This window comes from Stenella coeruleoalba (genome assembly GCF_951394435.1).
Source record: "Stenella coeruleoalba genome assembly, chromosome: 3".
Taxonomy (NCBI): Eukaryota; Metazoa; Chordata; class Mammalia; order Artiodactyla; family Delphinidae; genus Stenella; species Stenella coeruleoalba.
Window position 1 is genome coordinate 165,229,253 of NC_137148.1, and position 138,091 is coordinate 165,367,343.

The window sequence follows — 138,091 nt, forward strand, 5'->3', positions numbered from 1 at the left end:
ACACAGGTTTGAGCCCTGGTCTGGGAAGATCCCACAAGCCACAGAGCAACTAAGCCCATGAGCCACGACTACTGAGTCCACGTGCCACAACTACTGAAGCCCGTGTGCCTAGAGCCTGTGCTCCACAACAAGAGAAGCCACAACAATGAGAAGCCCACAGACCACAACGAAGAGTAACCCCCACTCGCCACAACTAGAGAAAGCCCACGCGCAGCAACAAAGACCCAACGCAGCCATAAATAAATTTATTTTATTTTTTAATTATTTTTTAAAAATTTATAAGGTTTAATCTTATTTCTGGATGTACCTGTGGGAGGGGGGAGGGGGAGGAGGGAAGAGGAGGGGAGGAGAGGGTTGGGGGGAGGGGAGGGAGGGAGGGGGAGGGGAGGAAAGCTCTTCAAATATATATAGATATAGATGTATGTAGCTATATAGAGAAAGAAATGGAGATGGAGGTAGATAGAGAAATAGATATATAGATAGCTACATAGTTAGATAACTAGATACACAGATAGATACATAGATAAATAATTGGGTTGGCCAAAAACTTCCTTTGGTTTTTAAGTAAAAATAAGTCACCAAGAACTTTATTGAACAATGTATTCACCATTTTGTTCCACTACCTTCTGCCAATTTTCAGACAACTTCAAAATTCCATCTTCCCAAAACTTTTTATCTTTTTGAGCAAAGAACTGTTCCAGGTGCCTTTTATAGTCTTCCAGGGAATTGAAATTTTTTCCATTAAGAGAAATTTATAAAGACTGAAATAAATGGAAACAGATACACGGATAGACACACAGATACATAGATAGATGACAGACAGAAGTTCTATTGGTTCTGTTTCACTGGAGAACCCTAATACGAAGCCTATCCTAATACAGGATGACCTCAACTTAACTAATTACATTGCAAAGACTTTATTTCCAAATAAAGTCACATTCTGAGGTTCCAGGTGGACATGACTTTTGAGGGGACACTACTCAACCCTGCACAGATAGTAAATTGAAAACCCAAGGCAGACACTTTTTTGCCCCATGTCCCATGCCCTTAGCCCACCTCTGATTTCAACACAGAAGCGGCATAAGTTCTGTGCATCCACAATGCCTCCCACCTCAAGTACACTCCATGATAACTCCTTTTGCTGCCTCAGAGATTTTCTTAAGCTACAGAAGTCTCCTCTGAGTGCAGGTGCAGCCCAGGAGTACAGGGGAGATCAAGCCCACAGGAGGAAACTCTGAGCCCATGGAGAAATGGAGTCAGTGGATGAATGTCCCAAACTCCCTCCTACACAGGGCCCATATTGAGGTATATTCTTCACCATGTGCCCGCAGTGATAACCAGCTCAACAATGCAACCTTTATTGGGGTTCCCTTCTTACTTGTCTCCCTCTCCCAGCTTCTCTGCTACTACTTCCTGAAGCCACTTTCCAAATAAACTATCAGAAAAACAAAACTAAGACACAATGGCAGAGAACACGTTTAAAAACAAAGAGTGGTCATGATGTCAAATGCTACAGACAGACCACAAATTATAGTCACAGTGAGACGAAAAAAGGAAGAATTGGGATTTGGGGGAAAGAAAGCCATTTCAAATCACTAACTCATCCCAGGGCAAAAGGAGAAGTGTTTGGTTCTATTCTGAAAATAGTTAATTAAAAGTTATAGAGAAAGTAAATAAATATGTTTCCCTCTATCTCTACCTGTCTTATTTCTCTTCTTCCAACTTGTGGGTAAAGGTATTGGAGATATTCAGAAGAGCAGAGTTGCTAAGAAGACATGAAAAAACTTGGAAAACCCTCCTGATATGAGTTCATACCTAGGGACCAACCCATAACACCTGTGCTCCTTCTAAGAGCGGGAAGAAAAATACAATTTCTCATCTTAAAACTCCAGGTACATTATGCTAAGCAAAATAAGACAGACACAAAAGAACAAATGTTGCCTGATTCCACGTATGTGAGGTCCCTAGAATAGTCAAGTTCATAGAGACAGAAAATAAAGTGGTGGCCGCCAGGGGCTGAGGGGAGGGGAAATAGGAAGTTACTGTTTCATGAGTACAGGGCTTCAGTTTGGGAGGATGAAAGTGTTCTGGAGATAGATAGCGGTGACAGTTGCACGTGATGGTGGTGATGGGGATGGAGTGTACTTAATGTCACTGAACTGTATACTAAAAACGGCTTAAATGATATAGTTTATGTTATGCCTATTTTGCCACAATTTTTTTAATCCAGGGAGGCGATAATAATTGTTTCAGGCAAGAACCATCATTAGATACTAAAATTAGTGGTCAAAAGTTTGCTGAGAAATAGGATATTTGCAGAATCTCAAAGCATTCCCCCCACAAGACAGTGTTTAATTCCTTTTTATGGCTGAATAATTTTCTATTGTGTGGATACACAACGTTCATCTATTTACCCATTGATAGATATTTGGGTAATTCCCTCCTTTCGGCAGTTATGAATAATGCTGCTATGAACATTTGTGTACAAGTTATTGCTTCCAAAGCACCTCTTTCCAGTTCCTTGGGGTGTATACCTAGGAATGGAATTTCTTCTGCTATTTTGGCAACTTATTTTGTAAGGCTGACATTCTTTCCAAATGTTAGAAAAAAATAAATAATCAAAATCCAGGTAGGATTTGTGAATAAAATCACATTCGTGGAGCAAATTAGACGGAAAGGGTAAATAAAAGAACTCTTTCGGAGACAACGTCTAATATCTGGGTACGGCGACAGATTTCCTGTACCCTCCTGTGGGTGTCATGCGCCAGAATGGGTAATGCAGTTCGAAGACCAACTGGTGAGAACCACAGGGACTCCAAGCCTTTCAGACACATGCGATCCGAAGCATCCGCCAGCGGAGTTCCAGGCAGCAGTGAGGCGAGCAAGTTGGAAGGACATAGCAGGAGAGAGTGCAAACGAAAAGCTGGATGAAGCGACTTACGACACAGTGTCCTTTACACCAATGATTTTGAGAGCCTCCGAGAAGCTGGAAATGTCCTACCTCTGGAAGCTAGTAGTGGTGACTTGGGTGTATACAAATGTAAAAATTCATCGAGCTGTATGCTTAAGATTTATCCATTTATGGATCTAAGTTTTAGCACCAGCAAGCCTTTCCTACCACTGCAACTGTTCCCACCCCCAGCTAGCTGCTCTTCTTCAGTTTCCAAGACTCTCTGTCCACACTTTAAATTTGCCATAATTATATATACCAAGGGTTGATGAGCCTTTTTTCTTAAAGGACCAGGAAGTAAATATTTTCAGCTTTTCTGGTCAAACCGTCTCTTTCGAAATGACTCAGCTCTGCCCTTGTAGCATGAAAGTAACCATAGACAATAGGTAAACAAATGGGCATGTCTGTGTTCCAATAAAACTTTACTTACAAACACAGGTGGAGGGCCAGATTTGGCCCTGGGGCCATAGTTTGCCAGCCTCTGATACTTACCATGCCTGAATTGCTTCACCTCCTCTATCAAGTGTACCTACCTTGAGGCAAGGGCAAGTTTTTCCATCCCTGTAGCTTCACCATCTGGTCCAGCACCTGACACAAAATAAATGATTGTCCACAAACAAATCAGTGAGTGATTTAATTGATTGTTTACTCAGCTTGCACCTAAATGAGAAGTGGGGGAAAAAGCAAAGTTGAGTAATATAAGGGCATGACAGAAGGTGCAGCCCCACACAAGGCATAAAAAAACCTTCCAAGTAACCCCAATATTATGGGGGTTCTGGCTATTACATTCAATTCATGATTACTGAGTACAGAATTTCCTTTAGAGTGATGAAAATATTCTGGAATTAGATAGAGGTGATGGTTGTGTTACCCAAAACCTGAGTTTGCCTCTTGGTAGGATATTGAGTCAAAAGGCACAACAAAGCCAAAGATGGGAAGAAGGAAGGATTTATTACCTGCAGCAAGTAAGGGGAACACTGGGGATATTTCCCAAAGCAGTGTCTCCCCAAACAGCAATATTGGGGAGGTTTTAAGCTAAGGGTACGAGCATATTCATGAAGGGGGTTGAGCAGAGGAGAGCTCAGCATAGAATTGGAGCAAAGGTCGACAGAGTCCAAGCTTTAGTTGCCTGAGTCGCGAGGGTCAACATCATCATGCCATCCTCCACCTGGGTGGGAGCCTTAGTTCCTGCAGAACTCAAAGACACGTATCAGGTTTTTGTGGGGTTTTTGCGGTACGCGGGCCTCTCACTGTTGTGGCCTCTCCCGTTGCGGAGCACAGGCTCCGGACGCGCAGGCTCAGCGGCCATGGCTCACGGGCCCAGCCGCTCCGCGGCATGTGGGATCTTCCCGGACCGGGGCACGAACCCGTGTCCCCTGCATCGGCAGGCGGACTCTCAACCACCGCGCCACCAGGGAAGCCCTCAGGTTTTTATGTATACCCTCGAAGAGGAACTAGGACTCTGTTCTATCACCGAACTATTGTTTCTTGACTGCTTTTCCTGTGTTCCTGCATTCCCTCACTTCCCTGAAGATCATTGATTACTGAGACGTGTTCAAGGGCAAGCACTGCATCCAGGTTTAGATCACAAAATGGCTTAGGCCGGAAATGGCTTCACTTATGTCAAGAAAGCCAGTCCTGGGCACTTCCCTGGTGGTCCAGTGGTTAAGACTCTGCACTCCCAATGCAGGGGGCCCGGGTTTGATCCCCCGCAAGGAACTGGATCCCACATGCCACAACTAAAGATCCCACAAGCCGCAATTAAGAACTGGCGCAGCCAAATAAATAAATTTAAAAAAAAGCCATGCCTGGGACTTTCCAGGAGGTCCAGTAGTTAAGACTCCGCATTTCCAATGCAGTGGGCGCAGGTTCGATCCCTGGTTGGGGAACTAAGATCCCACATACCGGGAGGCGTAACCAAGAAAGAAAAGAAAAGAAAGCCATGTCTGGTTCTCTTTCTCTGGGGACCCCTACCTTATCTGCCTACAGTTGCACAACCCTGTGAATGTACTAAACGCCACTGAATTCTTCATATTGAAATGGTTAACTTTAGGTTTTGTGAACTTCGCTTCAATTTTTTAAAGCAAAAAAATAAGGGATATACAAATGTGAAAACTTTGCAAAAAGGAAAAACAAAGGCTCCCTCTGGCTGCTGTATGGAGAATAGACTCACTACAAGGCAGGAGCAGAAGCTGAAGTTACCCAAGTCCTCCAGCTTCAGTCATGTTACTTTTGTTGGTTTCTGAAATATTTCTGGAGAGACACAGAATGTTTGGTCTCAGTGCTACTGGGACTGCTTAGCTTCTTGGTCTTAGGAAATGCCAAGAAATGAAGGTGCTGCCACTGGGTAAGCTGGTGGGGTCCACAGTTGGACAGTCTCGGACAGATACTGCCCCAGAGTTGGCATCTTGTAGTAGTAGCTAACACCCTTGTTTGTTTTTTGTTTTTTTGGTTTTTGTTTTTTTTTGGCTGTATGGGCCTCTCACCCGTCGCGGCCTCTCCCGCCGCGGAGCACAGGCTCCGGACGCGCAGGCTCAGCGGCCACGGCTCACGGGCCCAGCCGCTCCGCGGCACGAACCCGCGTCCCCGGCATCGGCAGGCGGGCTCCCAACCACTGCGCCACCAGGGAAGCCCAGCTAACACCCTGGTTGAGCTTGCTACGTACCAAGTACCATATTAATCTATTTACTCTTGAGCATACTCTTGGGAGCTGATGGGCTGTTTTGTCATCCTTTCTGCAGTAGACCCTCTAGTGCTACATGTCCCTTTCTTTCAGCTCCTTCTGCTTTCAGCCTCAAGGGACAGTTCCTGCCAGCTTCACGTGACCTCTTGCTGACTGTGTCCCATCTCAAGACTATGCCACACATCTTTTCACTTGATCCAGACTTCTCCAACCCTGCAGGCTGGAGGAAAGTGTGGGGTTGAAGACCCCTGGGGTGCAGCTTGTCACGGTTAACATCAACATACCACATCACATGTTCCCTAACAGAATATAATCAAAAGGATCGCCATAAACTTAAAGTCTGTGTCCTTCCAAATTTCATATGTTAAAAGTCTAAGTGCCCATGTAATGGTATTAAGAGGTGGAGCTTTGGGCTTCCCTGGTGGCTCAGTGGTTAAGAATCCGCCTGCTGATTCAGGGCACACGGGTTCGAGCCCTGGTCTGGGAAGATCCCACGTGCTGCAAAGCAACTAAGCCCATGCGCCACAACTACTGAGACTGTGCTCTAGAGCCCACGAGCCACAACTACTCAGCCGGCGTGACACTACTGAAGCCCATGCGCCTAGAGTCTGTGCTCCACAATGAGAAGCCCGTGCACCGCAACGAAGAGTAGCCCCCACTGGCTGCACCTAGAGAAAGCCCACACGCAGCAACGAAGACCCAACGCAGCCAAAAATAAATAAATAAATAAATGTGGTTTTTTTAAAAAAAAAGAGGTGGGGCCTTCGGGAGGTGATTAGGTCATGAGGATGGAGCCTTCATGAATGGAATTAGTGCCCTTATAAAACAGACCCCAGATCATTCCCTCAACCCTTGTGCTATGTGGAGACATAGCAAGAAGATGCCGTCTCTGAACCAGGAAGCCCTCACCAGATGGCAAATCTGCCCATCCCTTGTTCTTGGTCTTCCCAGCCTCCAGAACTGTAAGAAATAACTGTTTGTTGCTTAAGCCACCCCATCTATGGTGTTTTGTTACTGCAGTCCAAACAGACTTAAAACAAAGACAATACAACATCACTTCTATGAATTCCTGCCAGCAATGCGTAACCTCATACCTAGAACAGTCAAATCCATAGAGACAAAAAGTAGATGATGGTTGCCAGAGGTTGTAGAAGAGGGGAATGGGCAGTTAGTATTTACCGGGGACAGAGTTTCAGTTTGATGATGAAAAGAGCTCTGGAGATGGATGGTGAGGACGCCTGCACAACAATGTGAGTGCGGTTTTTTGTTGTTGTTTTCAGAGGGGTTTCTGTTTGTTTGTTTGTTTGTTGTTTTTCAGCCCTGCTGAAGTCTTGCAGGATCTCAGTTCCCCGATCAGGGATTGAACGCAGGCCACAGCAGTGAAAGCAGCAAATCCGAACCACTAGATGGCCAGGGAACTCCCAATATGCGTGTATTTAATGCCACTAAACTGAGCACTTAAAATGGTTAAAATGGTAAATTTTATGCTATACCTATTTTACCACAGTGTTTTTTTTAATTGAAGTATAGTTGATTTACAATGTTGTATTACTTTCAGGTGTACAGCAAAGCTATTCAGATATAAATATATATAGGTATATATATTTATATATTCTTTTTCAGATTCTTTTCCATTATAGGTTATTACAAGATATTGAATATAGTTCCCTGCGCTATACAGTAGGTCCTTGTTGTTTATCTCTTTTACATGTAGTAGCGTGTATATGTTAATCCAAAACTCTTAATTTATCCCTCCCTCCCCCAGCCTTCCCCCTTGGTAACTTAAGTTTGTTTTCTTTGCCTGTGAGTCTATTTCTGTTTTATAATTAAGTTCATTTGTATCATTTTTTTAGATTTCACATATAAGTGATGTTATATGACATTTGTCTTTCTCTGTCTGACTTACTTCACTTAGTATGATAATCTCTAGTTCCACCCATGTTGCTGCAAATGGCATTATTTCCTTCTTTTTCTGGCTGAGTAGTATTCCATTATGTATATATACCACATATTCTTTATCCATTCTTCTGTGGATGGACATTTGGGTTGCTTCCATGTCTTGGCTATTGTAAATAATGCTACTATGAACATTGGGGTGCATGTATCTTTTCAAATTAGAGTTTTCATCTTTTCTGGGTATATGCCTAAGAGTGGGATTGCTGAATCATATGGTAACTCTAGGTTTGGGGGGGGGGGTTGTTTTTTTGGTTTTTGGCTGCCCACAGGATCTTAGTTCCCCAACCAGGGATCTCACTCATGCCTCCTGCGGTGGAAGTGTGGAGTCTTAACCACTGGCCCACCACGGAAGCCCCTAGTTTTAGTTTTTTAAGGAACGTCCATACTCTTCTCTATAGTGGCTGCACCAATTTACATCCTCACCAACAGTGCAAGAGGGCTCCCTTTTCTCCACATCCTCTCCAGCATTTATTATTTGTAGATATTTTTGGTGATGGCCATTCTCTACCATAACGTTTTTAACTGATTTTCTGGGTGTAGAACTATAATCCTATTTCTACAAGCACTTGTAAAATAAAATAAAATAAATGCATAACCTCATTCTGAGGAAACATCAGGAGGGATATTCTACAAAATACGTGGCCAGAATGCTTCAAAAATGTTAAGATCATGAAAGATAAGGAAAGACTGAGGAACTGTCACAGACCGAAAGAGACAAAGGAGATGTGACACTAAATGAAATGTGCTGTCCTGGATGGGTTCCTGGTCCAGATAAAGCTTTCACTAGTGGAAAACCTGGTGAATTCCTAAGAAAGGCTGTAGCTGATTTAACAGTATTCTACTAATGTTGATTTCTTACTTTTGATAAATCTCTGGTTATATAAGATGTTAACCTTCAGGGAAGCAGAGTTAAGTATATAAGAACTCTCTGTACTCTCCTGGTAACTTTCCTGTAAATCAAAACTCATTTCAGGGCTTCCCTGGTGGCGTAGTGGTTAAGAATCCACCTGCCAATGCAGGGGACACGGGTTTCAGCCCTGGTCCAGGAAGATCCCACATGCCGCGCAGCAACTAGGCCCTTGCGCCACAACTACTGAGCCCACGTGCCACAACTACTTGAAGCCCGCGCGCCTAGAGCCCGTGCTCCGCAACAAGACAAGCCACTGCAATGAGAAGCCTGCACACCGCAACGAAGAGTAGTCCCCATCCGCCCCAACTAGAGAAAGCCCTCACACAGCAACAAAGACCCAACGCAGCCAAAAATAAAAATAAATAAATTTTTAAAAATTAAAAAAAATAAAATCATTTCAAAATAAAAAGTTTAAAAAGACAGGCTTCAGGTTTTGACCTTCAACCGATGGAGAACCTGATCCAGTGGATAAGTGTTCCTGGCTTCAGCTTTCAAACAGACATTGTTAGGAGGAATCTTTACCCTGTGGCCCACAGCAGTGACCACAATAGCACACCTTATCTTGGCTTTTCCCCCTTGTTGGTCATATTCTCCTCACTCATGCTCCCTGGGGTCACTTCTGACAAGGACCCCTCTCTTTGGCCAAACCTTAGTTGGGCTCCTCTGAGCTCTCTCTGGCCAGCCCTTGTTCTTGTCCTTCTGAGCCCAGTTGAGCAAGAATCTCCCCACACTTGACACATAACCAAGTTCCTCTTAGTAACTGTCCATCCACTGATTCCCCCACCCTACCCATTGGTTATAACCGCCCAGCTGCCCCTGCTGTATTAGGAGTTGAGGTCATTCTCTCTCCCCTATTTCCATAGTCTTGAATGAAATCTTCCTTGCTTGTTTAACACTGTCCAGTGCAATTTTTCTTTGATGCCTTCCAAATATACAACCTGATCCCAAGTCCTTGTCTCAAGGGGACCCAAACTAGGACGATCCCCATTTAACAGATGAGGAAAATGAGGCACAGAAATTAAGGTGTTCTCCCAAGGTCTAACAGTCAGGAAATGGTTGAGATAAGGCTGCAACCAGACAGCCCAGCACCAGAGTCTGCCCTCTTGATGACTACACTATACTGTCTCTAAGAATTAACGTATTTTCCCCTTTAAATTTCACTAATTTAAACCCAGGTTTGTATCCCCATGATTCCCTAACACAAACTCAAACACCATTCTCCTGCCAACTTATTCAAATAATGTGTGTAGGGCAGAGAAAAGTGACAGCTTGAAACTACTCTAATTTTACTTACAAATAATTTGGTTGATTCATGCTGTTTTCTCCAAAACCTTCCAAAAAAAAAAAAAAACTGGTAATCTGGTTGGTGTTACAGAATGCCAAGTTTGTCACATACATCTCTCACAACTTCTACAATTCTCCCTCGAAAGCAACACTCAAAAGCAGTCAGTCACAAAACTAGAGTAGTAAACAAGGGATATTCCAAGAGAGGAAAAAGTTAGCTTTCTAAAACAGATGGAATGAGAAAAAAAGGAAGGAGGAGGAAAGTGAAAGAGCAGCTTCTGGAAGAAAGAAACTTCAGTGTTCCGTGTTGTCAAGATCATTAACAGGGTAAAAAAGAACTAAGTTGCTATAACAGACACCCAAAAACATACCGGTATAAAGAATGCAGAAGTATGAACCTTATTCAGGTAACTGTCCTCAGGTAAGTGGTCCTGTTGTGCATAGCAGCTGCTCTCTGTTTGATTACTTGGGACCCAGCTACTTTCATTCCCTTGCTCTGCTATTGTATTAGTTTCCTAGGGCTGCTCTAAGAAACTGCCACAAACTGGGTCGCTTAAGACACCATTTATTCTCTCATAGTTCTGGTGGCCAAGAGTCCAAAATCAAGGTGTTGGCATGGCCATGCTTCCTTGGCCTGTGATAACAACATTTCAATCTCTGCCTCTGTCTTCATGTGGCCTTCTTCTGTTTCTCTCTGCAGTGCTCTCTTCTTATAAGGACACCAGTCATATTGGAATAGAGACCCCTTAATGACCTCTTCTTAACGTGATTGTATCTACAGAGACCGTATTTCCAAATAAGGTAACTGCTGAGACGTTTTTACCTACACTTTTGACACCAAGTGTATTTTTTCCACACCAATAACCTATTTTCCAACTCTCTGGACACCAGCTGGGTGTCCAACAATTCAATTCAGTTCTGACACTAACTACTCAGGGTTCATGCCAGATGCCAAAAGTTAAGGGCTCAGTTCCACCTCATATGCCAATCACAAATCCTGGGCCTCCTGTACTTATGACCAACCATCTATACATCAGGGGCTCGCAGGATCCCCTCCCTGGGTTCAATAATTTGCTAGATCAGCTCACATAACTCAAGGAAAACAGTTTAGTTACTATTACTGGTTTATTATAAAGGATATTATAAAGGATACTTTATACACTTAGAATAACTGAGGCTAGGAAATGATAAAATTTGGTCAAGGTCATACAGTCAGTAAGAGGCACAGGGAGGATTGGAATCCCTGCTTCTCTACTATGCAATGCTGCTTACCAAATATAACAGGACCCTTCTTCATCAACCAAAAACAAAACATTTACCATGTGTCTGCTTATTTATTCAAAAAATTTGATGAGCCAGTCCTTACCGTCAAGAGGTTCACAACTTAAAAAAAAAAAAAAATCCCCAGCATCCAATCTCTCTTTATTCCGTTAAGTAATACAACCTCCTGAATTGTAGGGGTATAGATGGCCCCCAGCTAGAAACTACATTTCCCAGGAACCCTTGCTGCCAGGTGTGGCCGTGTGACTACGTTGAATCCCAATGGGATTCAAGCAAACATCAGAGCAATTTGGAGGTCATCTCCTTAAACACAAAACTGCTCGCCTTAGACTTCCTCCTCCCCCTTCTGCTGGGAACTTGGATATAGAGGCAAGCCAGCTCCTACTGTGTATCTGAGGACAGACCCTAGGAGCTGGAGAAGCAACAAGATGGAAGGAATCTGGGTTTCTGGATGACATGATGGAGCACAGAAAAGAATTAATACCTGTAAGGCCAACTGGCCCGAGGCAGGGGAACGCAATCAGATTCACAGGTTGCATCAGACCGAAACTCTCCGGACCACCCAGCTCCAGAAACTGACCTGGAGACTTTCCGGACCACCCAGTTCCAGGAACTGACCTGGAGACTTTCCACCCGGCCCAGCCTTCCCGCCTTTCGAGGGGCGGGACTAACGGTCCCAAGACTGATGCAACCGGCACCAGATATTGCCACGATACCCGAAAAGACCACCAAATAAGGAATACCCTGCACCCTCCCAGATTCGCCACAGCCCTTTCTCTTCTTCCCCTATAAAATCTTGCCCAACCCTCGCCCGGGTGCGACTTCTCCGGCCCCTTTCTCTCGGACCAGTGAACCTCGCCCGGGAGCGCTCCCTAATAAAGCTCACTTGAAGCTTTCCTCTGTTTCACGGTGCGTTTGTTAAGATCCGACCTTACAATACCCAATCCTACATGACCTTATTTGCCCTGTTTAATTTTAATCAAAGACTCGAGTCCACACAAAGTCTGTGGCATGAATGAAATGGAATGACATACTATAAAAGCTTGTTATAAACATTCCATAAAGCTAAAAGCCATGCAACTAATTACGGTAAAATTATTATGTGCAGGAAGGTAGCTGGCGCGGATGCAAACTTCATGCAAAGTTTCCATGAAAAAGGCATCCATTCTAACAGAATTAGAATAAGATGCACTGTCCTTCAACTTGAGGAACACAGCCTAGGCTGGATTTCAGCCCCTTTCCAGCGTCTCAGTCAGGCACAACATGAACAGCCATACACAGCAGTTTATATCTATATGCAGAAAAAGGGGGGTGGGATCTTGTATTTAAATGAATTTTATATAAAGTGAATCGTTTTGAGTGCACTGAGGAAGTTTTCTATTTAAAGAAATCCTGCTGCGAATTCCTTTGCAGAGAATGCTTTCCTAATGGAATTAGTCACCAATGAGTCATCTCCACAAAATTCAGATTCGTGATTTGGCCTTCGCAGGATCTGGCCGGAGAAGTCAGATGAATTATAGATATCGGTAATAAATTATAGAGTACACGAAAGCAAAAGAGTTAAGAAAAAAATGGCACGTGGGTGTGAACCGGATGGACACAGGGAGAGCTTCAAAGTGGTCCCCACCAGCACCGATCTGGGCCGGGATCCGCCCGCCCGTGGTTGTCATTTAATGGTCATGGGGATAGAAAATCAGCTTCTGTCGAATCGGAAAGTAAATGAACGAAGGGACAACAAAGAACAACTCGGAGAAGCGTCACCAAGTTGAGGTAAAAGGCTGTGAACGAACAAAGGAAGCCTAGGCCTTCAAGTTCTCGGCCCGCCACGCCCCGGTTGCCCTGACAACCGAGCGGGCGTCAGAGCAGAGCCTGGGACACTTGGCCAGCCTCCCAAAGGCCCCGGCGCACTGGCGCTCGCGCATGCGCCTGAGGACTGGTGTTGCGCTGCGGAGGCCGCACCTACCTTGGGCTCCTCAGACCCTGGCTTGGGTCCTGCTCATCTGTGAGAGCCTCGCCTGGCGAGGAAGCGGGGTCCCAGGGAGAAGACACCCGCCTTCCAGACCGGCACCTTCCTTCACAGCTGTGAGACCGCACTCCACGTCCCTGGCTAGACTCAGTTTCCCCATCTTTAGAGTGGGGATTCACAGTTTCTACCTCAGAGACCGAAGAAGATTCATAAAACTGGAAACAGGGCGGGCTCCGTGGTGAGCGCTCAGGGGCCTTCGTGGTGGGAGTAGTAGCGTGAAGGGATGCCCTTCAACAAACCGAGGAGGTGGGCATATTCTCTTTTTACAGGGAAGGAAACTGAAGCCAGAAAAATGAAGTGAGACCCAATCAAGGGGCTCAGCTAGTGCCTGGCAGAACGAGGAGGGGAAGCTGCCCACCCTGGGGTAACCCCCGTTGGAGGATCTAGGGGTGCGATGAGCCTTGTGCCGTGGCAGGAGTGAGCAGGTTGTGTTTAAATGTTGGGGGTGGGAAGTAGGAGCGAGGGCAAGAGATAGCAGCCCCAAATGCCCCGAATACCATCCGGATTATAAACGGGATGGGGAAAGTGATGGATTTAAGAGCCCAAAGATGCTTACCTTTGGAAACAATACCTTTGCTGGCAAATTCTTCAGCCCGCTTAGCATCTCCACCAGGGTCCAGATTCCAATCTGAGCTCCCGTTTTGGTTCCTGTGCCTGTAGCGCAGGGTTTCTCTACATCAGCACGACTGACATTTGGGGCCGGATCATGGGACTGTCCTGTGCACTGTAAGATGTTTCTGTCTAGCAGTATAGCCAGCCTCTACCCGCAAGATCCCGTGAACATGACCCCCCCCCCAAGTTGTCACAACCAAATGTCCCCTGGGGGACAACTCTCCCCAGCTGAGAACCACTGACCAGGGCCAAAAATTAAAAGACAGATAAATTTATTCCTTTTTCACTAAGTAAATTTTGAATTCATGAACCATGTTCTATGCCCCGAAGTATATATTAATTCTCGCTCTCTCTGGAGACCCTAAAAATAGCCCAATATTCTGGAAATTGGTTATCCCAATTGCATTATATGAAGTACAATGGATGATTGTAATGGACAGGTCCACTGTGGAATAAGCGTTGGGCAAAAATCAGGAGACCTGGGTTCTGTACCAAGTTCTGCCATTACAAACTCTGTGGCCTTTTCACTTAAGCTCTCTGGACTGATTTTCCCGTCTGTCAAATGAAGACAGTGAGATGATTTCTAAGGACATGGAAACGCTCAGATTCTGACAAGATACCTCCCCCAACCTTGAAGTCATTTAAGCCACCCAGCCTCCCTCCAAGTGCCCCCTTCACTCCCAAATGTCTTTTGTTACTTCTCTCAGCCTCCTGGCCTGGTCCCTTAAACACATGTTAAAGAGTCAGTTTGGGGGGTCCCTGGTGGCGTAGTGGTTGGGAGTCCACCTGCCGATGCTAGGGGATACGGGTTCGTGCCCCGGTCTGGGAGGATCCCACATGCCACGGAGCGGCTGGGCCCGTGAGCCATGGCCGCTGAGCCTGCACGTCCGGAGCCTGTGCTCCGCAACGGGAGAGGCCACAACAGTAAGAGGCCCATGTACCGCCAAAAAAAAAAAAAAAAAGAGATTAGAAAAGAGTCAGTTCGTCCAGGCTTTTGTTACCACTCAAACAAACTCATTATTATTCCTGATTCTAACAAGTAAATTATGGTGGTGTTTAACACAGCAGTGGCAGGGGCTTGTTTAAGCACAAGACATCCTGATGTTTGCGTGAGGAAAAATTAAATTAAATTAAAACTGGCCTTTTAAAATGGCCCACGAGGGCTTCCCTGGTGGCGTAGTGGTTGGGGGTCCGCCTGCCGATGCAGGGGACGCGGGTTCATGCCCCGGTTCGGGAGGATCCCGCATGCCGTGGGGCGGCTGGGCCCGTGGGCCATGGTCGCTGGGCCTGCGGCGGGAGAGGCCGTGCTCCGCGGGGGGAGAGGCCACAGCAGTGAGAGGCCCGCGTACCGCAAAACAAACAAACAAACAAAAAAAAAAACACAATAAAATGCCCCATGATGTGATGCTTAAATTATAGGAATGTCCCAAGAATCTACGTAAGTTATTCTGACCTGGCTGGTCTTCGTACAAAAAGCCATAGATCATCCCTTTAATTAATTCTCTTCAGCATCCACCTGCCTTTCCATGTACTCTGCAGTTGCCATATTGGAGCAATGGGTCAGAAGATTCTATGACCTAACTTCAAAGAGCAGAAACTTGGAGGAATCAGGATCCTGCTCATAGAAAATGGTCTGCCCAGGATGATGCAACCTGAGCCCACCAGAATGTAAGCTCACGAGGGCAAAGATCGCTGCTGAGGGCCCGGGTTCAGTCCCTGGTAGGGGAGCTAAGATCCTGCAAGCCGCGCGGTGGAGCCAAAAAAAAAAAGAGGGCCAAGGTTGCCCGTCTTGTTTATCACTGCATAGACCAGAGCTAGACACCTAGTAACACCTAGTAACCTCTGGTGCTTAGACCAGAGCTAGACACCTAGTAACACTGAATAAATGTGTCAAATGAATGACTGAACAAGGCATATTTGGGTAAGTCATCAATAAAGTCAATCTAAATATTTTGCTTGAGGTTTAAGATTATGTTTCAGCCTTCTAGGAAGTTTTGGTGTACTAGACAACATTTCCCTTTTTTTCCCTCCTCCCTTTTTTCTGTTACCCTCACCAGTTCTCTCATCTGACAAAGCATCTCCTCCCTCATCTGGGTCGGCTCTGTGTCATCAGCACACTTTCGGAGGGCGGCATTCACCTGTGTTCCTGGTCACAAGAGGTGAAGGAATCGATTACCTGGGGCTCATGGTGTGGGGGATGGAGGGCAGTTCTGTGGTCCCTGAGCCTGATTCCTGTGCCCCGCCCCTGCTGTGTTGCATCCTGGTCTTATCCCAAAAGCTTGTTCCATATGCTTCTGGTTCGCTGTTTGAAAACATCACCTTAATGCAGGTGAGTCAGACGGTGGATGCCTGACTCATCTTTTTTTTTTTTTAAGATTTTTGTTTTTTTTAATTTATTTATTTTGGCTGCGCCAGGTGTTAGTTGCAACACACAGGATCTTCTTTGCGGTAGGCGGGATCTTTTTGTTGTTGTTGCGGCATGCGGGCTTCTTAGTTGCAGCATACAGATTTCTTAGTTGCTGCATGCATGCGGGATCTAGTTCCCTGACCAGGGATCGAACCCAGGCCCCCTGCATTGGGAGCACGGAGTCTTACCCACTGGACCACCAGGGAAGTCCCAAGGCTCCGAGTTCTGAATTTCTCTTAGCGTCTCCATGCTTTTATTAGATCCATCTCAGAAGCAACAAAAGGAGAGACTTCCTCTTAAAATTGTCAATAGTACTCATTTCTTTTGGACAACACACTCCTTAAGAAGGAGAACCATCTGTAGTAAAAGTCTCTATTGGGAATTCCCTGGTGGTCCAGTGGTTAGGACTCTGCTCTTCCACTGCACGGGGCACGGGTTCGATCCCTGGCTGAGGAACTAAGATCTCGCAGCCACATGGCACAGCCATAAATAAATAAATAAATAAAAAATAAATAAATGTCTCCATTTGGCCAAGGGGGTGGTATGGGTAAGGGGGTCCATTCCATTTCTTCCATATTTCAATTGTCTGTATAGAGCAGTTACATAAAGCCTAACTCCCAAACATTCTTTTTTAAGATTCTAATTTATTTTAAGGGTGATATTCTGGACACACTTCTTTTCTTCAGGGCCATTTCTCCTATGGACAGTGTTTATCATCACGAATTGATGGAGTGACTCAACATAGATGTCCTAGATGCAAAAGACCAAAAGTTACAAGTACTGGTTGTCTCATGTCCATTTTGATACACATCAATTCATTTATTCAGTGGAAAGGGGAAAACCTATTTTCTAAGCCAAAGACTACAGAGTCAACATTGGTGGAATCTAGACTAAAGTACCAGGCATCATGCTAAGTGCCTTCCCAATGTTCTCCCATGAAACCTCTTCCACAACTCTGAATTTTAAGGATCATTCTCCCCATCTTGGGGTGATGAAATTGAGCCATACGGTAGTTAACAACTGTGCCCAGGTCACAGAATTAGGAAGTGATGGGGCCCGAATTCAAATCCCTAGATTTGAAGTTAAAATCTTTGTAACAACCAGTAAGCAAATGATCATGGTCCAAACACAGGACCTCCCTGCATCCTATCCACAGCAGCTTTGCAGCTGCTTTTATCAAAAAGACTTGTAGATCTGACTTGTAGGTGTACTGAAGATAAAGATTTCACCTTTTTGATCCCTTGGACCATGGGTAAGCAAACCATCTGCCCTCTGCCTGATTTTATTTTTTATTCTTTTTTATTTTTGACTGCGTTGGGTCTTCGTTGCTGCACGGGCTTTCTCTAGTTTTAGCGAGAGGTGGCTACTCTTCATTGTGGTGCGCAGGCTTCTCATTGCGGTGGCTTCTCTTGTGGAGCATGGGCTCTAGCGCACAGGCTTCCATAGTTGCAGCATGCGGGCTCAGTAGTTGTGGCTCGCAGGCTTAGTTGCTCCTCAGCATGTGAGATCTTCCCGGACCAGGGATCGAACCCGTGTCCCCTGCAGTGGCAGGCGGATTCTTAACCACTGCGCCACCAGGAAGTCCCCCTCTGCCTGGTTTTAGAAATACAGTTGTATTGGCACACAGGCACACCTGTTCTTTTACGTACTGTCTGTGGCTGCTTTCATTCAACAACTCCAGAGCTGAGCGGTTGCTACGGAGCTGTCTGGCCCACCAGTGTAAAATATTTACTATCTGGCTCTTTACAGAAAGTTTGCCGACGCTGCCTTAGACTCTAAGGCTTCAAGCCAGGACCGAAGCATGCGTTAGCCCAAATTCTGGCCCACCTACCTGCGACTGATCACAGCACCCTTGTGCTTATTGCCCCCGTGTCCTTCAGATTTGGTTGTCAGAAGGACATTATGAAGTAAACTGCATTTGCGGGCAATTAATGGTAAATAAGGCACCACTGCAACAGGGCCACGAAGAGAGCAGCAAATGCCTTCCTCATGCACTCTGTTGGTACCTCCCCCCAGCCGCAAGCAAAAATGCATTGAGTTATTCCTTAAAAGACTTAAAAAACCAGAAATGCTATGAGTGTCTCTGCATCTCTGCTTCCTTGCTCTCTCCTTAAATTTCAAGAACAGTAGACTCCAAGAGATTGTCAAACCCTTCCTATGGCACACCAGGTCCACTAAAATACCAAGCAGCAGAGCCAAGAATAGAACCCGCTGCTCCCGAGAACCCAGTTTTCCTAAACCCATAAAGGCGCAGGCCTCCTTTAAAAGTCCTTTGAACCTGATACAGTAAAAGCAGTGCCTGAGTTAAGCATGAAGCACAGCTTCATGTTAAGACACCCAGAGCAGTAGGATTGCACAAAGGTCCATCGTCCTGGTTTTGTAGCCCCCTGAATTTCAGATCCTGTTACCTTGTTTTCCATAATCAGAGAGCTTGCATTATTGACCAGCCTCAGTGCTCACTTGTAAAAGATGATTCATTTGGTTTGGACTTCATTTTTATCATTCTATAGCTATTTCATACTTTGCAGTTCTATCTATAGAATGAATTGTTTGAGGCCCCCTAGTCTTGGTGTCAGTTTTCACAAAAAATGAGGTGAACGATCTGGAGTTTGTAAATTCCACATACCAACACTGCATCTTAGACACAGACATTGTTAAAGTTCTTTTGCTTGCAAGAAAGAGAAACTTGTTCAGATTAGCTTAGTCAAAGAGGAGAGTTTATTTTAGGGATACAGGGATATATCAAGCCACTTAAGAACTGAAAGGTCTCCAGGGATAAGGAAAGTTTTTCTATTTCTTTCTCTGCCTCTCTATTCCTTTCTCTTTCTCTCTCTTTCCCTCTTTATCTCTATTTCTTTATCTCTCTCTTTCTCACCACGTGGTTTTCATCTCTGCTTTTCTCTGCACATGGCTAAAGATGGTTTCCCACTAAGTCCCAAAGTTCTATGTCCTCAGATTAAGCCACAAGCAGATTCCTGTGCATGTCTGGATCTCAGTGGTAAATTGCCAGGAGAAAATCCCATTGGCCCAGCTTGGGTTAAATCTATACCCCTGATCCAATCAGCTGTGGCCAAAAATGGGCCATAAATAGAAATGCTGCAGCACCCTCTGGAGGTTGGATGTTCTCACACAAATGTAGGGGTGGGGGCTGGACAGGCACCCCAAATAGTTTTGGTCACAGTCACAGATTAAATATAAAATGTCTAACCTATTGGGCCTGCTTTCTGAGCTGGTTGGTGATTGGGGCATGAAGACAGAGGGAGGCTTGAACCACAGACTCTTAGAGGTGGGAGGCAGCTGGAGGGCTGGCACGTGGAAGAGGGGTCAGTCCTCTGTGGCCCCCGAAGTTAGGAATAGGGCCACATAGTGGGTGCCAATAGCAGGGAAGTGGGTTTCAGTTTTATGTAAAGAACTTCCTGGTGCTTAGAGGTCTCCTCCTCCTTGGTCATTCTGCTCTTGTCCCCCAAAGACACACCATGATCTTGGAAGGCCCTTCCCGGCCCACTGGCTTCTCTCTTCCTCTTCAAACTGTTTTACAAATGCATTGGTAGGCATTTACTGCATTTGTTCCCATGGGCAGGGCTGAGATATCCCACTTTACAGGTAAGCAGACAGAGGTGATGTGACTTGGTCAGGGTTCCCAAGAGCTAGAATCCAGGTCCCTTCCTGTCACCCTGCCCGGCCTGTCTAATTGTCTTCCTCTCCCTGAGCCAGTTCCCTTGGTCCCACGGGAACTGCCTCGCGCTTGGCATCTGTATAGACAGTCTCTTCGTATCCCAGGCTGACGTTTGTTTCCATCACCTGAGCTGTGTTTGAGTAATAAGAGTGAGGCTCGGGACTTCCCTAATGGTGCAGTGGTTAAGAATCCACCTGCCAATGTAGGGGACACGAGTTCAAGCCCTGGTCTGGGAAGATCCCATATTCTGTGGAGCAACTAAGTTCACGAGCCATGACTACTGAGCCCATGCACCACAACTACTGAAGCCCGTGCGCCTAGAGCCTGTGCTCGTGCGCCTAGAGCCTGTGCTCCGCGACAAGAGAAGCCACTGCCCTGAGAAGCCCGTGCACCTCAACGAAGAGTAGCCTCCACTCGCTGCAATTAGAGAAAGCCCGTGCACAGCCACAAAGACCCAACACAGCCGAAAATAAATTAAAAATAAATAAAGGATTTTTTTAAAAAAAGAGTGAAGCTCTACACGTCCCTTGAAAGCCCAGGGCTCTCACACTTCTCACCAAAATATTACTCACAAGGGAGTATTCTGTGGCTTTTCAGTCACTAGCTCTTCTTTCAGGTGCAAGACAAGGACTCAACCAAAATTCAGAGGTAGCAAGCAAGATTACTGGGGTTTGAGTGCAGTTCCATCTTGTTCCTCAGGATCTGTGAGCATTCCTCTGCCCGGGCCCCCCCTCTTCCTCTGCCTGGCTTCTCTTTATCCAGCTCCGGTGTCACCCATCACAGGGGTCTTGCTCACCCTCACTTGTGCCCTCTCCCAAACACCCGACCCTTGTTAAAGATTCCTCCTGGTTCCCACAGCCCTTATGTTTAATGCATACAACCCAAAGCAGTATAGCTCAGAGGTTAAGGGAACAAGGTTTAGTGTCAGCAGATGTAAGACAAATCCTCCACCTTTCACTAGCTGTGTGACCTTGGGCCAATTGCTTAACCTCTCTGGGCCTGTCTCTTCATTTGTAAAATGAAAATGATAGAGTATCCATCTCCTGGAATCAGCATTCCCTGAGGTGATTCATGTGAATAGTGAGCACTGGTGAATGATGTCTGGGGAGTAGTGAGCACTCCATAGGCAGCATCATAGGCAGCACTATGATTACACGAGATCTGACTTATGAGAGCTTTCGAACAAGGCCTGGCACCAAATAGTATAGTAATAGTAGCAATCGTAGCAGTACCAGTGTCATCATTTTTCACACTGTCTTCGATAAATTTCCAGTTGACATGCCAGCCTCATCAGTGAGAAAAGGGTGTGTCCTTTGCTCCATAATCCCCACGGCCTGACATATAGCAGGCACCTAGTAAACAGCTGTTGAGCGAACAAATGAACAAACAGATTTTGCTAAACTCTACAAGGCACAAAAGTACATTCAAAAGCCATTGCCCAGTGCAGAAGGCAAAATCAAGCTGATCTGAAGGTTCTAAGACAAGGGCTGACCCACTTCTGTAAACGGCCAGACAGTACATTTTCAGGTTCCATGAGCCATAGGCGCTCTGTGACAACCATTCAATTCTGCCACTGTAGTGGGAAAGCAGCTACAGACAGGTAAATGAGTGGGCGCAGATGGATTCCAATAAAATTTTATACACGGACACTAAAATTTGAACTTCATTTGATTTTCACAAGTCATAAAATGTTATTCTTTTGATTCCCCCCCCCCAACCATTTAAAAATTTAAAAACATTTGTTAACTCGCTAGCCATTCAAACACAAGGGGCTGGTTTGATTTGGCCCAGGAGCTGGAGTTCGCTCCACCGCTTCAGCTGGCGAAATCCCGCTCTCTGGAGAGCATCATCAGAAAGGCGGTCCTCGGATTGGGTCAGGCAAAGTGGGCGGGGCCGAGGGTGGGGCATTGTGTAGTGCGCGCAGTTGGGAAGGGCAGGCCCGGATTGGTCCACTCCGGCGGCTGTGAGCGAGCGGCGTGTTCGACATTCAGCCAGTCAGCGCTGCGCTGCCGCCTCGCCCCGCCTCGCGCAGGCGTCCCTGTCACGCGGGGAGTGCGCCACGCCCCCTTACGCGCCCAGCAGGGACTTCCGGGACGGGCGCGGAGTGACGTCAGGAGGAGGGCAGGTAAGTGCAGGCGGGCAGAGGGGCGGCTAGGCCCGGTACGGCTGGGGGTCCGTCCACTGCTTCACCCGGCCTCGGAGCCGCCCTATGGGGTCGAACGCGCCGGGGGCCGCGGGGCTCCGGGAACGTGGGCCCGATGCTCGGAGCTGCCTGCCCCCCAGCCGCGACCCCCGACACAAAACCCCGGGCCCTAGCTGCGACCCCAGACCTGACCCTAGCCCATATTATACCTCTTTAGGTTTTCCTCATCTGGAAAATGGGACAGTAAGCCCGTATTTCTTTGGGTCTTGGTGAAGATTTTTTTAAATGATGCTTGTAAAACGGTTTGGCATGAGAAATAATCAGAACTACAAACGTTTAACTCAGCATCAGGCGCTCTTCCAGATACTTTAACTCACTGAGTCTTGACAGCAACCTCATCAGGTTGATACTTGTATAAACCCCATATTACAAATAAGATAACAGGCTCAGAGAGAGAAGCAGTTTGCCCAAAGTCAAGCCGCTAGCAAGCAAAGCAGAGTCGGGATCCAAGCCCAAGCATTATGCCCTGAGCCAGTGGGGTTTATCATTATTCTTGACACCAAGGACCAGAGATTTCTATACATCCACCCTGTAGCCCCACCTGTACCACTCACTGGGGTGATAAAACCACGGTAAGACCCCCAACTCCTGTAAGTGGAGTACTTACTCTGTGCAAGCATTACCCATGTTTGTATGTTATTTCATTTACAGCAACTCCAGAAAGTCCTCTTGCCATCATCCACTCTTTACAGGTGAGGAAATATAAGCTCAGGGAGGCTCAGACATTGGCCAAGGTTACCCAGCTAGTGAGGAATGGAGCAGGGATTCCAGCCCAGGGAACTGTGCCCCCAAAGCTTGGGTGGGCACTTAGCTATTTTGTTGGCAAAAGCATTTTTACTTTGGAAGTGACTTTAAGAAAATCTGGTCCAGGGGCACACTTTACAGGTGGAGGATCCGAGGTGGAGAGGAGTTTGGGGGGATGGTGGAACACTTTATATCTGGGGCTTTGCACCCTGGCTCTGCCTTCCTATCAGCTTCTGACCCCTGGCAAGTTACTTAAGCTCCCACGTCGTCATTCGTCAACTGGAGATAATACTAACATAGTATAGAGTAAATGGGGCAATGATGTTGGACTCTGTGCAGCAGGTAGCACACAGTAACTATTAGCGCGCAGCTACGTTTGCAGAAACAGAGACGTCCTGACTCGAGCACAAGGAGCCAGCAAACTACACTCACAGGCCAAAACCAGACCACTGCATGATTTTGTACAGCCCACCAGCAAAGAATGGATTTAACTTCTTAAATTGTTGGGAAAAAATCAAAAGGAGAATAAGATTTTGTGACATGTGGCAATCATGTGAAATTGAAATTTCAGGGTCCACAAATAAAGTTTCGTTGGAATGCAGCCACACCCATTCATTTACATATTGTCTATGGCTGCTTTCTAGCAGTGACAGCAGAGTTGAGCCAAGTTGAGCTGTTGGGACAGAAATTCTGGCCCTCAATCAAGAAAATCTGCCAGTCCCCATTCTGGACTACGCTTTAGTCCCTCATAGTGTCTCTCTTTTTTTTAATTTTTTTTTAATTAAAATACAGTTGATTTAAAATGTTGTGTTAGGGCTTCCCTGGTGGCGCAGTGGTTGAGAGTCCGCCTGCCGATGCAGGGGACACGGGTTCGTGCCCCGGTCCGCGAAGATCCCACATGCTGTGGAGCGGCTGGGCCCGTGTGCCATGGCGCCGCTGAGCCTGTGCATCCAGAGCCTGTGCTCCGCAACGGGAGAGGCCACATCAGTGAGAGGCCCGCGTACCACACACACACAAAAAAAAAAACATAAAATGTTGTGTTAATTACTGCTGTTCAGCAAAGTGATTCAGTTAAACATATATATATGTTCTTTTTTTAATATTCTTTTCCATTATGGTTTATCTTAGACTATTGAATATAGTTCTCTGTGCTATACAGTAGGACCTTGTTGTTTATCCATTCTATATGTAATAGTTTGCATCTGCTAACCCCAAATTCCCAGTGTCTCTGTGTCACCCACACTGAGTCTTATGGAACCTCAGTCAGTTATCAGAGGTTGATGAAGTCAGCATTTATCAGGAGCTGTCCTGGGTGCCGGAGACGTAGCACAGTGGCACCTGGCGGAGGAGACAGGCTGTAAACAAGTAAACAGACACAGGGTGATGTGGTGGAAGCTCCAGGGAAGAAGTGACTTTAGATCAGGTGATCAGATGAGGCCTCTGACAGAGGTGATGTTTGAGCTGAGACCTGTGACAACACTTGTGGGTGTTATCCTGTGTATTGTAGGTGTTTAGCAGCATTCAAGGCAGTTGGCCTGCACCTGCTTAGCTTTCGAAGGCAGCCAGGAAGCCAGTGTGACTGAAACAGTGAGGGAGAGGGAGAGGGGTAAAAGGTGGGCTCGGAGAGGCAGGCAGGGGCCCCATAGGCCATGGGGAGGGGTTTGACTTGATTCTCAAAGCGATGGGAATCACTGGAGGGGTTTAAGCAGGAAAGTGATAGTTCAGATTTATATTTTCACAGGTCCTTCTAGCCCTTACGAGGAGAACAGACCGTGAGAGTCAAGGGCAGAGCCAGGAGCCTAGGGAGGAGGTGACCGTACTCGTCCAGGTGAGCGATGATGGGGGCCATGGAGGGATGAGAAGTGTCAGCTGGGAAATATATGTTGGATGGAGAGTGGACAGGACACTCCCTTTCCAGACAGACAAACGCCGCTCCTTGGATGCCTCCTACACCTGCGGAGAGGATCATCTGAGCCGCCGCCACCACCACGCACAGCCCACCGCATCTTCACAGAGAAGCCGCGACTGTCTGCCAGGCTGTCCAGGAGGGTGGCACTGGGCAGTGAGTCGGCAAAGCAGTGTCTCATCGTCTTTTCAGATTGGCTGAGTGGCAGCTGAGGACCAGTAGGCAGCTTCCAAGATGGTGAGTAGACAGGCTGTGCTCATTGGGTTTCTCTTCTGATCTTTAGGTGAAGGGAAAGGGTCCCCTGAATAGCCCTTTCCCTCCCCTAAAAGTCTCCTTCCCCACCCCTGACCCCAAGCTCTCAGGTATTTTCAAACGCTGGATCATGGTCTTCGGGTGCAGTGGTTTTCAAACTTTGCTGTGTACTGAAATCACCCGGGGGGCTTTTTTCTTTTTTTTCCTGTTTTTTTTTTTTCTTAATGAGGTGGAATTCACATAACATAAAACTAACATTTTAAAACGTATGATTCAGTGGCGTTTAGTACATTCACAATATTTTGCAATGACCACCTCTGTCTAGTTCCAAAACATTTCCGTCACCCCAAAAGGAAACCCTATACCCAACAGCAGTCACTCCCGTTCCCCCACATGCCCTAGAGCAGGTCCTCTGTCAGGAGAACCTCTGGGCGTGGGTCCCAGGCATCAGTATTTTAGAAACTCCTCGGGTAGTTGTAACATGCAGCCAAGTTTGAGACCCACTGCTTCAGTGGATCGTTAAGTCAATAAGTCAATTCAGCAGTTGGCTGTCAGCATTGAAAAGAGAGATTCACAGCTGGGTGAGCATTCTTTCCTGAAACCTGTGCTTGTGTATTTGGGGTTAAATATGTCTTACCTTAAGTCACAGTCCCAAAATAACTGTGAAAGCCATTGCTCTAGGAGAGTCTAACCCTTGCGGAATTTTCCACAGCGACGACAGTGGGTTTTGTTTTGTTTGTTTGTTTTTCTCTGGCTGAGCCTCTCAGCTTGCCGGATCTTAGTTCCCTGACCGGGGACTGAACCCAGGCCACGGCAGTAAAAGCGCTGAGTCCTAACCAGTGGACCGCCGGGGAATTCCCAACAGTGGGGCTTTTTCCCCCAAGTCACCAGTCCTCAATGGGACACGGAGCCCTGGGCCATCCTCCAGGATATCCCTGTCTTCCTTGTCCAGGTCTCATCCCTCAAGGCTGCACAAGTAGGTCTCCTGTAGGACCCTCTCTGACTCACGTCTCTCTTCTGCTTTCCAGGGTGAAAGGAAAGGCGTAAACAAGTACTACCCTCCGGATTTCAACCCTACAAAGGTAAGGGGCAGGCTTCCTTCTCCGTGTCCACGATAGCATAGCGACCCCGCCGGGTAGGGGCCCCACGCTCTTCATCCCCTCCTGGAGTCAGAACCACAGCTGCAGAAGCCCGGGCGGCCCCCGAGGTCTCCCTGCCTTGCGCTTGTCACCTGAGTCTTGGGGCAGCCTTCCCTCCCAGGTGGTCAGTGTGACCCTGGTCAATGACCCATGTAAACACCAGCATGCCCAGTGTCAGGTGTGGTGTGTTTCCAGTGGAGTCCAGGATGAGGTCCCACACACGGCCTCTGGGTCAGATCCCCTCACCCTCCCAGCTCCAGCTCGTCTGGCCTCCTCATTGTTCCCTCTGCCTGGAACCTCTCCCTCCCTCTGACCCCAAGACTCCTTTCCTTCCTTTAGGTCTCTCCTCACAGAGGGCCTCCCTGACCACCCTCTCGTTCTCTATCGCATGACCTAGAGCTTTATTTCTCTCCGTAGCCTTCTTAACTCCTCAATGCGTCACCCATTTATTTGCCTATTATCCATCTCCCCCTCTATTTATTTATTTTATTTCTTTATTTTTGGCTGCATTGGGTCTCCGTTGCTGCACACGGGCTTTCTCTAGTTGCAGCGAGCGGGAGGTACTCTTTGTTGCAGCGTGTGGGCCTCTCTTTGCGGTGGCTTCTCTTGTTGCGGAGCATGGACTCTAGGCATGTGGGCCTCAGTAGTTGTGGCTCGCAGGCTCAGTAGTTGTGGCGCACGGGCATAGTTGCTCTGCGGCATGTGGGATCTTCCCAGACCAGGGCCTGAACCCGTGTCCCCCGCATTGGCAGGTGGATTCCTAACCACTGCGCCACCAGGGAAGCCCCCCATCTCCCCCTCTAGAACGTCCGCACCTCAAGGGCAGGGATGTTCATCTGTCTCTTTGCATCTGTGTCCCCACACTATGGGCGCTCAGTAAGGGGCCAGTAAATGAATCATCATGTCCCAGCTATGTGGTCCCCTGCACATGACTCGGTCTTTCTACACCAGAGTCTCCCCATAGGTCCAAAGGGGAAACAAAACAACGTGACCTCCCAGAAACGTTGAGGGATTAAAGTGAGATGACACACTTAAAGTACCCAGCAGAGGTTTGCTGGTCTTGTCATCTCACCTGATCCCACAACACCTGGAGGTAATTATTATGATCCTCGTCCCCAGTTGACTCATAGGGCTGTGGAAGGCAAAAGGTGAGGTCACTGCCCAGGGTCACACAGCTCTTTTAGCTCCTAAATGGGAGAGGTAAGATGCAGACTCCTGTTTTCCTGATTCCAAGCCCACTTGCTTCACCAACGCCTAAGTGCCTCCCATTTTGCTGTTAACACTCCCAGCAGGACATAAGAATGAGGCCTCTCTCGGCCTGTGAGAGAGGGCCTGAGCTCCCCCAGCTCAGCAGTGCTAATCTGCTCCCTCTTCCTTTCCACACAGCATGGCTCACTCAACAGATACCATAACAGCCACCCTCTTCGGGAGCGGGCTCGGAAGCTGTCCCAGGGCATCCTCATCATCAGGTAAGGCCCTGGCATCACCTGAGGACCCCTGCCCTTTGTGCCACCTGGTGTCAACCTCAAGGAGCGTTCAGCACCCCCTGATTTTGCCCAGTGCTGCAGGGTCTTAATTCCATAAAGCAGAAAGTTGCTGTATCAGTCAGCCATTGCTGCGTAACAAAACGATAAGCACATGTTAAGCACTCGTGTTGTTCACGAGTCTGCAGCTCAGCTGGATGCCTCTGCTGCCCCTGGCTGGTCTTGGCTGACCTGGGCTGGGCTGTCTCACATGTTTGGGGGTTGCCTGGCTGGGGACTGGCTGGTCCAGCATGGCTTTGGTTGGTATGACTGGGCTGTGTTCCAAGTCTCATCCTCCAGCCGGCTAATCTGGGTTTGTTCACACAGCAGCAGCCGGGTTCCAAAAGAGAGCCAGCAGAGGCATGCAAGGCTTCTTGAGGCAGAGACCCTGAGCTGGTACCCTGTCACTTCTGTCTCATTGATTCCCCAAAGCAAGTCATGATGCAGGGAGGGGGTGGGCAACACACTCCACCTCTTGACAGGAATGGCTGCAGAGTCATCTTGCAAAGGGCACGGACATGGGGAGGATAAAGAATCACAGCCATTGCTGCAGTCAAGCCAGGACGATGGCTGTTCCGGGGTTCTCCTCTGGCTATTCCGGGGTTCTCCTCGTATTTCTGGCCAGCACCCTGTGGGTCAGCCGTGGCGGGAAGCAGAAGCCCCTCTCTGCCTCCTTCTCTGCCTCATGAACTCTGCCCTCAGCCTCTGGGGTCCGCCCTGGGCCTGAGCAGAGCATCCAGTGACAAAACCGTCAGAGGCAGGAACATCTATGGAAAAGTAGTCAAGATGCAAATCTCAGCAGTGGCCCCAAGAGTCACAGAGCTGAAGGTCACCTCCAACTCCCGCCATGCCTCCACACTCCAGAGCCAGCCACCCGCCCTGCCTTCTGTTTGCCAAGCCCTCATCTCACCTGTACAGTGTCTTAAATTCAGCTCATTATTCATTACTTAATGGTTCTGTTTTAAAAGAGAAGCTCCATTACTGCTGTTAATGGAAATTTACCAGAATTGCACGTTGCAAATAGAACTGGATGAAAGAAACCCAGGGACTTCCCTGGTGGGGCAGTGGTTAAGAATCCACCTGCCAATGCAGGGGACCCGGGTTCAAGCCCTGGTCCGGGAAGATCCCACATGCCGCGGAGCAACTAAGCCCGTGAGCCACAGCTACTGAGCCTGTGCTTGGCAACAAGAGGAGCCACCGCGGTGAGAAGCCCGCGCACCACAATGAAGAGTGGCCCCCGCTCGCCGCAACTAGAGAAAGCCCATCCGCAGCAACGAAGACCCAACGCAGCTAAAAGTAAATAAATAAATGTATTAAAAACAAAAAAAACCCGGTGTCACTGCAACAGCTTAGCTAAACTGGAATCAAACACCAGTGCTCCCTGAAGCCTGCTTCCTCCTCTGCTTGGAAACCTGTGTAGCTGACGTGGTGGGATATGGAAGACAGGGCAGCACCCAGCAGAGACGCTCGCCCAGACGGGGTCAGCTGGCCAGAGAGCCACGTGATGGGCCTGGCCTGGTTGCAGGAATGACCACCGTTCTTTACCCTCCCACTTGCACGCCCTTTGCAATGTGACTGCAGCCAGAGTCGCTGACCTGGAGATCCTGGGAGAGCCCACGTGGACGGGGACAAATGAGCTGTTCTCTGTTTGTGTAGATTTGAGATGCCCTATAACATCTGGTGTGACGGCTGCAAGAATCACATCGGCATGGGTGAGCTTCCGCCCGCTCCCCTGCTCCCCACCCTGACCCCCACCATTCAGCCACACGGCCAGCGAGCCCCTTAACTGCTGGGCACCGTGAGAGACCGTCCCCGCGGGGGTCCCGGTCAGGAGTCGAGTAGGGGACAGTGGGCTCAAGTGCCTGGTGGGCTGTGGATGCCTCATGGCAGAGCGGTTAGGAGGCTCTGGGTTCAAATCCCATCTCTGCCACTTCCTAGCTGGTGACCCTTGGCAGGCGACTGAGCCACCATGCGCCTCAAGTTACCCATCTGTGAAATTCAGGTGGTATGAGTGCCCGCCTGTGTGGCATATAAAGTGCTTAGTGCAAGGAATTCCCTGGCGGTCCAGTGGTTAGGACTCTGCGCTTTCCACTGCAGGGGGCGTGGGTTCGATCCCTGGTTGGGGAACTAAGATCCCAGAAGCCGCACAGCGCCGCCAAAAATAAATAAAAAATAAAGTGCTTAGTGCACAGCATGTGGCATGTGCGAGGGCTCGTAAACTCAACCTGCTGCTGCCACTACCCTTACTGTTACCGTGAGCATTCAGACCCCTGATCGTGCCCACAGGTGCGCAGATGGATGGACAGACATGGGTCCGCGGCCCTGCTCAGCAGCCCTGAGGCCTGCGGCAGGTGACTCCACCCTCCTGGCTTCCGTTTCCTCCACTATAGTACAGGGATCCTCCGCCCTTCCCACGGCGCCTGGCCCAGGGCAGCAGCTTGCTCTGTAAACAGGAGCCGGCAGCTCTCGGCAGGAGGGTCCAGTGCAAGAAAGAGGAGCCAGGCCACCCCACTGCTGAAGTGGAATGACTCCCCCCAACACATCCCCCTGATCAGACCCAGCAAGGGGCATCTGCCCCAAAGGCCTCCAGGCGCTCAGGCGACAAAGAGCAGGGCGCAGCCTGACGCCACACATGGGTCAACCTCAGGGCCGCGAACAGAAGCAGCCCCCCAGAAAAGGAACAGCCGGCCAGGCCACACCACCAACCCCCCCAAGCTCTGTTTTTCTAGTTTAAGCTTTTTTCACTCAGTAAGCAAGATAAGAGTCAAGAATATACCATCTAATTAGTGAAAAAGGAACAAAAAACCTGGATTCTCTAGAAAAATAATAAAAGCCAACCTTTTTTTTTTTTTTTGGCCGCACCCCACAGTTTGTGGGATTTTAGTTCCCCGACCAGGGATTGAACCTGGGCCCCGGCAGTGAAAGCACGGAGTCCTAACCACTGGACCGACAGGGAGGGAATTCCCAAAAGCCAACCCTTCTTGCATGCTTGCTGAGCACCTGGCCCAGTGTTGAGCGATCCGTGGGTATTAATAGCCTCTGCAGTTCTCACACCAGCCCTGTGCGGTAGGCGTCATAGGCATCCCTATCCAATCGATGGGGAACCTGAGGCCAGACGGCCAGGGCAGCTGGCCTAAGGTCGCACAGCCGGTGGGGTGGCGCCAGGGTTTGAACCCAGGCCCTCTGGCTCCATCCAGCCCACCCTCCTCTGTGGCCTGAGCACCCATCCCGCAGCCTAGACATGGCTCTTTTGTGCTTGAATTTCAGTGTCCTCCAGAGGTGTCTCCCCTGCAGGGGAGTAAAATACCACCCCCATCTGCTCCCCACCCCAGGAAAAGACGCTGAGGGTGGCCTGAGCCCTAGCCTCATTCTCTCCCTCTCCTCCTAGGTGTTCGTTACAATGCAGAAAAGAAGAAGGTTGGCAATTACTACACGACCCCGATCTACAGGTAGAGGCAGCCTGGTGGGCGGCAGGGTGAGGGGGCTACAAAGGAGTCTGAGTCAGAGGGAAGTTTCTACCCTCTGCCTGATGATTATTCCCTGGGAGGTCTCCTGGAAACCATCATGGTCTGTCAGGGCACATCCTGCCTAGAACCCTTCATGGTTCCCACCTTCTTCAGAGTAAAAGCCTGAGTCCTCCCCGTGGCCCACAAGGCCCCACAGGCTCTGCTCCGTCCCCTCAGGAGGGTTTGTTGAATGAATGAACGAACAAATGAATGGATGGATGAACAAGTGAACAAACTCCAGACAGAAGGTCAGTGCCGGGGTGAAGGAACCATATCTGTCTCACCCACGGCTGTCCCCCGGACATGGAGCCCAGCATGTAGCAGGTGCTCCGTGAACACTAGTTGATGACACGCACGGATGGAAGGAAGCGGGCCACAGTGTCCTGACTCTAACCCATCACCCTCCGCCCTGCCAGGTTCCGAATGAAATGCCACCTCTGCGTCAACTACATCGAGATGCAGACAGACCCCGCCAACTGCGACTACGTGATCGTGAGTGGCGCCCAGCGCAAGGAGGAGCGCTGGGACATGGCAGACAACGAGCAGGTGCTGACGACAGGTGAGCGCCCAGCGTGGGCTCCGAGCCCACTGCCAGCCCTGAGCCCAGCCCCGAGCCAGGGCCCTGAAGGCCCAGCCCCGCTCTCACTCTCGCAGAGCACGAGAAGAAGCAGAAGCTGGAGACAGATGCCATGTTCCGACTGGAGCACGGTGAGGCCGACCGGAGCACGCTCAAGAAGGCCCTCCCCACCCTGAGCCACATCCAGGAGGCCCAGAGCGCCTGGAAGGACGACTTCGCCCTCAACAGCATGCTGCGGAAAAGGTTCCGGGTGAGCAGGGCTCCGGCCCGGAGTCAGGACCCCGGGCAGGCGGGGGTGGCCTGGCATCACCAGCAGTGCAGCGAGGAGATCAAAAAGCAGGCTGAGACCCAGGTCCAGCCCACTCCCTACCACATCCTAGCTATAGGCAGGTCATTTCACCCGCGGTTTCCCCATTCGCCACCACATCCCCACATCACAGCGCCCACGGAGGCATCTAGCCCAGCAGCTACTATTAAGCATGTGGCCCCTTCCCCTGGGGACTCTGGCCCTCACAGCAGACTCTCAAAGGGAAGAAATCCTCAAGCTGGGGCACAAGTGAGTCCCGACACCCCCCCGTGGCCGGGGCAGGCAGAGGCCCAGGAGGGCACCGATCAGCTCCTAACATATTTCATGGGCCCGCTCAGCTGTCCTGAAACAAAATCCATAGTTTGACAACCCACCCCCACGTGATTTCCACAATCATCCCTAGAGTCAAATCCCTGGAGAGAAAAAAGGAAATTACCTATAAAATGTATAATGCCTGTCTCAACATGTCAATGCTTGGGCCAGACACCTGTACCTGCTTGTAGAGCCACTGAGGGCGCAGGTGCAAACGCAGACTCCCGACCCCAGGGGCACAGGGTCGTAGCTGGAGGACACCCTAGGGCGTTGCTGTCAGTGACACAATGGCTACTACAACTGTGCCAAAAATACTCAGTGGAGCTAAGTCACAGGGAGTGGGGGTCTGGGGTCAGAGGAGTATAATAGACATGGGTTTTTTACCCTCGCGGGCATCCGACAGGGCAGTGGAACGTCCTTTGGGAACGTGAGAACTTTTGCCTCTTGCCTCGCTTTGCGGGGCAGCTTACACCCCTGGAGCCTGCAAACAGAGCCCGGGCAGGAGCATCCCGGGCGACCCCACAAGGCACAAGCTCCGTATTCATCATCTTGCCACTCCCATTTTTTCACATCACCTTCTCTGATCATCCTGTGGTTGTTATTATTAGGAGTAAAATTGTGGGTTTTCTTACTAATTATTTGTTACTGAAAGTGTATCTCTCTGGCCAGGCCTCTGCCCAGAGCTGGTGTCCCCTGCCTTGTGGGCATCCCCGAATGGGGTCTAAGGACCCTCAAACGTAACATCCCAAGGAGCCCCATCAGTCCCTAACCTGCCCTGCCTGCATCCTCCCCTTCTCAGTAATGGAAGCATCTCTGTCCTTCCGGACACTCAGCCCATAAAGCCCAGAGTCAGCCTTGGTTCCTCTTGTTATAACCACCACTCCCCTCTCCCCATCTGTCAGCAAATTCTGGCAGGCTCTGACCACTTCCCAGCCTCCATCATCTCCTGCCTGGACCAGCACAGTCCCTCCACCCTGGTCTCCAGGGGCTCATGCCCTGTGTCCCACAGGCTGTTCCCTGCGCCAGTGAGCGCCTGAGTGGGATTACATCCCTGCTATGCTCAAAACCCTCCGTGGCTCCCAATGGCCAGAGTCCTCCCCTTGGCCCACCAGGCCCAAATGATCCTCCCCTTCCCCTCCTTACCCCCATCTCCACCTTTCCCTTGCTCATTCTGCTCTAGCCACATTGGCCGCCTCACTGGCAAGCACACTTCTGCCTCAGGGCCTTTGCACAGGCTGTTCCCTCCACCAGATACCCACATGGCTCCCTCACTCAGACACCTTTTCTCAAACATGATTTTCTCAGGATGCTGTCCCTAACTCTCCCCTCTACCATGCACACCACATTTAAAGTTGAACCCGCTGCCTATTTCCTACCCTCTTCCCAGCATTCTTTCTCTCCTCACCACTTTGTCTTGCTCACCCACTAGAATGTCAGCTCCACCAGGGCAAAAGATTTTGTCTGCTCACTGCTGTGTCCCTAGTGTCTAGAACAAGGCCTGGCACCAGAAAGACATTCTGTAAATATCTGTGGAAAGAATGAATGAGTGAAGAACCCAGTGGTACACATACTAATGATTGTGTCTCCTGCTGTTGAACAAATTCTATGTCCCGAGCGCTGTGTGAGGCCTTTTCCTCGCATAAGCTTGAAGAGAAGGAAACTGAGACCCTGAACACTGGAGGACCCCTCCAGCTCAGAGGGCAAAGAGGCACGGCTTTGACACCCACCATCCCTCCCCAACCCCTTCTCCCCAACACAGGAAAAGAAAAAAGCCATGCAGGAGGAGGAAGAGAGGGACCAGGCCCTGCAGGCCAAGGCAAGCCTGGACATCCCGCTGGTGCCGGAGACAGAGGATGACCGCAGGCTGGCCGCCCTGCTCAAGTTCCACACCCTAGACTGTGCGTGGGGGCCAGGGGGCGAGGGGGGCGGGGTGGGGGGAGATGGGGGGCTGCTCGGGCAGAGGGCGGCTCTGGACCTCCTCCTCCCCCCTCCCTCTCCCCATCCCCAGCATATGAGGACAAGCAGAAACTCAAGCGGACAGAGATCATCAGCCGCTCCTGGTTCCCCTCCAGCCCAGGACCTGGCGCCAGCAGCAGCAAAGCCAGCAGTGTCCTGAAGAAGCTGTCCCAGAACCGCAGATCTGCTCCCACTGGCTCCCCCATCACCGTGGGGCACCTGGGCATTGTGCGGCGGCGGTCCCGGGAGGTCCCAGAGAGCCCTCAGCACACAGCTGAGACCCCCAAGTCTGGGGAGCCACGGGTGCCGGAGGGGACCGCCCAGGACAGGCCCACATCCCCCAGAGACTGTTCTCAGGAGACAGCCAAGACGTGCAAGAACAGTAGGCCACCGGGGCAGGAGGAGAGCTGTCAGGACAGGCCCCAGCCCCTGCCAGGCTCCTCCCAGGAGGCAGCCAACCCCCAGGACACACCCCAGCCCTGCAGCCTCAGCTCCTCCCTCGTGGCTGATTACTCCGGTTCGGAGAGTGAGTGATTCTGGGGGCCAGATTCACTCAGGAGGCCAAGACCCACCGAGGAGGCCCCTCACAGGCTGCAGCCCCTTAACCCGCCAGCCCTTGGAGAGCTCAGTGACCACCCTCCCCAGACCTCACCTCCTCACAGTAATGGAGTTGTTATTTATTTGGTCCTGGAGAGAGTGTCTGTGCCTTGTGGGACCCCCGACCTCCCAGCATTAAAACCCTGCTTCTTTGCCTCTGCCTCAGGTTACTAGATGGGCCCAGGAGCTATGCCTGCACCCCTCCCCCCGCAACCCAACTAAGCTTGCCCAGCATCTCATCAGCCAATGCTGATGCTGTGACCACAGCCTGGGTCCCCACCCAGCTTGATGAGAGTTGAAAGGTAGTAGCCCAGGCTGGCCTGTAATCGGTGCCAACTTCCTGGAGGAGGTGGCACAGGCTGGGTATGAAGGATGAAAATGGGACTGGACAGCAGGGGTGCTCGGGATCCAGGCCGGATGCAGAAAGGGATGGAGCACACAGGCGTGGGCTGTTCATTATCCCCCACCCATGGGGACACCCTGGAAGGGTCATGAAAGAGTCCCCAGCGTGTTGCTTCCTTTGAAGGAAACTAGTAAACTGAGCAAAAAAACAGCTGAGCATCCACCAGGTGACTCATGGCCCAGCATCTCCCCCTAAATCCTGGAGAAGGATCCTTTCACAAATATTAACGGAGCACTTGCAGTGCACCAGACGCTATCCTAGCCGCTGGAGACGCAGTGGTGAACGAACCAGACATACGGACCTCTCGGGGCTGAGGTTCCGGCTGAATTCTGCTGAACTTGTAATGTGCCCTGTCCGGAGGTAGTGGTGGCCCCCAGCCCGCAGGCCTTTACTCCCCGCGGGGATGGGAAGGTCTCAAGGCAGCAGTAAGAGTCTGTTGGATCTCAGAACCCCCTTCTGGTGCCTTGCTCTACGTGAGGCCACAGGCAGCACTGGCTCTGGCTGGAGAAGTCAGGCACCTGAGGGTACCCACCTGGCACTTAGGAGTCTTGCTATAGCCAGACGCCAGACACAGGGCTTGGCATGCAATAGTTGCCCTATAAATAGTGGCACCATTTTGGTTCCGAGGGTGCGGCTAACTGCCCAGGTTTGGCGGAGAAGGTGAAGTAGGACCCGGCGCCTGGTCGGCGGGTCCCAGGAGCCCGCGAAGTTGATGTGCGCACGCTCCTCCTTCCGGGAGAGGTCCCACCCCTGGGGCCCTGGCCTCGCCTCCTGCGCCCTTTCCGGCCCCGCCTCTGGTGCGCGCGGCCAGCTGAGCCCCGGGAAAGGCGGTGATCGCGGCTGCAACAGCATGACTTTGGAGGCGATCCGCTACTCGCGGGGCTCACTACAGATCCTCGACCAGCTGCTGCTGCCCCAGCAGAGCCGCTATGAGGCGGTGGGCTCGGTGCGCCAGGCCTGGGAGGCCATCCGCGCTATGAAGGTGGGGTCGCTCGGTGGGACCGGGGTGGGGGGCTTCCCATGCCTGCAGTCCCTGACGCCCCCATTTCCCCACCAGGTGCGCGGCGCCCCAGCCATTGCGCTCGTGGGCTGCCTCAGCCTCGCCGTGGAGCTGCAGGCGGGCGCCGGGGGACCGGGACTTGCCGCGCTCGTGGCCTTCGTGCGCGACTCTCTGAGCTTCCTTGTCACCGCCCGGCCCACCGCCGTCAACATGGCCCGCGCCGCCCGAGACCTGGCCGACCTCGCAGCCCAGGAAGCGGAGCGGGAGGGCGCCACGGAGGAGGCGGTCCGAGAGAGGTAGAGGGGCCTTGTGCCAAGCGCTGCTTTAACCGGCGGCTATTCATTCTTTTTTTTTTGCACAACGACCCATGTTACAGATGGGGAAACTGAGGCAAAGTGCTCTTAGTCCAGTGCCACACAGGCAGGGCTGGGACTCACCACCGGACAGCCTGGCCCCGAGATCCTTGAACTCAATGCCCTGACTTTGACCTCCCTGAACGTCCCCAGCCCTATCTGCCCTTGGAGGCCCTTTTAAGTGCCACCTCATTTACCTAGTTTTTGCTTTTGAAGAATTTTGTTTCTAGCCCTCGTCCTCTCCCTGCTCTCTTCCCACTCTCTCCCTCCCCATCTGCTGCACAGATACTCTCCATGTTCCTTAACCCCCACCAGGGTCCCTTCTGCCTCAGGGCCTTTGCACACACCATTTCTGCAAGCCAGGTATCCATCTACTTAATCTCCTCTCCTTCGAATTTCAGGTTTGTGCCTTCCCCCCCCCCCCATATAATACAGCTCATTCCTGTCCTCTGTCTCCTGACTCCGCTGCCTTTTCCTTCACTTTATTGTCTGTTCATCACCTGCTTCCCCCACCTCAGTGTCAGCTCCAGAGGAGCAGAGATTTTTGTCTTGTTCACTGCTGTGTCCCCCAGCCCCTGACGCACAGGAGGTGCTTAGTAAGTGTGTCTCAAGAGCAAATGGAGTTACAGTCAGGTGGCTGTGGCAGAAGGGTCCAGACCCACAGCTGTGAGAGGCTTTCAGCAGGAGGGCTCCAGGAGAGCGGTGTTGGGCAGGGAGGAGGGGCTGGTGTGGGCCCTGAAGGCTTGTGACTTGTGCTCAGAGTCCCTTATCGGCCCCAGAGTGATCCGCTGGACCGAGGACATGCTGGCAAAAGACCTCCGGGACAATCGGAGCATCGGGGACCTGGGAGCCCGCCACCTCCTAGAGCGGGCAGCCCCCGAGGGCGGCAAGGTGACAGTGCTGACCCACTGCAACACCGGTGCGCTGGCCACTGCTGGCTATGGTACAGCCCTCGGTGAGTGGGCATCCGCAGGGATAGGGGAGGGCCCTTTTTGGATGCAAGAGAAAGAAACCCAAACCACTTTATACACCCCCCCAAAATGTGAATTGATTAGTTTTTGTACAGAAACACTCAGGGGGTTGGCTTCAGGCATGACTGGATCCAGAGGCCCAAATCATAGCATCAGGGTCCATCTGTCCGTATCCCTAAGATCTGCCCTCCTCCATGGTGGCATCACCCTCATGCTCCACTCGTCGGCCAGGGTTCAGATCACAAGGAAAAGAGCCTAGGGTCTCTATTCCGACAGTGTTAGAAAAGTCTCCTTGTATCTCGGGGGCTCTGATGGAGTCATCTGTCCATCTAGGATCAGTCAATCGATAGGCCTGGCCTGTGCCATGTGCCTAGAAAATGGGTGGGGGGAGTTCCCTGGCAGTCCAGTGGTTAGGTCTCAACACTTTCACTGCTGTCGCCCAGGTTCAGTCTCCGGATGGGGAAGTGAGATCCCACAAGCCGTGCAGTGCAGCCAAAAAAAAACATTAAATACTTTTTAAATAAAAATAAAGTTACATTAAAATTTAAAAAAAAGAAAGTGGGTGGGATGTGGACTCCAAGAGGACTGAGGGGTAGGGCGTAGCCCCCTAAAGAAAGATTAGGGTAGCTGTGACCAGGACCAGGGGGACTGGGTCCTGGAGTTCAAGGCAGCGGATTCCACTTGATCCTAAATTCTCCAGGAGGTTTCCCTACCTGCCTAGGTACCACCCTTGGGCCTGGGGACTGAGGCTCTGATGGCAAGACATTCATTCATTCACTCAACAAATATCTATGCTTAATAAATGCTTATCTCCTGTGTACCCCATCATTCATACATGCATCCATTCCTTCAGTCACTCAACATTTATTAAGCACCTACTGTGTGCCAAGCACAGTTCTAGGAGTTAGGGACCCAGCAGTGGAGAAAGTAGATCAAATCTCTGCCATCAGGAGCAGGAAAATAGGAGGAACAGACACAGGAACAGAACAAATACGTATGATGCATTTGAAGGTGGTAAGTGCTAAAGAGAAAGAGTAGGGGTTGGCAGTGTGAGGGTTGCTCTGTGAGATGGAGGAATCCCGGAAGACCTCACGGAGAAGGCATTCTCTAAACACATTTGTACCAGGCAGAGAGAACAGCCACTGCAAGGGCCCGGGAGTGGGACTGCATGGTTTGGAGAACCATGCTGCTAACCAGTGGGCTGCCCTGCCCATCTGTCCCTTTGCATCTCATCCTCCCGGTGGGCTGGGCCCCACAGGTGTGATCCGCTCGCTGCACAGCCTGGGCCGTCTGGAGTGTGCCTTCTGCACGGAGACCCGGCCCTACAACCAGGGAGCCCGGCTGACGGCCTTTGAGTTCGTCTACGAGCAGATCCCCGCCACCCTCATCGCCGACAGCATGGCGGCAGCCGCCATGGCCCACTATGGAGTGTCAGGTCAGCAGGTGGGGGATGCCAGTGGGCAGGGCTCCAGGCATCCAGGGCCCGGTGGTGACTCCCGGCATCTCATTCCCCAGCTGTCGTCGTGGGAGCCGACCGCGTGGTTGCCAATGGCGACACGGCCAACAAGGTGGGCACCTACCAGCTAGCCATCGCCGCCAAGCACCACGGCATCCCCTTCTATGTGGCTGCCCCCAGCTCGTCGTGTGACCTCCACCTGAAGACGGGCCGGGAGATCATCATTGAGGAGCGTCCTGGCCAGGAGCTGACCCATGTCAGTGGGGTCAGGATTGCGGCACCCGGTAAGCCATCCGCTCAGAGGGGGGCACCATAGGCCTGGGCACCTCTGTTGAGGCACCCTGACCCCTTCACAGGCAGCAGGTGGTATTTGGGGTGTCATCAGCCTTCTGGGGCATAAGGTGCTCCTTCAAGCCATATTTTAGAGCAGACACGTCTTGGAAGTCAGATTCAAGGTCAGAAGATACAGCTAACGAGTTGGGAAGCCTTGAGCGCATTGCCTTGCTCTTCTCCACCTCTGTTTTCTCACCTGAATAAGAAATAAGAGTACCACCTGGCCGACTGCTCATGAAGAGACAGATATTTCTCAGCCTCCCCACACTTCCTGGCTGTGTAGCCTGGTTGCCTAAAATTCATCCGTAAGAGCCCCATGAGCTGTTTTCATGACCTGCCTCATATACCCGAGGCGGTTCAGTGTAATTAACCCACGTGAAGTGGAGAACAGTGCCTGGCCCTTAGTGCTCGTTAAATAGTAACAAGTATGATCAAAAACCTTTTATAAAAAGGACCAGTTAGGGATAGGGAATTTGGGACTGACGTGTACACACTGCTATATTTAAAATGGATAACCAGCAAGGAGCTACTGTCTAGCACGGGGAACTGTATTCAATATCCTGTGATAAACCATAATGGAAAAGAATATAGATAGATAGATAATAAAAATAGATACATTCATTCTGAAAAAAATAATATTTTCTCGTGATTTTTTTGGTGCCCCTACTTTCCTGGAGGCTTAATTATTTAGCACTGATCAAAACCCATAAGACCATGGAAAGCAGAGTTGACAACCCACCATGTCCCTGCCCCCAAGAAAGCTGGGTAACACGGGCCAGGTGCAGTCTGGGGACCCCGATACTCTGTTCTGGCCACGGATCACAGGAATGCAGACCCCAGGAGAACAGGTCTTTCTTCTGATTTTTCCAAGAGAAGCCTTACGTTTGTTATATGTTTGAAAGCTCCCACACTTGGAAAGCTGGCAGCTAATTCAGTGGTCTTAAAAAACTGTGAACCAGAGAAAACAGTTTGCAGCCTCTTGTGTAAGAGATTGTTATTCATTCAGCAAATATTTTTGAGCACCTGGCCAGTGCCAGGTGACATGATAGGGCCGGGGCAACAGGAGTGAAAAAAAACATAAAAGTCCCTGCCCTCATAGAGCTGACATTCCAGTGGGGAGACAGCCAACAAACAAGATAAATAACAAAATTCCAGTGTATGTTAGAAGGGGGTAAAGGCTGAGGAGAAATAAATGAGGCACAGAAGGATATGGGAAGTGTCTGTGCAGGGGGTGGATTAGACAGGGTTATCAGAGAAGTTCTCACTGAGAAGGTGATATTTGAGAAAAAACCTGAAGGCAGTGAAACATCAAGTCATGTGCGTATCTGAGGGAAAGCATCCAGGCAGAGGGCACAGCCCATGCAAAGGCCCTGGGGTGGATTCTTGGAGTTTCCTAAAGAAATGCCTGGAGCAGGCACAAGTGGGTGGATGTATATAAGACTTTGAAGGCTTCTTCTTAGACAGTGACAATCCAGGAATGTAGGGGGTCTAAATTCATTACTGGTATCAAAACCCATGCCTTCATGCACTTTTGGGGTGAGGATCTCTAGATTCTCAAGGATTCCCCAATCCCAAAAACCACTGTGAGTGAGACAGGTGACAATAGCTTGAGAACTTTCAATGAGCCTAATACCTGCCTTTCTTGCCTCCACCCTCTCCCCTGAAGGAATTGGGGTTTGGAATCCTGCCTTTGATGTCACCCCCCACGACCTCATCACTGGCGGCATCATCACAGAGCTGGGTGTCTTTGCCCCTGAGGAGCTCCGGGAAGCCCTAGGTGCCACGGTCACCCTAGATGGACCCCAGAAGTAACCAACCTAGCTGTCCATATCCTGCCCCCATTATTTTTATAATAAACTTATTGAATGGCCTTCCCAAAAGCTGACCTTGTTCCCCCAACCACAATTCTTCCCAGAACAGAGAAAGCAGACAGGGCCTTTGCATGGCTCTTAAGATCCCAGCAGCTGAAGTCAAGCTGCCTGAGTTCATATCACAGTTCTACCGCCTTTTCTTTTTCTTTTTCTTTTTTTAATTAATTTATTTATTTTTGGCTGTGTTGGGTCTTCGTTGCTGCGTATGGGCTTTCTCTAGTTGTGGCGAGCAGGGGCTACTCTTCGTTGCAGTGTGCGGGCTTCTCGCTGCAGTGGCTTCTCTTGTTGCAGAGCATGGGCTCTAGGCGCTCGGGCTTCAGTAGTTGTGGCACACGGGCTCAGTAGTTGTGGCTCGTGGGCTCTAGTGCGCTGGCTCAGTAGTTGTGGCGCACGGGCTTAGTTGCTCTGAGGCATGTGGGATCTTCCCAGACCAGGGCTCAAATCTGTGTCCCCTGCACTGGCAGGCAGATTCTTAACCACTGCGCCGCCACGGAAGTCCTCCACCGCTTTTTCTGTTGTGTGATCTTGGCCAAATCACTTCACCTCTCCATGCTTTGTTTTCCTCATTTACAAAATGGAGACAATACTGGTACCTCCCTTTTTGGTTGCTCTCAGGGCTGGAATTAGGGTGACACCTCAGGTGCAAAATTTTAGAGGAGGCCCTGAGAAGCTCAGTAGTCAAGATAAAGAATAGCTTCATGCATTACTTTTGAAAAATCAAAATTAATGCAAAAACAATCCATGGTGAACAAAATATAAAGATATTAAATAGAACGAAACCCTGACCTTGCGTATCCTGACCCTACTCCCTTCACTCCTGATACCAGCCCTCGTGCCAACAAAACTTTATTTACAACATCAAGTAGCCAGTCCACAGGCTGTATTTGGACGATTTTTCTTTGTATTAAAATATTATTTTTGAATGTTGAATATATCTTTATCTTGATAACTGAAGTTCGGGGCACCCCTTAAATTTTGCACCAGAGTGCCTCACTTGCCTGACCGTAAGTCCTAGACTTGAAGTTTATGTATAAAGAGCACAAAACAGCATAAGTTTTATAAAGCAGATAAGCACCCAGTAAGTGTTAGCTTATCATTATAACCTTTACTTCGAAATTTTTGCGCAATGCTGGCTATCATCGACCGTCGTGGGTAGTGGTCACTTTAACTCTTTGCCACGTTGTATCCCGTGAGCCATTCCGCCCTCCGGCCCCACTGTATCCCATCGTGCCCTGCGTTTTTCGTCTGCGACCTCCCACAACCCCGCCTCTTCCGGTGCATGACTGATCATGGCGCAGGGGCAGCGCAAGTTCCAGGCGAGGAAACCAGCGAAGCGCAAGACAGCGGCGACAGCCTCGGAGCGGAACCGGGGCCCGAGGAAGGGCGGTGAGGAGCGGGCCGGGGACTGGGGGGCGAGGTGGGCCCGAGGTTCTCCGGCCTCACGAAATCGCATCTCTCCCCAGGTCTCGTTATCGCACCCAAGAAGGCACGCATCGTGCAACAGCAAAAGCTTAAGAAGGTGAGTTCGAGCGTGTGAGAGGCCCGGGATGGAGAACTCCCAGTGCTGTAAGCTTCAGTTTCCTCCCTTGTGCAGTGGGTACGGAAACATTACCTCCCAATCAGTGAGATTCCTAAACCCACGAGTGGCGCGCAAAATGTGTTCGGCACACACTGGCAGCTTTCGCTGAAATTGTCCTCGTTAATAGACCCCGAGAGGGAAGGCAGCCTGGGAAAGGGGTGGAAAACCCCAGCTTTGCAAGAAGACAGTGCTGGGAGCAAAGCGCAGTTCCATCGACAGCTAGTGTATCTTCACCCTGAGCTTCTTAAAGAAGAAATGGTTGTAGCGATAGCACTTTTCTTCTAGAGTTGTAAGGATTCAATGCCATAGGACACCTGTAAATCCCTGAGAACAGCACAGGGCTGAAATAAACGTTTTTGTGGTTGTTTTTAAGTGTAGCTTTTTCGTGTGCGGGTGAATAGGGTTGATCTTATAAAGAAGTTGAAAAGAGATTTTTGTTAAGGTTGCAAAGAGACGTTACAAAGAGATCTGGTGGAGGCAGACCTGAATTCTAATTGTACAACACACACTAACTCACCCTATAATCTTGAGCAAATTGTTTAGAGCCTCAGTTTTTTGTTTTTTTGTTTTGGCTGCGCTACACAGCTTTCGGTAGTTCCCCGACCAGGGATTGAACCCCGTGCCCCCTGCAGTGGAAGATGGTATCTTAACCACTGGATCGCCAGAGCCTCAGTTTTCTTAGACCTGGGAACCCAGCAACCTGCTTACCTCCATGTCTCAGCCGGAGGGGGAAAGTGTCTCGTGAGCATCTCAAGCTCAGTATGTCCAGAACCAGGGTCCTGATCCTACCCCCACTGTGCTCCCCGACTCCACCATGATCCTGCCACAGTCCCTCCTTCCAGATACTCGGGATTCTCCCTTTCTCTCACATACAGGTTGGATCTCGTCCTTTTTGCCTTCAGGATTAATCTAGATTCCACCCACTTCCCACCTCTCTGACCCCCCAACCTGGTCCCATCCCATCATCTCCCACCTGGACCAGGGCAGTCACATCCTCCCAGATCTCCTGGCCCCGCCATTCCCCATAGCAGCCAGAGGGCACCTGTGAGCACCTGAATCAGGGCACTTCCCTTCTCTGCTCAGAACCCTCGGTGGCTCCCACCTCACTCAGGAAGAGCCCAGGTTCTCCCCACAGCCCACAGGACCCGGCACACTCTACTCCTGTCTTTTCCCTGCCCTCACCTCCTCCCTCTCTCCCTCCAGCCTCACTGGCCCCATAACTGCTCCTTGCCCCACCTCAGAACTTTTGCACTAGCTGTTTCCTCCGCCTGGATTCTTCTCCCGGAAATCTACACGGCTTCCTTCCTCCCAGTCAAGTCTGGCTGCAAGCGTTGCTTCTGAGCAGCTATCCCTGATGGCAACCCCACCCCATCCCTCACTCATCATCCCTTGTATTCTTTTCTCCATAGCAGCACTTGTCATCTGTTACCCTTCAACAGTTGACCAGAGGGACTTCACTGGCGGTCCAGTGGTTAAGACTCTGCGCTTCCACTGCAGGGGGCGCCAGTTCCAGTTCCGATCCCTGGTTGGGGAACAAAGATCCCGCATGCCACTGGGCGTGGCCAAAGGAAAAAAAAAACGGTTTACCAGAATTTGTCACTGACAGCTGTGTTGTCCACACACACTGAATGTCAGCTTCATGAGGGCAGAGGTTTTGCTGTGTCTTTGCTGTTGTTTCCCTTGCACCCAGGCGTGTGGTGACAGTCATGGTTGTCATGGTCATTGGAACTCACAGGTAGGGCAAGGGAGCAGTTTAGGTAATATGATTAAGCTACCAGTTTTGGACCCAAACACTTGGGTTCTGATTCCTGTGCCTTTACTTGCCTGCACCTCTTATTTCTCAGAGCCCCAGTTCACCATTAGCAAAGCAGAGACAAGGGGAGGCTGCCCGCCTGGAGGCTGAGGCTGGGGACTCTGGGCGTGCTGGGTTCCAATCTCCCATCACTCACATGATTTGGGAATCCTGGGCAAGTGCCTCCTCGCTACATGTGCCTCAGTTTCCCCAGCTGTAAAGTGGAAATGGGCAGAGGTTTAGAAGCTGAGATCCAGAGATGAGAAGGGGTTTTTCGGTGTGCAATGTTCCCAGGGTATGGGGCAGAAGCAGGACTTAACCCCCAGCCACCAGACTCTCAGGTGTTGTTTCGGGGGGAGTTGCTGATCCAGCCCCTTGTGAGCTCACAGGAGAAAGGGCAGCAGACCAGGCCCTCCCTCCCGCCTCAGGTCCCAGTCTGATTGTGCCATGGTTGCTCCCTCAGAACCTGGAGGTCGGGATCCGGAAGAAGATCGAACATGATGTGCTGATGAAAGCCAGCACCAGCCTGCCCAAGAAGCTGGCGCTGTTGAAGGCCCCCACCAAAAAGAAGGCGGCAGCCCCCGCCTCCACCAAGACGCCTTCCTAAGGATGCACCCCAGCAGAGGCCATCGCCGCAGCCCTGTCTGTGCTCAGACCTGTGCAGGGAGGAGAGGCCGTGCTCCCCAGAGCCTTGGGTTGCGCCTCAAACTTTACTGGGGCCCTGGCCCGTGAGCACGTGATCAGCAGGTCAGAAGTGCACTGGCTGGCTTCCCAGCGTGCCAAGGCCAGGCCAAGCTCAGGCCAAGACCAGGAGGATGCCTTCACCAACTTCCTGTGTCCCCCTACCCCTCCCCACATCCTGTCTCCACTGGTTTAACCCGGAGCAATAAACCTGACTTTGTCATTCCTCCCACGGTCACATGCTCCTGTGAGCGGGACGTGCTGGGGCCTGCGGCCAGGTGCCCCGACCAGGTCATCCCCAGCAGTTTCCACAGGAGACTAGCCACGTGCCGGGGAAGGACGAATGGGCTTCTGCACCTCCAGCCTGGGAGCCAGGGGAGAGTGTTCTTTCCTCCTGCCTTGGGTGACTCACCTACATACCCTCCATGGACATGCCTGTGTCACCCCCTCTGCCGGGGACCGGCCAGGTAGCCTAGTGAGTCACTTTCCCATCTGCAGGACAGGTACTGACACCACCTTGTAGAGTTAAAATGCCGATTAAACCAGAATGTGCTTATAAACTTCTCAGTGCCACCTCGATCTTTAAAGAAAGTCATAAGTCATAACAGCAAGTAGGAAGCACTGCCTGTGGCCCAGGCACTGCTCTGGTGCTTTCTACACATCCCTTCAGTCCTCATGATGCCCAGGTCAGGTCACATTAACATTCCAGAGCAGGGACTTGAACCCGGCACTGGCAGAGCCCCAGTACGTGTTCTCGGCTGCCCATCTGCTGCCTCTCTTAACAGACCAAGTTTCTGTTCTGTTCCATCCTGGGCTCCCCTCCCCTAAAACGTCTGTGCCTGTGGGATCGGCTGAGCCACTGTCTCTGGAGGGAGGTGGGAGTGCGGTGGCTGTTCCCCTGAGGTGGGTGACTGAACTCCCAACATTTTTCTTAAAAGCAAGGGACAGACACTGGAAAACAGTTTGGTGGCTCCTCGTTAAGTTCAGGCTGCAGTTACCACGTGACCCAGCCGTTGCCCACCAGGCACACACCCCAAGGGATCGAACACAGACTCAGTATCTCGCACACGTACGTTCACAGCAGCACCGGTCATGGTCACCCAAAGGTGGTAGCAACCCAGATGCTGCCAACAGATGACTGGATAAGCAAAGTGTAGTTTATCCACAGGATGGAATATTATTCAGCCATAAAACAGAATGATACAGTTCACCATGGGTGAACTTGGAAAACATTCTGAAAGAAGCCAGACACAAAAGGCCACATAATGTGTGATTCCATTCATGTGAAATGTCCGGAAGAGGCAAAGCCATAGCGATGGTGGTTCCCTATGGGGCGCCAGGAACTGGGGGAAGGGCAGTGGGGAGTGACAGCAAATGGGTATGGGGTCATCTCTGGGAGGTGATAAGGTTTTGAAACTAGATAAAAGTTGGTGGTTGCAAATGTTGTGAAGGTGCTAACTGCCACTGAATTATACCCTTCTAAATGGTGAATTTTCCATGTGAGTTTTAACCCCCGGAAAAGGCAGGAACGGTAATTTCACATGCAAAAAAAAAAAAAAAATCCTGATTTACATCTCAAAAACACAGGAATTGTGGCAGCAGAGCCCTAATTTGATGGCGAGACTTCACAGTTTGGAGTTGTCTGGGGCCCGGGGCTCAGGGTTTCTGTTAGGGGGAGGAGAGGGGCGGAGGATGGGGCCCAGGCCCGGGACTGGAGGGCAGGGCTGCCGCTTGGCTCTGTGATGCCCGGAGTCTACCGTTCCTTGAGCCCCACCTACAGGACCTGGACCCTCCTGCCATCTGCCCACCTCACAGCAGTCTCTCCCCTAAGCAGACAGCGAGTGACTTCTGCCCTTTGATATGGAGTCGCTTTGCACATTGGGCATCTATTGTGCGCCTACTGCATGCCAACCTCTGGGCTAGGTAGAGCTGAGAACTGACATTCTAGTGGGGAGAACAGAAAGCAAGGAAGCCCCAGGCCACCCCTTCCAGACCCCCGCCTCCACCCAGTCCTGCCCCCTGGCTTTTTTCACCTCCTGTTCCTTCCCCCTCCCAGGTGTCCCCTGCTCCTGGAAGGGGTCACTCTGTGCCACTCTCGTCCGTTTTCTACTCTGCATCTTTGTTGTGTCTCCAGCACCTGGAACAGCGCACAATAGTTGCTCCAGGAACAGGTGTTTGTTGAATGAAGGAAGGAAGGAATTGTTTCTTTCTGCAAGGAACATTTTGCGTCTCTGTAAATCAGTTCTGACCATTCAAAGCGTCATCGCTATACAGCACGTCCTTCCCTTCCGGGTTAGCTGGTTCATAACAGCGTCTTTGAACTATTTCACAGCTCCATCCATGAATTGTAAGCAACTGATAGCAATACAGAACCACTCTTATCTGCTCATTCTGGCCCACGCAGCTGAGGTTCCATTGACAGCCCTCCTCCCCTGTGGAAAAACCAATTTGCCTCCATTCGCACATTTATTTACTCAAATAGTCTGATCTGTTGTGAAAGTGCCCGTTTTCCGGACTCTCTTTTGAACCTCCTGTAACATCTGCCTGGTTCCCACAGGAGTTCAATACAAAAACTCTTAACACGTGTTCGTCTCTATTTGTCGGTGAGAGCCTTGACTGCACCCGCTTTTGAAAATTATCTTTTAACCTTTCTATCTGGAATCTCGAAAGGGTGAGGGGTGGGACCGGCTGGGCTCTGGGCGCCATCTGGCGCTTCCCTCAGCCACCAGGAGGCGCCTCCAACCCGGGCCAAGCCCACTGCCGCTGGCGGCGCCCGGGCTGGCCAAGGACTCCTGTAAACTGGCTCCCTTTGTCCCTCTGACGCCAGCCCCTTTGAGGGGGACCCCAGGGGTGAGGAAAGGCATTCAGGTGTGACAGGTTTCGGATCTGGAATGTCAACCCACCTGTTCCCTCTTCACCCCACTCCCTCGGCCTCCCCAAACAGCCTCACTTTCCCACCACCTCCACCCTCCACCCCATCACTGACCTGGGTGACTTTTCCCTCCCATGCTAGGTCCTTCCTAGCATGTGGGTCCTGCCCACAAATCCCCCATTAGTGTCGCAGCCAAGAGCCCCAGACTTTGGGAAATCCCTACACCTCTTGTTCTCTTCAGCAAGTCCCTTTCTGAGCCTCAGTTTCTTCATCTGTTAAATGGAGACCCTAACACCCCTCCCTGAGTGTGGAAATGTGGGAAGCCTGAAGACTGTGACAGCTGCCTTTGTTTTCCTGGACGGGGAGGGAAGCCCAGTTCCAGCCACTCAGCCTGTCTACTCCCTGCCTTTTCCCCTGCCCCTCCCCACTCCCCAGGGCCAGGGCAGTCATTAAATGTTGCTTTTCAGACAATTATTCCTGCTCAAGCCTTTTCCTCTCCTGCCTCCACCTTCCCCCTCTGCCTGGAATGCCCATTTTTCCTGGCAGGGCCCTGACTCTCTGCCCATGAACTTGTGTTCCAAAAGGGAAGAGAAGAAATGTAAGAAGCAAATCTTGCCAGCTGGGCAACCCAGAGGGGCTGCATCGGGACCAGGAAGTAAAACTGCCCTGGCTGGTTTCCTGCCTGAGTTAACAGGGGCATTGGGGTGCTTCAGGGGGGTTGGCAGAGGGAGGGACCCTCAGAATGTTAGGATGGGGTGGCATAGAACTGGGGGGTGGGGGGGCCGTGGGCCCCCTCATCCCAGCCTTCAGAGTCACCCTGCTTCTCATGGGTCTTGATGTCAGTACACATGTGGGTTTGGGGTCAGGAGCTGTGGATGCCTAGACAGTGAGCTCACAGCGGCAGGCGGGATAAATGTGGTTCCATTTTCCTGAGGCCCAAACTCACTGGCTACACTGAGAACGGAGCACTTGCGGGTAGCTAGAACACCCCTTGCAACGTCACCCTTCCTAAAAGTGTTGCTAGGAAGAGGGTAGGCGTGAAACAGTCTTGGAGACTTCATCCTGGAGGCAACCCCCATTTTCCCAAGGGCCTTTCTGACTTCTCACATTCTCCAGGGATTGCTGTGTGGCCTTGGGCAACTTTCTGACCCTCTCTGGGCCTCATTGCCCTCATCTGTAAAATCGGAGGAACGGAATAGAATGTTGGTGTTTCCCAAACTGTGCATTTGATCCCCAGCCAATGTGACAAGACCAGCCCACCCACCAGGGCTTGAATGCTGGCCCTACCCTTTCCTGTTGTGGACCTAGGTTAAGTCACCTGACCTTTCCGTGCCTCAGTTTTCTCATCCATGAGATGGGGATGATGAAAATATTAGTATCTCTTGTGAGAGAATAAAATAAAACATCCTCACCCTGTGATGTCCCATTCTCTATTCCTCCCATACATCCTGTTCCACTGGCCTGGAGTGCCTTTTCTGATCCAGCATCTCAGGACATCCACTGAAGCATCCGCAGGGACAAGGGCCCGCCACATACTAAATGCTGAAGGGGGCTGCTTGGAAAACCTGGACCCTGGGTCCTGTTTGCTAGGGGAGCACCTGAAAGACTTGTTTCACTGGTGTTCTCCCTGCTTTTCTCCCCACCCATTTCTCCTTCCCCATAAGTCTATCTTTGCCTCAAATCCTTGCAGGAAAGACGTGCTCTAATAAGTCTAAGGCTTCCCAGTCAGGCAAGAACTCCGCCTCTCTAAGCCTCAGTTTCCTCATATGAGAAATGGAAATGACATCCCCATTTCGCAGCGCTGTTGGAAGGCTTACATTTGATAATGTGTCTGAACAGCTAGAGCACCACATAAGCAATCAGTACATTACTATTATTGTTGTTTCATTGTTGTTATTGTGGTCAGCTGTGGTTTCTCAAGACCACTGCTGTCCCATAGAAATTACAATCCAAATTGCATATGTAACTTTAAACGCCCTGATACCGCATAGAATAAAATAAAATAAATACACAATGAGACAGGTGGAATTAAGTTTAATAATGTATTTTACTTAACACAAACATCTAAAATAGTATTATTTCAACATGTAATTGATATAAAAAATTCTTAATGACATATTTTGCCGCCTTTTTTTTCTATTAAGTCTCCAAAATCCAATGTGTTTTACATTGACAGCACAGCCCAGTTCAGCTTGGTCCCATTTCAAGGACTCAAAGGCCACTTGTGGCCAGTGGTGACCATACTGGACAGTGCAGGTCGGAGGGAGTTTACTGAAGGGTGGGTTGGGGACTGGCCAGAAAATGCAGCTGTGAAACTGGAAATTCCTGGAAGGAAAAAGGCAGAGTTTCCATGTGGGGAGAGGCAGGGGGCAGCAATCAGGCCACTTAGGGGCCAGCTTCGGTTTTCCTGCTCTGTAGATCATTTCAGTGGAATGGGAGCAAAGCATGAGCTGGTTTATTCAACAAGTTATATATAGATTGAGTGACTGCTGTATGTCCCGAGGTGTTCAGGTGCTGGCAGTGAAGCAGTGCATCAGTTAGACAATTAGACTGCCCCTTGGAGCTCACCGTGGAGCGGGAAGAGACAGAAATTAAACAACTGCTGAAATAGATAAAGAAACGTAATGATAACGGAGAGAAGTGTGGCGAGGGGGAAATGCAGGGTTCTCTAGCAACATGGAGATGGCAGGGGTGGTGGCGCCGGGGACCGGCGATGAGGACCACTGCCTGCTTCAAGGTCACATCAAGAGATGTGACCTAGACAAGCTGAATCAGAAAAAATAATCAGAGGTGGTCGGATTTGACATCTATTACGTTGAACCTTATGAAATTGCCATTTAGTGTATCAAAAATTGTTGAAAATCAGTAATTTCATAGGACTTAACGTAATATATAGGGCATAGAATGGATTGGAGATTCTTAGCTTGGGGCTCAAGGATGGGCTTGGATTGGGCTCTATTTCTAGCGAGGGTGTCCGCAGCCCCCATAAACTCTGCCAAGGGACCTGTGAGCCCTCCATCCAGCAAAGCATCAAAACTTGACCCGCCGCCCAAAGAGGCTGAATTTCTCGTCACACAGCCCAGAGGGAGGCGGGGCTGAGGGGCTGCCCGGGGATCCCGCCGCTCTGTCTCGCTCCCGGGCCGAGCAGTGTTGATTGTCCCCTCGCGGCGCCCGGAAGCGACCCTCAGTAAACAAAGCCTTGTGTGGGCGCAGCCCCAGCTGCCCGGGGAGCGCTGTCCAGCCCTACTGGGGCGGGGGAGGAATGTTGTGAATGAACCCAGGACCCGCCCCGAAACTCCGCTTAAGGCCGGCGCCGGTGGTCTCCTCCCACTGCGATTGGTCTCCGGCGTCCCGTGATTGACAGCGCTGCTCGCTGAGCGCCCTGATTGAGTAGTCCCGAAAAGACAGGCAGTGCATACAACGAATGAAAAGCAGCAACTTGGAGACGGATCTGGCGGTGCAGCCAATGGCGGAGGAGGGCCTCGGAGGCCGAAGGGGGGCCAATGGGGACGGGCGGTGGGGGCGGGACGACGGCCGAGGATAAAGCGGAGGCCGAGGCAGCTTCATTGTTGTGAAGGGTCTTAAAGGGGCCGCATCACCCCGCCGGCCCGCGGGTGGGTGCGGAGCGAGTACCGGGGCGGCCGAGCGCGGACGAAGGACAGGAAGGCGGGCAGGGGTCCCGAGAGACGGTGAGGCGGAGTAGGCGTCGGACCGAACCCCCCCTACACACAGGCCCCGCCCCGGCCCCGGCCAGGCCGGATGGACCCCCCCGCGGCCAAGCGGAGCCGGGACGGCCCCGCGGGACCGGAGGAGCGCGACGCCGGGGCCGGGGCAGTGCGCGGCCGGGGCCGACCCGAAGCGCTGCTGGACCTCAGCGCCAAGCGAGTAGCCGAGAGCTGGGCCTTCGAGCAGGTGACCGAGGAGTGCGGTGGGGAGGGACCCACTCCCAGCCCCGTCCCCGACATACCTTCTCCCCCTGTCCAGATTCCAGCCTCCGGACCTGCCTCCATCGGAGACACCCCCAGAGATCTCCTCCAAGATCCTTAACTCTGCCCGAGACATCCCCTCATCCTCCCATTTCACTCCTTCAAACCCTATGACCCACCCCCATCCCTTCCCCAGCAGCTCTGCCCTTCAGCCCACAAGACCCAGGGGTTCCCTCAGTGCCCCAGATCCCAACTCGGGACACTTTTTCTCCTCCTGCCCCATGGTCCTCTCACAACCCTGGGTACCTCTCTTTTCCCACCTTATCCTCATCTCCCAATTAGGGCACCCCATTCAATCCTCACTCCTCTCTCCAACTCCTACAACCTGCCCCCACTTGGGAACAGAGCAGATCTCAGCACCTAGAGACTCCAGATCTCTGTCCTACACCCCCAGTAGAGGACTCCCCCACTTATATAGATCCCGGCCCCAAGACACCCCTTTCTGTCTCCAATCCCTGCCTCCAGCCTCCAGAACCCACCTGTCCCATGGGGACCCCCTTCTTCTCCTGCAGATCCTTCCCTCAGGCACTAACACTCACACACCCCTCAGTAATTCTGGAACTACCTCCCACCTGGGGCTGCCCAGCCCCTCCTGGATGGCTGCAGAGATTACTCCATCGTCAGAGTCCCCCCTCCCCATTACCCCATGCTCACTCTCCCCTTGCCCCGCAGCCATCTCAGTCCTTCCAGAGTTTGGCAGCAGGTGTGGGGCCTGGGTTTCGGTACCTGGACAGGTGCACCTGGAATCTTGCCCCTATAACTTCTGGGGGGCCCTGCCAGGATGCCCCAGGGCTGGGCAAAGTCCCCTTTCCCAGCCTCAGTGTGGGTCCCCAAGGAGCTGGGTTGTGGCCAGGACCTGAGCAAGCCTTCCTTGGCTCCCACAGGCTCTGTCCTCTGTTTGGCTTTGGGGGGCTTTCTTTGCTCCCTGGCCTCTCCAGAGTGAGTCTGCTGTGACTGATGGGTCTGGGCCAAGTGTGGATAGGGCGGGCTCTGATTCATGGCCTGGAAAATCCCTCCTTAGTCATCTGCCAACTGTCCCCGAGGCCTGGGCCAGTCACTGGTCCTCCCACTTCCCTTTCGAACCTAGGACAGGGGGCTCTGAAAGGTCCCTGCCCCTTCATTGTGTGTGAGACCCCCCCAGAGTAATCCTAAAACCTTCTCCAGGGCTCCCATGTACCTGCCCTGGGCAGGTCTGGCCCTAGGAAAGCTCTTGCCCTGCAGAAACTCACGGAGTCCTCTGCAGCCTTTTGGGAGTTGTTCTCCTTCTTTGAGGAAACTGGGGCACAGAGAGGTTGAGAAACTTGCCCAAGGACACTCAGCCAGTGAGTAGCAAGCCTGGATTGGAACGCAGGCTCAACCAGATCAGTTCATTGCCCAAAGCCCCCAGGGGTGAGCAGGACACCCCTCCCTTCCTGAGAACCCTTAGCAGCTGGAGCAGAGAGCCTGTCTTGGGAGCTGGAGCTCACCAGCTGTGGGACCCTGAACAAGTGAATTCACTCCGCCTCTGAGCCTCAGATTCCCCAGGCTGCAAAAATACTGGGTTGTTGCTATGAGAATTAAGGGAAATCGCACACATAAAGCATTTAACATAATGTAAGCTAAGAACATGTAGGCCTGATCACTGGTCTTCTTATCACATTTGTCTTCCTTCCTCGTCCCCCCTCAAAGCCTGAGAGGTGAGACTACCTTACATTAGGACCCTGAGACCTGACATCCAGGAGGGAAGCCGCAGAAAGTTCCAGAACACTAACAATAGGCCAGGTGTTATTGTAGGCGCTGTACATATATTAGTGCATATGTAATATTCATGACACCCAGAAGGCGGGTGCTCTTAACATCTTCTTACACTTGAGAAAAAACGAAGCTCAGAGAGGCAAAGTGACTTGCCCAAGGTCATACTACTTGTAAGCAGCAAAGCCAGGATTCAAGCGCCAGGGTTTCTAACACACCGGGCCTTCCCACAGGTTGAGGAGCGGTTCTCCCGGGTGCCAGAGCCGGTCCAGAAACGCATCGTGTTCTGGTCGTTTCCACGCAGCGAGCGGGAGATATGCATGTACTCATCACTGGGCTACCAGCCCCCGGAGGGCGAGCACGATGCCCGGGTGCCCTTCACCCGTGGACTGCACCTGCTACAGAGCGGGGCCGTAGATCGTGTGCTGCAAGTGGGTAAGTGCCTGCCCCCTACCCCTGCCAGGGAGTCCATGGAGGGCTGGGAGAGGTTCCAAATGTCAGGCTTTGATGCCCAGGGAGGGTTGTACAAGATATTATGAGCTCAAGATCAGGGATCTGCCTTGACCTCAGTCAGCTTAGTTGAGGCATAGGGGTAGAGGTGGTAGGATAGCGGGGAGAGCAGGGAAGAAGGCAGGGCCGAGGCAGTGGGTTTTTTTTGTTTTTGTTTTTGTTTTGCGGTACGCGGGCCTCTCACTGTTGTGGCCTCTCCTGTCGCGGAGCACAGGCTCCAGACGCGCAGACTCAGCGGCATGGCTCACGGGCCCAGCCGCTCCACGGCATGTGGGATCTTCCCGGACCGGGGCACGAACCCGCGTCCCCTTCATCGGCAGGCGGACTCCCAACCACTGCGCCACCAGGGAAGCCCGAAGCAGTGGTTTTGAGGAGCGATTGTAAACCAGAAGTGAGAGGAGGTTCCAGACCTCAGACAGAGGGATCCAGGGATGTCTGGGTCCAAGGTTTAGAGCCAGAGGTAAGGATGATCCTAGACCTCAGGCTGCGGCGTCCTCGGTGAGAGTGGCCACGTTTTAGAGCCAGTGATGAGCGACAGTCTTGGACGTCAGGCAGAAAGACTCAGGTGGAGGTTGGGTTCAGAGGTTTAGGAATGGTCTCAGACCTAAGGCAACGAGGCTTCCGTGGGGTCTAGGGTGGAAGCTGGGGATCATCTGTGAGGAGTGGTCTTAAACCCCAGGCAGCAGGGTCCAGGTGAGGGGAAGGGGTGGAGGTTTAGAGCTAGCGACGAAAGATGATTCTAGACCTCAGGCAGCAGGGCTGAGAAGGGAACCAGTAGAGGCTGAGCCAGAAGGCAGGTGAGCCCTGGAATGCCATACCTCCCATGGGGGCAGGTCATGTCTCCCAGCTGGAGGCAGGGGCTCAGCCAAGATGACCCTCTCTGAACCCTGTCAGCCTGGGGGCCCCCTTGCCTGGACATGACCCAGCTGGCCATAGGCTCGGCCACCTCCAGCCGGTATGAGGAAGCCGCCGTCTCCCTGCATGACGCAGCCAGGGCCAGCTGGGGCCTGAGCTGCCCAACCAGTCGGATGAGCCTGGCATCTGGGCTCCCCAGGGGCCAGGGAGGGGTGGGGGGTGATGGGGTGACCTGGCCCCTGGCCGGCCACTTCAATCCCTCGCCCCCCAAGTATCTTTGGTATCTTCCCAGGAAGTGACAGGGCACCTGGAGCCTGGGCTGTATCCATGATTACCCAAGGGCTAAGAAAATCATCTTCAACAGCATTGCTGTAATAATATTATTCAGAATTAGAAGAAGAACAAACCTTTATTTAGCACTTACTATCTGCCAGCAGTGTTCTAAGCACTTGCCAATATTAACCCATTTCATCCTCATTACAAACACATGAGGAGGATGTTACTATTTGTTCCCATTTCACAGATGTGGACACTGAGGCACAGCAAGGTTAAGTGACTTGTGCTAGGTTACTCAGCTGGGATTTGCACCTGGTCTTGCTGTGCACCATGGAAAAGATTACCCATCTCTGGGGTGACACAGCAGTGACAATTTGGTTTCGGTCTTAGGGTTCCACCTGAGCGGAAATATCCGGGAGCCAGGGGGCCCTGGAGAGCCCGAGCGCCTTTACCATGTCTCCATCAGCTTTGACCGCTGCAAGATCACATCCGTGAGCTGCGGCTGCGACAACCGAGACCTCTTCTACTGTGCTCATGTGGTGGCCCTGTCGCTGTATCGCATTCGGCATGCCCGCCAGGTGGAACTGCGGCTACCCATCTCCGAGACACTCTCCCAGATGAACCGGGATCAGCTGCAGAAGTTCGTGCAGTACCTCATCAGTGCCCACCACACTGAGGTGCTGCCCACTGCTCAGCGCTTGGCGGACGAGATCCTCCTCCTGGGCTCCGAGATCAACCTGGTGCATGGTAAGGGCGCCCCAAGGTCTGATGGGGCAGTGAGGTGCCAGCTCACAGCCATCTCGCTTGCTGTGCCACAGGCATTTGTCACAGCATCCAGAGGTACCCCTGACTGTGGAATTCCCTTGTGGTCCAGTTGTTAGCACTCAGTGCTTTCACAGCTGCAGCCCAGGTTCAATCCCTGGTTGGGGAACTAAGATCCCCTAAGCCACGTGGTGTGGCCCAAAAAAAACCAGAGGTACCCTTGATCCGTGAGCAGGGGTGGGGGAGCACCACTGCCTGAGGTCAAGATCACACACTTCAGCAATTATACTCCAATAAAGATGTTATTAAAAAAAAAAAAAAAAGGATCACACACCTCAGTAAGTGGCAGATCCTGGATTTGATCTGGCCCTGGGCAGATGAATGGTCAAGAAATCAGCCAGTGGGAAGATCCAGCCCCAGGGTGGGGGTGTCTCAAGATCACAGGAGCAGGCCTGAGTATGGGTGTGTGGAGGTCATAAGGAGTATGTGTGGACATTAGTGGGTGTCAGAAGTGGGATAGGGTAGGAGATAGACCAGGAGGTGTTACGAGTTCTGGGGTGGTTTGGAGCTACAAGTGTTGCTTAACTATAATGATGGAAGGATGGAGTAGGATGGTGGGTGAGTAGACGGATGCATAGTGGGTGGAGGCATGAATGGATATTTGAGGGTGGCTATGGGTGGATATAGAAGGTGTTCATGATGGGGTGTTGGGGTGAACTGTTGGTGTGGAAAAATGGATGGAATGAGTGGATGGGTGATCTACTAGGATGATAGGTGAATAGGGAGTTGGTGGTAATTGGTGGTAGGGTAGGATGGGATGGGCTTTGATTGGGGAGTTTGAGGTAGTGGACAGATGGGGTTGGTGGAAGACTGGAAGGACCAAGGGGTGCATGGATTGAGGGTGGGTTGATGCGTGCATGAATGTTCTTATGTGAGGACTAACATGGTGGATGGATCAAGTAGGTGGGTGTTTTATGTAGGATGTATGGATGGACCAATGGGCTGGTGGGTGTTTGGGGAGATACATATGAAGGGTGGTTGGTGGGGAAAGAATAGATGGAAAGTTTGGGTTCATTGGATGGATGGATAGCAGAGTTGTGTAGGTCAGTGGATGAATAGGTCAGTGGGTATTTTGAGTGGTTAGTACAGATGAGTTGGAAAGACAAATAGGGGTGGGTAGGTGGATGGATGGACTGGTGGGATGGGTATATAGATGTGAGTAGGTGGGAGTTATGGGCAGGGTGGATGATGGTCTAATGGGGTAGGTAGCTGTGCTAAGGGTTATGACGTGTGGATGGAAAGATGCATGGCATGGCATGGGGGTGTGGACAGATGGTTGAGTGGTTTAAATGGATGGGTAGGTGATGTTTGGGGTAAGATGATGGGTGGATGGATGGATGGGTTTTCAGGTGGGATGGATGGAATTCTGGGATGGTTTGGGTGATTTGAAGGACTGGATGACAGACACCCCCTCCCCCCAGCCCCAGCCTCAGCCGTCCCTCCCTCCCCACAGGTGCCCCAGACCCCACGGCGGGCGCGGGCATCGAGGACGCCAACTGCTGGCACCTGGACGAGGAGCAGATCCAGGAGCAGGTGAAGCAGCTGCTTTCCAACGGCGGCTATTATGGCGCCAGCCAGCAGCTGCGCTCCATGTTCTGCAAGGTGCTGGCTGGGCGGGTACAGGGGGGCGGGACTAGACTGCTGGGTGCCGGAGCCCCGCCCCTCCTCACCGTTTGGTCCGGCGCAGGTGCGGGAGATGCTGCGAATGCGGGACTCCAATGGCGCACGCATGCTGATCCTCATGACTGAGCAATTCCTGCAGGATCCGCGCCTGGCCCTGTGGCGGCAACAGGGCGCCGGCATGACGGACAAGTGCCGCCAGCTGTGGGATGAGCTGGGTAAGTCCCAGACCCCGGAGTGCGGCAGGCATCCAGGCTTGCCTACCTGAGAGAGATTAGGGTCTTGCCCACCTGAGATTAGGGTCTTGCCCGTAAATCCTTCCTCATTCATTAGCACCGCCAATGTACAAGGCACTGTACTGAGCGCTGGGACTACAGCAAGAAATAAGAGAGATTAAATACCTGTCCTCAGAGAGCTGACACCTGGTAGGGCAGACGGACAAGAAAATCCCACAAGCCCATTAGACCAGGGGTCAACACGTTTTCCATAGGGCCAGGTAGTTTTGGCTTTTCAGGCCATTTGGTTTTTGTCGCTGTTACTCGATTTTATCTGTTGTAGCAGAAAAGCAGCCGCAGACACACATAACAAAGTGGGTGTGGTAGCATTCCAATAAAACTGTATTTACAGACACTATTTATTTGAATTTCAAATCATTTTCACAAGTCACAAAATGTTCTTTTTATTTATTCCCCACCCCCTCCACCATCTAAAAATGTAAAAATAAATCTTAGCTTACGGGCCATTCAAAAACACGTAGCGGGTTCGATTTTCTCCACGGGTGGTAGTTTGCTGACCCCTGTGATAGATGGTGATAAGTGCTATAGAAAAAAAATTTTTTTGCAAAAGGAGTCCAGTAGTCTGGGTTTGAGTCCTAACTTCTGGCTTCCCAGCTGTGTGACTTTGAGCAAGTGACTTTACCTCTCTGGACTGTAAAGTGAAGAGATGATGAATTGCACCCTCAGAGGCCAGAGGTGAGGGTTGAGCAGAGACCAGTGCCCGGCACACAGCGGGCACTCCGTACGTGCGTGCTGCTCCTGCTGCATGAACGTTGAGCCTCCCCCGCGCCCACATTTGCTGCCCTCTCTCCCCAGGGGCCCTGTGGGTGTGCATCGTCCTGAGCCCCCACTGCAAACCAGAGGAGCGGACGAGCTGGCTCCAGATGCTTACCAAGTGGGACAAGCTGGACGTGTGCCCACTGGAAGAAGGCAACTACTCTTTTGATGGGCCCAGCCTGCAGCCCACCATAGCCCTCAGCCCAGGTAGGAGAGGGGTCCCCGCCACTCCCCCCAACAAACCATCACTACTTCCTGTGGCCCAGCCACCCCATCATGGCGCTCTGGGGGAAAATGGAGGCAGGGCAGGGGGGACCAGCCCTTGCCCGCCTCCCAGCCAGGAGGGAGTGCCCAGGGCAGGGGCAGCAGGCAGCCCGAGGGACAGCGATGTGAAATACTTAAGATGCCTATAGTTCTGGGCTGGTCTCCTGACTCAGTCTCCTTCTGGCCATGGAGGCAGGAATCGGGCAGGGGGTAGGGGAAACAGATAGAAAAGGAAACGGGTATTGAGAAGAGAGAGACAAGTAAAGAGAGGCAGAGATGGAGGGAGAGAGGGAGAGGGAAAGATAGAGAAGGAGAGGAAAAACTGGAGTGTGGAGGGAGAAAGATGGACAGAGAGTCACAGTTGTTCAAGATCAGTTGTCCATTCATATGAAGGAATATCTCCACTGACACACACACACACACACACACACACACACACACACACACACACACGCCTTTAAAAGGCTGCTGGAAGGATTTGGGGAGATAACACACACTCATCGCTGCACCTGGAGCCTAGCACCAAGCTGGCACTCAGTGGGGCAGAGCTGACCAGCGCCTGACTGCTAGGGCCCCCCTCATGGGGCTGCATTTGGGCGCCTCTCCCACAGGCCCAGAGGAGGAGGAGGAGGAGGAGGAGGTGGAGGCTGCAGGTTCCCGCCACACCGTGTTTGGCCGCGCCCTGCAGGCTGGGTCGCTGCACTGGAGTGACGCCCACCTGCAGAGGATCCTGGCCAGCGACTCCTACGGCCCCAGCCTCACAAGCAACGGGGGTGGTGACAAGCCAATCTTTGACCCCCAGGGCCGCCCACTCTGGCTGGGCGAGCCCTTCCCCACTGCCTGTGCACGTGTGGACACCCTGAGGGCCCACGGATACCCCCGCCAGGCCCTGCGACTGGCAGGCGCCATAGTCAACACACTCCGGCTGCAGCGGCGACATCAGCTTGAGACCTACAAGCAGCAGAAAAAAGGTGGGCACCAATATTATCATCGCGTCCTGGGGCCACAGACACAAATGCCAACGGCTGGGGGCGGTGGCAACCTGGAGAGTCTGTGGCTACAGCAGGAAAACAGACCACTCTAGGTGTCTTGAGCAGAAAAAATTTAATGCAGGGGATTGAGGATTCTCAAAGCCACTGGAAGGGCTGCAGGATTGAAAGCCAGGGAAGCCCCTGCTTGGCTTCACGCACTTGAACTTCAGAAGCACACGAGGTTCAGCAGGCTGTAGCCCTCACAGGGGGGCAGGGCAGTTCCCAAGAGGACAACCCAGAACCTGCTGGCAAACCTCATGTCTGTGCCCTGCAGACAGCCACACACCTGCTCCCAGCTACTGCAGGAGAGTAATGGCCTCATTCTCTCCCACCTTCCACACCTCACACAAAGAAGTATGGGAAATGTAGTTTCTATAGATCTAGCCACGTGCCTTTCAGGAACATGGACCCCGTGTGGCCAGATCTTCTGATTTTTCAAGAGAAGCCAGAAGTCCAGATTATCTAATGTGGAATTTACTGATTTTTTTCAATATGGGCAACAATTTGAAAATTGTATTAGGAAAAACAAAAGCTCACACTGTGTTGGCCCAAAAATGGACACGTTTGTGGACTAGATATGGGGGGACAGGAGAGAGGCTACCAGTTGTGTTCTCTGGGTGATGGAGTTGAGTTGATGGGTCAGTTACCAGGAAATTGAATACAGGGTGTAATGGGGGAGAAATGGGGGCATTGGGATCTGAGCAGACCCCTGACCTAGCCTCAAGGCGTAGGGTTAGCCCCCCCAGAGGAGGTGAGAGCTAAGCTGAGATCTTAAGGATGTTTAGGAGTTTCCCAGGAGAAGAGGAGGGAGCCACAATGTTCCAGTTAGAAGGAACAGCACGGGCAGGAGCCCAGAGGCAAGGGAGAGCACGGCTTGTGGCAGGAGATTGGAGGATGGGCTTCCAGGTGGGGTGGGTGACCACCCCAGGGAAACTTTCATATCAGTCCTTGGGAGCCCTGAAAGCTGGCTGGGCCTGAGAGAGGTGGGAAGGATCAAGGGTTATAAGGAGGGGAACGACACTGGTTGGATGTTCTAGAAAGCACCCAGTTTAGCCAGGCCTGGGTCTGGGTGTGGGACAGGAGGCCAGGGCCGTGGAGGTGAGAGCTGCTGCAGAGCTCAAGGGGCAGAGAAAAGGGTGCTGGGTGGGCAGATGGTGCGTGGGCACTGGGAGGTTGGGCTTGGGGTTCAGGGAGAGGAAGCCCCCCCCGGGGGCTTGGTGGAGGGGGGCTGGGCATTGAGCCTTCTCTTCCTACCTGCAGAGCTACTGCAGAAAGGCTCCACCTGCATCACCAACATGGAAGGATGGGTGGGCCACCCCCTGGACCCCATTGGCTGCCTCTGCAGGGCACTCTTGGAGGCCTGTCACCTAGAGGAGGAGACCCTTGCCATTTACCCAGGTACCCACACTGGGGGCCCCTTGAGGAGGTGGGAAAATCACCACCTCTTGGCCATGCCCTCTTGCCCAGTACCCCTAGAAAGTGAGGCCACGCCCTTACACTTGGCCACACCCCTCGGCCAGTGCCAGGTGCCAAGAGGCTTAGCTTCTGGAAGTGAGGCCACCGTAGGCCTATCTGCTGTTGGAAGGTGGGCCCCACCCCCTGGTGTGTGCGGAAGCAGCTGGGCTCTCCCTAAACCTCCCCCCCCACCCCACACACGGTGTCCGTGTTTAAGGTCAAGGACCACTGGAGTCCCAGGAAAAGGGGTTCCCCTCTAGCTGCCCTGGTGTCCTTCTCCCACAGAATCAGGCCCTGAGAAGCGGAAGGTGGCCTACCAGCACGTCCCGGTGCCCGGGAGCCCTGGGGAGTCCTACTTGGCAATGGCGCTAGAGGTGGCACTGCTGGGCCTGGGACAGCAGCGGGCCCTGCCCGAGGGGCTGTATGCCCAGGACAAGGTGGTACGCAACGAGGAGCAGCTGCTGGCCCTGCTGGAGGAGGTGGAGCTGGACGAGCGGCTGGTGCAGGTGCTGCGCAAGCAGGCGGGACAGCTGCTGGAAGGTGAGGCCCCACTGCTAGCCTGGCCGTTCCTGAAACATAGGGTCCTGCCTCTGTACTGTAGTGGCCTGGTTGTTGCTGGATCGGGAGACCCCGCCCCTAGCTCCACCTCCTTGTCCTTACTGCCTTTCCATACCTTGGCAGTTCCTAAAAGGTGAGCTCCAGACCTTGGCTCCGCCCCCAGCAGTGCTGGCAGCCAATAACGGCTTCGAGTGATGAGGCCCCCCCCCCACCCCTGCCCACTTTGGAGCCAATGAGCCTAGTCGCTGGTGCCCAGCTAGACTTTGATTGGCTCTGCCCACGGTCCTGCCTTGTGAGGCCCCTCCCCTACTGCAAAAGGAAGCTGGCTTGGCCACACCCCTGGAGCAGGTGCAGCCCCACCTCCACCCTCTGGCCCCACCCTGCATCTGAGTCCTGCCCCCTACCCAGGGGTGCCCAGGGTCTCTTTTCTGTGGATTTTTCAGTGCTTGTCTCAATCTTAGTCCTGTGCTCCTACCCCCGGGACCTCTCTAGCCCCAGCCACTCTATCCTGAGTCTGCCCATCCCACACTCAGAGCCTGGGGTGTGGGGAGACCTGGGGAGGGGCCGTGCAAGCCCACACCCTGAGGCTGAGCTCAGGCTGCCCCTGCAGGGGGTCCTTTCAGCGGCTTTGGAGAAGTGCTGTTCCGCGAGAGCGTGCCCATGCACACCTGTGCCCGCTACCTGTTTACTGCACTGCTGCCCTACGACCCCGACCTGGCCTACCGCCTCGCGCTGCGAGCCATGAGGTGAGGAGAGGCAGCTGGGGACTCCCACTGGGCCGGGCAGGATTGGGGAATGGGAGGCTACTGGGAGCCACATCCTTCTGCCTGAACTCACAGCTTGGTTCATTCAACCTCCCTCATCCGGGCATTCCAGACTGCCCTGTGCTCTTGATTACACACTAGAAATGTCATATTATTTTGAATTTGAGAAATATCCACAAGACACAGAATTCAGAGTCCTTTTCTAGGCAGGTTTGTCCCAACTTACCCAAAGCTCTCTGGAGGCAAGCAGTGGTACCATTTTCTTATCTATACTGCAAGAGTCCATATTTCTGCAAACCCGTAATCTGAAAATGAAAAGTTGGTTCTCCTTTACTCCATGACACATACCGCACCTATTCTTTGCACCTTGTTTTCACTGAACATCTGCATCTTAAAAGCTATATCCTGTCACATAGCATGTGAACCACTGTAGGGATACACCAGGAAAAAACCAATCTGGAGCTGATAGACATTTACACTGTTTCCAAAAAGATGTTGCAATGAATAACCGGGTTATTTCCCATGTGCAACAGCAAATCATAGAAGCAGAATTTTAAAAGGCCTTGTCTCTAGTGAACCATGTCCAACAAATAAAGTGAAATCTGTCCCCCATCCTCTGATCCTATTCTCCAGAGGCACCTATTAACAATTCGGAGTGCATTTTTCCAGAATATTTGGAAAGAATCATCTGTTAAGAGCCATGATTTAGAGAACACTCTTTCATGTGCTCGACTTTTCTCTAAGCCAGTGCCAGCAGATTACAGCCCACGGGCCAAATTTGGCCCGCTGCCTGTTTTTGTGCAGCCCATGAGATAAGGATGGTTTTTGTATTTTGAGATAGTTGGAAAAAAATCAAAACAATATTCTGTGACACATGAAAAGTATGTGAAACTCCAATTTCAGCATCCAGAAATAAAGTTTTATCGGCACAGAGCACCATTCACTCATTTCCTTATTGTCTTAGGCTGCTTTTATACAACAGTGACAATTGTGACAGAGACCAAATGGCCCACAAAGCTGAAAATATTGGCTGTCCAGCCCTGTGCAGAAAAAGGTGCTGACCCCCCCGATCTAAATCTGTGACTCACATAGTGAAATAAGTATGTTTACCCCCATTTTACACATAAACAGGCTTAAGGTGTGTCCCGAATTATGTAGCAAAGTCATTTAGATATTTGGAACCAGGACGGTCTTGACTCCTATTCCATGCTATTGATTACATTTAACAGCTTTGAAAAACTTCCTTAGCACAGAATGCATGTAAACAGTGAGCTGCTGAACAAAATATCTTAGGGGGGACGTTGAGTCATTCAACAAACATTTGTTGTTTACCTGCTGTGTGTCAGGCATTGTTCTGGTGCTGGAGAGGCAGTGTCGGTGAACCAAATAGTCAAAAATTCCTGCCCTCATGGAGCTGACCTTGTAGTTAGGAAGAGACAGTAAATAAATTTTATAGGTAAACTATGCTGTATGTCAGACAGTGACATGCAAGAAAGGGGTGGAAGGAGTTGGGACTAGGAAGTTGCACTCTTCCATGTGTTGGGCATGTCAGGGAAGAGCTTCTTGAAAAACATTTGAGCAAAGACCTGAAAGAGGTGAGGAGGAGTCACAAGAATGTCTAGGGGAGAGTGTTCCAGGCAGAGGGAATAGTTCGTGCAAAAGCCCTGAGGTAGGGCTGTGCCTGGTGGTATGTGAGGGATGTCAAGGGGAACAGTGACTGTAGCAGAGTGAGCGAGGGGTGGGGCCACATCAAGACACAAATAATCCCCTTACCTCTTTATCAGCCCTTGGTGTGTGAATAGAGCATCATTTATTTAATCAACCCCACAGTGATGGGTATAAACAACACTGCAATGAACATCTTTTTTAAAAATTTTTATTGGAATATAGTTGATTTACAATGTTGTGTTAGTTTCAGATGTACAGCAAAGTGAATCAGTTGTACATATATCAATACATATATCCACTCTTTTTCGGATTCTTTTCCCATATAGGTCATTACAGAGTACTGAGTAGAGTTCCCTGTGCTATATGGCAGGTCCTTATTTATCTATTTTATATTGCCGTGAATATCTTGAACATACATCCTCCATCTTTTTGGATGCCCAGAGATTTGCTGGCCTAGGAGGGTAGGCTCTGGCTGAGGCAGGAGGCCTTTCTCTCCTAGAGAGGATGGAGACACCAGCCTTGTCTCAGGGCAGGGCTGCTTCTCTCCTCACCACAGGCTGCCCATACTGGAGACAGCGTTTCCAGCTGGAGAACCTCGCGGCAACCCACTGGATTCCATCGTGAACAACCGCTTCCCCCGCTGGTTCATCCTCGGCCACCTGGAGACCCGCCAGTGTGAACTGGCCTCCGCCATGCTGACCGCCGCCAAGGGTGAGGACAGCGGCTGCCCCCCACCCCCTTCCCCCTGTCCTCCTTTACCTTAGTCCCCTCCCTCCTTTCCCTCATTCCTTCCTGCCTGCTTTTTATCCTTTTGCCGTATCCCACCCACAGTTTTCCTTAAGCGCATTCTTTTTTTGGCCACCCCACACAACATGTGGGATCTTAGTTCCCCAACCAGGGATCAAACCCACGCCCCCTGCAGTGCAAGCGTGGAGTCTTAACCACGGACTGCCAGGGAAGTCCCTCCTTGAGCGCTTTCTATATGTACCAGGCACTGTCCCAGGTGCTGAGCTTGGCAGCAGCGAACAACACTGTCCCAAATCCTGTGCTCTGTAGTGTTCATTCTAGGGAGGGCAGACAGACAATACATAAGGTAAAGAAGATAGTTACGCAGTGAGAGGTAATAAGTGATAAGGAGGGGAATAAAGCAGGTTGACACTTAAGCCAAGACATGACAGTGAAGGTGGAGTCACGCCAGTATCTGGTGTCTTAGCTCAGCTGCCGTAACAAAATACCGTAGACTTGGTAGTTTAAACAACAGGAATTTATTTTCTCACAGTTCTAGAGACTGGAAGTTCAAGATCAGGGTGCCAGCATGGTCAGTTCCTGGTGAGGGCTCTCTTCCGGGCTTACAGACAGCTGCCTTCTCACTGCCTCCTCACATGGCAGAGAAAGGGAGAGCTCTGGTCTTCTCCTCTCCTTATAAGGACACTAATCCCATCCTGGGGATCCTAGCCACATGGCCTCCTCTAAACAAAATTACCTCTCAAAGGTACTATCACGCTGGAGGGTTAGAGCCTCAATATGTGAATTTTGGGGAGGACACAGTTCAGTCCATAGCATCTGGGAAGAGCATTCCAGGCAGAGGGAACAGCCAGTGCAAAGACCCTGATGCTGGACTGTGCCCGGTTATGTTTGAGGAACAGAGAGGAGGCTGATGTGGCTGGAGCAGAGTAACAGAATTGTAGGATCTGGGCCAATGATAATAATAGTAATAAAAGCTCGCATTTGTGTAACTCTTGCCATGTTAAGGCCTTTACAAGTGTAAGCTCACTGCAGCCCCGTGAGACACATACCATTGCATTAGTATTACCCTTTGTACAGATGGGGCAGCCAAGGTACAGAGAGGTGAAGCGACTTGCTCAAGGTCACACAGCTTGTGAGTGGCAGGGATTTGGACCCAGGTATCTGGGTCCAGAATCGGTGCCCTTGACAGTTAGGGGTCCAGTGGGTCCCTGGGTGGCTTCCTCCCACTGGAAAGGAAGGGGCAGAGGAGAGAAAAAGGGGAGTGCCAAGAGTGGTCTAGGTCTTCATAGAACCATTGCCAGGTGCCTCACCGTCCACATTCACACATTTGCACATTTGTAGAGGAACCAGTGTGAGCAGGTCAGGCAGCAGCAGGGGCTGGTGCTGGGTATGCCCACGATATCCTCTGTCCCTCCCCCAACCCCAGGAGACCCCAAGTGGCTGCACGCAGTGCTGGGCTCCATCCAGCAGAACATCCACTCTCCAGCCTTGCTCTTCAAGCTGGCGCAGGACGCCTGCAAGACTGCCACGCCGGCCAGTGCACCACCAGACACCACACTGCTGGGCATTGCGCTGGAGCTTGGCCTGCAGGTAACTGGCCGCAGGGAGGATGGGGGCAGGGGGCTGCTGCCTGAGGGCCGGCCAGGTGAGGGCCACTTGGGGGTGGGACCTGAGTGTGAGGTCTGCCTCTAGGGGCGGGGCCTGAGGGTAAGCATCGCCTCTGGGGGCAGGGCCTGGATGTGAGGGGCACCTCTTGGGCAGGTCTACAGAGGAGCAGGGTGAGTGAGTAAGTCCTGAGAGTGAGGGAATGGAGTCACCAGTGAGGGTGGGGCCTATGAATGAGTGACTCAGTAGCAGAGCCTGAAAGTGAGAATCTACTTCTGGGGGTGCGGCTGAGGACAAGGAAAGGGGTCACGGAGCATGCAGGTGAGTGGACTGGCCACAAGAGAGAGCAGAACCTAAGGGTGCTGGCCTTGGGAGTGGGGCCTGGGGCTGGTGTGCCGTAAGAACCATGGGTGGGCGGACCTGAAACTGAAGGGGCAGAACCTGCCCGCAAGGAGCTTTCTTGGGGAAAGGGCCTGTAGGGGACTGCAGCCTAGAAGGAGGGGTCACCGCTGAGGGGCGGGGCTTGGGGATAGTCCTGTGAGTGAAGAGCCGCCTCTGGAGGGCGGGGTCTGTGGTTGAAAGTCATGGAGGCGGGGCCTGCAGGTGAGTGTCCAGGCCATCCTCAGGGGCCGGACGAGGGACAGTGCTGCAAGGGCAAGGCAGAGGCATGGTTGCAGCCTGAGGGGATAGACAGGTATGGGGCTCATGGGGGCGGGGCCTCAGACGGTGGCCAAAGTAAAGTAACAGAATAAGGTACAGATTCGGGTGATACCTTCCCAGGTAGAACTGGCCAGCAAAGGGCTGGCAGGAGGCAGAATTGGCCTCTGAACAACCCCCTGAGGGGGGCGGAGCCATTGTGGGGCACATGTGGGAGTTGAGATAAGGGTGGTGCTTTAGGCAGGTGACCCACTATTTAGAAGCTTCCGGACAGGACCTGGGGATGGGGCCTCAGAAGAGAGGCCAGCAAGGAAGGTGCTTATTGCGGGTGGGACCTGAAGAAGGCGGGACCTGTAGGGCAGGTGCTTTGTTTGGGGCTGCAGGGGGAAATCTGCTGACAGGAAGCATGGAACTTTCCAGAGAGAAGGGACAGGTTGGTTTGTGGTCCCAGGTAGGATCCACGGGGCCTCAGAATAACACCAACACTAGCAGTAATGGCTGGCATCAGCTGAGCACCTTGAAGAAGTAGGCACCGTGCAAAGAGCTTTACCTACATACTTTCACTTAATTCTCACAACTCGATGAGGTGGATACTGTTTTTATCTCCATTTTACAGATGGGGAAGCTGAGGTCCAGAGAGGTGAAGCCCCTTGCCCAGATTGTGTGGCTCATTGATTCAGCCCTTAACTTCCAAGTTTCCCGGGGCCCTTAAGGATCCCCCGCCCGCACCCCTTCCACATGCCAGCCCTGGCTTGGGTGACCCCCTTCTCTACCCCTCCCCATCCCATGCTGCAGGTGATGCAGATGACCCTGAACACCATGACCTGGCGTCGGAGGGAGATGGTGCGCTGGCTGGTCAGCTGTGCCACGGAAGTCGGTGAGAGTCCCCAAGGGGACCCGCCACCCACCTCCCTGTGGAACTGGGCAGGCATGAGGGAGAAGCAGAGCCATTTCCCCGACTCCAGCCTGTGCTCAGGCCTAGGCCAGGAGGGAAGGTTGGGAGGGGAGACCGAGCTGGACAAAGACCTGGAGTCTGGCTAGGCTGAAGTGGCTTGGAGAAGGAACAATCCCTCCAATGTCTAGCCCCCACCCCCCAGATCCCACCCAGCCCAGCTGCCCTCTCCTCCCTTGGAAAAGTAAAGTGAAGTTTCTGTCAAGCCTAGAGTGGCCGGTAGAGGGGGTACAGCTCTAGCCTTGGCTGGTGGGGATAGTAGGTCGGGGTAAACCCATGCACACAGGGTAACCCCCTGTCCCATTCCTGACCAGTGTCACCCTGTCACCTCCCACAGGCCTGCAAGCCCTGATGAACATCATGCAGAACTGGTACTCCTTATTCACACCGGTGGAGGCAGCCACCATCGTGGCAGTGACGGGCACCACCCATGCCACGCTGTTGCGGCTGCAGCTGGATGCGCCCCGGCGGGAGGAGCTCTGGGCATGCGCCCGCACCCTGGCCTTACAGTGCGCCATGAAGGACCCGCAGAACTGCGCCCTGCCCGCCCTCACCCTGTGCGAGAAGAACCACGCGGCCTTCGAGGCGGCCTACCAGATCGTGCTGGACGCCGCAGCCGGAGGCCTGGGCCACGCCCACCTCTTCACCGTGGCCCGCTACATGGAGCACCGCGGCCTGCCGCTGCGGGCCTACAAGCTGGCGACGCTGGCCCTGGCGCAGCTCAGCATCGCCTTCAACCAGGACAGCCACCCGGCCGTCAATGACGTGCTCTGGGCCTGCTCGCTCAGCCACTCGCTGGGCCGGCACGAGCTCTCCGCCATCGTTCCCCTCATCATCCGCAGCATCCACTGCGCCCCCATGCTCTCCGATATCCTGCGCCGCTGGACCCTCTCGGCGCCCGGCTTGGGGCCCCTCGGGGCTCGCCGGGCTGCCAAGCCGCTGGGCGCCGACCGGGCACCGCTGTGCCAGCTGCTGGACGCGGCGGTGGCCGCCTACATCACCACCAGCCACTCCCGCTTGACGCACATCAGCCCGCGGCACTACGGCGACTTCATCGAGTTCCTGGGCAAGGCCCGCGAGACCTTCCTGCTGGCGCCCGATGGGCACCTGCAGTTCGCCCAGTTCCTGGAGAACCTCAAACAGACCTACAAGGGCAAGAAGAAGCTCATGCTCCTGGTGCGGGAGCGTTTCGGCTGAGGGGCAGCTGGCAGGCGGTGGGGACATCCGCCTTCGCCCCTGCTTCTGTGGCACCCGCCCTCCATCACGGGCCTCAACACTGGAGGCCTATGTGGCATTTCAGTATTAAGTCAGGGAAGGAGCCCGGCTGCAGCTGGGTGGTCTGGCCTGCCATCCCCTCCAAGCCCAGAAGGAGGTGGGAAGCAGGGGGTCGCATCCTGCCACATGCGTGCCTAGGGCACACGCGTGCCTAGCGAGTGTGCAAGACGCAAGGATCAGAAGCCATACCACCACCCAGAGGCCTGGCAGGGGGTGTGTGCTTGTGCAGCCGGTATGACCCCACCTTGAGCACCCCAAAAGCAATAGGCAAGCTCTCCCTCCCCAAACCCACAGGTCTCCCTTGGGCTGGGGGGGATGAGCTGGGAGGCAGGACTTTCCAGAAACTGGCTCTCAGAGTCAACGTAGCAGACCCTCCCCGCAACCAACTCTGGGTGCCCGGAGGGCTTGCGTTAGGGCATCTAAACTCCTTTTGTACCCTCCCCTCACTGCCTCAGGGGTCCCACCCGCAGGCCTGCGCCCCCTCCAGGCTGCAGAGCTGGGACCAATGGCTCACCCCCACTGAAGGATCTGAAGAGGCTTCAGGCCTCGGCCACATACCTCACCACCCATCCCGCCAGGACTCCCATTCCCTTGGGTGCCAGGGTCCCAGGGTGGGCTGGGGGCTCATTACTGTCCCTCCCCCTACCTGCTAGTCACTGGACATACAACTCAGGAACCGAGCCAGGCTCACACTGTCCTCCAAACCTGGTGTGTGTGGGGGATACAAGCGCAGGCAAGCCAGGGACCCCCCCCCCCTTCCCCCTGATCTAGAAAGGAAAGAGGCCAACATCTTAGCATTTTTTGGCCCTCTGTCTCTCCCTTTCTGGTCCTCTGCCTCCCTGCTCTGCCCTTCATCTTACTCCCCCTCCCCATATTTCTCTCCATCTAGCCTGTCTTTCTATTTGCATCCCCAAGTCCCAGCTGCTGTCTCTCTTTGGCCTCCCTTTCCCCCACCTTGGCCCGGGGAGGAGAGTGTCCCACCCCACGATCACCCTCCTCTATCTTTTCTCCTCTTGTAATTAAGTACAAAGATTACCACATTTTGTAACTTTTTTTCTATTTATTGAACCATATATTGTATTTCCTTTTTTTTAAAGGTTGAACACAGCTTGTTCTTTTTAATTTTATTTTGAGACTAAGGCGTGTTCTGCCCCCCCCCCCCCCGCCGCCGCCATTGTGGCCCCCTGCCAGGGCTTCCCTTTCCCCCCCACAGAAAATCTCCAGCCTCTTCTCTGGGTACAGCTTCAAGTGAGAGGTGCAATCGGAGCTACTGCTGGTTTCCTCCAGTGGTGACAGTATGGATGATAGCAGACAGGGAGAGCGAGCTCACTATGAGCAAGCCGGGGGCTGACACCTGCGCTTTACACCTGTCATCTGTTACAACACCTGTCATAACAGCGCTACGAGTCGGTAGGATTAGCATTCCTATTTTACAGAGGAGAAAACTGAGGCTCCAAAGTTTAAGAAAGGGCACTCAGTTTTAGAAAGCTAGATTTAGTACCTTGCTGGGGTAGGGCCACTGATTGCTCGCCCCGGGCTGCATGGGCCATGCAGCGGTGGGAATGGCCACTAGGGGGTGCCCTGGGTCCAGCACTAGCCATTGGAGTTAATTGCAAGTTTCTGAGCACGGGACGGTGGTGCGTGTCAGGTGCTGGGTGCAGCTGGGTGGGGAAGACACGCCCCCCAAAGGTGGAAACTCGGCTTAGACAAGGCCTTGGTGGGTGAGGTCAGTGGGGGGGCGTGTCTGGGCTCCTACACCGCGGATGAGGCTCCCAGTCCCCAAATAGAGTGAGGGATCTGGAGGATGGCAACAAGGCCCTTGGTTGCCTTCCTTTACTGGCTTCCTGCCTTTAGAGAGTGACGAACAGAGGGACAGACTGTCTGGGTCACTATCAGGGCCGGGGCAGGCGAGGACAGAGGCTTCCCGGAGGGGCGGGGCTCAGAGCGAGGCTGGGCGGAGCCGGCCGCTAGAGGGCGCCGAGGGTCCGCGCGCAGCAGTAGGCGGGCCTTTGGTGGCGCTGGGCCTGGCGATTGGTTCGTGGCTCCTCCCTGCGCTGGAGGGAACCAGTTGGAGGCGGTCCCACCTCCTGCCCTGCCTCACGTATTCCCGCAGGTATGTGCAGGGAGACCCCCCGCTGACCCGCACGCTCCTTAGTGCCGCCTGGAGGCCTGGGAGGGTAGGAGTGGCAGTTCTGAGCACTCTACATCAGCTTTGGCCCTTGTGGTCCCAGCTCCCTCCAAACATCCTCAGACCTGGGGTGCCCCTTACCATGCCCCTCACCTCTCAAAGTCATCTACAGATGTTCCCCACAGACCTAGGGCGCGACTCAGGTCCCAGTCACAGCCAGATGTCCCCCTTGGGCCCACATACACACCTCAAGCCCAAGTTCCCCACCAGCCGTCTCAGATACCACACACCCCAAATCTTACCCCCAGCCCCAGTGGTCCCTTATGTCTAAATCATCCCCAAATGTCACTAGATCAAAACCTTCAGGTCCCAGTTATCCCCAAATGTCCAGTGTTTCCCTTAGGGTCACCCCCAGCCACCAGCTTAGATTGGGTCCCGTTCTCTCCCACGCCCAGCCCTGGATGTGGGACATGCCTCATCACGATCCCATCTAAGTCCCTCCAAGAACAGTCCTCCCTGTCACCACACCACCCCTGAAAGTCAGTCCCTCCAGCCCAACACCCATCCCTAGGACACTCCTCAAGGTCACCTTTCCATGACAAGGGCACCCTTTCCGCCCATGTGACTAAATTATCACCTTCCTCAGAGCAGGCGGATGGGGATCCTGTGAAGTCAGGAGCCCAGGATGCCAGGACAGTAAATTCAGACCAATCAACCCTCCCCAGTCAAAAAGCCAGAAGCTCCAGGGTTGGAGGCCAGGATAAATCACGAACCACCAGACCTTCAGGAATGAGGCAGGGGGCAGCTTTTATTTAATTGGACAACAGGCTCGACACACAGCATAGACTTTCCCAAGCTGCTGTCTGCCCCAGTGGGACAGGGGTACACTGAGACAACTCGGGGGGGGCTTCACACTGCCTCCCCAGTCTCACCCCCAAAAGAGCCCCATTCCATCTGATGATGGACAAAGTCTCAATGCATCCATGCCCTGGGACCACCCAAGCACTGAGCGGGCCTGTTTGTGTCCTTTGGGCCCACAGGGACCTCATTCCCTGCCCCACGTGCCAGGAGGGTGTCATGGCTCCTCCCCTCCAAGTTAGGAAGCCGCAGGCCCAGGGAGAAGGGGCCAGGCAGGTTCAGGTCAGGCCAGCCTGGTTCCGGAAGCCTGGAGTTGGCATTTAACGGTCTGGGGGCCCAAGGCAGCTTCCTCTTGGGTAACTGACTGCTGGGAAGATGCGAGCCAGCCATCCCCCAACCAAGCTTGGGAGAGGAGGGGCCGAGGGTCGGCCAGGCGGGGACACAGCTGGCTTCCTTTTTTCATGGAAAGGCTGGCCACCCGCCTGCCTACCCATCCTCCCTGGGAACACAGCCCAGCCTGAGATGGGACTGTGTGAGGGTCCCCAAGTGCAGAACTGGAGGAGGGGGCCTGCAGCAGACAGCGGGGTTGACCCATCCCATCCCAGGCTCCACTCGTCCCCAGGTTCCTCCTCCAGACACAGGTCCAGGGCAGGGTCCTCATCTCTTCTCACAGGAGGCGAATGGCCCACCCAAGGCAGGCGGGGGCCGAAGACTCCAAGGGGGCTTGACTCCTGTTCCTGCTGAACTGAGCCAGTCTGCACAAATCAACTGTGTTTCAGCTCAGTAGGCACGGGAGGCAGAGCCCAGGGAGGCCCGGAGGTCGGACAGGCAGGCGGAGGGGAGAGGTGGCAGGGCCAGAGGAGGCGGGGCCCCGGGGGGCGGAACTTAGCCACTGTGAACACGACTTGCTGTGGACCTGCTCACAAGCAGCTAAGCCCTGCTCCCCAGGCCAGACGCAGGCGGCGGAGGCCTCTCTGCCACCCCATCCCCATCCCTGGGTCAGTGTCCTCAGCGGAAGCAGTGACAGCGGTGGCCCCAGAGGCAGGGCTCAGGGTCGGTTGGAAATCCCTGGCAATGTGATTTGTGACAGGCAGCAAATCCCATCCCCAGGAACCCCAGCCGGCCATGGCACAGGGGTGGGGGGGCACCGGGCAGGGCCAGCAGTTGGCACCTAGGAGAGACAAAAGGAGGTAATGAGATTTGAGGACATCTGCCCTCCAGGTCCCCACTTGCTGCCATCCTTTGAGGTCTTGCCGGGAAGCCCTTTTTCCCCACGTGCAGCAGCCACTAAAGAGAGCTAGACCACCAGGCTGGATACCCCCAGCCCCAGCCATGCCTCCCGGGCCCAGAGAGGTATAGACACCCAGAGGGTCACTTTCAGCCAAGGAGCCTGCAGGAGCTCCCAGAGCCAGGTCCCCCCTCCCTTTCCTCACCACTGAGCCCTGGGCAGGCTAACTGGGGCCACGGGGAGAGGAAGCTGAGGGGGTGGCAGGCAGGAGGGTGAGGAAGTGATCTCACCCCAGCTGGCGCCACTTCCTAGAAGCCTGAAGGGCAGGAGGAAACCACCAGGGCCACCCCGCGTGGCCCTGTCTCCTTGGTGGTCAGGCCTCAGCCCGCACCCCACCAGAGTGAGCGGATGCTGGCGGCGGGCGCCCAGGTCTCCCCCGAGGCATGCGCGCCCCCAGAGCACCGGACCCAGGCTCGAGGTGCGAATTCCAGCTCGGCAGTTTCCCAAATGCCCTCCAAGCCTCAGTCTCCCCATCTGTAAAATGGAGCCAAGAGTCTCTATCACATAGCATGGTGAGGTTTCACCAAGAGTGCTGCCTAGCAAGTACCTAGCACCGAGACCACCTATAGCATTTGTGGGACTCAGGGCAAAATGAAGACTTGGGGCTCCCTGTTCACAAATTAAGAATTCCAAGACGACAGCAGAGCATGAACCCAAGCTCCAGGTCCTTCTCAGTGGCGGGTGACCCTGTGAATGGCACAGGTCACATGCCCATGAAGCCAGCCCTGTGTTCAGTAAACAGAGACCTCCCGTGTGATGAGAGCCCTGCGGCTAGGAGATCCAACTCTGGAGCCAGTCCAGCTGCCTATGAACCCTGGCTCTGCAGCTTCCCAGCTGGGTGACTCTCAAGTCACTCAGTCTCTCTGGGCCTCCGTCTCCCCATCAGCAAAGCAGGGATAATGTCATGGTAAGGATCCCGCGAGTGCTGTGTGTAATTAGGATGGGGCTACTCTGTCACCATTCACCAGGCATAAACAGGAAGGATGATGGCACGGAAAGCGCTGCACACGGGTAGGACCCCAGCGTCCAGATCTGGTAGGTGGTGGCCGCCACTGGGAGACAGGTGGAGTGAGGTGTCCTGCTCCGTGCCTCCTCCGTGCACACACATACACACCGGCCCCCCGCTTTACGGTCGGGCCCTAGCCCAGCCCTGTTCCCTCAAGGTTTAGGGGCACCAACCGGGAGCAGACAAGGCCCCGCAGGGCGGCCGGCCTCCCTGGGCCGCCTCCGGAAGTGAGACAGCACATTCGTGTCCCAGGGACGAGAACGGGAAGGGCGGCCATTTGGCCAGGCCCGTTTCCTGTGGGGTTTCCCCTGCACAGAGCCCCGGGCCGGGGCCAAGGCCACTCCCCATCCCCGCAGGCGCAAAAGGCCTGGTTCTCGAGTGGAGGGGGCACCGTCATGCAGGTGCCCAGAAGCAGGGCCCCCGTTACCATAGGCGTGTCTCTCAGGCTCTGGGGAGATGGTGTCCAAGGAGGGCCAAGCTCCTGGCAGCCGGAGGCATTGTGGGGAGGAAGGGCCCTGGGCCCAGGGAGCACAGCAGGCCCCAGGCCACACGGATGGATGGATGGATGGATGGATGTATGTCTGAGTACGCTCTGCAGACAGGGCGTGGACTCGTGAGACATACTCTGTAATGCCTGCCCCCCCCCCGCCAACCCCATGCTCCAAGAATGAATCAGGGGCAGCTTCCGCCGGGGGCGCCACCACCACCGCCCCCAAGCCTGGTCCCCAAATACTTTCCACCCTCTCAGAGCAGCTGGGATCGGAAAATACCAAGGGCTGCAGGCCCCGCCCTGCCCGCTGCTGCTGCCCGCCCTCCCAGCCTGTCACTAACGCTTTGCCTAATGGGCCCAGACTCTCCGCAGAGGCTCCCGAGGCCAGGCCCCGAGCCAGCCGCTAACCTGGGCTGCCCAGCCAAGTGCCGCCTGACCACCCGCCCCCCACCCCTCACCCCCGGCCCAACGTGGCCACCATAACAACCGGCCCGATGGGCAGCCCTCAGAGGTTGGCGCCCGGCTGGAGGGAGGCAGGGCTCTGGTAAGTGGGTGGGCCCCGCTGCCCACCCAGGGCTCGGGGGAGGGGGGCAGGCTCAGGAAGGGGTGAGTAAGTGAGGACTGAATCACTTGTTATAAATAGGGGAACCGTGCAAGTCACATCCCAGCTCCCATGGTGCCCAGCCACGCCACGCTCCAACCCCTGCCTTCAACTTTACTCCCCCTCGGACCAGTCACAGAATTCCCAGGGGACCCCTGATAGCCACACTTTGGGCCCTTTACTGAGGGGTACACCCTACTGCCAGGCCCGTCTCGGCCTTACCCTCGTCCTGGCCTCCTGGTCTGCCTTTTGGGGGCCAATGGCCTTGAAGGCAGTTGTTGGCTTCCAGGCCCTGTCCCCCTCCTATAGCACCCCGACAATTCCCAGGCCCAAAGGTCAGGATTCCTTGGCTCCCCAAGGTATTCTCAGGGTGTGGGTGACCATGGTCCTGGACGATGACGCCTGACCAAGGCCAGAGGGAGGCCAAGGGGCTTTAGCATCTCAGAAGTCAGTTCCCTGGCCCCTCACCATCCAGGACCCCATCCCAGACCACCCAGGCCTGCTCTGCCCAGGGCCACAGCTCAGTGACCACACCCAGGGCGACGCCAGCTCCAGCACCCTGGGGCAAGGCGCCGCTGCAGCATGACTCAGCTGTGCCCAGCATGGCGGTGTCCTTCTCTGCCCAAGGATTCTCACACACCCACACCCACTGGCTTCCGAGTACGTCCTTCCCGGGGGACCGGCCTTTCCCCAGGCGCACCTCCGTGTTCACACAGGACACCCAATGGCAGGAGGAAAGGTGGCCAGAGTGCCCTCCAAGTGATCTGAAAGTGAGGGCTCAGGACAGGGAAGGGAAGCACACACTTCCATCCGCTCGTTTTTCCCAATGCTTCCCATATACAGATGGAGAAACTGAGGCCCAGAGGATTCAGAACCAGGCCCAAGGTCATGCGGGAAGTCTAAGGAAAAGCCAGGCCTGATCCTGGCATAAAGTGTATCCAAAGTGGGAAAGGGCCAGCCAGCCAGCCCAGAGAGGGGCCGGAAGGAGTTTTCTTCAGACCGCCCAGGGTTCCTTGCAGTGTCCTTCACTTCGAACAGACTCCCCCACCCAGCCTCCCAAAGTGAAGGGCAAACTGAAAAATGCCTTACGGTATATCAAAGCATCACCTGGGCCCCCAGAGAACAGGTCATCCCACTACACCCATGGGGCCAGTGACCCTGTGACTGCAAATGGGTCAGGGGTTTGCCCCGCAGCTGCGGCCTGCACAGAACATCTGGCCTCCACTTACAACAGGCAGGGGTTGGTAGGGGGGTCCCGGGGAGGACCCCTGGAGCATCCGCCTCTGCTGTTTCTTTCCAGTGAGCAAGGGTCTGCGAGACTCAGAGGCTGGGCCAGCACAGACAGGCCCGACCCCCCTGGACACGCCCTGTCACGCATGTGCTCCGCGTGCCAGCCCCGAGCCAGGCTAGCAGCTATTTTAGGGCCCCCTCCAGGCCCACAGACAAGACTTGCCCGTTGGGGTCTTGAGGGAGCTCCCAGAGGACATCCTGCAAGGACAGAGGGCAATGGGTGCCCCCTGGGCGCTGGGACAGAGCTGGCACCAGGCCCTAGGGCCCATGCCTTCCCAGGACGGTGGCATGTGAACACATGCGCACCGGCTGGCCCGGGCAGGGTGCGTGGGCGAGCGGACAGGGTGTGTCCTACATCACCTCGCCTCTAAGCCCGGGCACCTGTTGGGTACTGCCCTCCAGCTCGGGCTGGCATGGGCAGGGCTGCCAGAGGACACCCCTCCTGCCAAGGGTCCCACACATCCCAGCCTCACCCTCATATACCACCAGCCATGGACAGGCAGCTGGTTGGGGCTGGGGCAGAGGGGACAGGTGACAGGGAGCCAACTGCACCTCCAAGGCATTCAAGAGGCCACTCACTGGGTCTGGGCCTGGCTGGGTTACATAGGACAGTCAGCGTACGGCTGGGGGCTTTGGTAGCAGTCAAGTCCGGTGCTGGGGTCAGAGGTCAGTCTGGGGCTAGGATGAAGGGGTCAGAGTTCAGTCTGGGTGCTTTCACCCTCTTCCTGCCTCCCGAGGGCACGGGGACCCCAAGCTACTCAGGGCTGGGGAGTCAGCCCTCCAGGAATCTCCCAAACCTGGCCCCCTTCCTATGAATGAGCCCTTCTCCACTGGGCCAGAAGGAGTGGGAAGGGAGGAGAGGGTCCCCCAAGTCCTCCTAAGCCCAGGCTGTACTGCTGGGCCCCAGCCCTCTCCTCTGTGGAAGGCCTTCCCCTCACTCACTGGCTGACATGTCAAAAACTTGAACCACTGTCTCCCACCCGCATCCACAGAACTCTGGGAGACCCCGACCTACAAAGCCCAGACATGCACCCCCAGAGGCCATTCCCTCCACCCCAAGCGAGGCACATACCCTCCCACCCTGCGGCCAACTCCTGCCCACCTCGACCTGCGCCGGTCGCGTTGGGACCCGTCCTCCCCACCACACTCGCAGGAGTCTCCTGGGCGGGGAGTGGTTGGGGGGGGGGGTGCCGCGGCGGGTCCCAGGGGACGGGGTAGAGGTGGGCCGCCCTTCCCCCGCTCTGTAGGGGGCGCCCCGGGACTCCGTCGCCGCCACCACCAGATACACGGGCCCCGCGGTCCTCCCCCAGCCACCGGCGGCGGGGCGCGGGGCGGCGCCCTCCCCCTCGCCAAGGGCCGGCGGACCCGCCGGGCGCACCCCCACTCAGCCCCAGAGTCCGGCGCGGAAAAGTTGCCGCCGCCACCACGGCGCCGCCGCCTCCCTCCCGGTTCCCTCCCCGACTCACCCACGGGGGAGGGGAGCCGGCACTCGGGGCTCCGGCCGCCGCCCCGGCCCGGCCGGCGGAGACACAGGCGGGCGGGCGGCGGGGCCGAAACGAGCCGGGGGCGGTCGCCGACCGCGCTCCATCCCACTCACTGGCCGGCCCGCCGCGGGGTCGAATCGCTTTTAAAACCTCCCCGTCTCCTCCCCCGCGGCCGGGCAGGGGGCGGGCGCGGGGCGGGGCGGGCGCCGCCGTCATGTGCCCCCGGAGCCGGTCCGCCCCCACTTTCTTTCTCCGGTCCCCCAACTCTGTCCCGTCCCCAACTCAGCCCCAACTTTCTCCTCCCTTGTCCCAACTCTTCCTGGGCCCCATACTCAGCCCAGCTCCTCCCTCTGGGTCCTGGACTCGGGGTCTAGCCCCAGTTTTTCAGCGAACGCTCTTCCTGCTGGGATAGGGCGGGAGCAGGGTTCCTAATTCACATCGCACCTCCGAAACTCCTCTTGGCCTAGGTCCTGCCCTAGGCAGGGAGAGAAACCCAGGAGGCCGCAGACAAGGGGAGGGGAGATGGAGCGGGCATGGGTGTCACACTGCCACCGCGGACCCCTCCCTTCCCTGGGAGGGCATGGGCCTGGGTATTCTGGGGTTCTGCCAAACACGAATCCCCACTCTTTCCAGTTCCACAGTGCGTTCTTTAGCCTCAGGAAGTCCCTCCTTTTATCCCACCCAACCTCTCCTGCTGCCATTGAAGACTTTCTGACCCCAGTCCAGGTGGTCCCTGGTCTAGGTCCCCTCCCCCCTCAGGCTTCCCGGCACACACCCAGGGCCTCTGGGAAACTCCCCAGCTCCTGGAGTATCCCTGGGAGAGAGGCCCTCCCTGGATCCCTCCCTCCTTCCCTGCATGCGTGTCTGTCCCACCTCATCCTCCACCGACCTCCCCTCCACTGGGAGGAGGAACACGGAGGCATTGTTCCCCAGGACGGGGCCCTGCCTTGGGGCCTGGCCCTGTGCCCAGGTGGGGGGCCGGGAACAAAACTCAGCAAAGGGGGGGCGGGGTGCCCTCTGATGCCAAGCCAGCCTCCTTGGGCATGCCTGGATGCCACTTTGCCCTCTCCAAGATGGGACTGGGGCCAATGGCCTCCAGACCACCACCACCACCACCACGATGCCACAGCAAGGTTCTGCAGCCAGAGGACCCTTCCCAGACCTGTGTGAGCATTGCTATGGGAGACGTTTTTTCTCCCACCCTACCCCGCTCCAACATTTCCAAAGTCATATAATTAGGGCTGGGGGTCAGATCCTTCACCATCCCACTTCCCAGGCAATAAGACTAAAGCTGGGGTGGGGAGGGGGCGACCCAGCAGCAGACCCAGGCAGAAGACTGGAGGAGCTGGTTGGGTGCCTCTGGGTCACTTTGCAGCCCAGAATTCCTCCAGAGTCCCTCATTTCCTCAGTACAGCTCAACAGGCTCCTACTTTGGATCTTGGTGGGATTGCGGAGAGAGGGGCAGAAGCCACACCTAGCTACTATCCCATGGGGCCCAGCCCTGGGGGCTCCTGGGTCTTTCTTCTCTCTGGGGCCCAAGGGGCAGGCTGGCCCAGGCTGCAGGATCTGGCAGGTTGGGGCAGGAGGGGGCAGAGCCACCTGTGGGGCCCCAGGGGGAGATTTGGGGTGGCACAGAATTCCCCGACTCAGGGTGGGGCCCAGAGGGGGTGGGGCACTCGCCACATGGCTTCCTGAGCAGCTACAAACAGGGGAATGGAGTTCCCAGGGTCCAGAGTCTTCCTGTGGACACACACACACACACACACACACACACACACACACACACACACATCATTCCAGAAGCATACAGCAACTAAATTACAGTGGGGCACCCCCTCCACGCCACCCCTCCAGAACACTACCTTTACACCGCAGGGCAAGGCCTCCCATCCAGAACCATCCTCCTCTCCTTATTAGTCCAATCGGGCACACATTTAGGGGAAATGCCTCCTCCACGATGGCCTCCAGGGATACCCGTGCCAAAGGCCCTGAGCCCATGTAAGCCATTCTGCCGTTTCCCTGCAAGTGGCTTGGACCCCCACAGCTCAGCCTCCCTCAGCCCAAGTTTGGAGGGTCCTCCCGGTGCCCTCAGCCCTCCATCTGGATTCCTGACATTTGCCCCCTACACACACACACACACCCTGGTCCTGAGCCGGCCAATTTACCCAGGGACAGCAGCCAACGGGGATCGGAGCTCTCCAATGTGGCCAACTGATCCTTTGTAATGACGGGGAGGGGTGAGAGGACAGGGCCAGGGTGAGACCAGGCCAAGCGGTCAAGTGGCACAGGGCATACACACACGCCCATTTGTTCATTCTTCAAACATTCTTGAGTGCCTGCTGTGTGCCAGGTGCTGTTCTGGGCACTGGGAACACAGCAGAGAACAAGCCAGAAAAAAAACCCTGCCCTCATGGAGTCCACATCTATGGGGAAATACACAATAAATAGACAGGTATAAAGACACATGGTGTGTTGGGTGGTATGGTACGTGTTAGGGAGAGAATAGAAGGGGGCAAAGGAGATGAGGAGGGAGGTGGTGGCGGCCAGGTCAGGAAAGGCTACCCTGAGGAGGAGGTGACATTTGAACAAAGATTTATAGGAGGCAAGGGAGAAGCCATGCAGACATCTGGAGGAAGAGAGTTTCAGGTAGAGAGGGAACAGCCAGTGCAAAGGCCCTGAGGCAGGAAGTTCCTGGAGTATTTGAGAAACAGTGAGGAGACCAGTGTGATGGTGGGTGGCGGGAAGCAGAGTGGAAAAACTAAGTTTCCAATTTTTGCTCCCCAGCTTCTAGCTGGATGTCTTTGGCCAAGTAATCACACCTCTCTGAGCCTCAGTTTATCTGTAAAATGGGCCTGAAAATGTGCCTTTTGCAGTTGTTATGAGATTCAGAGATGAGCTGCACCATGTCCTTCCTGGTCCAGGGCCTGAGGCGGGGTCAAAGCTGGATGAGCATGTTCACATAGGTACGCCAGGGTTACGCAGTCATGCACACCTGGGTTGGGGGAGCTGGGTCAAAGGACCCTGGCAGACTCAGTCACCCTGTAGGCCACCCCGGCTCATACGCAGGGCCGCCTGCCTGGCCCCATGGCAACGCTGCACACAGAGACATCAAACAGGCCCTGCCGAGGAAGTCCCACGTCACTGTGGTTAGGGTGGCTCCTCCCAGCCCAGCCCCAGGCTGGTGCTCTGCTCCTCCTTGCCAGTCAGGGCCCCTGCCTCCCGTCACCCTGGTGACAGGCTGTGTTATGGACTGAGCTGGGATCCCACCACCTGCCCCCTCACTAGGACACCAGCCACTCCCCACATCCGGGGAAGGACATTGTGTGGTGGCCCCAGTTCACTGACACTAACCCTTTCATTCGATCCCACCAAACTGGTGTTGAGAGAACCAGAAAAGCCCTTGCCTACCCACCTACAGTTCAGAGCGGCAGAGAGACCCCAGGGATCTATGGGGACCCCCAGCCAGGTGCCTGAAATCCCCAGGGCAAGGTCCATCAGGGTGCTGGGGGAGGGGTGAGTCAGATAGGAAGAGCCCCCCAGGCCTGGCCCAGTCCCCACCCGAGGACTGACTCACCACCCACCCAGCACTGGATGACATCAGGGCCTGGCCGGCCACCCTAACTTGGCACCGGGCCAGAATGGGGGCGCCCAAGAGGTGTCGCATCTGGCTGCCATCTCCCCTCTGACTGGGGCCCGGCAGCCGCAGGGTTAATGAGGGTCCCTGCTGGGGGGTCTCCCCCCCTAAACCCATCCCCCCTTTCCCGGGGATTTCGGGCCCCAGCCCCTCTGACGTCACTGGGGGTTGCTATGGCAACTGGCCGAAGTTCCCAAATAAAATTACCGCGGGCGGGTTAAGTTTCCTAGGAGGCAGCCGACGGGTAAACAATGGCGGTGGCAGGCAGGGCCGGCGAGGGGCTGTCTCCCCCTTCCACTCCTCACTCTGCTGGGACCAGGGGGTCCCCGGGGCTAGAAGCAGGGTCCCCTCTCCGCCCGATTCCCGAGAGCCCATGAGCACCGGGGACACTAGCGCAAAGATGGGGGACAGCGAGGTCACCCCTGAGATGAGCAAGCGGGGATGGGAGTAAGGGGGTACCTCAGAGGGGAGGCTGGGGCGGCCGGGAACAAAGGGGGGACCTGAGCCTGGGATCCGCCCTCTGCACACCCTGCCTCCCCCCGCCCCCAGCCGGCCGCCAGTCCAGCTGTGGCTGCTCCCAGCTGTCTGGCTCCCCACATCTGGCGGGCTGCGCGCTCGCTTCCTGTCGCCCCGGCTGCCTGGAGGGAGGTAAAAATAACCCTCCCCCTCCCCCTGCCGGCGGGCGCAGACGGCGGATCCTCCCGGCTTGGAGGAGGCCGAGGCCGAGCCTCAGCCGGGGAGAGGAGCCCCCCTGAGGCCGACTCCCGTCCCTCCCACTGCCTCAGTATCCTGAGAGGAGAGGCGCAAAGGAGGTGGCACAGATCCCAGGCTGCAAGAGGGGGCTGAGGAGTCTATTGCATTAAGAAGGCCCTTACCTGGGTCACCAGAAACCGAGGAAACCCTGGCGCCTAAGTTCCATTCCCCACCCCACTCCCGGGGAGGCGGGGGGATGCCAGCTCTAATCGGCTGGTGAACTGTAATCAACATGCCTAGGTTCCAATCGGGGGTCGCCAACTTACTAACTGTAGAGACATGTTACAAAAAAAAAAAAAACTCTCTGGGCCTCAGTTTACTTATCTGCATAATGGGGATGATAGTAGTACACACTTCAAAGTGCATTTGCTCCATCGTTGTTATGTTATCGTTTCCCCATCCCCAGGGTTCCCTGAGACCCTCAAGTACTCTTGCCAGATAAAATGCAGGACACCCAGTTAAAACTGATTTTCAGATAAACAATGGATCATTTAGTATCAGTATGTCCCATGCAATAGTTGGGATATATTTTACCAAAAACAAATGTTTTTACTTGCTCTATATCTAAATATCAAATTTAACTAGGTCTCCTGTATTTTTATTTGCTAAATCTGGCAACTGTATTTCTGAGCCACCATCATCTCTGGCCTGAAAACACTCCAACAGTCAGGTCTCCCTGGTCTCCTTGCTTCCAGCCTTACTCCTTCCATCCATTCTCCAGAGAGAGCCAATTAAATCCAGTCACATCTCCCTTCTACCATCCGCTGCGGAAAGTTCCACCATGGTCCCCCTTGCCACCTACAAGACCCTGCTTGTCAGGTCCCCACTTTCTCTCCAACCTGCCTTTCATACCCACCTGCCAACTCGTGAGCATCCTTCAGGTCCTAGGCCATCACGTCCTCCAGGAAGCCTTTCTCACCTCCCACCATGACCCTCTGACTTTACACTCTCCAGAGACTCTGTACACTTCTGTCTCCTCACTCAAACATATGGGTAATTTAATCAATCATTTAAGTAAAATGAACGTCTCTTAAATGACGCAAAAGTACCCAGGGGTGGGGTTGGGGCATGTCCCTGCCCACCCTGCTCCAGCATTGGTGCCTACTCTTTTCCCTACCCCACAGGGTCTGGGGCCCTGCGAAACCCCTCATGAAGCCCCCTTAGGGGTCCCGTGGGCAGCTCCGTGGTGTATGGGTCCTGGGGAGCCGAGAGTGAAGTGATGCTGGCCCTTGGGGAACTCTCTCCCTGCCCTCAAATAGCCTGGCAGCCTGGGAGGGGGCCTGGCACAGCCTCTGGAGGACACAGCCTTGTGTCAACAGTCCCCAAGGAGCCCACCCAGCCCCTACTACAGCCTTACATGTCCCACCCAAGCTCCGAGTGGACTTGTCACTCATAACCACGCTGGAGACTCCCACAGATAGGACGGCCCCCAAGAGGGGGCATGCACCCACTGACAGGAGCAAAGGAGCCCAAGTCACCTTGCCTGGTTTCAAGCTTGATGCTCTTCTAGCAAAGGATTTTGCTTCTCTGTGACTCGGTTTCCCCATGTGTCAAATGGGAATAATACCAGTGGAATGTCAGAGAGCTGTTGTGAACATTAATGTCCATAGGTACACACGTGTGTAGAACAGAGCTTGGAACATAGAACGTGCTCGTTGTGTTAGCTCCTTTGAGGGTGGGGGGATGGTCAAAAGCCAAAAGCTCCCACCACAGCCCTCCTGATCCCCACTCCCAGGTCGGCTCCCCAGATCCCTCTAGGACAATGGCTTCTTGACCACAGCTCTAGCCCAGCTCCTCAGGGCACGTCTCACCCCACAGCGAGTCTCCCGTGCCATTCCCTGACCCTGGCACCGGCCTCCTGAGAACCAGGGTCAGGTCTGGCCTAGGGACCCTCTGTTCTCCACCTCCCTCAACTCCAACCCCGCGCCACCCCCACCTCCCCTGCCGTTGAACCACTGCTGTGTCTTTTGTCCTCAGCTCCGTGCTAACCAGGACTGCAGGCCTGATCTAAGTTCCTAATCTGAATAAAGCCACCGGCTCGCGGAGCCTCTCACAGCTTCCACCTGGCTGGAGGCTCGAACCCCGGTCCTCGAGCGCGGCCCGGGCGGGGAACCTGCGGCGGTTGCCAGGCAACGCGCTGTTTGTTGGCGCGGGGGGCGGGGCCGGCGCGCTCGGTGACTCACAGCGGCGTGATGCAGGCGGGCGCGGCGCCCGGCAGCCTGGCGGGCGGCCGGGTCCCGGCTGGCCCCGGCGGCTGGAGGGGCCCGGCGGCTGGGGCGCCCCAGCCCCCAAGTGGGTGCTCAAGGCCGGTTGCGAAGCGTCGGAACACGCCCCGGCTGCAGATACCGGTTCGAATCCCGTCCCAGCCTCTCACTCTCGTGTGTGGCTTAGGCGCTCATTGCCTCAGTTTGCTCATCAGTAAAATGGACGCAACATTACAGGCTGCAGTAACCCATTACTGGCGCACAAGGCAGCTGGGATCATTACCTACATACACTCGGGCATCACTTTGATATGCCCCAGCTCTGGGTTTGATCTGCTTCTTGGGTCTTTGGGCAAACTTCATAATCTCACCAAGCCTCAGTTTCCTCATCTGTTAAAGGAGGTAGCAAGAACGCCCTACCACTCCGGTGGTTTGGGGATTCCACGAATCATTCGTGAGATAATAGCTGGCACATCTCCGTACCAGGGCTGTGCCCCCCGCCCCATCCCACCAAGAACAAGAGGGATTGTGGGAAGTTTTCTCCGTGGTCTGAGCCCTGCAGGGCGAGGAGGGCAGGGCAGGGCGGGCACCCCTGGAAATGAGTGCAGATCACAGGCCCGGTGTAAGGTGGCATGAACATGGCTTCGGGGGGCCCCCATCCCGAAACTGGCGCTGGCAGCACCTGCTGCAAGCAGGCAGGAGGGGGGGGCCTAGGCGTGAGTCACTGCCCAGCAATGAAGAGTGAGTCACGCAGGGCGTGGTCCCCCGGCAGCCCCCCCCCAAGCGTCCCAGCCGCTCCCACAAAGGCCCTTTGAGAAAAGCTCCCCACCTCCCTCCCCCAGACCCAGGCCCTCTGGGGGAGACGGGCTGTGGGGACAAGGCCCTGGTGGGCTGCCCACAGGACCCCGGCCTGGATCCGGGAGGCGCCAGCCCACTTTCACAATGTCTGTGAAAACTCATCGTGGGCAGCCAAGCATCCCCAGGGAGGGGGCTTCCAAGCAGCCTGAGTCACTAGGGGGACAGTGGAAGGTCACACGCATACAGCGGGCAAACTGAGTCAGGCTGTCTGGTTGCGCCGGTAGGCCGGGGCCCTTGGAATCGGGCTCTGGAGGCATCATTCTTCCCACCTCGGAGAGCCTGCAACTCAGGGAAGCCCATGACTTCCGGTAGGAAACAAGGGCGCTGGGGGTACATCTCTGCCCTGGCCTCCCCTCCCCTGACCTGCCCTGGGGCCTTTTCTCCACCTTATCTGTCCCTCTTAAGCGTGGTGTTTGGGAAGAATAGCAGGGCCTGGACTAGGTTGAGAAGAGAGAGGCACTCCATTGGGAGGCAAAATTTAAGGGAGCACAGAAACACTCAGTAATTAAGGTTAAATATTTTTTATAACAGCTTTATTGAGATAAATTTCCCATACCGTACAATCGACCTATTTAAATAATTCAATGTTTTTAGTATATTCACAGAGTTGTGTAACCATTGCCACAATCGATTTTAGAACATTGTCACTGTCCCCCAAAAGAAACCCAGCACCCACAGGTGGTCACTCCCCAAGTCCCTCCCCTCCCCCAGCCCCTGGTGCCCCTAAACTACTTTCTGTCTCTCTATATTAATGGACTCATATAATGTGACTTGTGACTGGCTTCATTCACTTTTCAAGATGAATTCATGTTGTGGCATGTATCACAACTTCATTCCTTTTGATTGCCAAATCATATGTGGTATGGATACGCCACATTTTTTTAAATCCATTCATCAGTTAATGGACACTTGGGTATTTTTCACTTTTTGGCTAACATGAATAATGCTGCTATGAACATTTGTGTACACGTGTTTGTGGGGGAAATCAACTAATAAAGACAGGATCCGATAGGGTGGGGATTAAGGAGATGTGAATGAGGTGAGTCATACAAGGGCAAAACTGGGTCCTGTCTAGATCTGTGCTTTACCAGTGACATTGCCACTTGTCACTTGTCTACTGGGCACCTGAAATGTGGCTATTCCAAATTGAGATATGTTGTAAATATAAAGTTTTGGGGTTTTTTAAATATTTGTTTATTGATTTATTTATTTGGTTGCACCGAGTCTTAGTTGCAGCAGGCAGGCTCCTTAGTTGTGGCTCGAGGGCTCCTTAGTTGTGGCTCGAGGGCTCCTTAGTTGTGGCTCGAGGGCTCCTTAGTTGTGGCACACAAACTATTGGTTGCAGCATGCATGTGGGATCTAGTTCCCTGACCAGGGATGGAACCTGGGTCCCCTGCACTGGGAGCACGGAGTCTTAACCACTGCGCCACCAGGGAAGTCCCTCAAGCTTTTATAAAGAATGTGAAATATCTGATTGAGAGGGTTTTTAAAATCTTGATTACATGTTGAAACGATGCTATTTTGGGTATATCAGGTTAAACCGAATATATTATCAATATTCATTTCACCTGTTTCTTTTTACTTTTTTGCAAAGGGGCTACTAAAAGTTTTTTTAATTACACATATGTAATTGCGTTTGTGGCTTACAGTATACAATACTTGTGTTGGAGACTGCCGCGCTGGGCTCACCGCCTCTGTTTCCTTCCCTTCCTTCCTTCTCCAGGGGCTGCCTGATCACACCACTGACACCAAGTTTCTGAGTCAGGCCAATTTTCCCAGTCATCACTGTCCTCGACCTCTATATAGACTCTGTCATCTTTTGAGAACTCCCTGGCCGTCCACTGGTTAGGACTCCATGCTTCCACCACAGGGGGCATGGGTTTGATCCCTGGTGGGGGAACTAAGAGCCTGCATGCCACACCACATGACCAAAAAAAAAAAAATAAGAATCTGTCACCTTTGCCCACTTCCCCCTTGGCCACAGGACACTACATTCTCCTGGTGGTCCTTCTCCTCCCTCCTTCCCATCCTCCTCCTCCTCAGTCTTTGTGAAATGCCTCTCAAATGCTCTCCGACCTAGGCATAGCTTTTGTATGTATTGATGACCTCCCTCTCTGAATATCTCCTCCCGGGGGGCCCACAGGTGCCTCTGACTCAACCTGCCCACCCTTCCTCCTCAACCTCCACACTTGGTCCACCTCTGAGACCTGTCCGCCCCATTTCCTGAAGCTTCCCATTCCCACCTGTCCCCCAGGCCTCTGTCCTAACCCAGGCCAATGGATAGCCAGCCACACTGGTCTCCCCTCTGGCCCTCTGCTTCTACCCGTGTCCCCATTGCTGTGTGCACGGCCTGGTGCTCGTGACCTCATACTCCTATTATATCTGCTATATTGTGATTCAGGCAGTGGTTACACAGCTCTATGCATTCGTCAAAGCTCATAGAATAGTATAAGGGCTGAATTTTACTCTATGTAAATGATACCTCAATAAACCTAACTAAAAATTAAAACCCTCCAAACCTTCCAGCCCTATACTTATATCCAAACTCTTCACTGGCTGTCAAGGCCCTGCCTCAACTCACCTCCTCCAGAAGCCTTCCCTGATTGCACCTCATCCTCCAGGCTGGCCCCATGCCTCCCCTATACTCCGTTGTGCTTCTGGCTTTCAGCACTGAAAACTCTTCATTGCAATCAGTTAGCTATGTGACTATCTGCCCCACCCGACAGTGGCAGGAGGGTGCTATGTCCTTTTTGTTCCCCAACATGCCAGGAACATGGTAATTATCAATACGTCCACACAACAGTCTGAGACTCTGCTCTCAGTGCTCCAACAGTGATCGAGTCAAAGCTTCCTGCCCTGAGGGAGCTGACATGTGACAAAAGGAGTCAGACAAGAAACAAGAATATGCAGTAAAGCATATAGTGTGTTCAAAGGTGATAGGCCAATGGAAAAGAAAAAATAGAGCAGGATAAAGCAAGGGGGTGTGATTTTAAATGGGGGGGGGGGTCAGGGAAGGTCTCACTGAGGAGATGATATTTAAGCAGAGACCTGAAGGAGGTGAGGGAGGCAGCCACGTGGGTGGGTATCTGGGGGAAGAGAGTTCTTGGCAGAGGGAACAGCCTGTGCAAAGGTCCTGAGGCCGGACAATACCTGGTGTGTTTGAGGAACAGTGAGGAGGCCCATGTGGTTGGAGTAGAGGGAATAAGGGACAGAGTAGAGGAGGTGAGGGAGGGAGGGGACAGGATAGAGTGTGCGGGGCCGCAGAGTGGACTTGGGCTTTTGGTATGAATGAAATGGGAGCCATGGAGGGTTCTGAGCAGAAGAGGGACTAAGGTGTTCACAGGTGCCCTTGGGCTGCGGTGGAACAGACTGTGGGAGGTTGGGACAGGGAGAGCAAGGAGGTGGCAACTGCATAGGTCCAGGGGAGAGATGATGGGGGCTGGACCTGCACGGGGGTTCTGGAGTGGGTAAGATTCTAGGTGCCTTTAGAAGGGACAGTAACGGAATTTGTTAATGGATTGCATTTGTTAAGAAATGTTTTGGCCCGAGTAGCTAGAAGAATGGAGCTGCCATTTCCGGATAGGGGGAAAATTGTTGGAGGAGCTGGTAAACGAGCTCCCAGCCCAGGCCTCATAGGGACCTGGAGCACCCTCCGCCCAGACTCCAGTGGAGTGCAGAGGAAGGCATGCTCACAGCCTGGGCCTTGCCTGGGGCACACATCTGGGCACACATGGGCCCTGCCCTAGACCCCCACAGCCAGGCCTATCCACCCAGAGCCACAGCCTTGGGGGTCCTTGGGGACTGGGGCTCAGGGACTGATGGAGCTGAGAAGGGCCTTTTGGTTTACACACCCACCAAGCCTACATCTGGGTCCCTGAGGAGACCCTCAAGGGGACAGGAGGGACATAGGGTGAGAAATCTCTCAGGGAGAGGTTCAGGAAGGGCCGCTGCTGAGTCACAGCCGTGGGTCCCCTATGAGTCAGCACTGGCAGGGGCCCCAGGAACTGGGGGCTGGGGTGGGGTGGGGAGGGCAGTTCCCACGCCAGAAGGAACCAGGCGGCTTGGGCACTGGGGCTTCCCCCACTGACCCTCCCATCCTGTGCTGGGCTCCAGGGGCTATTCAGAGGACTTTGGGGTAGGGGTGGGACTAAACACTGGGCCGGGATCCAGGAATCCTCTCTCCTGGTCTGACCCAGTTCAGGAATGCAGAGGCTGCCTGCCAGCCTGTGTTGCAGCAAGAAGGAGTAGAGCTAGAGCTTAGAGTGACACGGACATATATACACTACTAAACGTAAAATAGCTAGCTAGTGGGAAGCAGCCGCATAGCACAGGGAGATCGGTTCTGTGCTTTGTGTCCACCTAGAGGGGTGGGATAGGGAGGGTGGGAGGGAGACGCAAGAGGGAGGAGATATGGGGATGTATGTGTACGTAGAGCTGATGCACTTTGTTATACAGCAGAAACTAACACACCATTGTAAAGCAATTTTACTCCAATAAAGATGTTTAAAAAAAAAAAAGAGAGGGACCACGTGCGAGCGAGGCCTTGGTCGGGATGTCAGTTCTAGGGGCTTTATTTAAGAAAAGCTCCTTTCTTCTGGAGCCCCTGCATCTTGACAGTTGGAGATTCCAGCCTGCGGGGTCCGGGCAGAGTCTTCAGCTGCTGGGATGTGGGGAGGGCTGGGAGGAAGAGGGAATTGAGAGCCAGCCTGCCCCCACAGCGGGAGGGCTCTGGAGTCTGCTTCCCCCTGCTGGCAGCTGAGGGAAGCTCGGCAGGCCAGAAAGCTGGCGGGAGAGCTTCTTCAAGCCCATCCTGAAAGCAGATGAGGAAAGGCCTTGGGGAAATTCCCAGCTCTGCAACCTACAGGCTGTGCCTCCCTAGGCAAGAGGCAGTCCCTTTCTGGGCCTCAGTTGCCCATATGTAAAAATTACAATATTCACTTCATTGGTTTGCCAGGAAGAATCTGAGATGATTGGGACTGAATGAATAAATGTTGCATATTCCAAAACAACCCCCTCCTTTTCAGTTAGAAGGGGGAGGCTACATAAGAGACATCAACAAAGCTGTCCCCACCCGCTGAGGCCCAGTTACTACTTACTCTCATCCTCTTCCTTGCGTGGCCCTCTCTTCCAGGGAATTATCCCCCATTTGCGGGGAAGTCAGGTATAGAGTAGGGCTGAACCCCAATAGCCTCTGGTGGGTCCTGGGGACAACCACCCTCCTGGACCAGCTGGAGCTTGGCTTTCTGGGTTGAAACCTGAAGAAAGGGGGGAGGGTATGGGAAAGGGAGACTTGTCAAGGAGAAGTGAGACAGGACTGTGGTGAGGGGGCCCAAAGGGGAGGGCCATGGCCAGGTGGAGCAGGGCCCCGGCCCACAAAGGTTAAGGCCTGGGCTTGAGGGTGGGGGGCTCGAAGCTTTCCTTTACCCCTTTTCAGACTGGAGTGGGGGAGAAATAAATCAACTGAATGAGAAATCTGTCAGCTGAGTCCCAGCCAATGGAAGGTCCGGCTGGTACCACAGTCTGCCCTGAGGTGACCTCTTTCCACCAGTCGAGGTGGCCACAACAGGCAGGGATTGAGTGTATTGTTAGGGAGTATTTGCGGGGGGGACCTGGAGGAATACTCAGCCAGTGTACTTTTCCTACTGTGTGTGCCCATGTACGTGGTGTGTGTGTGTGTGTCTGTGTGTGAAGATGGGGGCTCCGTGTGAGCAATTCCAGGAAGCCAGAAGAGCCCCACCCCATGTTCAACTTTTGAGTCCGCTTCCTGTATGTGACCTGTATACCTAGCCTGTGTGTGTGCCCACACCAGATGGTCCCAGACACACATATGCCCAAGTGTCCCTGTATTTTGTGTGTCCTTGCTGACCCCTGTGGCCCTGGGGACCTGCCCGGGGGTTTTGTGGGTGTGCGTGTTGGTTCTATGGATTCCAGTGTGCCTCTACCCTTTGTACGTGAGTGATTGTGCATATAGTTGTGTGCCTGTGACCTTTGTGTGTCTGCGTGTGCCCCTGAGACTGTGTATGGTCTCTGTGGGTTTCTGTTCTGTGTATATATCCGTGTGTTGTGTCTGTGTATATATCCATGCTGTGTGTAAGGGTGTTCCCATGGCTGTGCACCCGATGAATGGGGAGCTGTGTTGGTTTTATGTTTACACCTGTATGTCTGTGTACCTTGTGTATGCCCCTGGGCCTGTGTGCATGCACGTGTGTGTTCTGGGGCCATTCCTGTGAGTCTGTGTATTTGTGTACCAGTATTTTCCGTGTGCGCCCCGGGATCCTCTATGTACCCTATTTCAGTTCTGAGGACATTCCTCCTGTCCCTTGGAGGTGGTGTGTGTCTGTATCTTGCATGTGTCTGTGTGACCCTGGGTGTCCCTATGTGTGTAGCTGGGTTTCATGGACATCCTTGTGTGGCGGGTGCTCCTGCATGTCCTACAGTTTCTTCCGGTGGGGTTGTGTCTGGAAGCCCCTTGCACACCCTTCCCTGTGTTTGTGGTCCGTGTGCCTTTGTGCGCGTTTGCTCCCCGTGCGCCTTTCAGGTCTGCGTGCGTCTGGGTTCCTGCGTGTGCCCGTTCGCGCCCCCGTGTCCCCTGCGCGGAGCCCGGGAGCTGCGTCCTGGAGCCCATGGGCATCCCCTCTTGTGTCCCGGTGCGCCTGGCGGGAGGCCTCGGGGCGCACACGGCCGCGGCTGGACCCACCGCCCGGCACGGCGCGGGGAGGAGGGAGGGGGCGGCGGCGGCGGGGAGCGCGGGCACGTCACCGAGACAGACAGGCGGGTGGGCGGGAGGCGGCGGCCGCGGGTTCGAGCCGGCGCCGGAGCACCGCGGCCCCCTCCCCCTGCCCGTGGCCTGGGGAGCCCCCGCCCAGCCCCGGAGCCGCCAAAATGCAATTTCCCGTGCAGGCGCCTCGGCTCGGGGGGCTTTTCCGGGAGGGTTTTGGACAGGAGAGGGGAAACGCGGAGGCGGCCCCAAACAAGGTGAGCGCGGGCGCCGGGCGGGCTGGGGGCGCGAGCTGCGCGGGGGCCGCCCACGGGGAGGGGGCGCGGCCGGGCGGGGCGGCGGCGGGACCCGGCCGCAGCCCCCTCGCGCACCTGCTCGCGGACGGGGGGCTGGCGACCCGGCCTCTGCAGCCCGGCCCTCCATTGTTGCGGCGGCTGGGGAAGGGGGGCGGGGAGGCCCCGGCGGCATCTCTGTGTCTCGCCTTCCCGGAGAAGGGGCCCCGGGAGGACCAGACCCCTCCACAGGGGACAGACACACAAGTCCCGAGTGAGCGGGGGCCGCCGCGGGGAGGGCAGGCCGAGATGCCCCTGCGGGGCGGGGAGGCATGACGAGGGTCGTAGGGGCAGTGGTGCCCAGGCCGCCTGACACCTGACCGCGGGAGCCCTGGGACAGGGCGGCGGCGAGCTTTGTTCTTGGGGGCGCCGAGCGGGTGGGGGCCTCGGATATCCGGGACCGGGAGAGGCTCCCGGCTGGCGCGCGCATTCGGGAAGGCGCTCCCGGCCAAGTTCACGGCCGCGCAGGCCTGTGCGGGCCCTGCCGAGACCGATCCCGGCGGGGGCCTCGCTCGGGCCTCGCTGCGGCCGCGGGCCCGGGGCTGCAGCGGCGCCGCCTGCCGGAGCCCCGGAGCCCTCAGTGGGCTCCCCGCCGGCTTGTCATTACCGGCGGAGGCTGCAGGGTATTTACTGGGGCGAAGGTTTGCTAACAGGATCACGCCCTCCAAAAGTGGCCACAAAAAGGAAAAATGGCCCGGAATCCCACTGCTGGGGAGCCCTTTTAAAGCGACAGGGCGCCTTTCACAGGGCCCTCGCCCTGGAGGGCATGAGGTGGGGGGGAAGGGAGGAGGGGACGGAGAAGACCCCTCATTGGCTGATGGGACCTGAGAAGTGCCCCCCCACCCCACTACATTTAAGTTCCCCCCATTTCCTTTCCCACCGATTCTCCACCTCCCTGGACGGCTCACAGATACATTTACAGAGTCACAGATATTCCCAAATCGCTGGTGAAGACCCCCAAATCCACACCCTGTACTCCGACGTACCTCATCCCCATTATTACTCCCATCACCTGCAAGAACGCTGATGCACACATGCACACACACAGTCACCCATCATAACACTGCCACGTGGGCACACACATCACCCACAATGACGCGGACATCCAGGACTGACACCCGTGAAAACAGTGCCACACAGAGAAATGAAGCTGCCACCGACCGTGGTAGACACATCCTTGCATATAACGCTGACACACACATAGTTTTCCACTGCACCCACAGATACTCCTAGGCTCACCGTCCCATGGGCACCCATGGGCTGTCATCCAGAGTAATTGTGACAACCACAGATAGGTAAATGCCCCAACAGAGGTACATATAGACACCATTATTCACAAGAACTTGGACATGCACTCGTAGATGTCCCTGTGCCCGCCGGGGCAAGGACACACCCACAGTCACCCAGGCAACCTGAGACACATACACACAGATGGTACAAGGCCTGCACAGATGCTTGACATCCTGACATCGGGTCATAGTATTCTTGACCTACATACATACAGTTAAACTGACCCTCCTAGACACCCATTACAACTCTGTCACCCACAAACAGATATAACACTCCAACAGCACCTACACCCATAGTCACCCACCCTGACACTTGATTATACCCTTGGACACCTACAATATCACTGACCCACAGACAGACACAATAAAACATGTGCAGTGAAAATGACATACAGGAAAAGGACATAGGAACATGCAGAAATCCACAGTCACCAGGAAGCCCACAAATCCAGCACTTGCTTACTGAGCCTCTGTTATGTACCAGGCACTGTTCTAGCACTGGGGGTGGAAGAGATGAAGATCCTTACCCTCCTGGAGCTGAAGTTTTAGTGAGGAGGGTCAGGGGGCACCATAATCGGATGACACAAACCACAGTCACCCCCAGTGACACCGACAGACGCCAGACACCCACGTACACTGGCTCACACATCGACTTGCAATTACCCACGGTTAGCCTGACACACAACCGGAGTCACACTGACATCCATCCATACACAAACAGCAGCCCACAGGAGTGCCGACATGCACACGCACAACTGGCACAGAGACAGCTGCTCACTGTGGCACACACCCGCCTGGACTTACAGACACCCACAGACCCCCTAAAATAGCCCACCAGAGTAGCTCAGACCCCCAAGCCCATCACAGCCCCCCAGGAACAGGCCCATAGGCAGCTGCTGCCTGCGTTTTTGCAGACGGAGCCCACAAGCCTCAGTAGAAGTGTCTGAATTTCTCATCAACCTGCCCCAGGTCCCTCCACAGCCCCCAACTCCAACCCAGGGGAGCATTCTCGCCTCCCCCAGCCCTGGCTCTACGTCTGGTGGTCTTCAGAAGGAAACTCAGGCTCCTGGCCGACTGGCCGCCCCCAGGTCTGGGCAGGACAGACAAGCCCCTTGTCTGAGGACACGGAGTCAAAAGCCTGAGCAGCTGGCAGCGGAGAGGAAGCTGGGCAGACGGCCCGGGGAGGGCGGGGTGGGAACCTGAGAGGCCATGCAGGTATCATGGAAATGAGGGGCCCCTGCCCGCCAGTCTAGACAGCCCGGGCCATCAACAGGACCCCACAGGAGGACCCCTACATACACTGCTACTGCATGTTCCATAATGGGCTCTTTGTCTGCCAGGCCCTGAGCACCTCCTCCCCATGTGCCCCCCCAGGTCCTATGCACACACACAAGGGCGCAGACACAAGGACAGATGCACACTGGGACACACGCAGGGACACACAAGCCACTAGACACCCCCTGGAAGCCCTGCATCTCTGACCTCATGCTGCCCCCCACCCCCCCGGCCCTGCCACCTTGTTCTTCAACTTGACAGCAGAGCTGCCTCCATCCATTGCCTGCCCATCTGGCTCCACTGAGACCTCTCACCTCCGACCCTGACCCCCAGACCCTGTGCCAGCTGCCCTGCCTTCCCGGAGCTCAGGATGGGGGTCGGGGTGGGGATAGGCTCAGGGTCAGCATGGCTTCTGCCAGGCTGCCCGCCACCCCAGTCATTCTCAGCCCCCTGCCCAGACAGACCCTCCCAGCTGGGGTGTAGGGTCCCAGGAATAAGGATGAGGACGAAGCAGGCCTTGAAGGGCACCCCTGCTTTGCTCCAGGGCCCGGGGTTGGGGGTGGGAGGAGACAGCTCCCTGCCTCCTACCCTGCTGGGCTTCAAAGTCAGACTGGAGGCCCAGTCAGCCCCCAAGAAGGCCTCTGGACACTTGGTGGGAGGAACAGTCAGCGCCCTGCTTAAGGGCCCCAGGTGCAGACAGTGAGATGCAGACAGACCAGAGGCCGCCTTTCACCAAAGGGCAGCCCCCGACATGTCTGTCCTACAGGTGGACAGACAAAGAGGGGAGATCAGGTGTAAAGGACCAGACACACACAGGCGACCCCAGACAGCCAGAGACAGCGCACACAGCAGGGCTGGGGACCCAGACAAATCCCCGGCTGTGAGGGACACGGTCAGACCCAGACAGGAGGACCCAGACAGACACCGAGGGCGGGAAGCCAACACTTACCATGACGAAGGGAGACAGACCCCAGGTTGTGCCCAGACAGCCCCTCCCCCATAGGATGAGTCTGGGCACTGCCCGCCTCCCGCCCCTCCCCTTGGCCCGAAGCCCCACCCTCTTGCCCTAGCCCCACCTTCACTGGAACTTACCTCCTAGGAAGGTCAAGGTCACAGCCCTCCGGGAAACCTGTGAGGAGGCATAGAAGGAGCAGCGGTGTCATGGGGAGCCCCCCACCCCGCGCAGTGTGGCCAGAGTGCCTCGTGCCTGATGACCCCGCATTCTAGCCTCGTGGTCGTTAAGAACAAAGGCTTTTTAGGAACTGCCGAGAGAGTTCTGTTCCAAACTCTCAGAGCCTCATTTCCTCATCGATAAAATGGGTATTCTAATAATAGGGTGATGCATATAAAGCATTATTATTATTACCCCTCCTCTCTCCATATTCTGCTTGTTAGGACCACCATCTGCAAAGCAAGACACCCCCCACATGCTCCCTGAGAAGGTCCTGGATACCCTGTGCCTGAATGGGGCCCTGCAGGCCGGGTGGATGGGCCATGGGAGAGGGCGCCCCACCCGGAGCTCCAGACAGGGGTGGGAACGTGACTGGACCCCGGCCCAGGGTGGGCGAGAGGACGGGCTCTGGGGAAGGGACTCCATGAGGTGGGGAATTTCAAGGGGCGCGGGTACTGCGGGGGGCGGGCTCCGAGGGGGTCCGGTTTGGGGGAAGGTCGTGCAAGGGCGGACCTTAGCGGGCTTGAGCTCCAGGGAACGGCCTTGGGGACTCCGTAGGGACGCGGTCCCTGGGGGTCTAGGCAGGCGGACTTTAGAGATCCTAGACGGCGGGGTTCTGGAGCCTTGGGCGCTCCCAGAGCCAAAACTAGATGGGAAGTCTGCAGTGGGGGGGCCCTGAGGGCGGGGCCCCGGAGCGGGTCTTAAGGGAGCTGGGCTCTTTGAGAACCGGCTTAGGGGGCGGGGTTTATGGAGGTTGAGTTTTGGGGGCGGGCTACACGGTAGTCTATCTGGGCGGGCTTTAGAGGGAGGGGCCTAGGGACGTGCAATTTATGGGTGGGCTTTGAGGGGGCGGGTCTTGGGGGAGGGGCCTGAGTCTGTGGCTTCTGAGGGGCGGGTCTCTGGAGGCTGTCTCTAGGTGGGGATCTCGGGGGTGGGGCTTCAAGGGCTGAGCTGCCTCAGGCCGCCTCCAAGGAGGGTCGTTTTGGGGTTCACTCAAGCTCAGCACCCCTGGGGGCCCTAATCCACGTTAGGGTTACGCCAGGGGATTCATCCTTTGGGGCTCGATATTGCCCTCAGTGAAATGGGAGGGGACAGGAAATTTGAAGTCCCCTCCCAGACTGTCCTTGGAGGGCCCCAGACCCAGGTGGGGGGCGGTCTCCCCTGAGACTGCGCCTAGGGGCACCCGAGGGGGCGGGCACCCAACTCTGCGCAGCCCCTGGAGGGAAGGACTGGGGGCCCTGTTTGCGGGTGAAGAAATGCGGAGCGGGCAGCATCTTGACGCAATCAGAGCCGAAGCAGGGATTTGACCGCAACCCATTTCGAGGCCCGAGGGTGGGCGAACCCGCACCCCGCGTTAACGGGGCAGCCCTCGCGTGTCTGCGCGCTTGGGCGCTGACCGCCACAAGGGCCTGAGTTCAGATGCCCGAGACCCTGCAGGCAGGCTGGCAACCTGTGTCCTCTGTGGTCCTTTTGCTTCGCCCCTGTCCAAAGTCCCGCAAGCGGACCTGCGGGCGGGGCCTGCCTGGTAGCGGCCCCACTGCTGGCCCGAATTTGCAAGGTGGAGACTGACAACCCCTGGGGGTTCTTGTGATTCAGAAACAATTGTGCCCGGAACACGATGTAGCTCACCGAAGGAATTACATTGTATTAAAATGTTTTATCTCTCTGTTGCATCGATGCCTCCGGGACAAGAACCATTTGGCAGCCAGACATCTTGGGGCCACTAGGAATCCCTCCTCTGCCTCTCACTAGCGGTGCCCTACGGGCCTCAGTCTCCCAAACTGACAAACGGAAGTAATATGCACCTCTGAGGGCCGTTTTGAGGGTGCTTTGGGTAAATGCATGAAAAGCTGAGCCCAGCGCCCAGTACTGCTATATTTACATAGCAAAGGTGACATCAATATCTACTGTTGTTATTATTTATCTCCTGCTTTTTCCGGTTCCCGGAGCAGAGAGTTGGCACCTAATAACTATTTGCTGACTTAATGATTCTATAAGTTCCTTATTCCCTCCCCTCTCCCCTCATCCTATCCAGTTCCCTCACCCCCACCCAGCCTCCACTCCCCAAGAAGTTGCCAAGGGTTTGGGGGAACATTCAACCTGTCGGTGAGTTTGGGCAGCTCAGGCAAACCATCGACCGTTGAGTGGACCCCGAGGCCTGGAACTGCCGTCCACCCATCACGACCCCCACCTTCCAGATCTGGGGGGGCCAGGGGATCCTGAACACATCCCCTCCCTTAGGCCACAGCAAAGGTCACAATCAACATTCATTGTTGTCGGTGGGTTGTGAGGACGGAGGCCAGACCCACCGAGGGATGAATGTCACTGTGTCTGGGCCGGACACAGCCTAAGGGGAATGGGATGGGGAAAAAAACCCCACCCTGGACTCCCCCCCAAAATTGCTCAGCCAGTACCTGACCCTGACCCCAGCCTCTCACCCCTTGGTGAGGGCTGGTGTCTGGGATCCTTACAGACACAGGCTGGATTTGGAGAATAAATCCTGGAGGGTTGGGGCATGAATCACAGGCTCAGGGCTGGGCAGCTGGGAAACCTTTGTGAAACCGATTCGTGAGGCCCTGCTTCCAAAAGGCTCAATAGAGTTTTCTTGAATGATTGAATGAGTGAGGTGGGTAGGCAGCATAGCACCTCTTCTCTGCCTTCAAGTCCCGGGCCCAGGTTTCTCACCCTCCTTGCCTGGCACCGGCAGACCCCTGCTTTACCTTCAGTTGCCCACCTAGCACCTTGACGCCAGTTGATCCTTCCACCTGCCCATCTGTGTGCCCCACGTGGGTGACTCCTGGGCAAACCTTATCCTCCAGAGACTGAGCTGAGCTCTCATTTGAGGGGGAGATCAAGGCACTGGCGAATGCTACGGGTCCCCCCATTAGCCCAACTTGTGCCTGTGCTCTGCTCCACCCCCTTTCCACCCCAGGACCAGGACGAGCTGGTCCTAAGGCTCTCCAATACCTAAAGTTCCGTTGGTAACTAACAGCGTGGGGAGGCAGGCTTTTGTGCTTGTCTTTGTGAATAACCCCAGGGGCAGGTGGTTTCATACCCCAGTCTGTTCATCCATTAAATGCGGGATCCACTGAAAAGTGGTGTGAAAGCTCCCTGAGGGTGACCAGAGCTGGGAGCCTTGGTCCTTAACCCCCCACCCCATAAGCCAGGCCCATTCTCCTTCCGAAGACAGTTGGAACATCAGTAGCTCCCCAACCCTTCCCAAAGAGCACAGGGGCACCCGGCCCCTCCCCCAGCCCAGGAGAAGGAAGAAAGAAGTTACTAAGTTACTGGCTACATCAATGCTAGTCTGTCGGGTGGGGCTTCCAACCCTCCCACCCCCATCACCCTGTGGGGCAGGAGAGGCAGGCAGGCTCTAAGGAGGGGTCGCCCTCCCAATGCCCTCTGGGTGGGGTGTGTGGCTCCGTATTACTGGTGCCCCCTGCAGCCTGTGTCTTGTCACCCCCCCTCGCCTCCAGCCCCCCCAGAGACCATGCATCCCCTTGGCAGGTGCATTTTTGGGGGAGCGGCAGCAAGCCCCCCTGTGACAGTAAGGAACCTCCTACAGCCTGCTCCTCCCTCTTCACACCCCCTTGGAGGTATAAGGAGGGAACTGACAGCCCAGACTGCTCGGCTCCGGAGAGGGGAAGGGAGGGTTAAGAAGGGAGGTGTAGAAAGACAAGCTTTGGGGCGGCTGGGTTTCTTCTCTCTCTGCCCCTCTGCCTGGCACACGGTGTCCAGCCATGGGGAGCTTCAATCTATGGACAGATTACCTGGGTTTGGCACGCCTGGTGGAGGCTCTGCGTGGGGAAGAGGAGCCTGAGATCAGGCTGGACCCCCAGCCAGAACCAGTGCCAGGACCAGAGGAGGGTCAGACACACAGCCCGGAATCCTCACCAGCTCCTGAACGCCTGTGCTCTTTCTGCAAGCACAACGGCGAGTCCCGGGCCATCTACCAGTCCCACGTGCTCAAGGACGAAGCTGGCCGGGTGCTGTGCCCCATCCTCCGAGACTACGTGTGCCCCCAGTGTGGTGCCACTCGCGACCATGCCCACACCCGCCGCTTCTGTCCGCTCACCGGCCAGGGCTACACCTCCGTCTATAGCTACACCACCCGCAACTCGGCCGGCAGGAAGCTGGTCCGCTCGGACAAGGCGAAGACGCAGGACTCCGGACACTGCCGAGGAGGAGGTGCCTGTGCAGGTGGCTGGGGGAACTCGAGGAGGGGGTCTGCCCTGGGCTGAGCCCCTAGGGGCCTTTGTGAAGTGGGTTAACCCCTGGGGTCACAACCCACTTCAGAGGGTTGGGGGGTGATAATCTGTGTAGACAGCTTAGAGCAGTATTCTAGAACTGTTGCCCTACGCTGGTAAGCTGGGGATGGGGTCCCCTGTGTGGCCTTGGGCAAGGCACTCTCCCTCCCTGGGCCCGTAAGGGAAACACCGTCCTTTTCCAGGAGTGGTGTGATCTAGCAGGGAGGCTGTGGGGACTACTGGTGGGATCTGGGGATAGGTACAGCAGGGGCTCCAATCCGGCTTGGCTCGTGGGAACTGTGTGACCAGAGGGAAATGGCTCAGTTAGAGAAACTGAGCCTCCCTTGTTCACTCATTCACCAGATAGTTTTTGAGGCTTGCCGGGTGCCAAGCGCTGGGCTGGGCTTGGCCCACCGTGGTAGATGGGAGAGTGAGAGTTAAAACACAGGCATGGGGGAGTCTAGAGGAAGCACCTGATCCAGGTGAAGGGGTCCAGGAGGTCTTCCTGGAGAAAGTGATTTCTGGAAGCCTAATTCAGTTTGGTGGAGCGCTGAAGTGGAGCCCAGGCAATGGGGCTCGTTTAGGAACTTCGTGAAGTTGGGTGTGTCTGGGATAGAGTATGTGTGCATGTATGTCGGAGGGGAAGGTGTCAGAGATTTCAGGGATGGCACAAGGCCTATCAGACTGTGAGCCCCTGGGGAAGTCACCGGGTGGGAGTACCCCTCCCTATCCCGGCAGCTGTGCAGTGAACATCTGTTAGAAGAGACTGCCTCCAGGAGAGGATAGTATTCCCTATGAGGTCTGACGAGGTCCAACTGGGAGAGGTGGGAAGCTGAAGGGACGCAAAGATGATGATCTCAGAGTCTTCCTTTTTTCCCCTCAAGTCCGAGAGAACAGGAAAACTGGCCTCCGCGGGCGTGCGGGGTGGGGGAAGCCCTCACCAGGATATTGGCAAAGAAAGGCTGCCTGAGGCCGTCCTCCCAGGAGGAGGCAGCACGGCAGGACTGAGTTGGAGTTTCTGCGCTTTGTGTCTCGCTCTGGGTCCCATCTGGGGCTGCCCGGGGCCGGGAATGTCACAGGGGGGTGCTATTCAAGAAATAGCCTGCAGGTGGCGCCAGAGCCATGGCAGCCCTGCAGGTTGAGTCGGTACTTCCGGAGCATCGAATCATCCGTTATTAAATGTTTTTCTCCTCCTCTTCTGCTTTTAAAATCCAGGTTCCAAAGGTGTCGGGAAGCCTAATGGAACTACCCCCTCTTCCTGCTTACCCTCCACTTCTGCCTAAGGAGGCTGGAGCGGGCAGGACGGGGATGCTGCCTTCACCTGGGGTTGGGGACCCAGGCTCACTGGAGGCTGGATTTCAGGGAAGACGCACCCTCCGAGGATCCACCCCTAGGCCCTGCCCCCGGCCTGAGGGCCTGGCAAAGGAGCCCCGTCTGGAAGCACAGCCCAAATGGCGCCCCGACCCCCTCTCGGAAGGAGGTGGTTCTCAGGCACCCCAGCCCTCCTTCCCCAGCGCGGGGCACCCAGTCAGCTCTCAATAAATGTTATGAATGGATCCGCGTCATAGCAGGCCCGGTCTTGGGACAAGGTAGCGTGAACTGTGCCGATGGGGCTGGGGACCCTCCTCTCCTGGCTCATCCCTTGCCCCCACGTTACTCTGACCTCCACATGCCCCAACTGCTGTTTGGATTGCCGTTTACTCTGGGGCCTTGGGGTGAGCTGCTTTGTGCTGAAAAATGGGAGTGGGCACCACAGGTTAGCTATGGGGTTCTGAGGGGTCGCCCCAGCCTGGCACTTGGCTGCTGGGTTGGCGTCATGAGGCTGTTTCTGTGACCCTTCGTGTTTGCAGACTCTTCCAGCCACCCCTTGCATACTGACAATATCAGGTGGAATCCCCTACCCTGGAGGTGGGGGCCTGACTTGAGGAAGGGCAATGGAGAGACAGAGGTTCCCCCCCATCACTGTCCTCACCTAGGAGGCTCTTACTGAACGTTTAGGTCACCATCGATGCCCCAGCAACTGGGGGCCATGGAGTCACACGCAGGCTCTTCAGAGCAAGGGAAGGACTTCTGGGCTGGGGCAGGGGCGGGGTGGGGAGCTGCAAGGAATGGGAGTATGTCCGGAGGGGGCTGGGCCAGGCGAGGCCATGGGTAGGGGGCACCAAGGAGGTGATTTGGCTGTGCTTAGGCAGGAGTGGGTGTGGGGTGGACATCCATCCCCACCCAGGAAGTATGATCTGGTCCTCCTGGGGAGCTGTGCTTGGGGGGATCCCCATCCCATCTGCCTCCTGCACCCCTACATCTTGTTCACCCAGCCCCCTGGGGGTAGCAGATGCCAAGTGCCTGTCCACATCCCTCCCCCAGTCTGAGGGCTGGCCTGAGGGCCCGGTCTCCACCCTCAGCCGACAAGGTCTCCCAGGGTTGAGTGGGGGCGGGATTTGGACTTCCACTTGAACTGGGACCTGAGGCCACCCAGGAGGAGGGCTGGGGTTAGCCGGGGATGGGAGACGGCCCTTGAAGACAGCCTGCTGCCCAGGCTTGAAGAGGAGAGGGAAGGAGGAGAAAGACACAGAGGAGGCCTCTTTAGCAGCCCCAAGAGTTTCAGATTGAGTCAGGGGACACGATCCCCCAGCCACCCCCAGGTGCCTGCAAATGCTAATTGTATAAGCCAGAGCCGCTGGGGTTTGAGACACAGGGAACTGGGCGATTGGGCACGTCCTGGAGCGTTCAAGGAAGTAGCTGCACATCCAGCAGGCAGAAGGGTTGGGGGACCCTGACCCACCTTGCTCCCTCGCAAATGGGGTATCCCAGGGTATAAAAAGGCGGTGGGAGGGGGCCCTGCCTTGGCTGTAGGAGTTAGGGTGCAGGAGCCACAGGCAGAGAAACAAATTAAAGTATTGGGTGTGGTCCACGTCGTGGTGACCTATTTAATAGAAGCACCCTGGACTGCTTATGACAGTGTGACATCACTGGGGCTGTGGTATGGTTTGGTGGGGCGGCGTGTGCAATGCCTGCCCTCACCACCCTCCAGGCAGTAGCTGTGTCTGCATCAGTAACGTTCCCCCAGGGTTGCCTCCTTCCGGGCCAAGGCCTCCAAGCAGCTTGTCCCACGGAGGACAGGCGAAGCCATCTCAGCACTGAATACAGACTCGCAAACTCCAGCTGGACAATCAGTCAAGATACTCTGTGTACTTGGATTCGTGCACACAGCCACCTGCTCCTGAGTCCGACACACTCAGTACTGCATGGGGGACCCCTGGATCCAACAGTAGCCGAACTTGTCTTCCCAGGGAAGAGGAAAAGTAGAAGTCAGAGGAGAAAGAGATGGTTAAAGGAGGTTTGTGGGCAAGATATCAAGGAACTGAAAATGCCTCAAACCCCAAACAACAGGTCAGGAGGTCTGAGGTCTGGCTAGGGAATCATTTATTAATGGGCTTCCCAAAAGAAATAAAATGGAAATTTGGAGAAAAACAAGGGTACAACCAACAAAGCTAGCCCTTTTCCCCTCCAGGAAAGAAACAAATTCTGAACCTTCCATAACCTCCGCTAAGGAGCTGAAATTTGCAAACCCAGATAAACATCTGGGCGGCTCTGCAGGGCCCCCCCCCCACAGCTTCCTGGGGCCCCAGCCCCCCTCTCTGCCTCCAGCTTCCAGGCCTCTGCCACCGGGAGGAGCAGGTTCCCTCCCCCACACGACCCCCTGAGGGAGGCTGCTGAGGCCGGCAGGGCCTTTTCTGTTTCCCATAGGAAGTTGACTTCCAGGTCAGCTGAGGGGAGGTTTCTGGGGCCCACCAGGACTTGCTGGAGTATCTCAGATGGTAACAAAATAACAGGGGGCACACAGGGGCCAGCAGGCTTTCCCGAGTCTGCTGAGGGATTGTTTCCAGCTGTCTGGCAGGAACATCAGGCACTTCTGGGGGCCGGTGAGCTTGTACGAGCACACACACCTACGAGTCCCTCCAGGACTGCTCCCCTCGAGGGAGATTCCCAGCCCCCTTTGGTGTGTAGGCTGCAGGGGCCTTCCCTGCCGGCTTTGCTTTCTGGTAGTAGTTGAGGCGCTTGAAGGCCTCCAGGTCCCGGTGGGCGCTCATGATCAGCCGGCTGTGTGGGAAAGGGTCTGAGCTGTGCTCCACCTCGCGGCAGAGTGGGACCATGCCTCACACTCGGGCACATGCCTCACACCTGCTCACACAGGCTCACACCCTCATGTGTACTCAAAGGTCACACACACACAGGCGTGCACACGTGCATAATCAGAATCTACCTGCTGCAGGGCAGGTTGTGACCCTTCTAGCCTCTCTTCAGCACCTAGCAACTCTGCGAGGGACGGGGGCCCAGGAACGGTAGAGCTTCCCAGAGGCCCCTCGCTGGGGATCCCGGGCCCACACTGACACCCCAGGATCGCTGCTGTACTGGGCCCTCCACCATCCTCCCGCGGCCCCATCCCCTCCACCCATCCCGGGGACTTGTGGATCCGAGCCCAGCCCTTACTTCAGGTTGGAGAGCTCGATGACGAGGCCTCGCACGGTGTCTGTTGCATCCTCCATCCTGGCGGCTTCGCAGGTCTTGATCCCCATTCGGGTCCTGGTGGGAAGGGAGAGAGGGCAAGAGGCCTTACCTCACTGGACAGCTCCACCAGACTCTGCCCTGGAGGGCTTTGCTGGGCCTCAAGCTGTCTTCTCCAGAGATGAATGCCTTTGACAGTCAAGAGGCCACCCTGGGCACAGCCCTGATGGCCGACCCAGCCGGCTCTACTGCTGAAATCACACCGAATCCAGCCACTTCCCCCACTGCCGTGGCCCTTGTCCGACAGCTGCCACAGCCTCCCCGACCCCCAGCTCCTGCCCCTACAGCCTGTCCCCGCTGTGGCCTGGGGGGCAGGGGAGGGCGTGGCAATGGAAAGCCAGCCTAAAGCCCCTCCCCAAAGCCCAGCATCATCTGCGTACCTCCAGACCCCAGCCCCTCCCTCCCGTCTCCGTCTCCGCTCCTCCCTGCTCCAGCCACACTGAATTCCTGGCCATTCCCTGAGCATTTCTTAGGGCTCTGGAATGTTCTTTCCTAAATGTCTCCTCCTTGCGGGGGTGGGGGGGGGTGGAGAAGGTGGGGGAAGGGAGCCCTCTCCATGACCACAGGTTAAAATTTTAACCCCTGCCCTGCTGTCTTTTTCTCCCCAACACTCTGCCATCTGACCACCTAATTTGTCTGTCTCTCGCTCACCCCTGCTCTGACCCCCAATAGGTGGAAGCTTCATGTTTTGTCCCACGCAGCCTCCCCAGTGCCCAGAGCAGTTCCTGGAAGAGCCGGCACTGGCGGGCGTCAGTGTCTATGGAAGGGGTGGATGTGCCTCTGTACCAACGTATCTAACGGGTGCAGCCTGTGGTGGGCAGGGGGTTGCCCAGCTTGGCAGCATCTCCTGGGTTGTCACTATGGGAACCCTGGTTCTGCTCCACCTGCCTCGGTCACCTTGAGACGACTGGCCAGTCCGGGGCTCAGTTTCTTGCCTTTTCTCCCTCAGCCATGGGCCACAGAACCAGACCCTGGGACCCACCTGGGGGCTTCCAGCCATCCATGGAGGCCGCCGGAGATTCACCCAGGAATCTCCCTCCTCTTTGCTCAAACAATAGTGGGGCCACTTTGACTAAACTGCCTCTGGTCCCTGTGCAGGGCGTGCGTGTGTGTGTGCGTGTGTGTGTGTGTGGAGGGGTGTGCAGGGGGTGGGGCAACAAGAGGTACAACTGGTACTATTTACAGATGTGTGTAAGGGCAGAAGGTGGGAGCACGGCCTCCCTCTCCCCTGAGGGGGAGGAGAAAGAGGAAAGAGACAGACTCCCTAACCCTCCTCCACACTTGCCAGACAGAAACAGAAGCTTGGCCATAAATAATCAATAAGCTGCCACTCTGCAGAGAGGCCAGTTCAGGTTCAAGGTAACGGGAGAGGACTGTCGCTCAGTGCTAGCCACCAGCAAGGCTGGGAGACAGGAAAGGTGATGGACTGTGAGAGGCTCCGGGGTGGGGGGAGAGGACCCCCCCAACACACACTCAAACACACACACACACACACACACACACACACACACACACACTCCATAAGCTGGAGGAAAAGCACACCTGGTGCCTGCAGGAGGGAAAGAAGGTGGGCTGCCTTGGGGAATAAAATCAAGCAGGAAGGGCTTCCCTGGTGGTGCAGTGGTTGAGAGTCCGCCTGCCGATGCAGGGGACATGGGTTCGTGCCCCGGTCCGGGAAGATCCCACATGCCGTGGAGCGGCTGGGCCCGTGAGCCATGGCTGCTGAGCCTGTGCGTCTGGAGCCTGTGCTCCGCAACGGGAGAGGTCACAACAGTGAGAGGCCCGCGTACCAGCCAAAAAAAAAAAAAAAATCAAGCAGGAAATAAGATGGGGCAGGTCGGAGACTCTGGAGGGCCCGAGGGTGCCAGAGAGGGGATGGCCCCTGTGAGCCAATGGTTCTTGGCCCTGTCTGGGTCCACTCCCCCTCCATGGAGATTCAGGGAAAGCTCTGGACCTTCTCTCCAGAAAAACGCACAATGTGCATTAAATCAAACACAGAGCTGGAGGCATCATCCCAGGGGTCCTTGGGAGAGATGCTAGCTTGGGTGCAGGTTGCTGACGAGTTCTCTACTCGCGGGGAGCAGGGGACATGGGTGGTTTGAAAGTCGGGGCTTAGCAACCTTACTGGACCGAGGAAAGTGAGGCCCCTCGAGGCAGAGCCAGGGCGACCTCCTACACTCTCATCCACAAAATGGGAGCTCAAAGGGCTGGGGTGAGGGAGAGCATGGGGGCTCTAGTGCCAGGAAAGCAGCCACTCTCTCCCCTCCCAGGGACAAGAGGAGGACTCCTGTCAAGGAAAGCGTTCTGGGGTGGCCTCCCACCCTGCCTACCTTGGCTGGGCCTCAGCAAGGGAGCCTCCATCGGCACGTGGGCTGGTGCCAGGCCAGCAAGGGTCCAGCCCGCTCCCTGCAGGAGACAACTGGAAAGACAGAGCATGCACACCTGTGAACGGCCCAGCTGGGTGAGCCCTGCATAGGGAAGGAAAAGTCAGGCAGGGGAGGTCTGGCTTCTCCTCTGCCACGCCAGGAACACCGAGGCTGGACTCCTGCAGAGGAAAAGTGGTGTGGGGGACAGATGCCACGACGGCCAGACCTACGGGCCACCAGCCCGGGCTGCTCTCACCCTCCCTCTTTGGAAAGAAGGCAGAAGGGCGATACTGGGCCTGACCCTGGGGTCCCGTCCCGGGCCTGCGCCTTTCGACAGGCTGATTTGTACTGGTGGGCGGCTCCATCCACACGTTCTCTGTCCCTGACAACTGAGGAGTGGTGCTGTCTCCAGCTTGTCCTGCAGTATCTAGAAGGGTACAGAGAAGACCCTGAGTGGTGGCGACTGTGGCGAGGTGGGCATCTGGCATGGAGGGAAAGAGGTCGGCTAGATAGGCCACAAGTTTCATGTCAGGAAGAGATTTTGCAAATGTATTTTGAAGGGAAAATTCATAATTAATAGGGGAGAGAGCCAGATAACTCTGAGAAGCTTAAATTTCTAAATGTCAACGGTGGTTTAATTTTCATGGAAAATGTCAGGCTCAGTCGTGGAGGTGACATACGTCCTTCTGAAAAGAGGCAAAGAGGCTGAAGTGGAGCGGCCGGCCCAGGGCTGTTGGGCCTTTTCTGAGGACACTAAAGTCCTGGGGTGGCGGATGGGGTGAAGGGCTTGCGCTCAACCTGCAAAGGGTCCCTGAATCCAAAGGAACAGACGTGAGGAACTGGCTGCAGCCCGGCGGCTCTCGCGTGGGGATGACTCCGCCTCCAAGACACTTAAGTGTCCGAAACCACTTTTGGTTGTCATGCCCGGGGGAGAGAGTGCTCCTGGCACCTGGGGGTGGAGGCGAGGGACACTGCTCAAGCCCCTGCTGCGCACAGAATGGTGATCCAGCCCCCAACACCTGTAGTGCCGAGGTTGGGAAGCCTGCTCTAGGCGATACAGTTTCTCCCGTGCACCTGGCTGACTTTCACGGAGGCAACTCTGTGACTTAAAATACAATTTGAGGGCTTCCCTGGTGGCGCAGTGGTTAAGAATCCGCCTGCCAATGCAGGGACACAGGTTCGAGCCCTGGTCTGGGAAGATCCCACATGCCGTGGAGCAACTAAGCCCGTGCACCATAACTACTGAGCCTGTGCTCTAGAGCAAGCGTGCCACAACTACTGAGCCCACGTGCCACAACTACTGAAGCCTGCGTGCCTAGAGCCTGTGCTCCGCAACAAGAGAAGCCACTGCAATGAGAAGCCTGTGCACCGCAACAAAGAGTAGCCCACCCTCGCCGCAACTAGAGAAAGCCCGCGCACTGCAACGAAGGCCCAAAGCAGCCAAAAATAAATTAAAAAAAAAAAACAATTTGATGCCACGGATTCACCCAACTCACGGCACCATTCTTGGTCATGAGGGATAGTCTCTTTCCCAACAGGTACCACGGCTCCCACCAGGGTTGTGTCAATGTCATGACAAAGGCGGTGCTTGTATTGAATGTGTGGGGACCACCCCTGTGGGCTGTGAGAGGGGCCTGGGAGTCAGTGTTTTAAATGACACTGCTTGTGGGCAGAGGAGGGTTCCACCGGCCCTGGGGTGAGCACCACGTCCCCAGGGAGTCGCAATGAGAAGAAAACACCAAGTGTTCCTGTGATGGCAGCTGGGTTTGAAGCCAGTCTGTCACTGCTGTGAGACCCCAGGGCCCCTCCTCTGAAGCGGTGCTCACAGCTGTGCCACAGTGAGGTCGAGGGATGCTCTCTCGGTCCACCAGCGTGCCGTTCCCATGTGTCCCTGCCCACAGGGCTTGCCCGCACCTTCCATGGGAACCTGTGCCTGGGTTGCCCCGACTTGTTCAGGAACGCCCAGTGTCAAAACAAAACGTGCCTGGGCGCCCACAGCCTTGTCAGGGCAGTGCCTCCTCTCCCAGCAGGGCTGTCCACCCCAGCTGCTGCTAGGTCCCCCGCACTGGTGCTGCCAGCTCCTCGGTGATTTCAGAGTGCACTCACTGGTGGCAGGTCTGGGAGGGCTTGCTCCTTTGCCCTCTGGGCACCACCCAAGGTCCCAACTGCTTCCCCAGCCTTATCCCTCAGCCACAGCCCAAGAAGCCAGAGACTGGGGATGACTTAGCTCTTCTTTCCAAGAGAGGGGTTTGCATTTTTCAAGGGATGCAGCTTTAGTTATAAAGTTTCAGCTCTGCCCAGCACCTGAGTGCCCACCTCTCCCGGCGATCGTGTTTAAACACTATGACCGAACCGCGGTGTGACTCGATTTCTGTGCTCTTGCTCATCTGGTGACCACAGCAATGTGCAACGGGTGGTACAAGGAATTGGGGCCGGGGCAGGGAGGGCCGGGTCTGCAAAGTCACCGGGTAGGCCTGTGTCACAAATGACCTCTGGCCATCCCTTGGGAAGGCAGCGCCTGAGACCCACATTAGCTCAACCCAGTCACATCCCCCTCTGCAGTGGGAACAGCTGGCTTTCTTCGGCTGGGCACCAGATGATGTCCTTTGCTTGTTTGGGGGCTGTGTCGTATGATAAGACTCTTTTAAGTGCCGAAATGACAGGGTACAAAATGCTCACTCCGGGAGAGGCAGGTGGGAACGGTGCTACTGAAAACCTCATGGGGGCAGGGACCATGCCTGATCTGTTCACTCCTGGCATAGAGCAGACTCTCACATCTTAAAAACATTTTCAAACAACCAATAAAATGAAGTTTTAAAACAGGGACAGCCAAAGAAACGGAGGCCATGTTTGTGAAGCGACATGGGCTCTGCGTTCGTTCCAGGACGGAACAGTTGAGGCACAGCTGCAGAATCAGGCCAACCTGGGCACAGACCCAGGCTCCTCCCCTCCTGGCTGCCTCATCTGGGGCAGGTGCCCAACCTTCTTCAGCCTCTCAGCCACACCCAGTGTGTGAAAAGAGAACCACCTACCTATCAGGGCGAGGCTGCAAAGCACTTAGCTCAGGCTCAAGTGCGCCAGCAGCCAGAGATGTGGCGCTACCTGAGGGGGCGGGGCCAAAGCAGGGACTGCCACCTGCCCTGACAGGTGACCGCCAACGGCCAGCACAGGCTCAGCAGGCAGATCCCTGAAGGACGCAAAGCCCCTAAAATTCCAGCAGACAAATGAAATTCCATGTATGTGTCTGAAAAAGAATTGTATCTGGGCCCCCAAATGACCCTAAAGATGGGCAAAGGTTCTTTCCAGTGGGGGAATGAAGTCCCCGCCCGCAGGCCCAGGTTTGAGGTCACTGGCTTCTTTAGGTCACCCCATCTGGTCTGTCACCCTCCATACATCCCTCGGGAACCTCCGGCCAGAGCAGGGCACTGAAGGGTGGAGGGGGCAGGTGCACCAGAGGCCCTCCCTGGGCTGACAAAGTACATGTGTGTCACATCCCGGGGCTCTTCAGCTCTCACACAGATGGGCCCCTCATAGAAAGGTAGGTCTATCCTCTCCAGAATATCACAGACTCCACAGCTGCTGAAGCTGTGACTCAGACCCCTGGACTCATCTGCTGTACAAACAGGTGGCCACGTGCCCACCTTTCCCCCACTACCGGGTGGTTTGGGAGGGCTTGTGGCCATTTGGCACCTATACTACGACATCTCGCTGTAACTCAAGGAAGCTCTTACCTGTTCAGGTGGGGCTTCAAAACCAGGGGCTTCCAGGGCATCCTGTGTCTGGCTGTCCGGCAGGAAGTAGAGTTCCATGGCTGAGGACCCCTCCCAGACAGCCTGCTCTGAAGAGTCAGCAGGGTGCTCAGGCTGGCCTGCCGGGCTTGTGTGGGCCTCTGGGCTGCCCTGACGTGCCCCAGCATCCTGGGGAGGGCCGTCCACTGCTTCTCTGTACGCTGGTGGAGCACAGGCTCCGAGGGACAAACTGCGCCCCTTGAGGTCTTGTTCGTGGCTCTGGCTCCCTAACTCAGCTGCCTTTTTAGCCACAGGTTGTGACAGCAAAGGCAGCAAGCACATACCCCCCAGCCCTTCTTGATCCGGGCCTGGTACCTGTGTCTGACCCACACCTGGACCCATTTGCAAGGCTAAAGGGCTGGAATCCCCAGCACCTATTGTGGGCTCTTGGCTCTCGTGAGCCGGAGCCAGGGAGGCTGCAAGGCCCCCCGGGACATCATCAGGGGGCTTGTCTTCCCGCCTTGCCTCCTCTCTGCCTCCTGTGGTCTCCCCATTGAGAGGCATGCAGCCGAGCAGGGCCCTGCTGTGGCCTCCATCAGGAGCCTTCCCACTGGGAGAGGCAGTCACCCTGGCGTTGACCGTCCCGCCTGGCCCAGCCACCCCCAGAGCCCTCTGTTCTGGCTCCGTGGCGTCTGTGCTCACACCTGTGATGACAACAGCCCCAAGGCGGGAGCACCTTGGGCTGCTATAGCTCCCCTCTGCTCCCCCGCCAGTCCAGCTGGGCGTCTGCAGAGGCCCAGATGGGCCCTGGGCTGCAGATCTGGGCTCTGGGCCCAGGATGCCATCTTCTTCCTCCTGGCACTCCTCAGGCAGCTCAGCTCCTGCTTCCCCTCGGGCACCTCCCTCCTGAGGGGCTCCTTGGTCTGGCTCCTCTTCAGCATCACTGCCTGGCAGGTGCCCTTTCTGGCCATGATCACCTGGAAGCCAACCCTCCTCTGTGCTTCCACCATCTGGCACGTTGGTCCCATGCTTTGACAGGTGGTCCTGGCTGGCCCTCTCTGAGGCCGAGGGCACTGTCCCCCACTCCAAAGAGGCAATGCTGGAGGCCAAGGGCTGAGGATCCCCATCGCCAGGCACAGGCGTCACAGGGTTTTGGCCGCTGGGCTCGGGGCAGGCGCTGTCTGCCTGGGTCTGGTCTCCTGGGTCCCTGGTCTCCTGGAGGGCAAGCCCTGGGGACTCCTCTCGAGGCTGGCTTCTGGCCTGCTGGGCACTGGGTTCTGGCAGCGTTTCCTGAGGAGAGAAAAAGACTCAGCCTTGGGCCTTCAGTAATCAACAGCTCTGAGGATTTTTCTATTCATTACTGCCCCTGTACAAAGTCTCAGAAGCTGCACGGATGACGGTGCGCCCAAATAGGGATCAGTCCCCATGTTGGGCAGAGCTTCGTGCCAGGGGCTAGAGGGGGAACCGGAAGCAAGGAACCCCTCTTTTTTGTGGCCACAGCACACGTCACGTGGAACTTCCCCAACCAGGGATTGAACCCCCACCCCCTGCAGTGGCAGTGCGAAGTCTTAACCACTGGACCACCAGGGAAGCCCCAGGAACCCCCCTTTCTACCAGCTCCTTCTCCCCACCAGCACCAGGCATGTGGAGGCCCTCGGGAAGATCAAGGATATAAAAATCAAGGAGGTCCTGTGGATCGCACCAGCGTCAATGTCAGTTGCCTGGTGCTGCCAATGGACTACAGTTATGTAACATGCTACCACCGGGGGGTGCTCGGGGAGGGCACACGGGGGCCTCTCTGTACTGTTTTGTTTTTAATTTTGGTAAAATACACATAACCTAAAATTCACTATTTTAATCATTTATTTTTTGAAGGAAATGATCTTTTTTAAAAAAATGTTTATTTATTTGTCTGCATTGGGTCTTAGTTGCGGCACGTGGGATCTTTCAGTGTGGCACGGGCTCTGTAGTTACAGCATGCGGGCTTAGTTGCCCCATGGCATGTGGGATCTTAGTTCCCTGACCAGGGATTGAACCCGTGTCCCCTGCATTGGAAGGCGGATTCTTAATCACTGGACCACCAGGGAAGTTCCCACCACTTTAATCATTTTAAAGTGTATATAGTTCAGTGGCATTAAGTACATTCACAAGGTCGGGCAACCATCACCACCATCCATCTCCAGAACTCTTTCATCTTCCCAAGCTGAAACTCTGTCCCCATGAAACACTAACTCCCCACTTCCCCGGCTCCTGGCAACCCCCATTCTACCTCCTGCGGAATCAGTAGAATTTGCCTACTCTAGGGACCTTGTATAAGTGGGATCATACAGTATTTGTTGCTTTGTGTCTGGCTTATTACACTTAGCGTAATGTCCTTCAGGTTCATCCATGTGGTAGCATGTGTCAGAATCCCTTCCTTGGGACTTCCTTGGTGGTCCAGTTATTAAGACTCCATGCTCCCAATGCAGGGGGCACGGGTTTGATCTATGGTTGGGGAACTAAGATCCCACATGCTGCATGGTGCGGCCAAAACTAAAAAAAGAATTTCTTTTTAAAGCTGAATGACATTCCGTTGTGTGAATATACAATATTTTATTTGTTCATTCATCTGCTGATGGCTACTTCGGGTGCTCCCACGTGTTGGCTACTGTGAATAATGCTGCAGTGACCATGGATGCACAAATATCTGCTCCGTCATATGGATATACCACATTTTGTTTATCCATTCATGCATCGATGGACACTTGGAGCCATATTGTTTCCTTTTTTTTTTTGTATTTTATTTTTTTTTATACAGCAGGTTATTAGTTATCCATTTTATATATATTAGTATATACATGTCAATCCCAATCTCCCAATTCATCACACCACCACCCCCTGCTGCTTTCCCCCCTTGGTGTCCATACGTTTGTTCTCTACGTCTGTGTCTCAGTTTCTGCCCTGCAAACCGGTTCATCTGTACCATTTTTCTAGGTTCCACATATATGCGTTAATATACGGTATTTGTTTTTCTCTTTCTGACTTACTTCACTCTGTATGACAGTCTCTAGATTCATCCACATCTCTACAAATGACCCAATTTCGTTCCTTTTTATGGCTGAGCATACTGTTTCTGCAACCTCCTCTGAGTCCACATAATGCCCTGGAGATCCATCTAGGTGGTTATGTGTATCACACCTGTTTGTTCCTTTTTTATTGCTGGGTTGTGTTCCATGGTGTGGATGGACCATGATTTGTTCAACCATTCACCAGCTGAAGGACATCTGGGGTGTTCCCGGTTGGGGGCGATTACAAACAAAGCTGCTGGGAATGCCCACCACTCACTTTTTTTTTTTTTTTTTTTGCGGTACGCAGGCCTCTCACTGTTGTGGCCTCTCCCGTTGTGGAGTACAGGCTCCGGACACGCAGGCTCAGCGGCCATGGCTCACGGGCCCAGCCGCTCTGCGGCATGTGGGATCTTCCCGGACCGGGACACGAACCTGTGTCCCCTGCATCGGCAGGCAGACTCTCAACCACTGCGCCACCAGGGAAGCCCCCACTCACTTTTTTAGGTGTGTGTGTTCCAGAGACATCATGACCCCTGGAGCTCATGGTGGCAAGGACAGGAGAGCCTGCTGTAAGACCCACCCACCCCGACTCACACAAAAGCTTCTGAGAAGCATAGGGGTTCAGGGATGGAATGTGGGCTGCCTTTCTGAGTTTCACTACTTTCATGCAACTTGGGGAAGAGAGCTCTGGCCTCGACAGCTTCAGTGCAGGCACGGCTGTCCTGAGTACCTCTCACAGGCCTGCGAGTTGCTGGCATGGCACCTGCCATCCACAGACATCTGTAATGCTAAAAACAGGGTGTGTGTGTGGAGAGATGCAGGGCTAGCCATTGCCAAAGGAAATCAAGGCTGAACTTGGCTGCCAAGGTTGGGCCAAGAGGAAGGTCGATGGTAGGACCTTACCAAGCTGAAGGCCCCACTCCTGGGGTCCTCTTCCCTCTTCTCTGCTCGTCCTGTCACTGTCTTCCTGGGTTTTGTAAACTGAGGGACAAACCTCCCGGCTGAGTTCTGTGAACCAGATACAACAAGAAAAAAACAGCAGTAAAGATGAGGGAGGAATGACGTCTCAGAAATCAAGCAAGCAGACACCAGAACAAGTTTCTCTCTTGCAATCTCAAACTCTCAAGGCCCTTGCCTTCCATCCCCAGCACACCCTCCCACCAGCAGTTATTGATGAGGAATAGAGACAAGATCTCCAGCTGAAGGGAGGCGGCATCTTTTGTACATATGTCAGGCTGCAAAACAGGCTCACCTGGGAAGGAGGAAGGCGAACTGGCTCTTTTTCTGGCTGCCCGAGGAGCCTGGAAGGAGCTCCTACTTCCTCATAAGGAGAGCTGGGAGGAGAAAGACAAAACAGAGGAGGTTCTCAAGTCCTCCTACGCTGTTAACTTGCATAGTAAGACAAACAGCGGCAAATGAAATCCAAATGCAAAGTAGCGCCCAGGGTCTCCCAAGAGGGAGGCCCTGGAGCACCTGCTGAGAGAGGGTGGGATGGAGAAGGGGACATGTGACTGCCAAGAAGGGTGTGGAGTCCCACATCCAGAATCCAAGCTGCCTGCTCTGGCAGCACTTAAACTCTTATAATCCCAGGAACTGGCTCCTGAAGTAAGAACAGGAATTCTCATTTGGACTGACTGACACTCCAGCCCCCAGCTCTGCAAACAGTAAAGAAGTTGTAGATACAAAGAACACAGTGTCTAAAAAAACGGGTGTATTCTTATCTGCCAAAATTCGGAAGCAACTGAGATGGCCTTCAGTGGGTGAGTGGATAAATAAACTGTGGTAATCCAGACAATGGGACGGTATTCAGCGCTAAAAAGAAAAGAGCTCTCCTCTAATCAATACTCTGTAATGGCCTATGTGAGAAAAGAATCTAAAAAAGAGTGGATACATGTATATGTATAACTGACTCACTTTGCTGTACACCTGAAACTAACACAACATCGTAAATCAACTATACTCCAATAAAAATTTTAAAACATAAAATCATGCCATCTGCTTTATAAAAAAAAAAAAGATTGAGCTCTCAAGCCATGAAGACACACGGAGGTACCTTAAATGCATATTACCAAATGAAAGAAGCCAATCTGAAAAGGCTATGTACTGCGTGACTCCAACTACATGATATTCTGGAAAGAGCACACTATGGAGACAGTGAAAAGATCAGTGGTTACCTGGGGTTGAGGGGAGAGATGAATAGGTTAGGATTTTTACGGCCATAAGAAGACTCTGTAGGATACTGTAATGAGGGATATATGTTGTTATACTGTTGTGCCAACCCACAGAATGTACAACACACGGAATGAACTCTAAAGTAAACCGTGCACTGTGTCAATGTAGGTTCATCCTTGGTTAAAAAATGTACCGTTCTGGTGAGTCATGGTGATAATGGGGGAGGCTGTGCATGTGTGGGGACAGGAGGTGTATCGGAAACCACTGTACCTTCCTCTCAATTTTACTGTAAACCTAAAACTGCTCTAAAGAAATAAACCCTTTTTAAAAAAACTGGTGAGACTTATGGTTATGTCTAAATAAATGTGGATATGTACGTTGTAAAAAAAAAAAAGATCAAAATCTGGAACTGAAACTTCATGGTTTCAACTTTGGAAGTGGAGCAGGAAAACGCATGAAGCTACACTAATGGGCTTGAATCGTGCCAAGGGAGGTTATGGAGACAGAGTAACTCTAGATACTGATAGCAACCGCCTGTTTCAAAATTTTTAATTGGGATGGGTTGTTTGGGCGGCTTCTGGGGTACTGGCAAAGTTTCATTTCTCAACATAAATGTGTTAAACTGATTGCTTTATGTTGCCTTCTTCTGTTATATTTCTGCACGTGTGGTATTTCTTAATAAAACATTTAAAAAACAGAAACAAAAGAGTGGGAACCCACTTCTGTGGGTTCTGATTATTCTTATGGTCTCAGACAGTAGGGTGGGCGGCAGCCATGACCCCGTCAGCCCTGATATGGCCTCTCGAGGGGTGAGGGGCGTAGTGTGACATCACTGTGTCTGTCTGGGGAAACAGCTCAGGTGTGATACATGGCCCCTCTCTTCCTATCACACACACAGCCTTTAGCCCTAAGATTGCAAAGACCTGAGATCAGACAGACACACACCCCAGAAAATGGTTCTGTCAGCCAGACTGCATGCCTCAATTTTTCACTCAGAAAACGTGCTAGTCCAATCCATGATGCTTTCTCTGAAGACTTCAGGTAGCAGGAACCTTCCTTCTCCTAACTCCTGCTAACCCTTTCTACTCTGCTGTAGTTACATGTGGTTTAACCCCGTGGAGACTGAATGGTTCTCCAGATCTTTCTTCCTTTCCCCTACCGTGCTTAATTACATATTTTCTGAAACAATAAGGGAACTGGGAAACCACTGTGGTAAAGAGCAAAGGAACCAGACGCAGCCAGAACCCCAGCCTGCCTTGCACCAGCTCAGCGGCCTTGGGAAAGTCATTATGATCTCCCGAAGCCTCAGAGTCCTCATATGCCAAATGGGGACATAAACCCATGGCACAGTGCCGTGAGGATTAAATGAGCTGATGTGTGTAAAGTATTTATTATTAGAATGCTGCCTGGAACATAAAGATCTTTATTCTCTCTTATGGGTTATTGTTTCACAGACCCACCACTCCTTCAGTCCCCTCTTGATTAAGAGGGAATGTGGGATAAATATGGATTTGACCAACAGGCAGGGCAAGCTGCATTCTGCAACTAAGTGACCTTGAAAAATTCAAGGTCTTCCTTGCCCGTGGTTAAAATATCGACCTTTCTTGCTGAAGAGGAGAGTCCCCAGAGCAAAACTTCGAGAAGCTCAATCCAAGGGCCCCAAGCCCCTGTGGGGGATGCATGGCACTGGATGGGTCGTGTTGACTGGCCCCCTCCCCTTTGCATCCTGTGCCCACTGTCAGCAGAGAGGCTTGCTGGAATGTTCTGAGCCACCTACCTGGAAGCTGCCTGCCCTGGTGCCTCCGGGCTCTGCTCTGCAGAGGGAGCGGGTCCTGATCTGCTTTCTGTCTCTTCAGGGTGATGCCAATGGCCCAACTTGGAACTCTGGGGGTCCCCGTCAGAGTCTCCTAACCTTGGGTTCTTTGGAAGTTTTGGAGGACGGATTCCTTCCCCTCCTGGTTTAGAGACAAAAGAAGATGAAGGGGAGGGGGATGGCGGGAGCGTGCACTGCCGTGGCCGACCACCAAACACATCTGGGCCACTGATGCAACATGAGCAGGCTTGTGCAAAGGGCAGGAAATCCCTGCTCTGACGCTTGCCTGGAGAGTGAGAGATGAGATGGAATTTCATCCAGGTGGGACCCAGGAGCTTACATGGCCATGGGATCCAAAGGCTTTTAATCTATGGACTGGTCATGACTGACGTTCAATCCTGAGGTGACTGGGCCTGGCTCGGAACCACACGAGACAACCTGGCCCAGCTGACTGTCTCTCTGCGGAAGTGCTGAGAGGTGTGTGCTGGCTCCTTCGGGTCTCAGCTCAAATGTCCCTGCAGTGGCATCCTTGCCTTTTCTACAGAGCAACTCCTCTCGGGCCCATGCTCTGTTTTACTCACTTCACAACTTCTGCAAGTATCCGAGGCACCGGGTCATTTTCTGTCTCCTCCACTACAACCTGTTCCATGCAAGGAGGGGCCTCATCTATCTCACTCTCTGCTGGGTCTCAAGTACCTAGAAGAGCATCTAATAAACTGTTGGTGCTCAATAAATACTTGGCAGATGACCGAATAAACGCACAAGAAAACCCAGATCACCTCCCAGGAAATGCAGACAACACTACATTATGTACCACTCTGGTTTTCCACGATGCTTGCAGAATATCCATCCTGGGAAAACTGGGACCCAGAGTCATCGAGTGCTAAGGAGGTGACTTCTCTGCTGCCTCTTGGTCCCTGTTGTATCCCTATGATACCTTTCCCAGCATTGAAAGCAATTTAGAGCCTAAAGGTGCATATTAACATCTATTTGTTGAATGAAGGAAATTCCCTTATACAGAAACTGCCCATAGTGGCTGGCTTGCAAAACCTCTCCAAACTCTGGCCCCAACTGACCCATTTATTCAATGAACAAATAATAAGGGTTGACTCTACTGAGTTCCATGCCAGACACTGTCCTGAGAACTCAGCTGCGCTATGACAAAACTTCAGGCAGGGCCCTGATGTTAGGCCCATCTTATGGACGAGAAAGCTGAGGTACAGGGAGGCTGGGGAATCTGGAACAGCATCCAGGCAGTCCAGTTCCAGAGCCTCCACACCTAAGTACACTTGAGCACTTATTGAGCACCTACTGTGTACTGCATCTCTGACTAGGCAGTGAGAACAAAAAGACAAACCAGACCCGGCTCTGATTTTCTTGGAGGTCAGTCACGTAGACCCTTTCCAAACTCAGCTCCTTACATACCTTGAAGTAAAACCATTGAATAAGGCCCCTCTCTCCAACATTGAATGCTAGGGTCCTCCTCAGCATCCGTTCAGCTTTGGGGGCTTCACTAGACCACAGTGGCTTTCCTGTAATTTCTCCCAAGTCTGTCAGTTACGGTTCGTGTGTGCCCATTTAGAACTTCACCCCACTGTTACCTGATTAGCTCTCTCAGGGAGAAACATCTTTTTTTTTCCCCTGACTAGATCTTGAAGCTGTCAAGGGCAGGAACTGAGTCTCATCTTGGTATCATCTTCACCCTGCCTCCCACCCCCCACCTCAGGTGCCTACGCCAGCACTGCACCCAGAGCAAAGCTGCGATGAATGTTTCTCACACAAACACATTCCCACCTTGTGGTCTGCCATAAAATGCAAAAATATAGCAGTTTCATTTACTTAGTTTCTTTAAGATGTCCAAACACTAGCTTGCTTTGCTCATCCAATGGACATTTATTTGTACCAAATAAAAAGCAAAAATATCAGAAGTGAAGAGGCTCCCATTTCCTTTCTGTGATCTGTTCCCACAGGATTAATTTAAGAACTAAGGCAGAACCTTGTGTTCAACACCAGAGGCCAAAGACATCACAAGGGAAAGGGCTCCTTTCACCACCTGCCAGAATCTTCTTCCTTTCTCTCCACGCCATCCAGGACACACACAAAGAGCTGTCCTGGGCCAGCCCAGGGTCCACTGAGCAGGGGAGTCCACTGCAAAGCGAGGCCCCATATGACCTGCTGTGGGTGGGCCTGGCTGGCCCCAGCTTCCCCCTCGAAGGTCAGAGAAATTCCTGTGCCTCCAAACAGCTTGTTACTCATCTCTGCACAAAACACCTTCAATCTGTTGATAGTATCTTTCCTGTCCCACATCTTGGGAAAAAAGGAGTGCTACTCTCGAAGTTCATTAACCACTAAGTGAAGGGGTCATTTCTAAACTTTTAAGAAATTTAAACTACCTTAGCCAATGACAGGAAAATGAAGCTATACTATGTAACACTGGGTGTTTTCCTTTTCGAATGAAGGAATTCTATACATATATTGAGAAGTAAAGACAGTCTCGAAATACCATGAAGTTTAAAAACAGAGGTTGCAGATCAGTACGTGTGATGATTCTAGTTTCCAATAAAAACACTGTATTTGTGTATACAAAGAAGAAGTTTGGAAGAAGTAGTGTACTGAGGTTCATTTCCTGTTTTTTATGCTACACTATATGGTTGATCGTCATCCTATGGTTGAGGGGGATGTTAACATTAGGGGAAGCTGGGGGAGGGTAGACAGAACTCTGAACTTTTTTTTTTTCCTTTTTTTTTCTTTAGCTTTTTAATGACAAATAATATAGAACAGAAAAGTTAGCATAGGTGTACAACTCACTGCAAATTCATAAAATGAACAGTGTACTTTACATCTAGATCAAGAAACAACACATTGCCAGGAACACACAAGTTCCTCTCATGTTTCTTCTCCAGGCACAACGCCCTCAAAGGTAGCCACTGTCCCTGATTTCTTTTCTTTTTTTTTTTTTTTATTCAAACAGAAATGAACTATGTTTACAACTTTTCCGTAAGCTTAAAGTTGTTTCAGAATGAAAAATTTCTTCTTAATCTGAAAGGGCAATGATAACAGCAGCATGTATTTGTGTCCTACCATGCATCTACTCTCCGTGCTCTACAAACTAATCCACATGTGAGCTCTAGGGCACAGTTCTGTACTTTGGCACTATTGACATTTGGGGCCAGGTCATTCTGTGTTGTGGGGACTGTCCACCACATTCTACGATTTTGAGCAGCAACCCTGGCCTAGATCCACTCAATGCCAGGACCAACACTGCCCCCCCCCGCCCCCACCACCGCCCACACACCAGTTGTGAAAACTAAAAATGTGTCTAGACATTGGCAAATGTCCTCTGGAGGTCAAACTGCCCCCCCCAACGGGTTGAGAATCACTGTTCGAAAGTAAAGCGTAGGTGCTCTTATCCCCTACAAATAGGAGGAAAGTGAGACACACAGTAGGTCATCTGCCGTCATACAGAGAGATGAACCCAGGTTTTTGGCTCGAGAGCGAAGCAGTTCGCCACACACCAGGACATCAAGCTCTATTCACGGGTCATCTCTGAGAGTGGGCCTGCATAGAGGCTGGACCCCTGCCCTGAAGCCTGGGGGCCTCCCCTAGGCTGTGGGATCCCGCTAGAGGCTGGGGGAAGCTCCACAAAGCTTTCCCTTTTTACTGTAAGCACTTCTCCATGAGTTACATTTGTATGAAGTCATTGCATGTACGAAGTCACTGTTGTTATTTTAAGGAGCTTGGTGTGATCATCTTAGCATTTCTGCAATAAGCCCACCTTCCTCCTGTAAGCAGAAGCAGCAATAAAGAGGTGTCAACTTGAATGGCCAAATACCTGAGGTCCGAAGCTTCTTCCTCTTACTCATTTTATCCCTCCCTGGAGAAATCTGAAAGCAAGAGCAAATCTCGTCATTACAAGCAGTTCCTGCCTCTGGGTACAGACCCAGTGGCCTTGGCTGAGGCCACCCCACCCCCACCTGGGCCCATCTGGCTGCCCCAGGGGTCGCTTGGGCCCCAAGGGGACACAGGGTGGGAGTCATGGCTACCTTGGGCTACGGCCGAGTTAAGAAGTTAAACTCCTCCATATGGCAGAGAGCAGAGGGGGAACTGCCTATCTTCTGTCCAGGGCCTGAGAGCACCTGGGCCGCCCCCCTCTAGTCTCTAAGATGGGGCAGCCCGTGTGAAGCCCCCTCCCTCCAAGCTGGGACCCTTCTAGGGACAATGCAGGATTTTCGAGGTGACACGTGGGGCCCTTCAGGGTCATCGGAGGACTTTAGAGCGGCCACCGGGGAACCCTTCAAGGGGTGGGGCGCCCTTCGGGGGATGCCTGGGGTCTTGGGGAGGCAGGAGTCGCCGCCACAGGTCAATTCCTTCCAGCCTAGGGGGCCAGACAGGCCAAACCCAATCTGGGCCAGAGAAGTTGTCGAGGTCCCTCTGTCCTTAACAGGAACTGGGAAGATCTACCTGGATCTGTTGGGGGATAATTCGGTTAAATAATTTGCGTACGATTTTTCTGAGATAAGAAAAGGTAAAGTTGGCCCTCACGGAGGCCGGGCAGCTGGGGGTCCGAGGCCTGACCACTGTGGACCCGGCTTCTGGTTACCAGGCCCACCCTAACCCTACCCCGGCCACCGAAAAGCGAGGAAGGCCCAGACCAGCGTCGCCAGGAGAGGCCGGATCTCGCAGGTGGCCAACCGTCGGCCTCCACCTCACCTCACACCCGCAAACACTCCACCTCTTTCCCTCACACTTCGAGGCCTCGTCGCGCGCACGCGCGATGCCAACACCGCCCCTCGCACTTGCGCACGCTCCGCCTCTTTCCCGCGCAGCCCGCGGCACCGCCCATCGCTCCGCAGCGCGCCTGCACGCTCGCGCACTGCCTGCCGGGAGTTGTAGTTTCAGTGCGGCGGGCCCTGCAAGTCGGGTGGCTGCGCTCGGGTTCCGCGGAGCCCAAGGGCCGAGGCGGAAGTGGGGCGGCCACCCGGGAGGCCGAGGGTGCGAGGTCGGCGGTTGCGGGGCGCCAGCGAGGGGCGTGGGATTCAGGAAGGGCTCGTGCGCGGCCATAGGCCCCGGGGGAGGCCAGGCCAGGGGTCCGGTGGTCCGAGTATCCAGCCTGGAAGATGCACAAGAGGAAGGGACCCTCGGGAACCCCGGGCCGAGGAGCCGCCACCGCCCGCCAGGTGAGTCTGTACCCCACGGCCCGGCCCAGGGGACCCTTCCCACCCTTGTCACAAATTCAAGGGAGGGCCCCACCCCCAGGGGAGCCCGATCTTCACCCCAGGTGAGCCCCGGTCCCCGCCCCCCTGGTTAGGTTCGACTCCCAAAGTGCGGCCTATTGGCCCCGGCTCCCCAGCTTCTGGCGCCCCTCCCAGGTCTCAGGGCCACCTGTTGCCGCAGCAGCTCCAGTTCGAGAGGGGAAGGCCTCGGACCTGGGGTAAGAAAGGCAGTTACGGGTCTCCTGGCCTGAGCACTCGTGGAACCCTCGCATCAGCCTGGCCAGGTCAGACTCTTTTATCCCCATTGTATAGATGAGGACACTGAGACCCAGAGAAGTGAAGACACCTGCCCAAGGTCATAGGGATTAACTGCTTGGCCAGAGCTAAGCACAAATCCAGAGCTGCTGCCATGAGCCCACAGAACTGTGGTTGGGCTCCTTCTCCCTCCCTCATTGCCTTTACCCCAGGCACTGGGAGAGTTTGATTTTTCTCAGCTTTGATGGAAGGAGCTCAGGCCATAACTTAGTGCCCAGGCATTACAGTCTGAGTGACGTGAAGTTCCCTCCTGGATTCTACACGTTGGACACTTGGCTCCACCACTCTAAGCCTCAGTTTCCTCATCTGTAAAATGGAGCCTCTAAGAGTCCTTATGTCACGGGATAGTTGCGAAAATTCATTGAGATAGCTTATGGAAAGTGCTAGAACATAGCACTCAATAAGTGTTGTCATCATCATTATTACTATTAGATGGAGACATATATGATTGCCAATATTTGGCCATTTTTGATCCAAAGAAAAGGGGTTAATTTTGTGTACTTCAACCTGATATTATCACATCATGGTTGGTCATTAACCAGGATAGGATAGGAAGACAGGTATGTTACACAGCAAAGCCCCCAATTCCAACTTCTACGTTGTCTAGGCTTCTATTTGCTCTTGACGCCTCCAACCTTCCTTCATGGCTCGCTCTGCCAAAGATGCTGGAAAGGAAAAACCAAGGTGTGCAGAGTGGCTTTGCCGTGGGGCAGGGTGTGGGGCCTTCCTTCCCCACTGACCTTGGCTAGCAGCACATCATGGGTGTGGGCTTAGAGCAGGCAGTTGGGTCTCTCTAGCTGCCCTTTGCCCCATGTTGATCTGTGCCAGAGGACCTGCCCACCTTGGGACATCTGTTGTATTCTGGGGCCTGTTCTGGCCTCCTGGCACTCCCCAGGGAAATGGCTTTCCCCAGCTCTGGGTTCCCTTCCTTCCAAGGGGACTCCAGGTCCATCATGGGTGCCTCGAGCTAGCTGGGGTGCATTCCAAGGTCTGACTGAACCCCCATTGTTCCCACAGCTGGGCCTACTAGTTGACCTCTCCCCAGACGGCCTGATGATCCCTGAGGACGGAGTTAACGATCAGGAACTGGAGGCTGAGTTCTTGGCTTTGGTGGGGGGCCAGCCCCAAGCCCTGGAGAAGCTTAAAGGCAAAGGTAAGACTCTGAACACACCCTGAACATTTTGTGAGCTCCCTCTGTGGGCGGGGCTTGGAGCTGGGCTCTGGGGCGATGGTGAAATGGAGACAGAGAAGGTGCCTGCCCTTCTGGCATCCACAGTCTGGGTAAGAGTTAAGCAATCAACTCTGGAGCCAGAATGAGGTTTCGAATCCCACCTTTGCAACTTACTGGCTGTGTGACTTGATGAATTCCAGCACCTGTGTGGGCCTCCGTTTCCCTGTTTGTAAAATGGGAATATGACCACACTTACATCACAGGAGTTAATCTTCTAGTGTTCATCAGGCACTTCACACAGGACGTGGCGTGCCCTCCAACCCACTGTTCCGTGACCGGGGCTGGGATGGGGAAGGCACAGAGCAATGGGGGAGACCTGTGAGCTGGACAGGGCTTCCTGGAGGAGGCACCTGCAGTAGGGAGGGCCAGGTGAAGAGTGGGGGACTGCTTCTGGGGGGTGGGTCACAGCACATGGAGAGGCCCTGGAGGAGATGGCAGGGGCCAGGGGACTCTGCAGTGGTCAGGTGGGGCTGGAGCTCGGGGCAGAAGGAGCCTTTACACTTTGTAGCTAATGCAGTTGATACTCGTTATTCATGGATTCTGAATTTGCGATTTCACCTACTAGCTTAAATTTATTTGTAACCCCCAAATCAGTGCTTGTAGTACTTTTGCAGTCTTTCACAGACGTGCACAGAGCTGCAGAAAACTTGTCTCCCGATGTGCACGTTCCCAGCTGAGGCGACACTCCGCCTTCTTGTCTCAGCGCATAAATAAGTATCCTTTCTTTGGTGTGTTCAGTGCCACATTTTTCTCTTTTTTGTGCTTTTTGTTGGTGATTTTGTGAATCCACGTGGCCCCCAAGCGTAGTGCTGAAGTGCTGTCTCCTGGTCCTAAGCGTGAGCAGGCTGGGATGTACCTTCTATATAAGCTTCATTCAGGCGTGACTTATAGTGCTGTTGGCCTCGAGTTCAATGTTAGTGAATCAACAGTATATATTAAATAAGGTGTCTTTAAATAGAAGCGCACATAAGACAAGGTTGTGTATTGGCTGGGGGACAAAAGTGTGCCCAGAGGCTCACGGGAACCTCATGCTGTATTTCCTCCAGGGACAATGGTTCAGTATTTGCTCATTCCATGTCTGCGGCAACTGTATAGCACATGGATACTGCGGATAACCAGAATAACATGAACAACAAAATGCTGACAGTATGCTGTTCTAAGAGCTTCACTTACCTTTAGTCCCCACAAGCTACCTATGAGGGAGAGACTATTGTTGTCCCCATCCAACAGATGTGAAGACTAAGGCCCAGAGAGGTGAAGTGACTTGCCCAAGGTCCCGCAGTGAGAAAGTTGCAGATCTGGGGTTCCAACTCAGGCGGGATAAGGAAGAGATGAGACCAGAGAGATGGGCGGGGAGGGGGATCATGCCTAGCTGGCCCGAGGGCAATGGGGTGCCGTGAAGGGCCAGGAGGGGGACATGCTGCCCCACCGCCTACTACCCTATTTTTCGGGGCCGTGGGTGACCAGGACGGGAGACTGGGGGCTCTTGAAGGATCCCGGCCCGGCTGGGGCCTCCCCCTGCCTCTAGGTCCCCTGCCCATGGAGGCCATTGAGAGGATGGCCAGCTTGTGCATGAGAGACCCGGACAAGGACGAGGAGGAGGGGACGGACGAGGAGGATGTGGAGGCTGATGATGACCTGCTGGTGAGCACCCGGAATGGGGCAGGGGACCTCCCTTCCGTTGCTGCCCCATCTGGCAGGCCCTCACGACTGGCCCCTGGCTGTGTGTCCCTGCAGGCGGAACTGAATGAGGTCCTTGGGGAGGAGCAGAAGGCTTTGGAGTCCCACCCTCCTGTGGCCCAGGTATACCTCCGAAGACACTGGTCCCTGAAGCCCAGGGTTCAAGGCCTTCCTCTTCCCCTCTCAGCCATGGGACCTCGCTCTGGTGGCGGGACACCACTGAGCCCCAGTTCTCTGCCCTGGGAAATGGGATGATGATTTCTGCCCCTTTGGGGTTAGGGTAGCAACATGCCTGGTATCCAGTAGGTACTCAACCAAGGAAGATGTCAGGGCGGGCCCGAGTGGGGTCACCGCCCAGACTGTGTGCTTGGCCCCTCCCGCAGCCAAAGGCCACAACGCCCAGCCCAGGACTGGAGGCCACCTTGCAGGAGAGGCTGGCCCTCTACCAGACAGCGATCGAAAGCGCCAGGCAAGCCGGAGATGGTGCCAAGATGCGGCGCTACGACCGGGGGCTTAAGGTGAGCGGGCAGACGGGAGGGTGCTGGGACCTCATCACCCAGCTCCAGGCCCCTCCCAAACCCACATTCACATCTTCTCCCAGACGCTTGAAAACCTGCTGGCCTCCGTCCAGAAGGGGAAAGCCATTGATGAAGGGGACATCCCGCCGCCTGTGGCTGTGGGGAAGGGCCCAGTGGCTACGCCCAGCCACATCCCAGCACCCACCCAGCCGGTCCCTACGAACCCACCGGCCCCAGATCCCCGGGTCATCGTGGAGGGTCCTCCTTCAACTGCCCCAGCCTCATCCCTGGTCTCCGCTAAGCCCCAGCTGCCCTCAGGTAGGACAAGGACAGGGCTGGGCTGACGTGGGATGGGCCGGGTATTTATTCAGTGGTAGGGCCCTCTGCGGGGTTGCAGGCCCGACACCAATTGTTAGATATTTTTAATACCCTTCCCTCGCCGGAGCCTACCTTCCAGGGGGGACATGAGCTCACAGAGAAGTTTTGTGTGTGTGGTGGCAGTAAAATATATTTAACAACACATTTGCTATTTAACCATGTTTCAATGTGCAATTGAGAGGCATTTGGCGTATTCACAATGTTGCTCAGTCATCACCTCTGTTTCCAAAACTTTTTCCTCACCCCAAACGGAAACTCTGTCTCCATTAAATGCTAACTCCCCATTCTCTCTCTCCCAGCCCCTAGTAACCTCCCTTCTACTTTCTGTCCCTGTGGGTTTGCCTCTGTAGACATTTCACGTAAGTGGGATCGTCCGTCCACTCTTTGCCCTCCTGTGTCTGGCTTCCTTCACTTAGCATAATGTTGCAGTGTATGTGTCAGAACTCCATTCCTTTCTATGACAGGGTAACATTCCCACACATAGGGTTTTGGGGGGTTTTTTTGTTTGTTTTTTACAGAAACACAACATTATTTTATTAGTCACTGTAATTTTAATCATGACCTCTTTATTTTTTTTCACATTGACAATGTTCAAAATCTCAAGACCTTTTAGGGTTTTTATAAAATTTTTGTATTGGAGCGTTGTTGATTTACAATGTTGTGTTAGTTTCAGCTGTACAGCAAAGTGAGTCAGTTTTGCATGTTAATATATCCACTCTCTTTTAGATTCTTTTCCCATATAGGCCATTACAGAGTATTGAGTAGAGTTCCCTGTGCTTTACAGGAGGTTCTTATTGGTTATCTATTTTATATATAGTAGTGTGTATATGTCAATCCCAATCTCCCAGTTTATCCCTCCCCCCCTCCCCCGCCTTACCCCTGGTAACCGTAAGTTTGTTTCCTACAACTGTGACTCAATTTCTGTTTTATAAATAGGTTCATTTGTACTCTTTTTTTAGATTCCACATATAACTGATATCATATGATATTTGTCCTCTGTCTGACTTACATCACTCAGTATGACAATCTCTAGGTCCATCCATGTCGCTGCAAATGGTGGTATTCTGTCCTTTTTTATGGCTGAGTAATATTCCATTGTATATATGTACCACATCTTCTTTTTTCTTTTTTTAAATTAATTAATTAATTAATTTATTTATTTTTGGCTGCGTTGGGTCTTTGTTGCTGCGTGCGTGCTTTCTCTAATTGTGGACGGGGGCTGCTCTTCATTGCAGTGTGTGGGCTTCTCATCGCGGTGGCTTCTCCTATTGTGGAGCATGGGCTCTAGGCCTCCGGGCTTCAGTAGTTGTGGCACGTGGGCTCAGTAGTTGTGGCTCGTGGGCTCTAGAGCACAGGCTCAGTAGTTGTGGTGCACAGGCTTAGTTGCTCCACAGCATGTGGGATCCTCCCAGATCAGGGCTTGAACCCATGTCCCTTGCATTGGCAGGCGGATTCTTAAGCACTGCGCCACCAGGGAAGTCCCTGTACCACATCTTCTTGATCCATTCCTCTGTTGATGGACATTTAGGTTGCTTCCATGTCCTGGCTGTGGTAAATAGTGCTGCAATGAATGTTGGGGGTGCATGTATCCTTTTTTTTTTAATATCTTTATTGGAGTATAATTGCTTTACAATGTTTTGTTAGTTTCTGCTGTATAATAAAGTGAATCAGGGCTTCCCTGGTGGCGCAGTGGTTGAGAGTCCGCCTGCCGATGCAGGGGACACGGGTTCGTGCCCTGGTCTGGAAAGATCCCACATGCCGTGGAGCGGCTGGGCCCGTGAGCCATGGCCGCTGAGCCTGTGCATCCGGAGCCTGTGCTCCACAATGGGAGAGGCCACAACAGTGAGAGGCCCACGTACCGCAAAAAAATAAAATAAAATAAAAAATAAAATAAAATAAAGTGAATCAGCTATATGTATACATACATCCCCATATCCCCTCCCTTTTGCGTCTCCCTCCCACCCTCCCTATCCCACCCCTCTAGGCGGTCACAAAGCACCGAGCTGATCTCCCTGTGCCATGCGGCTGCTTCCCACTAGCTATCTGTTTTACATTTGGTAGTGTATATATGTCCATGCCACTCTCTCACTTCATCCCAGCTTCCCCTTCCCCTCCCCATGTCCTCAAGTCCATTCTCTACATCTGTGTCTTTATTCTTGTCCTGCCCCTACGTTCTTCAGAACCATTTTTTTAGATTCTGTATATATGTGTTAGCACACGGTATTTGTTTTTCTCTTCCTGACTTACTTCACCCTGTAGCATGTATCCTTCAAATTATGGTTTTCTCCGGATGTACGCCCAGGAGTAGGATTGCTGGGTCACATGGCAGCTCTATTTTTAGTTTTTTAAGGAACCTCCATACTGTTCTCCATAGTGGCTGTACCAGTTTACATTTCCACCAGCAGTGTAGGAGGGTTCCCTTTTCTCCACACCCTCTCCAGCATTTACTGTTTGTAGATTTTTTGATTCCCACGCATAGGGTTTTGAGTGAATAATTCCCAAGCCCTCAGCTTGTCTGTCTTTCCTATAAAACTCACCTGCTGGAGGACGCACCTCCCAAGAAGTTTCTTTCCCCCAACCTCCCTTCTCCCCCTTTAGGGAAGGAACATGGGGATCTGCCCCAGGGGCAAACGCTGCCCTGGTGGGAACCAAAGAGATACTTGAAACACTGGCCTGGGGTTCAGAAAGTGAACCCCTGGTCTCTAAATCCTTCTGCAGCCAGGCTGGTTTCTAAGCTTTTGTTTTTGGCAAAGTTCAAGGATGACTATCAGAAATCATCACCTGAGATTCTCAACTGAAATCATCAACAATTTTTCATAATGGGGTTTTTGGTATGTAGCTGGGCAGGGGCTCTGAGAATCACGTGACGTCACAATAATAAGACTATCTCTTCTATTTGTCGATGTGAAGCAGGTTTCTCTACATATTAAAAACAAAAAAGGAAAGTAGGAAAAGAATAAACAAGGAAACAGAGATAAATGTTAGGAGGTGGACCCAGCCACCGCCATGTCAGCAAGAGCTGCCTTGCCAATAAAATTTTACTCTTAGTATATAAAAATTATTTGTCAAAAAAGCTCAATATATTTAGGCTTTGCTCAATTTCGTGCTGATAATAATTGTAACAGTAATTCTATCCTGGAAGAGAAATTCTTTAACACAGAGACTTGCGATGGCAGGAAACAAAGCCAATCACATGTCAAGGTGTTGGGGAGAGGGGCAGATAAATTAGGAGTTCGGGATTAACAGATACACACTACTATATAGAAAATAGAAAATAGGAAAACAACAAAAACCTACTGTATAACGCAGGGAACTGTACTCGGTATCTTGTAATAACCTATAATGGAAAAGAATCTGAAAAAGAATAAATAAATAAATATATATAACTAACTGAATCAGTTTGCTGTGCACCTAAAACTAACACAACGTAGTAAATTCATTATACCTCAATTTTAAAAAAACGTTAAGGTGTTTTAGACACCTCTTCAGACAAGTCCTCCAAAACTAAAGCAGTGGGTCCAGTTGTCAGTCTGAAAAAGTACAATGCATGCTGTTTTTCAGGTGTTTCTAGGATTTCTGGACGCTGGGTAGTGTATCTATTGTATTTTTTTTTATATACTGACAATTGTACCTATTGCTTTCAATTTAGGGATACTTCCCCTAAAAACTGAGCATATTGTTTGAAACTGTAACTAACATACTGTTTAATAAGCCATTTAATCCTGTTTCCCAACTTTGCTGATACAGTGCCTAGATGTACATTTAAATGTACGATGGGGTTGTCAAAAAAAGCCTTTCAAGTACCCACATATATCATGTTAGGATGCAGTTCTGCGGGAGACGTGGATGTAAATAAGGGAAGATCTGAAATTCCCGAGTGCTAAATGTGAACCCTGGCATATATTTAAATAGTAAATGTTGGTGTATAGTCAAAAGAATATCTGAAATTCCTGATTGCTAAATGTGAACCCTGACATATATTTAAATAGTCAATGTTGGTTTGTGTTGTTTCAACCCACTGACTTTGCAGTAATTTGTTACAGCAGCAACGGGAAACTAATAAAATAGCAAAAAATAATTTTTACCTTTTTCTGTATATTTTTCCCCAGTCAGTTTTAACTTTGCTATTTTTTATATAAGAAATTAAAAATTTTTACGGAGCAAAAATATATATATATATATATATATATATAGTAAATGTTAGTATATAGTCAAAAGAATTGAAAGCAGGGACGTGGAAAGGTATTTGTACACTTGTGTTCTTAGCAGTATTATCCACAATAGCCAAAAGGTAGAAGAAACTTGGTGTTTATTGACGGATACAGGCACACCTCGTTTTTTCTAGTTTTTGCTTTATTGTGATTCAGATATTGTGGTGTTTTACAAACTGAAGGGTGGTGGCAACCGCGCTTTGAGCTAGTCTATTGGCGCCATTTTTCCAACAGCATTTACTCACTTTGTGTCTCTCTGTCACATTTTGGCAATTCTCACAGTATTTCAGACTTTTTCATTATTATTATATTTGTTATGGGGGTCTGTGATCAGTGATCTCTGATGTGACTGCTACAATTTGCTAAAGGCTCTGTTGGTAGTTAGCATTTTTTAACCATAAAATATTTTTATACTAAAGTATGTACGTTGGTTTTTTAGACATAATTCTATTGTACACTTAATAGACTACGGTATAGTGTAGTAACTTTTACATGCACTGGGACACCAAAAAACTGAGTGACTCACTTTATTACGGTATTTGCTTTATTGCGGTGGTCCGGAACCAAACCCGAAATATCTCAGAGGTATGCTTGTAAATAGATAAACAGATGTGGTCCATTCATGCAATGGAATAATATTCACCCTTAAAAAGGAAGGAAATTCTGACACATGCTACAACATGGATGAACCTTGAGGACATTATGCTGAGTGAAAGAAGCCAGTCACAGAAGGACAAATACTGTGTGATTCCACTTACAGGAGGTCCCTAAAGGAGTCAAATTTGTAGAGACAGAAAGTAGAATGGTGGGTGCCAGGGGCTCGGGGAGAGGGGATAGGGAGTTAGTGTTTATGGGGACAGAGTTTCAGTTGGGGAAGATGAAAGAGTTCTGGAGATGGACGGTGGTGAATGTTGCCCAACAATGTGAACGTGCTTAATACCACTGAACTGTACACTCAAAAAGGGTTAAGATGGTAAATTTTATGTTGTGTGTATTTTACCACAGTTTGAAAAAATAAAAAGGGAATATTGGTGAGTTTCAAATCACCATAGTAGTTAGCATACATTTGATTTGAAAGAGTGGTGTGATGGTTTTCTTTATCAAATGTCAATATTTGGAGACACTGGAAATGACAACCCTTGCTACTTTTTCAACTTAAAATGAAAAGTTTTTGATGTCAACTTAAAAATGTGTAAGGATACATAAAGTTTTCCAGAATTCTCTTGGGGGCAAAACAGCAATGGCTCCAGAGACTGACAGTCGTGCGGTTGCGTCCCCACCATGTCATCTTCAGGCTGTGTGACCTTGGGGAGGCAGTATCCCCTCTCTGAGCCTTAATTCTCAAATCTATAAGGTGGGCCTAAGAACAGTCTTTGTTGTGAGAATTAAGTAGAAATGGTTTGCGTGCTGTTCCCCCTCCCAGGTCCCTGCAGCCCAGGACCTCCCAGGTCCCTGGCCCAGTTGCAGAGCCGCCAGCGCGAGTACAGGCTGGCCGCCCTCCGCGCCAAGCAGCAGGGAGATACCGCCACTGCCGCAAGACACTTCCGCGTGGCCAAGGTGTGCCCAGACTGACGGACAGGGTCGGAGGGAGAGGACAGGATGCTCCTGACATTGCATGATGGCAAAGAACAGGGGCTCTGGAGTCAGAGTTAAATCCTGGTCACTCCGTAGCTGTAGTTTGCTGCACCTCTTGAAGGCTCAGTTTACCCTCTCTGTGAAATGGGCATAAGTGTCTGGAAGAGGCTTGAGCAAGTTGCTGCAAAGGAAGGGACAGAGCGGGGAGTCCTCTGTTGTGGGCAGGGCATAGAGACTCCCCTCAGGGTCATGGCCTCCAGCTGCAGCCTCTTCCCCTGATCTTCCTTTTCCCAGAGCTTTGACGCTGTCTTGGAGGCCCTGAGCCGCGGGGAGCCTGTGGACCTGTCACGCCTGCCCCCTCCACCTGGTGAGGACCCCACCCTGCCCACCCTCCAGGACTGCTGGAGGCCTCCACAAAGTTCTTTCTAATACTGCCGCCCCTGTTGGTCAGGCCCAGGGACCCCACCTTCAGGCCAGGCCAGCCTGGTGGGGGAAAGGGCGGCCACAAGCAAGCCCCCCATTGGACTGGACCTCTCTGCCCCCAGACCAGCTGCCCCCAGACCCACCATCACTGCCACCACAGCCTCCAACTCCTGCCGTCGTGCCCTCCATGCCAGGTAGGCTTCTGGGACCCTGTGGGGTGGGCCAGCCAGAGCAAGACAGTCTCCCCGACCCTAGACTCTTAACTCTATCCCCTGGTCTGGCCCAGAGGTTCCTGCACCCCCAAGGACTCTCCTGGAGGCGCTGGAGCAGCGGATGGAGCGGTACTGTGTGGCCGCGGCTCAGGCGAAGACCAAGGGGGACCAGCGGAAGGCTCGCATGCACGAGCGCATTGTTAAGGTGTGTGGAGACCAGGTGGGCGAGTTGGCAGCCCCTCGAAACCTTGCCCAGGAAGCCCTAACACCTACGTTCCCTGCAGCAATACCAAGATGCCATCCGAGCCCACAAGGCTGGCCGAGCCGTGGATGTGGCCGAGCTGCCTGTGCCCCCAGGTAGGCCCCACCCCCGGCCCCTACCCCTCTAACCTCTGAGCCTTTGCAGATGCTATTCCTTCTGACTCTGCAGTCTCAGGGAGCCGATGGCTTGCACATTCAGAAATTCTGCAAGCTTGTTAGACGATTGGTAGCTTAAAATCGGTCACAATGGGAGAGTTTATACCACGGAAATTGGGAAACAATAAAAATCAGGAGGTTTTATTTGGAGAGCCTGTTCACCGGCCCACCACTGCCTGCTCCCTCCCTTTCTTCTTTGCTTTTGACTCAACTCCTTCCTAGTCATCAGCTCTCAGTTTTACAGATACCTGCTCAGCCTCCCATCAGCCCCCCAGTGGGTAGGAGGCATCCTCTGGGATCTCAGAGCTGCCTGTGTGTCCCCCATGAGAGCAATTATGTGTCTGCACCTTGGTCCCGTGGGAGAACCTCCAGGCCCAAGACTACCTCTTATGCCCAGCACACTACCTCACACAGTGCTTGCTTTTTGGAGTCTGGTCGAGGCCCAGCCGGGGTCAGGCAAGAGGAAGGGCAGGCAAGAGGGAGGTTGGAATGGTCTGGCAATCTCCACCCAACCAGCAGCATCTCCTTTCTTACATGCAAAGTAGATTCAATGGCCTGAGGCTCCTTATGGGGGAGGAACCTGAGTCTCCACCATCATGGTGTTGGCCCCGCCTCCTGATTGGGTCCCAACTGGCCGCCCAGGCTTTCCCCCGATCCAGGGCCTGGAGGCCACCGAGCCCACCCAACAGAGCCTGGTGGGCGTCCTCGAGACTGCCGTGAAGCTGGCCAACCAGGATGAAGGCCCAGAGGACGAATACGATGAGGAGCCTAAGAAGGTGTGAGGGGCCGGGGCCTTGGGGCGAGGCCAGGGAGTGGCAGCAAAGCCAAGCCCCAGCAGTCCTGGCCTTGAGCCAGAAAGACCCGGCAACACTGCCGGCCCTGCTGCCTTCTGGCTGTGTGGCCATTGGGCAAGTCGTTTTGCTCTCCGACCCTCGGGCTCCTCCTCTGTAAACTGAGCACAGTAATAGTCCCTACCTCCCAGGGCTGTTGCAAAGATTCAGTGTGAACAAGATCATATGTTGTGTTCAGTGCTGAGGAAACAGAAACTAAGACGGTCAGTGTTGTCAGTGTCGGGCCCTGACCCTTTGGGGAGTGGACTCATCACAGGTGCTGGGAAAGCTCTGACTTCCTCTCTATCCCTCAGCAGCTCAACAGCCCTGCAGCCCCCACAGCCCAGCCCAAAGCCCCACCTTCAAAGGCACCCCAGTCAGGATCTGCCCCAGCAGCCAAAGCGGCCCCCAAAGGCACATCCACCAGAGGTAGGTACACCTGCCCCACCTGGGCTGCCTGTTGCCTGGCCGTGGGTTGGGCAGCACCCGCAGACGCCCCTGTGCCCACAGCCCAGCAGCAGCTGGCCTTCCTGGAGGGCCGCAGGAAGCAGCTCCTGCAGGCGGCGCTGCGAGCCAAGCAGAAGAATGACGTGGAGGGCGCCAAGATGCACCTGCGCCAGGCCAAGGGGCTGGAGCCCATGCTGGAGGCCTCACGCAACGGGCTGCCCGTGGACATCACCAAGGTGAGCCCTCTAGGCCTGCTGGACCTTCCCAAGCACTCACCCTTCAAGCTCATGCCGCTTAGCAGCCATGTGACTTGGAGTGTATTAGTCAGCAACCAGGTTAAGCCGCTGAAACAAATAGGCCTCCCCAAGACAGTGGCTGAAACAAGACAGACATTTATGTTTCTTGCATGTAGCATTCAGGGCATTCTGGTCTCTAAAAGACAAAGCCCTTCAGGGCCCAGGTTCTTTTATCTTGTTGCTCTGCCACACCCTAGGTCTTGTCCACATGGTCAAAGTGGTTTGACGCCTTGTCTGCATCCCAGCTATGAGAAGTTACATGGAGTTGCCATCACTTCTGCTTGCCTCCCATTGGCCAGAGCTCAGTCACATGGCCACCCCTAGCTGCAGCAGAGACTGGGACATGTAGTCTCTTGCTGTGCGCCCAGGCAGGACTCCATTACTAGGGAAGAGGGGGTGGGGATCAGACTTGGAGGAAAATGGATAACAGATTCTGCCATTTGGGGCAGGACCATCCACTTCCCTTTGAGCATTACTTTTCTCCTTGGGAAAGAAGGAAGAACAGGGGCAGGGGATGAAGCCATAGTCAGGGAAGGCCTCTTTAAGGAGGGGTGACGTTTCGGCAGAGACCCGGGTGGGCCTGCTCCTTGCTGACCAGCGGACCCTACCTCATGAGCCTCGTCCTCCCCAGGTGCCACCCGCCCCTGTCAACAAGGACGACTTCGCCCTGGTCCAGCGGCCCGGCCCAGGTCTGTCTCAGGAGTCTGTCCGGCGCTACGGTGAACTCACCAAGCTCATAAGGCAGCAGCACGAGGTGAAGGGGGATTCCCCACCCAAGTCACTACAAGGGCATGGGCCCCCAGCCCTCCCCTCACTTTCTTCTGCTCCCCCAGATGTGCCTGAACCACTCTAACCAGTTCACCCACCTGGGCAACATCGCCGAAACCAGCAAGTAAGAGGCCCCGCCCCCATCCCCACCAGACATCTGCACCCCCAGCCTGCCCCTGGGACCCGGGACCTGAGCAGGGCCCTCTTGCCGGCAGATTTGAGAAGCTGGCGGAGGACTGTAAGCGGAGCATGGAGACTCTGAAGCAGGCCTTTGCCCGGGGTCTCCCCACACCCACTGCTCGCTTTGAGCAGAG

At 53.8% G+C, this 138,091-nt stretch overlaps 7 protein-coding genes and 1 long non-coding RNA gene across 16 annotated transcripts in view; 6 read left to right on the plus strand and 2 right to left on the minus strand.

Annotated features, from left to right (window-relative positions):
* Positions 1-21,839: 21,839 nt before the first annotated feature.
* On the plus strand, positions 21,840-34,949 carry YJU2B (YJU2 splicing factor homolog B). 2 transcript variants are annotated; one of them, XM_079917226.1, is made up of 12 exons: positions 21,840-21,910; positions 22,640-22,680; positions 24,474-24,560; positions 24,651-24,875; positions 25,919-25,972; positions 27,416-27,498; positions 29,209-29,264; positions 30,941-31,001; positions 31,475-31,617; positions 31,713-31,885; positions 34,014-34,152; positions 34,263-34,949. In XM_079917226.1, exons 4-12 carry the CDS (start codon positions 24,873-24,875, stop codon positions 34,742-34,744), a joined length of 1,194 nt encoding a protein of 397 aa, XP_079773352.1. In that variant the 5' UTR covers positions 21,840-21,910; positions 22,640-22,680; positions 24,474-24,560; positions 24,651-24,872; the 3' UTR covers positions 34,745-34,949. The 2 variants fall into 2 exon arrangements, with proteins under 2 accessions (XP_079773352.1, XP_079773353.1); XM_079917227.1 differs by lacking the exon at positions 22,640-22,680 and having other exon boundaries at positions 21,874-21,910.
* A 203-nt stretch (positions 34,950-35,152) lies between these two features.
* On the plus strand, positions 35,153-41,511 carry MRI1 (methylthioribose-1-phosphate isomerase 1). Its single transcript, XM_079917485.1, has 6 exons — positions 35,153-36,192; positions 36,268-36,506; positions 37,343-37,518; positions 38,793-38,969; positions 39,050-39,274; positions 40,990-41,511. The coding sequence occupies exons 1-6, from the start codon at positions 35,923-35,925 to the stop codon at positions 41,133-41,135; spliced, it is 1,233 nt and encodes a 410-aa protein (XP_079773611.1). The 5' UTR covers positions 35,153-35,922; the 3' UTR covers positions 41,136-41,511.
* Positions 41,512-42,362: 851 nt separating this feature from the next.
* On the plus strand, positions 42,363-45,794 carry LOC307184227 (leydig cell tumor 10 kDa protein homolog). The gene is made up of 3 exons (XM_079917550.1): positions 42,363-42,580; positions 42,658-42,713; positions 45,029-45,794. The coding sequence occupies exons 1-3, from the start codon at positions 42,484-42,486 to the stop codon at positions 45,170-45,172; spliced, it is 297 nt and encodes a 98-aa protein (XP_079773676.1). The 5' UTR covers positions 42,363-42,483; the 3' UTR covers positions 45,173-45,794.
* A 5,476-nt stretch (positions 45,795-51,270) lies between these two features.
* Positions 51,271-70,014, plus strand: ZSWIM4 (zinc finger SWIM-type containing 4). Its single transcript, XM_079918009.1, has 14 exons — positions 51,271-52,030; positions 54,069-54,270; positions 55,867-56,223; positions 57,752-57,900; positions 57,986-58,136; positions 59,010-59,177; positions 59,852-60,205; positions 61,526-61,663; positions 62,006-62,260; positions 62,889-63,024; positions 65,267-65,421; positions 66,884-67,047; positions 68,515-68,596; positions 69,009-70,014. The coding sequence occupies exons 1-14, from the start codon at positions 51,878-51,880 to the stop codon at positions 69,866-69,868; spliced, it is 3,324 nt and encodes a 1,107-aa protein (XP_079774135.1). The 5' UTR covers positions 51,271-51,877; the 3' UTR covers positions 69,869-70,014.
* Positions 70,015-91,012: 20,998 nt separating this feature from the next.
* Positions 91,013-97,990, minus strand: LOC307183997. The gene is made up of 4 exons (XR_013827646.1): positions 97,838-97,990; positions 97,246-97,282; positions 91,636-91,794; positions 91,013-91,349 (listed from the first exon to the last, which is right to left on the minus strand). It is a non-coding gene; the product is annotated as an uncharacterized lncRNA (long non-coding RNA).
* A 2,976-nt stretch (positions 97,991-100,966) lies between these two features.
* On the plus strand, positions 100,967-103,103 carry NANOS3 (nanos C2HC-type zinc finger 3). Of its 2 annotated transcripts, none has more exons than XM_079917228.1 (2): positions 100,967-101,524; positions 102,787-103,103. In XM_079917228.1, the coding sequence occupies exons 1-2, from the start codon at positions 101,065-101,067 to the stop codon at positions 102,852-102,854; spliced, it is 528 nt and encodes a 175-aa protein (XP_079773354.1). In that variant the 5' UTR covers positions 100,967-101,064; the 3' UTR covers positions 102,855-103,103. The 2 variants fall into 2 exon arrangements, with proteins under 2 accessions (XP_079773354.1, XP_079773355.1); XM_079917229.1 differs by having other exon boundaries at positions 100,967-101,512.
* A 1,880-nt stretch (positions 103,104-104,983) lies between these two features.
* On the minus strand, positions 104,984-124,324 carry BRME1 (break repair meiotic recombinase recruitment factor 1; the record flags this gene model as incomplete). 3 transcript variants are annotated; one of them, XM_079917181.1, is made up of 9 exons in its annotated part: positions 104,984-105,672; positions 106,063-106,155; positions 108,468-108,556; positions 112,235-113,521; positions 116,182-116,286; positions 116,531-116,612; positions 119,228-119,405; positions 123,096-123,147; positions 123,974-124,324. In XM_079917181.1, 9 exons carry the CDS (start codon positions 124,322-124,324, stop codon positions 105,519-105,521), a joined length of 2,391 nt encoding a protein of 796 aa, XP_079773307.1. In that variant the 3' UTR covers positions 104,984-105,518. The 3 variants fall into 3 exon arrangements, with proteins under 3 accessions (XP_079773307.1, XP_079773308.1, XP_079773309.1); XM_079917182.1 differs by lacking the exon at positions 123,974-124,324 and adding an exon at positions 123,725-123,967; XM_079917183.1 differs by lacking the exon at positions 108,468-108,556 and having other exon boundaries at positions 123,974-124,034.
* The window catches only part of CC2D1A (coiled-coil and C2 domain containing 1A), an 18,192-nt gene continuing 4,309 nt past the window's right edge, over positions 124,209-138,091 (plus strand). For 2 of the 5 annotated variants that reach the window (XM_079917177.1, XM_079917175.1), the window contains exons 1-17: positions 124,302-124,440; positions 125,809-125,944; positions 127,551-127,666; positions 127,760-127,825; positions 128,086-128,220; positions 128,304-128,538; positions 134,233-134,366; positions 134,679-134,751; positions 134,930-135,001; positions 135,094-135,224; positions 135,304-135,376; positions 136,079-136,212; positions 136,581-136,695; positions 136,777-136,949; positions 137,641-137,763; positions 137,843-137,901; positions 137,993-138,091. The exon at positions 137,993-138,091 is cut by the window's right edge and continues 18 nt beyond it. In XM_079917177.1, coding sequence (XP_079773303.1) covers positions 124,381-124,440; positions 125,809-125,944; positions 127,551-127,666; positions 127,760-127,825; positions 128,086-128,220; positions 128,304-128,538; positions 134,233-134,366; positions 134,679-134,751; positions 134,930-135,001; positions 135,094-135,224; positions 135,304-135,376; positions 136,079-136,212; positions 136,581-136,695; positions 136,777-136,949; positions 137,641-137,763; positions 137,843-137,901; positions 137,993-138,091 — 1,934 coding nt within the window. In that variant the 5' untranslated portion in view covers positions 124,302-124,380. Of the gene's footprint in view, positions 124,263-124,301; positions 124,441-125,808; positions 125,945-127,550; positions 127,667-127,759; positions 127,826-128,085; positions 128,221-128,303; positions 128,539-134,232; positions 134,367-134,678; positions 134,752-134,929; positions 135,002-135,093; positions 135,225-135,303; positions 135,377-136,078; positions 136,213-136,580; positions 136,696-136,776; positions 136,950-137,640; positions 137,764-137,842; positions 137,902-137,992 lie in introns of those variants that run through there. The other 3 variants (XM_079917178.1, XM_079917176.1, XM_079917179.1) reach the window with 2 other exon arrangements.

Coding starts and splice junctions, on each gene's coding strand:
- YJU2B (XM_079917226.1), top strand. Junction 25,973..27,415: donor CGGATTTCAACCCTACAAAG/GTAAGGGGCAGG, acceptor CTTTCCACACAG/CATGGCTCACTCAACAGATA. Junction 27,499..29,208: donor CAGGGCATCCTCATCATCAG/GTAAGGCCCTGG, acceptor CTGTTTGTGTAG/ATTTGAGATGCCCTATAACA.
- MRI1 (XM_079917485.1), top strand. CDS start 35,923: ATGTGCGCACGCTCCTCCTTCCGGGAGAGGTCCCACCCCTGGGGCCCT. Junction 36,507..37,342: donor GAGGAGGCGGTCCGAGAGAG/GTAGAGGGGCCT, acceptor TATCGGCCCCAG/AGTGATCCGCTGGACCGAGG. Junction 39,275..40,989: donor GGTCAGGATTGCGGCACCCG/GTAAGCCATCCG, acceptor TCTCCCCTGAAG/GAATTGGGGTTTGGAATCCT.
- LOC307184227 (XM_079917550.1), top strand. CDS start 42,484: ATGGCGCAGGGGCAGCGCAAGTTCCAGGCGAGGAAACCAGCGAAGCGC. Junction 42,581..42,657: donor CCGGGGCCCGAGGAAGGGCG/GTGAGGAGCGGG, acceptor ATCTCTCCCCAG/GTCTCGTTATCGCACCCAAG. Junction 42,714..45,028: donor AACAGCAAAAGCTTAAGAAG/GTGAGTTCGAGC, acceptor TTGCTCCCTCAG/AACCTGGAGGTCGGGATCCG.
- ZSWIM4 (XM_079918009.1), top strand. CDS start 51,878: ATGGACCCCCCCGCGGCCAAGCGGAGCCGGGACGGCCCCGCGGGACCG. Junction 52,031..54,068: donor AGAGCTGGGCCTTCGAGCAG/GTGACCGAGGAG, acceptor GCCTTCCCACAG/GTTGAGGAGCGGTTCTCCCG. Junction 68,597..69,008: donor CAGCTGTGCCACGGAAGTCG/GTGAGAGTCCCC, acceptor CACCTCCCACAG/GCCTGCAAGCCCTGATGAAC.
- NANOS3 (XM_079917228.1), top strand. CDS start 101,065: ATGGGGAGCTTCAATCTATGGACAGATTACCTGGGTTTGGCACGCCTG. Junction 101,525..102,786: donor AGGAGGAGGTGCCTGTGCAG/GTGGCTGGGGGA, acceptor TTTAAAATCCAG/GTTCCAAAGGTGTCGGGAAG.